The sequence below is a fragment of the Phascolarctos cinereus genome, unplaced genomic scaffold (assembly GCF_003287225.1).
Source record: "Phascolarctos cinereus isolate Bilbo 61053 unplaced genomic scaffold, phaCin_HiC Scaffold_7;HRSCAF=346, whole genome shotgun sequence".
NCBI lineage: Eukaryota > Metazoa > Chordata > Mammalia > Diprotodontia > Phascolarctidae > Phascolarctos > Phascolarctos cinereus.
The window spans coordinates 78,602,911-78,727,549 of NW_027556180.1; the positions used below are offsets into that span (position 1 = coordinate 78,602,911).

The 124,639-nt window shown below is 36.6% G+C and overlaps 1 protein-coding gene across 9 annotated transcripts; it reads right to left on the reverse strand.

The window, feature by feature from the left end:
- Window positions 1-2,924: 2,924 nt before the first annotated feature.
- On the reverse strand, window positions 2,925-112,292 carry PIKFYVE (phosphoinositide kinase, FYVE-type zinc finger containing). 9 transcript variants are annotated; one of them, XM_021008659.2, is made up of 42 exons: window positions 112,264-112,292; window positions 107,715-107,895; window positions 106,494-106,646; window positions 103,434-103,552; window positions 98,430-98,601; window positions 94,604-94,811; window positions 91,296-91,385; window positions 77,342-77,480; window positions 75,120-75,277; window positions 73,386-73,497; window positions 71,717-71,864; window positions 71,025-71,192; window positions 65,601-65,660; window positions 64,017-64,146; window positions 63,425-63,605; window positions 62,713-62,787; window positions 61,506-61,613; window positions 60,111-60,251; window positions 59,191-59,317; window positions 57,755-58,929; window positions 44,115-44,215; window positions 41,266-41,337; window positions 39,736-39,907; window positions 31,766-31,944; window positions 29,103-29,216; window positions 28,003-28,111; window positions 27,735-27,889; window positions 27,057-27,147; window positions 25,224-25,284; window positions 23,761-23,898; window positions 23,426-23,546; window positions 21,395-21,490; window positions 19,937-20,020; window positions 18,461-18,558; window positions 15,365-15,529; window positions 14,162-14,221; window positions 13,373-13,549; window positions 10,560-10,663; window positions 9,361-9,489; window positions 8,350-8,611; window positions 8,048-8,122; window positions 2,925-6,940 (listed from the first exon to the last, which is right to left on the reverse strand). In XM_021008659.2, the coding sequence occupies exons 2-42, from the start codon at window positions 107,884-107,886 to the stop codon at window positions 6,825-6,827; spliced, it is 6,315 nt and encodes a 2,104-aa protein (XP_020864318.1). In that variant the 5' UTR covers window positions 107,887-107,895; window positions 112,264-112,292; the 3' UTR covers window positions 2,925-6,824. The 9 variants fall into 9 exon arrangements, 7 of the variants coding, with proteins under 7 accessions (XP_020864318.1, XP_078003567.1, XP_020864323.1 ...); XM_078147441.1 differs by lacking the exon at window positions 112,264-112,292 and adding an exon at window positions 112,117-112,204 and having other exon boundaries at window positions 2,925-4,210; XM_021008664.2 differs by lacking the exon at window positions 112,264-112,292 and adding an exon at window positions 112,117-112,204.
- Between the last annotated feature and the right edge of the window lie 12,347 nt (window positions 112,293-124,639).

Below are 124,639 nucleotides of genomic sequence, written 5' to 3' on the forward strand. Positions count from 1 at the left end.
CAATGATCCAAGTTCTGCCTGGAGCCAAGAAGTACAGCTTCTCCTCCATCTCTTCCAGAGATTCCACTTTGGAATCCCTGAAAATCATAATCATAAGTTGGAAGTGATCTCAGAATTCATTTGGAACAAACTTTCTTGCTTCCAATAACTAAGGATGAATCCTTCCCTGACAAGTGTTTATATACAGCCTTTCCTTGAAGATCTTTGGTGTTGGAGAGCACACTACCTCTTCTCAAAGCAGCTTGTTCCATTTTTGGACAACTCTAATTGTTAGAAAATCTGTCCTTACAAGGATCAAAAGAAAACTTCCCTGTGACTTGAACCCATTGGCACCAGTTCTAACTTGTAGTCAGACAAGACCCTCATCTCAGCATCTTTCTACAGACACACTCCACCTTGTTAACTTTTTTTCTACAATATGGTGCCCCAAACTTGACATAATACTCCATACATGGTATGACTAAAGCAAAGCACAGCGTAACTGTAAACTATTTGGGGAACCATATATTTATTAGTTGGTTGGTTGTTTTTTTTTTAAGGCTGCCTTACACAACTGTCAAATGTTGAGCTAGAAGTCTACTGAAATACTTTTTTTTTCCATAGGAAATGGTTTCTAGCCATTCTGTATTTGCAGTTGATTTTTTTTTATCCCAAGTGCAATCTTTTTTTATTTTACTTGACTGGATCTGTAAACTCACTGATGTTTTCTTTCCATTGGTGCAGATCTGAATCCAGCCATCCCTCTTAATCCTGATTCTTGTTTTCCATAGAGCATTGATAGAGGACCAATAAGATATGCTAGATGTCTTCCTCTAGTTCTAGTTCTTTTTATTTTAGATGGGGTATCATTGCAACACTTAAACTGTGCATCTCACCCACCTTTTTATGCCTCATTTGAATTTTGTTTAATCTGCTCAACTTTGGTTTTATCTAAAGAAATGCCTGGGGGTCATTAATTCAATTAAAAGTCCATTTCCCTCCCCCCCCCCATAAGTTTTTGGTCAACTCAGCACGATGTTATCTTTGGGTGCAGGTCATTTTCTTTTACATTCTGGCTACTCTTTCCTTTATACAATCATCCTAGATAAGTTACAAAGAAGTGCTTTGGTTCATTCTCTCTACTGTTTGCAAGATTCTATTTCTTCAACCTGGAACATCTGGAACTCATCTACACTTCTGGGAGAGTTAAAACACAGGTTTCTTCTCCACCAGCACCTTGTGGAGTGCCTACTTTGCAAGGTTCTTGGATCAAATATTTGTAGATTGTTGTGCACAATGCCTGGCATGTAGGAAGCAATATATAAATGCTAGCTATTATTACTATTCAGCTGCCTTTTGCCATCAAGTTCCAACATTTCTTGGCAATTCTCTTTCATGCTTTCCTGAAAAAATCATCTCAGATTTCCTTTCCCCATGTTTTCAGGGAGCTGACAGATGATTCTTTAGACTTCTTCACCAAGTTCTGTCTTTAAGTTAGGTCACATTGGCTTGTAGACATGGCATGTTCTCTTACTTTGGATGTCTTTTCACTTTGCACTTTTTTTTCCTGTTGCATTACTCCTTTTTTGGGTGTCCATTACTTTTTTTAAATGTCCCCTTCCAAGTTTTCATTTAAGAGCTCTGATTTTACTTCACAGCTTATCTTTCTATTAGCTAAGAGTTCTTGTTGCCATTCCATTCTTTTTTCTGTCTTGATTTTAGTTGTTACAGAATTGTCTTCTAGAGATCTCTTTAACATTCTTTTCCCACCCCTTCCATGACACTCCACAACAGTTTTTCTACATGTTGGAACTTGGGAGGGGCAGTAGCTTATTTCTTCTTTTTATACTAGTCCTTTCCTTTTAACAAATAAATATATTTATTCAAATGTGATAATACAATGCCTCCGACAGCAGATATTTCCCATTCCTTATCTCCCTAGAGAGAAGAGGGAGATGTGTTGGCCATCAGTTATCTTACACTAAGATTACTTAATTGTAGAATTTAACTGACTTTTTTGGTTTTCACTTATATCAATGTAGTGATTTCATATATTTTCTCCTGGTTGTTTATTACACAATGCATCAAGTAACTGCATGTTTCTTTCTCATGTCTGATCTACAACTTAATCTAGTGATTATACCAATCATTAATCTGGGTAGTAATTTCTATTTTGTTTACTTAGCCTAACCTTAAACAACCAACCTCTCACCAATTGTTTTTCCACATTTCTGTACTTTTTACAAACTTGAATTTGTATGCTATGTATGGTTCTAAGTTAATGGATATCTTACAAAATCTGTCATTTTGAATAAAATGTGTCGTTTCCTCTTGATTTGACTTAGCTCTTCCTCGTATGGCATTTAGAAGCATGGCAGTCTCATAACCCATGGGTGACTTTACAGCGGGAAGGTCTAGGGCACTCTCAGAAGCCCCTTCCTTTTCCTACCACTAGCCCTGGCTCTGTTCCATAACTTTGGGGGCGACAAGGCAGTGGTTGCCCACTAGTCCCTCTGGATCATGAGCCACATGGGCAGGAGGGTTTGGGCAACATTCCATCTGCTGGCAACTGAAGATAGGGGGATCTTGAGATCATGCCGAGGTCACACCAGCACAAACTCTTCCCTGCCCCATTCTGGGCAGCTGATCCTAGCACAGAGCCCACTAGGCAGGGTAGGCCTTTAGGGCACTCCACTGCCTCTGGGTTGTTACAACCAATCTGGGCCAACAGGAAAGTGAGGCTGCAGCTATGCTAGGGCTGAAGGCCAAAGCCCGCAAAAGTAACTGGTTCACTTTAAACTCATGACTGCACCAAAGTGGGGTGTTTCACCTACTGAATCTTAAATCCCTACATCCTGAAGTAGCGAATGGTTGGGAGCTGGAAGATGGAACATATAACAACCCAGCGGGGGCCCCTCAGGAAATGGCTCAAGAAGCAAATCAAATGAAATAAAATCTTAATTTATTGGAATTCTTATTTATATACAGTACAATTTTCCAAAGTCACGGGAAATATCACTTAAATAGTTAGCATGTCAATTATATAAAACAGAACCCAAGGTAGAATAGAAATATATACAATATAATACATCAAGTGCTTTCAACAATTAGCTGGATCTCCTTTAATTAAAAGTTATTGTGATATATAACACAAGTAACTTTCCTAGTTAAAATTAACAATGTCAAAAATTCATCTTACATTTATACAAAACTGATAAAAGCAGTGTTTTATAAAACACTGCCCATGACTGTAATTAATTTTCCTATAATACAGTGCACCCTTCTTAAAAAGAAAAAAAGACATTGCACTAGACAATAATGCCTGATCCACATTAGCTCTGTCAACAATATCCTGGGGTCATGGCCAGACCTGTTTCCCCTGTCAGGATGACAGTATTTTTTTCAGCTCTCTTTTTGGATCCTTCACTAGCATCTAAAAGCACACTTCCTTAAGGGTATAGACATCCTTCCTTGCTAATCAGTTTTGAACAAGTCAGTTTCAAATGGGAGCAGGACCAAAGAGAAGCTTCTGACTAAAACAACAAAGGCTGGTGTAGCTCTGCTACCCATAGTATTAAAAAAAATCCATTTCTGTTTCAAGGACATAATCAATAGGGTTTTTTTTGTAATGATAATAGTTTTGATATATTTGTAAGTTGAAAGTACTCAAAAGTTCAAAAGTATCTGAGAAAGCTCTTTTTCTCTTAAATGATAGTATCATTTATTATCTTTACCCTTGGATATTACTTGGCAAATTGCTTTTATCAGTCTTTGATGCCAGTAAAAACTACGCATTTTGTTAAAGTTGTTTAAAAGACTATTTTAAAGTAACATACACAGAGTTTACTTTCATTCATCACTTACACGTTCATTTTTTCATAAAGGTTTTATTCTAAGAATGAAAACTCAAAAATTTCTTCCTGGTCCCTAACTTTTAAGTATTAACATTTTCAAGTCAATGACAGGGAATGGGAGAAAAAAAGGTCAGCCACTTTTAGACATTCATTTTCCAGTTATTATATTTAAAAAACCTGTTACAAGTGGCAAAAATAACAACAAAAACACAAAACAACTACGGTTTATTTATTTAAAGCAAAAGGCTTAAATTTTAATTCTGAGGCAAATCTGTGACTTAATTAAGGTTAGCTTGTATTTCCTACTCTCAGCTGTGAAGCTGGTTTTAAAGGTAAAGGTCATTCCTTGAAGGCAACTGTTTCTGTTGTTTCAAGATCTATATTGCAAAACAAAACAAAACAAAACAAAACATTATCATATAAGCTTCTATCAAGTTCTACTAGACAGTGGTGCTTTAAAAAAAGACAATCAGGGATTTTTCTGTTACGCACAAAAAAAATAAGGAAAGCATTATGTATTCAACCATATCCATACAGTGTTACAGCTACTGCATATGGTATTGAAAAAAGGCCATCTTTGATGGGGGGGGGGGGACCAAGTTAAAGCATTCTGGTAAATTCTTCCCTATCAAAGGTAGTGAAAAGTAGAGCATATAACCCTCAATATCTAACAGGAGAAATAAATAGCAAATCAAAGCTTTATTTTGCATTCAAAACCTGTCTTTCCTGAGCATATTAACAGGTTTCACTGCTTGTCAAACTGAATTATAGAAGTTAAGATGCACGTCAACATTCTAAATAAATACTGGATATCTGAATGTCTTGATTTAGAAATTTTTTTTTCATAGAAAGTGAGTCTTACTGAAGAGGAAAATGACTAGACATGATTATTTGGATAAAAGCCATCTTCTACTCAACATCCTCCAAATCCCTTCACTGCCATTTTCCACATTCTAGAAAACAGCTATATAACATTTGAAATTTGCTAAGGCATTGAAACAGCAATTCAGTCTCAACTATATTTAGGAATCAAGAAACTGGACCCAATCTACTGATCTTACTGTGGGAATCTTGAGCTGAACTTACCCTCTCTACCCATCTTAAAAAACAAAGAGCACTACTTCTAATGGGGTCACACTATATGAATCACAAAAGTAAAGATATTATATTATGCACTTCATGGATTTTGTCACCCACCTTATAGGAACCAAAGCACAGTTTTATTGTATGTTTTGTTATATATTTAAGATGAGAATAACGATGCCCACACTTCTCATCTCTGTACAAATCCTTCATTTTTATAAAATATCAAAACAAACCCACTAATCTTTTTTACATCTACAAAAGGACAATTTTTCTTAAGAAGTGCTTATCTTCATGTTATAGCAATTCATAAATCCCTGGAAAGCTCATTTATTGTAGCAAACAAGCTTCAAGTACTAATTGATTAGTGCTCTAATTTTCCAAAACAAACTTTCAAAAAAATTGTTAGTTTGGGTGTCCAGGTATCTGAACTATATGTAACTTGAAAACATCAAATTTTTTATTTTTACTACATGAAGAATGTATACTAAATAAATACTGAGGAATGTGCTACTTGAAAAAATTATGGCTCAACCACTCATAATGTAGGAAAAAATCCAGGGGCAAATAATCTGATTATTTTTAAGATATTCTTTAAGATACTCAAATATTTATTTCCTAAGAGAAAATCCAGTATTCTTTTACATACATTAACCATTAAACAAAACATTAGCAAACAGGGACCATAAAGTGGAATTATACAGACCTGAGAGGTAATACTTTATTCAGTATCTCAGAGTACTAAGAACTAGTGTAAAAGGGACAAGGTAGAAAATTGGCTTAGGTAAAGGATGCAGGTTCACTAGAAATTCCAAAATCCCATAAATTCAACTTGGGCTGCTTTACACTGGACAAAAGCTGAGTTGATTCACCTTCACAAAACAAACACTGGACTGCCTTCTTCACTTATGGAATCCAGTCACTTTTTTTTTAGGGGGAGAGGGGAAGGTAAGAACACTCCCTTCAAGATTTAATAAGTGATCAGAGACTTGCTTAGCTTTGTTGGACTTGACTGACTTTTCTGAACATGTTTGGGGAAAGCGAGAGACTAAATAGTGAGGACATCGAAAAGAGGTATAGTTAAAATATATTAAACTGCAAAAAAACTTTTATACAAAGAGAAAAAAGTTACTGCTGAAAATGACTTATGGTGATGGCTGTAGTCATCAGTCACCTGAAATGCTCATAATGCCAGCACTTACAGAAGCCTGAGGACTTATTTTGTAAACCATCATAAATACTTAAGTAAGGAACAGTCACAGGGATATACAACTAATACAGTTCTTCAGGTAAGATAGAAACCACCTTCTGTCAAATCTTTATGCTACAGTAATATATCATACTGATCTATTTGAATGGCCATTAATGGAATACTTCGTAAAACAAAAACAAACCCCTACCCAACCACTAGGCAAATGTACTCCTATTTTTAAATTCTGAGGATATTAGGTTATATACTAGGTTGTATACTAAAAATGCAAAATAAGAACTCATCAAAAATATTTTCCAAAGATGGAGACAGCATTATGTTGGTCACATTCAGCTCTTATGGCTTCGCAATAATTATGGTTCATTATCCCATCCTCTTATTTACTGGCCCTTAACTGTACATTTCACCTTTAGCCCTTTGATATCTGTCTCTCTCCTTCAATTCAAATGGGGAAGAGGGGTTGCATCTTCCAATATTTCCTGACAGTATACAGCTAACTCACTTGTATCAGAAAAAAAAAGTGCAGATTAAGATGCAGATTTTACATTTCAGGTACATTTGGCCTCTACAAGTATTGAAGTAAGAGGCCTTTGCATATAGTGGTAAATGTGAAGGATGGCAAAAGCCTGGAGCTTCTTTTGGGCCCTCTTCTTCTGTTCTCACTTCTCTATAGCTCAATTCAAAACATGGGCTTCATCTCAGCAATTGAGACCCAGTCCTGTCCAGTGGTCAGGCACCATTAGGAAATACTTGTCCATTGCTTCACAAAATCTAGTCCTATACAATTCTGGAGAGACTACCGTTGGCATCTTACCTAATAAAAAGAGAAAGGGGAGGGGAAGTTATAGAACTCAACAATTAATTGACAAGAAGGCTATCAGGACAGATAACACTATTTTTATACATAAGCTGTCCCAATACACCAGAAAAGCTCAGTTCTCATTTAGGTATTTCTAATGTGCTAGTATGTTTTCTGTCATCATGACTTTATTATTCGAGAGAATAATAGTATGGTTCACTTTATTCCGACCTAAAGTAACAAATCAAGTTGTATTTTATTAGATGGTATAGGAGATAAATTTGCATTGAATTCAGGAAAACCTAAATTCAAATTCAGGAAGACACTTATAAGCTATGTGACTCTGAGCCAAGACACTTAACTTCTCTTAGCCTCGGTTTCCTCATCTGTAAAATGGGGAAAATAAAAGCACCTGCCTCACAAGTCTATTGTGAGGATCAAATGAAAACATGTATAAAGCATTTTACAAACCTTAAAAGCACTATACAAAAATGCTGGCTATTATTATTACCATCCCTCCCAGATTATACATAATATCACTTCAGATTCCTGATATAACTTTACATTTTTTTAAAAAAGACATGCATGGGATACAGCACCAGCCCTGAAGTCAGGAGGACCTGAGTTCAAATCTGGCCTCAGAGCAAACATTTGACACTAGCTGTGTGACCTGGGCAAGTCACTTAACCCCAATTGCCTTAAAAAAAAAAAAAGACATGCATGCTTAGGAAGTCTTATCGGAAATCCATGTACTAGCAGTGCTGCCTGACCAGAGAAGAAGTATTCCATGGAATCTTGTCTACAGTTAAGAAGTGCTCCCTTGAAGTTGCAAGAAGAAGCAATAACAAAAAATAGGCATAGATTTAATAATCCTAGGAATGGGAGAAATAAGGGCTAAACCATTTACTTTTATAAATTTTTAAAGATAGGCATAAGGCCTTAGCATTAAGGAAAAGGATTAAGTAGATCAGTTAGTCACCACAGTATTTGCTGAGTGCTTAACTATAACTATATGCAGGCATGTGCTAAGGGCTGGGGAACACAAGGAAAGGCAAACACAGTCCCTGTCCTCAGGGAGTATAGGAAAAGTGATGAAATGAGTACAAAGAAACATTTGATCACCTTGGCCTCCTAAAATTCCTGATGATTTCACTACCATTTCAAGCTTTTTGTCCCATGTAAATGTTCTGATGTAATCTGTCAAAAGAAAAAGAGGTAACAACAACATGGAATTTAGAAACGCATCAAATTAAAATTGTGACTTTTCAGATCAAAGGTTTTGATGAAAAAATGGAAGACAGAAGAGAAGAAACTTTATGGGGAAAACTCAATAAGATTATCATCAGGCTTCAGTAATAACCTATAATATATTTCATTTCAATTTGTATTGTCTTAATAAAAGCAAATCTCATTTATTTACTCACCAATAATTCCAACTACCAGTTCATTACTGGTATCGTCTCGTCCCACCAGTAAAGAATAGTCTATAATGAGGTGACTGGAGAGAAAATGGGAGTCACTATGGATAGAGGCTCTCAGCACAGCTTTGCAATGAGAACGAATGTACAGAGGATTATCTCGAACCATCTTTAAAAGATTTTCATCTAGCAGAACAACATCACAGCTTTCTTTCCCAGTGTCTGTTTTCACATTTCGGTTCCTAAGAGAGCCCTTCAGATCAAAAACCTGATTAAAAAAAGAATTCTAGTTCATTAAAACACTCTGAAGCTGATATTTACTCATATCTTGTAGCAACTGTCAAGTAATGTTGTGAAAAATGTAGGGAGCAGTGCATAGACCTGGATTCAAGCTCTGCTTCTGACACATACTGGCTGTGTGACCCTAGATAAGTCAAAGCAGTTGCATATCTACGATAGAAGAGGGAATTTCCACATCAAGAGTTCTCATATCAATGAAATAATAGATCTAGTCCCACCCATCCCCGAAAAGAGATCATTTAATAAGTCAGTGAAACATAGCCATATATTTAGCACTAAGTAACTGTACAGACCCTAAAACATATGATCAATTTACTGGCATAAATTATATTACTAAATTGTAGGAATTCTGCTTTACCATATTATTATAATTTCCTCAGAGGTTCAGCAGGTCAAAAATTTCTCTACTGAGGCCGCTAGGTGGCACAGTGGATAGAGCACCGATCCTGAAGTTGGGAGCACCCAAGTTCAAATATGGCCTCAGACACCTAACATTCACTAGCTGTGTGACTCTAGGCAGGTTGCTTAACCCCAACTGCCTCACTTAAAAAAAAAAAGTTTCTCTACTAAACTGTCATGAAGAGGTATTTAGTGTGAAACTGAACAGCAGTCTTGTTACTGGACCACTTCACATAAAAGGTTTATTATCATTTACTACATTTAGGTATCTGCAGAAAGGTACAAAATAGGCTGTTTATACAATCCAGAATACCTTACCTGAGCCATCTTTCTCCCGTAGAAGAGATTTTCCATGACCAAGAGATCCAGCTTCTTCTCAGTATTATTCTGAGAGTTCTTATAACCAATTCGGTAAACCCCAAGAATTTTGGCCAATGCTGTGGGTTTCTAATCAAGATAGAAAATCATTCAAAGAGAACGTATGAAAATTGTTAAACATAAGAGTATACGTATAGTGTTTTAATAGCAGCCAAAACATGCTCAACTGATACTGACAAGTTAGATAGCCTAAGAACTCAAGATAAATGCATTATGTGAATTACATATTTAAATTACAGTAACAACAATAAAACAGTAGGTTGTTTCTATACAGCAATTTTACCCAATCTGAACGTTTTGGTACTTTTCAAGGTATGAATGATGATTTTTCAAAAGAAGAAAGTTAACAGGTAGTCCAAGTGCTGCTTTAGTACCTATATGATGATAAAAAATCCTACATAACAAGGCCTCTAGCACACTGAAGGTTTAAGGGACAACGTGGAATCACAAAGAATGAAAAAGCATGGCTTAGTTTCAATTTCCACCGATGGAAGGAATATCAACATCAATGACATCAAAGATTCACATACTTAATAAGAAAGAGCTGTTGATATTTTATATAATTTTCAAGAGTTTACAACATTTTCTTTTGTAAGACACAATGAATGAATGACAATTATTTATTAAGCACTTGTTATATACTAAGCACTTACTCAAGGGATACAAGTACAAAAAGCAAAATCATGCCTGTTCTCGAGGAACATACATGCTAGGAGGTGGAATCTAGGCATAGGAGAGCAGACTGTCACACCCCATGGAAGCAGATGACAAGATGGTGGCCAGGGTAGACTGAAAGCTGGACTGCCTCATTTGATCCTCATAACCACCCTCTGAAGCAAAGAGCAGAAAAATTATTATCCCCATTTCACAGGTGAGAACTTGAAGTTCAGAGGTAAAGGGACCTATCTAGTGTCACACTATTAGTGGTGGAGCCAGGATCTGAACACAACTTTTCCAAGGACAAAACTTAGATCTTTCCACTCCAAGTATATGCTATTCATAGCTATCTCTTCTGGAAATTTGTCCCTTTTAATTCAAGGTTCAAGATGTTGGGGTGGGAATGGGAAGGCAGCAAAGCACAGAGAAATCCAGTATATGCATATATATACATATAACACGAAAGTCCATTTTATTCCTACCTTCTGTTGTACAGCATTAGTAATGTAAGTGAAGTAGTGTGGCGCAAAGTCAAGGAAAGACTGGACCTCCAGGCGGGGCATCTGCTTCAAAATGAATCTGTCATCTGAAAAGTTTCAATTTCATATGTTCATAAAATCTCTCTCTCACTGGCGCATGTGTGTGTATGCATGTGAATAAAGAGAAAGTCAGATACTAGATGATGGCTCTTTGAATCCAGCAACTTTGGAACGATCTACTTAAGCATGAAGAAGGTTGTGACCCCAAAGGTAGGTAGGAGTCCCCACACTGATGAAATCATGGATCCTATATGAATGTATAATGACGTGTATAAACACATATACAATACCTACATTTACGTAGAACTTCTCTGCACTTCAGAAAATAAACATATTAAGTAAATAATTCAACATCTTATCTAAAATGGTTTGCTGTGAATATATCTCTATATAGATAGTGCTTAAATCTTGAAGGTACTCATAGTAAACCATTTCAAAAATGCTAAATATGTCTACTTTAATTACTTTAGATCTCTAAACCTAACAATGTATACATGTTCTATGAATATCCATGTATAATTTTATATTACGGCAAAAAGATGAGGTAACTGAAACAAGCAGATACATATAATTCCTCCCCTTCATGTTTTATAACATAAGATATACATACAGATATATTTATATGTGTTCTCCCCTAAAACCTTCAAAAGTTTTCCTATAAGCTCGAAGGCACTATCTTCCCATTACCCAGATTCATATATGCAAGTGTTATCTGTTTCTCCCTGTCCCTTATCTCCTATAGTCAATCAGATGCCAGGTCTCTTTCATTCTACCTCCCCAACATCTCTCATTTCTCCTGTTCGTTCACAAAACCATTAGCTTAGTTTAGTAGTCCCTCATCACCATTTCCCTGGTTTACAACAGAAACATCCTAAGTGGTATTCCTAGAGCCTACACATTCTCTCTACAAGTAATCCTGCACACATTTGCCAAAATAATCATTCTAAGACTTAGACACAAATATGATTCAAAATCCTACTCAAAAATCTTCAATGACTCCCTACCACCTTTGGATAAAATACAAACTTCTCCTTGTAGCATTTAGAGGCCACCACAACCTTGCTCCCAACTACCTTTGCAGATTTGTTTCATATTACTCCCCTTCCTGAAGTCTACATTCTAGACAAATTGGACTCCCTAAACGTTCCCCAAACTCAACATCCCATTGCTCACCTCTGTAACACTTACACAAGCCATTCTCTATGCCTGAAATCCATTTCCTCACGTCCACCTATCAGAATCAGTTATCTTCCTTCCAGGCTCAACTCAGATGCCCCTCCCTCCTCTGCAGATAACCTCGTCCTTCTCTAATTGTTCGTGTTCTCTCTCCTCAAACTACCTTATACTTGCTTATCTTTCTAGATGTTGCATCCCCAGTAAAATTTAAGCTCCATGAGGGAAGAGAATGCTTCCTTTTTGTCTTTGTATCCCCAGGCCTGGTAAAGGCTTAATCTCTATAGAATTGAATATAAACAAACAAAAAATAGACACATACAAAGAGAGAGCCCTATGCATAGATGGCTGTATGTTTATACATACAGATACATCTAACCCTGAGGAATCTATAGCTATTACAGATATTTCATGGTTACACACAGGATACCACTTTTAACAAAATCCTAAATGATTCATTTGCTTTAATTACTGAATGGTTATTATCTAAAACAATTACAGGCCTAGAAAGAATATTAAAAGAATATATAAAAATCTACATTTAGCTAAGAGTCATGTAGCTAAGAGCCACAAAAGGCTGATCTCAGAGTCAGGCAGACCAGATTTGGAGACACACCTCTGACAGGTAAAGACTGTGTTACCCTAGATAAATTGCTTAACCTCTCAGTGTTCTGGGCAACTCTCCTAGACTAAAGTTACAGAGAAGGTGCCAACCTACATCCATAGAGGAAGTCCTCTTCACATGGACTGATAAAATCACGTTAGGTTAAAAAAAAAAATTGACCTAAAACCACCCCTATATTTCTTTTAGGCAGATGATAATCTATTCTTTTTTTTTTCCTTTAAAGAAATATAGCCTGTTCTGGCAATCAATTATAAAAACTGATTACCTACAACATCATCACAACAGAAATTCGTACTAATCTAATGTAAGTCCTTTTCAAATCACCTAGTTTTCAGATAGAGATGACAAAAATTTAGTATGCCATCTGTCTAACTTTCATAAAACAATTTAGCTGTTTTCTCATCTCCAAGTTAAATACGCTTAATTTCTTTTAGCTTTTCTTCATTAATATACTCCACAGTTCTCTTCTGAAATCCTCTCCAAGTTATTCCATTTACATTTTAATTTGTGGAACCCAGAATCAGACATAACTAATGCTTATTCAAACCATTATATCCCATAAAATGCATATTCCTTACTATATCACACATACCTTCAAGCACAAAAAAGAAAAACAAAAAGTTTCTTTCTAAAAAAATAAAACTATCATTATCATATATGTCAATACTAGTGTGATACCTAAGCTACAAGATTAAAGAATTTAGAGAGAGAAACAACTTTAGCGATATTATAATCTAACATCCTTATTTTATAGATGAGAAAACAGGCCTAGCACAAATAAGTGAATTGTCAAAATCACATAGGCAGGGTAGAAATTAGCAGACTCAGGATTCAAATTCAGATCCTCCAATTCCAAGACCTAGTTTTCTTCTAGTCATACACCTCAATAAATAAATGAATGAATGAATGAATGAAATGAATGAATGAACGCTATCTACCTAGTAAATAGTTAACTTACCTTCAGTCACATAAAATGCAGCTCCTGATTTTCCACCCCTGGCTTGCCAGGGCAAAGAGTGAGAAAGGGAACGGATAAAATCCTCTTCACTGCTCCCCAAGATTACTTCACGCATCTTATGAAACTCTCCAGCATAATACAGCCGGCAGTAGAACTTGGCATTAGCGTCAGAAAACTCTGTGAACAAACACAAAGGAGGAAAGAAAACTTTATAAATCAGAAACAAGACATTTGCCTTCAAAAAAACAACCAATTCCTTCCTCCCATAACCCTATGCTAAATGACATTTTCAGCATAAGATCATCCTTCTACAGTATTATCATAGTTCTGTCAAGGAAATGTTCAGAAAACTTTATGAACTGAAAATCACATATTTTCAGATAAATTAAAAATAAAAATAAAAGAATCAATTCCCCTTTTTCACAGTGGTTCTTGGGTCTTACTTTAAAGTCATATACACCATATAATTTAAGATTATTCTCATCACTCTATATAAAATCATCCAGGCCCCTAATGATTTCTTAAGGCAATACTCTAGTTTTCAATTACTGATGTGAAATCTAGATACAGAATCACACTATAGATGATGTTCCCACTTAAATATAAAGTTACCTTTTTAAAAAGTTTCATATCAGCTTGCACAGACTTAGATATGTATTTTTAATCACCACATGGTAAAACAACTAATAGGTATTATTTGTTTTGAAGCCAGAGGCCCTAGAAAAGATGACAATTTGTACAATTACAATCCCTTCCCCTCAAAACTACCCTAAATGATTCTATACTTACGAAGCTCCACATGAGGATTTGCAAGTTGTTTTTTTTGTGTCTCTCCCCCATCTATTTCATCTAAAAAAAATTATTTCAGGAACAGATAAAGTAATTTTCATGCTAGATGCCAATTAATTTTCAAAATTAATCAATACCACAACATAATATGGTTCTCATCCTTAGAAAGAACTTACTCTCCTCCTTAGCTTATATTTAAACAAATCATTGAAATTATCTAAATTCCATTTAATTTCCAGCTAAAATGTAAATTCTACCCAACCTGCAGTAAACTGGTGGTCAATCTTTTTCTTAAGATTGCCCTACAGAATATATTATCTTAAGAAAATGAAATAATTTTAAAAATTCATTTCTTCTCCCATGCATGAAATGCTCTCGTGACTCACCTTCCCACATTTTGGAATCTCTGGCTCCCTCCAAGGCTTAGCTTATGACACCTCCTAACAGCAAATCTTTCCTAATACCCCCTGATGTAACCGTTCTCCCCAGCCTCCAATGAAATTTTTCCTGTCTGTAATTGTCCATCTGTTCACATAGTCCTTCCCCACAGTAAAACATCAGATCCTTGGGGTAGGGACTGTTTTATTTTTGTCTTTACATCTCCCAGCCCTACTACAATGCCTGGCACACAGTAGGCACTTAATAAATGCTTACTGAATTAAACTGATTACAAACAATGTTAATCATTTACAAACAGCTAATTAATAAATAACCATTATTTTTGTATTTTCCACATTTCAAAATTTACTTTTCAAAACACAGACCAATGCTGGAAGGATAATATTTATGATTTTATATGCCATAAGCAACCCATTAACATGATAGCTGAACCATCTGTTTAAATTTTAGTTTTAAAAAAAGCAACAAAATTATTCTTAAGGGTTTTTTTAAACCAGCTATTTATACTCTAGTCCTACACCCAATAAATATATTCAATAGGTAATACTAAAAAATTAAAATGAGAAAAAAGATCCTAAATTGTGCTGTGAATTCCTGAGCAAGAGAAGTATGAGAAGGGAAATGTGAATATTATGGAGTAAAAAACATTATTTCAAAGAGTCTGGCAAAGCTAAGCTGTCTGGGTACGTTATAAGTTCAAAGCCTTACCATGAGAGTAAACACATACTGCCCATCCTACAAAAAACATTCTACTGAAAAACATTTAAGTTTAGAATAAATTACACTTTACCACTCTGAACACACCTTGAGGTTCTATTCCTTGGTTCTCTGTCCCTTCTTTGCCCATCTGCCCAACTTGGTAGTAAGCACTATCTGCACCGCGTAAAGTTTCCTTCTTTTGGGAAGACAGGTCGGGGCTCTTCCCTCCTGTGCCACGGAAGAAAGACAACACTCCCGAAGCCTTTTTGGCTAAAAACAAAATAAGTGAATATTATTTTCCAAACAGCCTTATCGACTACAGTTGAATTTCAAATGTTTAAATTAATTCCCTGGATGGCAGAAAGCATTATACAAAGAAGGAAGTCTGAGTTTTATTAAAACTCTCAACTTCATGTTTTACGGTTACTTGTGATACATCCCAGTGCCCCGCTCAGTCAGTCAGCTGTCTCCAAGATAAGCTCTTCTTACTGCTGAGAGCAGGCCTGCACACCAAAGGATTTCGGGTGGCCTGCGAAAAATGTAGAGAAAAACATCCCCTATACTCCCCCTCTCGAAATCCTTTGGCAGGCCACAGATTGTGCAGGCCTGGGTTAGAGGCATGGAAGCAAAGAAGCTACTCTAGGCCACAAGATCCATAATATGCTGTCAACAGCAAGTCCTGAGAACCAACACAGTGACTGTCAGTGAAACAATACTTACTTTACATCAGCCAGTCAGCATATTAAGCTTAAAGCCAGAATTGTAACAATACAATTGATAAAACAAGTAAGTTTCTTTTTAAAAATACTGATTTACAGTTAATTTAATTACTATTTATTAAATTTAATTATTAAAATGTAATTATTAAAAATTAAATATTTAATTTAATTACTAAGTATTAATCTTAGTAATATCTGTAGTCTTTTATATAATCTTTTCTTTCTGAAGGAGGATAAAAATCAAGTTTTGCTTCTGCTACATGTACTTAGGGTTAGAAATGGGGCATGAATATAACTGGGCCTCATTTTCACTCCAGCATTAACTATTGATGGTTTTGAGCTTCATGATGTGCTTGCTATTAATAATGTGTGATCTCATATCATTCTTTCTTTATAAAATCCACAGGAATTGCATACTTTATGAAGAGTTTGTGGTTGTACAAGAAAAAAGCGATTATCTGCTAACAGTATGATAATAAAATAGTTCACACAAGTAAAAAGAGGTTATCTAAAATCCATAGTTTTAGGAGACCAAGGCAGTACTGTATTACTAAGCTTCAAAACCACTTTTCAAAAAAGGAGGCATAAGACTGACAAATCAGAGGAATCTACACAATTCAAATAAATCAATAAGCCTTTATTTAACACCTCCTATGTCCTAGGCACTGTGCTAGAAATACAAAAACAACAAAATGAAATAGTCCTATTCTCAGGAACTTTAATGCCCCACAGATGCAATGTGTGTACACGTAAGTTTATGTGGAATAAATATATAATAAATACAACAATTTGGGGAGGGAGAGCACTAGCATTTGGGGGAGATAAGGACAGACTCATGTAGTAGGCAGTACTTGTACTGAGTCTTGAAGAATGCAAGGCAGAGACAGAAGACAGCACCATATGTGAGAAAAACCAAGAAGTTCGCTTTGGCAAGACCCAGGATAAACCCAAGGATGAGAACCTGGACAAGTAGAAAGTAGACTGATGGTGCAGTTACGCTATCAGGAAGGGAAGTTTGGAAGAAGAAGGTCTGGGGAGTGATGTAAAGAGCTCTGTTTTGGTCAGACCTTTCCATTGGCAAAAAGGGAAAATAAGATGAAACTTAAGATCTCCAACAGGCAGCTGGTGATAGGTGACTGGAGCTTAGGAGGCCAAGGAAGACATGTAGACCTGCCAGTTATCTGCATAAACAAATAATAAACTCATGGGAGCTGACATAGTCAACAAATAAGTGTAAAGGGAAAAGAGGAGAGGGACCAGGAAAGAGAACTGGGGTACAATAAGAATTTAGTAGGCATGACATGGATGACAAGCCAGACAAAGGACACTGAGGAGTAATTAGATGAGTAAAAGGAGAAATAGGAGAGAGTAATGTCACAAAAACACAAAGAAGCCAGAATAACCAGCCAACCTTTGTTGGCATGAAATGCAGCAGAAAGATTAAGAATGATTATGAATGAGAAAAAAGGCCTCAGATTTGGAGATCATCAATTAACTTTGAAAAAAGTTCTAGTTAAGTGATAAGATTGGGGAAGCCAGATTGCAAAGGTTTGAGAAGGGAATGAAAGGTGAGGAAGTGGAAGCAAAAAAATGTGTACGTAAGCTTTTTCTAGGTTGAGAAAGGGTTAAGCAACTTAGACAATTGTTGAAAGGCATAGTAGGGTTAGTGAAGGCTATTAAAGATGGGGAGACTTGGACGTATTTGTAGGTAGCAGGGAAGGATGATTAGAAAGACAGAGGGGGTGAATGAGGCAGCACTTTGCTACAGGAAATAGGAAAGGACAGGATACAGGACATATGAAGAGATGTTGGCTTTGGCTAGAAGGTGGCCTCATTATCAGAAACTTGAATAAAGGAAAGAGCAGACGACTGATATTAAGGGGTTTTATGATAGTAGGGAGAAGAGGAAACTCACAGAAAACAGCCTCTATTTTCTCAGGTTCACGATAGTTTAGTTTCTTTAGTAAAGACTCTAAGTTGAAAGCTCCATATTAGTAAAGGAATATCCTTCTGAAAAGCATTTAGCCAAGCATAGGTGCTTAAAGTTGTCATTCAACTGACTACTTACATTAAGAGGAGCTAGAAGGCATTTGTACCTAACTCAACCCCTTCATTTTACCAAAAAACACCTCAGGTGCAGAGAGAGGTTAAGTGCTTGTCCAGGCTCACAAAGATAGCAAGCAGGAGTGCCAGGGTTCAAACCCAGGTATTGTGATACCAATCCAGTATCTTTCTGCTATACTAGGCTACAATGTATAACAGTTATACATTACATAACAGGACAATGGCAAAGCATGCAAAAAAGAGGCCATGTAAAAATTTCAAAGCCAAAAACCCAAAGAAGTGAATGCTTCTGATGGCCATTTCTTATTTGATTGCGTTTCCTCTTTCACCAACGCCTATAAACACATCTTACTGCAGTTGGAATAACAAACTAAGCCAATTGTTAGCGCTAATAAACACCACAGCTGTGTAGTCTTACAGGGCTGAGATTCTGCTTCTGCTGGTCGACTTGCGGATCCTCCTGCAAGCTCTGCTAATTTCACAGGGCTGCTACTTTTGGGTCTGCTGTCCAAAGTACTGAAATGTAGAGCAGAAATGAGTTTTACACATTGATTTATACATTTAATTCACAGCTTACAGAAACACAGAAAATAGAAAAGATTTTTTCATTGGCAAAAAGGGAAAATAAGATGAAATTAAATAGTAAGCAGTTTGCTCCTAGGGAAGCTCTTTTGATTTTATCTCAGAATCAGGAACTTTTTTTCTTGGTTAAGGTTTTAGTTGTAACCAGGAAAACCCTACTTGGACACTTCATTCTGGCATGACAGTGGCCCAGGATTGCTAAAGGAATTTCAGTACATCAAAAGTTCTGGAACGTCCCACGAAGCTAGAAACAGCATAATAACTGACTGTATTTGGTGTCCGTGATATCTCCACAAGATGGGCCACTAGGTGATAAATTATTTTGGACACATAACAACCATTTCAGATGTTAGGCAGGTCTTGAATGACAAACTTGAGGATGAGGTAAAATGTTGAAGAGAATATGTTCTGGCCTCTAATGAAGCAGTGGTTTTTCAGAATTGGTAAGGAAACAAAGTGATAAACAAGCAGTCATTAAAAATTTTTAAATTCTACTGCTGAAGTCATAAAGCCTAGAATTCAGTTAAAATTTTACCTCAAAAAGTTTCAGTGACTGGTTTATTTTCCTCATATTCTTCCTAAATGAACCGAGTTCATTCAGTGAATCTTGAGTTAATGAAAAAACAGAATCGTTCACCTCGGCTAGCTAAACTGTATTAGGTAGACCTAATTTAGTAAAATCAATGATTAGGTAAGTTTAACCTTCAATGACTTAAAGAAATTTTCAGCTTAGAGGGAAAGAAATTAGGCTTGCCTTTTAGTAACCTTATCATAGAAATCACTGATTTAAAATCTAATGCTAATATTAAGTGAAATTAAATATTTTATTTCTCAAGCTGTCAAATCAATCATCAATTTCAATGACACAGACAATATGAAGTCTCTGAGTGCTTCAGAGGATGAATCTATTAAAAAGGACCAAAAAGTCTAGTTCCCAAAAAGTTCCTCAAACTCTTTCAGAAAACATATCTTCTTTTTTTGTTTAATTTTTGCAGTCAGGCTGTAGCATAACAATTAACTGAACAAGTGCCTTATTTTTGAATGAAAAAAATAAGAGTATCAAAATCCTGCAGACTTTGAATAATTATACAATTACTGATCAAATCCCCACTACACCACACTCCAAAAAACTGTTCAGAATCATTTGTTATACTAGAACTGTTTTATCAAATAATGCTCAAAATAAGTCAGCCATCTTCAGTAACTCAGAAATTTTTATCATATAACTACTTTGCTACAAAAACAAAAAATGAATTTTTAGAAAACAATTCACAATTCCAATTTATAAAACACTCTATGGAATTTCACAAACCTGCTTGCTTGCAGCACTTCCTCGGTAGTACTCCGCAGAGACACTCTGGATAATTCATCTAAGGCATTTTTGTACTCCTTACAACTAAGATTAGAAAGAGGTTGAAAAATATTTAGAATCACAGAACAGAGAATGTTAGAGCTAGAAGGTCCCTCGGAGATCATCTACTGCAATCTCTATTAATTTCATAGCTTGGCTCTTCACTTTAAGCAAACTTTAAAAGCTTAAAAATGATAAAGAAAACCCATTACTGTTAAAGAAATGCTAGTAATTAATCAAAAGTTCATCCAGGTTACCTAAGGAAATCTAAGGTTGAGGAAAAGGTAAGCCTTCTATGTATAACTGTCCATAACTCCATAACTCCCTCTACCTCCATAAGAATACAGGATGATTACAAATGCTTAATCATTAACCTTCAAGTGAAGCACATACTTCTATATTCATATGGAAGGAACAGATTTAAGATGCAGTTAATTTTTAAGTAATTAAAAAGCTGTTTTCAAGTAATATCTAAACTAGAAAACCTGCTCTTACAAGTCCAATGGATATTATTTGCTCAGCAAAACTTTTTTCTAGATTTCTCATTTATTAATGTTTTATGGCTCATCAATGTTTGTGAGAAGCAGTATCATCTTCCTAAAAGCAAAAAGGCAAATGCCTTCCCATTGAAATAGGATTTAAAATAAAAAAAGACAATTTTAGATTCAGCATAGCAATGATATGTAATATTAACAACTGGAAAATAAACATTCAAATTTTATTTTAGACATAACATACAAATGAAAAACAAAAGTCTCAAACGCAATGAAAATTACTAATCTTTTTAAAAGGCAGGAAAATACCACGGACATATGAAACAAAATATATTCTGTAGGCCAAAAAATTCAACCTGCTAAATGAAAGTGCTAGGAAAGCACAGAATGGAAGAAACTGATAAATAATTCGTTGTACAGTATATTATATCTCTAAGACAAATGTTTTGAAATGTCTCATTATATCAAAGCGCATCTATGGAATAAGGGGATAAGAAAATGGGAAAATACAAAGTACAAGAGGGATGGGGCTCTTTAATTAGCTTGGTTAGTCATTATTAGGTTAAAAAATTATCTTGTACTCCATATCTAAAAGATAAATAGCAATGGTTATGTTACCTTTAAAAAAGATATTTCAATCATATGAATACATCTTAAAGAGCTTAACTTCACTTACTTATAATTAATGATTTTGCTTCTAGACTTATAAAAGCAGAGGTTCTTACTTTTTTTTGGTGTCATGGACCCCTTCTAAAAATGTTTTTAAATTAATAAAATAAAATACATAGAATCATAAATAGAACCAATTATAATGAAATACAGTTATCAAAGTATTTTAAAAACAAGTTCACAGACTTCAAGTTAAGAACCACTGCTTTAAATGTAAGTGAATGATCTCAAGGATAATATCCAAAAAATCAAATACCTGAGAGCAAAAGCAATAATGGAGCTGGGTTCCTTCTCACAGACTGCAATGGGTACACGTTCATGTTCATACATTAAATAGTGTTTATCTGGGTCACTAAACAGAAAAAAAAAGTGGCAAAAATCATGGAGGAACAATGATAAAGACAGAGTTTTGCATGAACAATAAAAAACAAATTCAGCCACATAAACAGGACAATCACGATTTTATTTTAAAACAACAAGAATACAACTAGTTAAGTAACTATAACTTACCTTAACACTGCTAACTACAAATACAAACTTTCTAGTCAGATACTCCAAGTTCAAGCCTAATAACTTAACTCTTTTAAATGCCAAGACAGGCATGGGTCTCCAATCAGGATGTTCTAAAATAGTCATCTCACCAACAAAAGTATACTCTGCCACATGCCTTTGGCTGTGTTTTTATCAGTGAGGATGGGCATTAAAGAACATATTCCCAAAATAATTTATTTTGTGGTAAACATGAAAGAGGGCTTATATCAAAAAGTTAAGATATAATATACTTAAAACAACGCAACATATCTACTATGAAAAAAAGCTAGAAAGCCACTTCTCCTGAAGTCCTGTATGTACACAAAAGGCATACAGAAACTGAAGGATGAGATGATTCAATTTAAGTCAAAAGTTGTTACCCAAAAAAGAAAAAGGAAAGAGAAAAACAGCAAAACATCCTGCAAAAATGTCACTGTCTTCTCTAACAAGAAAAAAAATTTCTTGTAATATACAATGTAGAAAAATAATATTAACAGGTCCTATCTCTTTTTAGTTGCATATATACATGGTAGTGAAACCAATATTGGATTCCTATGCAAGTCAATCAGTTTCACACAGACAAAACTTTGTTAGATTGTCAATATCAAACTCCTAATCTAGGCCAGCAATTGTACAAAGGGGGAGATTAGGTAAAAGTACAAATGGCCTACAGACAACAAGTACCCCTATGAAGACACTAAATCTTTCCAGTAATGGTATCAGTAGCCTCATATTCATATATGAAGTATAAAAGTTAAGTACATATGAAAACACCTAGGTAGTCAGCATGTTAAGCAACTGTATCTTCAATAAAGGCTGTGTAATGCAGGGGAAAGAGTCAGCCTTAGAGTCAGAGAGACCTGGGTTCAAATTCGGTCTTTGATACCTTCTGACTGTGTGACCCAGACAATCACTTAACCCTCTTACTGCCTGAGGCAATTCTCTAAGACTCTTAGCTGCTGAGCAGTTTCTTCACCAGGGAATTCCTATACCAATGTAATCCTAAGTCAGGACCAACTCTACATTGCCCCCAACTTCAAAAACTATACTAATATACCAAAATACAGATACCTTATAATTTGCCACTATTTTTGCAGTTCTTAAAATACAATTACCCAAAGTGAAAATACATATCTCAGTTCTTTAAAGGAAGAAGACTCAACATTTTTTCCTTCAGTATCCCTCGGGCCTAGGACAGTACCAGGCACCTAGCAGGTACTTAGTGCTTGCTGATGACCGTTGCTTAGTTAAGTGAAAGGAGGTAAATATTCCTACTTTCTGTATCTAAGTGATAATTCACCACCAAAAATCAAATTTCAGTTATGTACATTTCATCACAAAATTCTATACCTATAGAAACACATACACTCAATTATCAACCACATTAAACCTTACAGAAAATACACATGTATTTACATAGTAATAAAGTATTTTGTGTAAAAAAGTAGCAAATATCAAAATCTCTTATCTTTTTTTCAGTTGATTTGTCCATGTCCTGAAGAGTTTTCAACTTTTTCAGCACCAACAATTCAAAGTAATGAGTAGTCATAAAGTGCACCAGCCCAACTAGTCAATTCCTATACCATATATAAATAATGAAACTATCTCATGGGAACAAGAATCACTCAGATCTATGTCAATTTATATTAAATGTAGTACATAAGAGAATACTACTTCTGGCAAAAGAAATAAGAATATTTTCAATTAAAACAAATCACATGATAACACAATTACTTTGCATTAGACTAATACTTACAAAGGAAAGGGGATAGGATTATAGCTATTTCCTGGAAGCAAATTTGCAAAAATAGCCTTCATTGTAGATTTTTCTTTCACTTGGCTGTCTGTAGATCCCAATAAATGTCCATCAAATACATCTGGAATGAAGAAGAGCACTCCATGTATATCTAATATTCTATAAGCACAGTACAAAATGTATAGTCTCAATCTTGGATTTCTTCCTACAGTATTTGTCTTCTATATTGTACATATCAATAAAACTAAATGGTATAGTTTTAAATAATTATTCTATGATTTGGGAAAGAAAAAGGAGAAGGCTATAGTATATCATGAAGAATTATTTAAATCTACCTTCTGAGCTACTAGTTGTATCTGCTTCAGAAGGCCCTCCCATCAGTTGGTCAGACAGGACTTCAGGAGGAGTTGGCAGCTGGAGATGCGTGGAGTTTGTGGAACTCTGACTTGATAAGGTTGTTAAGAATCGATCCTCTGAAGAAAAGTGAAAACAAATTTTGATGAGTTCTTAAACATCTGAATTTTTATTATTATTATTTATATTTATTATTATGATGGTGTTAGGGTTCCAGATCTGTGATAATTCTACTTTTATCTGATGTTTTTAAATGGAAAACAAGTTTATTTTGTATCTGAAGCAATTTTTAAACTAACCTGATTTTATAGATAATCTGAGCTTTAGTTTTTTTTAACTGACTCATCTAAGATCCATAGTTCATACATTACAAAGCTTCAAATATAATCTTAATTCCTAATCTAGCATTCTTTAATGCTATGCCACTCTGCTTCCCACAATGAAACTTCCTTTACCATAGTAATGCATAAAACAAGACTACTTTTAAAAAAATACATCATAAATGATTGTTTTCTACCAAAAATAACCTCAAAAAAACTTTTACAAAAATCTCACTTAATCATAATTAAGATGTGCTGCTCTAAATCTAGATATTTTCTTGGGAAAAGATTCCTAAATAATTTTTTTCCTACAAATATGACTAGAAGGTCACCAAGTTACTGAATGAAACAGCTTTAAAGACTTAAGTTAGTAAAGATTTTTTGGGGGGGTATACTTAGTTTTTCACAACCTGACTACTATGGAAGTGTTTTGTATGACTGCACATGTATAACCTGTATTGAGTTGCTTGCCTTCTCATTGAGGGTAGATGGGGAAGGGGGGAGGAGGAAGGGAGAAAATTTGGAACCCAAAGTTTTAAAAACAAATGTTTAAAAAAATATTTTCACATGCAACTGGGAAATAAGATATACAGGAAATGAGGTACAGAAATCTATGCTGCTCTACAGGAAAACTGAAGGGGAAGGAGATAAGAGAAGGCAGGGAGAGAAGGGTCGAGAGACAGAAGGGAGGGCAGATTAGGGGAAGGGGTATTCAGAATGCATGCCATCTTGGGGTGGGGGAAGGGATGAAATGGGGAGAAAATTTGGAACTCAAAAACCTTGTTGAAGTGAATGCTGAAAACTAAAAATAAATTTTTTTAAAAAGTTTTTTTTTGGGGGAAAGATTTATGGGGAGGAAAAAAGAACCAAACATTCAAAGTTTACAGTGAAACCTGAGAATCTGTTTTCTAACCAGAAGTTAAATTTCAGTTTATTCCTCTGATTCCTTGCTAATATAGCTTTAATTTATCTGCAGCTAACATAGAATTCTTTAAAGCTAATAGTGTAATGAATGCTACAGAAATAAAACATACATCACTAATTCCAACAGAAAGAAAAGAATTACAATGACCATTTTTAAAAGTCCTCAAGGTAACACAAGACCTTTAGGCTTTAAGACAAACCTTTTTCTCCATTCTGTAGTCCAGGAGAAATGTTGCGTGGAGATGCATCTATTGCACTTATCTGTAGAGAAGCAGAATACCTGTTCTTAAGAGAAGTGTTGGAGATCCACCACAAGTGGGCTTGTTTGTTCCAATTACCATTCTAGTATCTAATAGTTCTTTATAATTTATTCATCCCTTCCCACAATAACTTTCCATAATCTACACCTTCAATGTCTATGGAAATCTTCCATTCCCCAAGGACCACATCCCAGGGATGTTATCAATACTGTTAATTTTTACAAATTATTTGGTGATATTATGTATTAAGGCTATGTGAACAATTGTAATGAATGAACTTTCAAATTAAATTCTTATGGCTGTGCTGAAGGTTATATTTCTGCCTCAATTATATATTAAACTGACCCAGAAGCATTAACTCTGTAACATGGAGCCAAGAAGACAGCAAACTTATCTAGTATCATTCTGCTAAGTCATTAATGACTTCCAGGCATTCCAAGTAACACTGTATGGACCACAGTCATTTCTACTTATTCCTTTACTAGTCTACTGTCATCTATACAATAATACAGCAAACACTGTAGTATAAAGCTTAAAGAAATAAAAATGAAGAACTAGCCTAACTGAATCCCAAGAGCACTCTGATCCAACTCTCTACAGAAATATCCTCAACAAATATCCTGCACTTGGTACTATAGTTAGTATTCCACAAAAAAACATTTATGATATACCTGAAAGGATGCACCTTTTTACAAATATGTCAAAAAAGATTTCTGTCAATCAAGATAGAGTAATAGGGTAAAGAAAGAAAAACTGGGTGTGCATTTTGCCTGTAGTACTTCCTATGTAATAATAATCAAGTCACTGAGCTTGACTAAGCATCAGCTTCCTCATCTATGAAACAGAAAGAACGACAATACCTGACAACAAGGTGGCTGAAAGAAGATAAAAATGAACCGCTTGAGGCAGTTAGGTGGCACAGTGGATAGAGTTCCAGCCCTGGAGTCAGGAGGACCTGAGTCCAAATCCAGCCTCAGACACTTAACACTAGCTGTGTGACCTTGGGCAAGTCACTTAACCCCAAGTGCCTCATCAAAAAAAAAAAAAAAGAAAGAAAGAAAAGAAAAGAAAAGAAACTCTGCATGTGAAACACTTTGCAAACCTTTTACTATCTCACATTCTCCTCACAACACCCTGTAAGAGAGATACAATTATTCTATCTATTTTCCAGATAAGGAAACTGGGTCTGAGACAACCAGGGCTCCACAGTACTGTCTGAAACAGGATACCATGAGCATTATTAACAAGTTAATGTGCATTCACTGGCACACTCAGGGCCCTTTAAGAACAACTGTTCATTCAACAATGCTCATAGAACAAACCATAAAACATCAATCTTTGTAAAACAAAATATTTTATTATATTATTATATTATAGCAGGTAGAGGAAGTTTCCTCATCTGGGAGTTCCAGAAATTACAGATCCAGTCTATATTCTAGTTCCTATTTTTATGACTGGGATAATTTAAAAGTTTCAAGTGCTCCAACTTTCTGTACAACATTACAATAAATATTATAGAAGGTCTTATTAAAGCACAGATTTGTTAATAATGTGGTCTGGCTCACATTCCTTGAAATGGCCTGACTTCATATACTGTAAAACAAGCCTAACTTATTATGGGGCAAGTTATCTTTCAACATCAATATTTTAAAAATATTCCTGAATACTTAGGAAATACTTAAGTATATTTATCTTAAGTATATATTACTACTGTAACATACACTTAATATCTATGTGTCAAAAGACCAAATATACAAAGCCAAATTTCATTACCTTACTATCTTCTCCTTGTCTCATTCTTCCAGGGCTTGGAGGAACTGAGGGGCGTTTCCTCCCTTTTTCCTGTTGAAAAAGATCCTGTAATCTACAATAAAAGACAAAAAGCAAGGCAGATTTATTTGTCTACAGTACAATCAATCATGCCTACAAATATTTGTTGACATCTTTGAAATGCATATTAAATACGATTAGCTGAGTCACAATAAAGCTTAAAAGTTTTATCTATATGAATTAAATTTCTCTCTCACTTCTCAACACCCTAGTCACACAGCCTAGTCTATAGCCTATAAAAGACTTTAACTAGATAATGAAATAAATATTCCAGGGAAAATTCTTATTTTTAAAAATGTAAATACTGTATTACTGAAATTTTAATACATAAAATGAAGTTTAAATAATATCTTAAAAGGTAATGCCATAAGAATAAAATATATTTATTAAATCACCTAGATACGTATTTTCAGTTTTAAAAATTTGGCATTTTGCAACCTCAATGATGACATATAATAACAAAAAAAAATTGAAACTTGAGAGCTAAGTACAATATTTTACAATGAACAAAGACAGTTAACCAGAGATTTTTAAAAAACTAAACAATGTCATAATACAACAAGATTTGAGAATAAAGCAAAAATAACACAACAATTAAACACTAGGTGAAAATGTTGTTACCTGTTATTCCAGGCTTGTAGAATTTCACAAAGGCTTTGTTTCTTGGCAATTAGAGACTCAAAGACTGATTGCAGCTGTTGAGGGGTTTCTACTGAGGAGCTCATCAGCCTTGCTTGCATCTTCTCAATCCAGTTCTTGAACTCACCTTCCTCCATCTATGGAGAGGGTGAGTATTTTGAGTATCTTAAGAGTCTTTCCAAACAAACAATAGCAAAATTATTATTATAAGATAATAGCTGATTTACTTGCTCTTCTGAAAACCAGTTACCTCTTTTTGTGCAAAGATGTCTTCCATCTTTTCCTCTCTTGTTTTGCTAAATGTATCAGTTTTCAAAGAGGCAAGCCGTTCATCAACAGCAAGATATACCTGTGAAACTCTAACAAAGAGAACAAAGCCAGAAATATTTCATGATGACTTAAATTTAACTTTCTATCTCCACATAAACAGCAAAAACAATTTTAATGAAATAACTATAGTATTTAAATTTAATTTGAAAGAAAGCAAAACTTGGGATTAAAATTTTACAGCACAACTGTTAATGAAAATTGGTATTTTATTTACTTTACAGGCATTTTATTATTTTATGATGATCTATAAATCACTTGATAGTTTCAAAAGCTAAAAAAGAAATATTCATAAATGCCATGAAACTATACACAACTACAAGAAAAAAAATTCACGATAATTGCAGTACCTTTCTCTATTCAACCTCTCTCCCTATTTATAAAGATACTTTCTTGCAATAAAGATCAAAGAAATTTAAATGAATAATCACATTTAGCTTTCAAAAGCAGCTAAACCACTATCAAGACAAAATGATGCAAATTCTTTGCCTCCTCTATCTACTGACTGCACACAGCTTTGAGAAGCAGCATTATGGTAGCAGACCAAGTGCTGCCCTCAGAGCCAGAAAGACCTGGGCTATAGTCCAACCTCTTGTTAGACTGAATCTGTGACCCCTGGAAAGTCACATAAGTCTCCACATCCCTAAGACTATAATGTGCAAACAAGGTGATGACTTGAATTGGTAGAGGAAGCTTCCTCCTCTGGGAGTTCCAGAAATTACAGGTCCAGTTTATATCCTAATTCCTATTTGTGTGACTGGGATAATTTAAAAGCTCCAAGTGCTCCAACTTTCTGTACAAAAAGATAAGAGTTTAAGAAAATCTGAAGAAACATTTTTTTCCACTAAAAAAAGAACTAAAATTTGATCCATTTTTTGATTGCTGTGAACAACAAACTTTAATCTTATTCTCTAATTCCAACAGCAAGAATAACAATATTCTCTCTAGTCTATATTTCCAGAGCAAATAGTATTTAAAAAAAAAAACAGAAAAAACTGACAAAAAAGCCCTGAAAAAACTTACTTTTGAAAGAAGTCCTTCAGATCCTGAAGAATGGATAGTTTTAATGGGGCCTGACGTTTGATGTATATTTTAGGAAATGGAACACATACTTCAAGAAGCCGAATGGGAGAATAACTGAAAGTAGAAAAAATGACTAATATGTCATACATTGAATTAACTTTCCACACTTGCTACCATTGTTCTGGATGCTGTGACATTTTTTGTGCACTTTGAGTAGAGTGTTATCTTCAGCTAAATTCTATGAAACGCGATGGAAAATAACTTCGTAAGGATGACAATTAGAATCTTGCAGACAACTTTTAGCTTTCACAAAAACGAAATCCTAAAACATCTCTCTCAGCATAAACAATACCCTCATATACTCTAGATTTTAGCATGCAAGAAGACCTTCATAAATATCTGTGAAATTGAGCTGAGGTTCCTCTTATCCTTTTACCAAAAATGGCTTTTGTAGAAAAGTAACAGCATCATATAATAGATATGGAGCTAGATGTAGAGTACGGAAGACCGACCTTCAATTCTCACCTGAGATTTAAAGGCTATTTAACCCTGGGAAAGTCACAGCCCTAGACCAATATCTATGACTCTAAGTTTGAAAGTAGGTGCTAATCTACATTGGTAGAGGTCATTTCCTCTACCAATGAAATCACAGATGAGATTCAAAAACTTCTATGGAAATATTCTCTTTGAATGAGCAGGAGGGTTCATAGAAGTTGACCAAACCTTAAGTAATTTTATCTTCATGGACCCCTATGCCTCTCTGTGCAACTCCTTCCTACCTTCTAATTTCTTTACTATCTTCCCCATCTACTTTCCTCCTTCTTTTGTGGGAGCTCCCAAGAAAAAAAATGCACTTTTTCCCCATCTGGATCTGCCTGTTCTAGCTCTAAATGTATCCACCCTTTCTCTTCTATCAAAACCATCAGTGTCCTGATCTTGGCTATTATGGCAAGAAAAACACTTCACAAACAATTTATACTAAGCTCTTCACTGCTTCCCAAACTCCAACCCTGAATTACTCTCTTCACCTTCTCTGTTCCTGCTCACATGCTGCTAAAAACACAGCTGAAGCACACCATACAACCATGCTAAATAAATCGTCTACAAATTTGTTCTCCAATCTCAACTGGGCCCTCAATGCTGCATGCCAATCTTTTCTCAGATTTCTCTGTTCTCAAGCTACCTTCACCACATGCATCATCCTGCTTATCAACGCCAACCCCTCTACCTGTACCCTTCACTCCAACGCCTCTCACCCCACCCAGCAGTTTGCTTCCTTCCATTATCCCCTAGCTCTTTTTTGTGCTGCCTACAAACATGTGTAGATCACATAACCCTTAAAAAAATCCTTCAACTGACTATGATCCTGTATTTCACCTTCCTGGAACATTGTTCTCATAGACCAATCCTAGAAAAAGCTGTCTACCCTCACTGACTCCAATTTTTCATGTTCCACTTACTTCCTTATCCCTTGCATCCTTGCTCTATCCTCCTCACTTGAATAAAACTGCTCTCTTAAAGATCACCAATGACCTGTCTCATCCTTCTTGACTTCACTAACATCTGATACTACTTTCCAGCCCTGCCCTCTTCCCCCTACCTCTTTCTAAATACTTTCCTCTCTTTGGGTTTTCAAGATATTGATATACTGTGATTTTCTTCCTACCTGGAAAAACAATCAGTCTCCTTAGAGGATCGTCATTACCCATGGCCCACTTCCTTATAGAGAAGTGTGCCCCAAGGGTCTGTCCTGGGCCCCTTCTCTTCTCTCTATACTTTCTTTTTTTTTTTATTTCTCTCTATACTTTCAATGAATTTATCAGCTCTCTTGTATTCAATTTTTACTGATGTACCAGTGACTCTCAAATCTACATTTCCAGTCTTTATCTTTCTCCTGAGTTCATCTTGCATTTTCAAATGCCTGCTAGACATCTATACCTGGATGACCCCTAGACAGCTCAAATTCCAATACCAAATTCATTATCTTGTCACCTAAACCCCCTTCTTCCTAATTTCCCATTTCTTTTAAGGACCCACATGGCTTCCAGTAAAAACTATCCTCACCTCTTCACTCTTGCTCACCTCTTATGTCTAATAACGTGTCAAGGTTCTCTCTCCTCAACATCTCCTGCATCCATCTGCTCACAATGCCATCCCCTAATTCAAGCCTTCATCACCTCTCACTTGGACTACTCTGATACACTCATCCCTGGTCTCCCTGCCCATCTCTCAATTCTTCAATCTATTATCTGCACAGTGATATCCCTAAAGCACAGGCCTGACCATGTCACTCAGCTGCTCAAAAAGCTTCAGCAGGTATGGAATCAAATACAAACCCCTGTTTAAAACTTAAAAACACTCCACAATCTGATTCCAGATATTCTCTCCAGGATACTCTCTCCTCATTCTACATTACAGTCAAACTGAGTACTCACTGTTCCCCATACTCAGTCATTGGCCTAAGCACAAGCTGCTCCACATTCCTGGAAAATATGCCTGGAGTAAAAAGGCCTTTGAAAAACATGTAAGAGATATGAAGCCAACTTTTCTCAAGTTAGAATCCATTATGGTTTTTTCCCAATGCCACAGAAATGCCACATAAAAAAATCAAGAGAATTTAAAGTACAACATGACCTTAGAAATTATAGTTCCCTAAATCTTACCTGAAGGAAGCCACCATTTGGTTATAAGAGAAATACTGATGATAATCATGATGGATAGAGTGACCACATGGCTCAACATTGGCTCTCCGAGTATACTGGTGTCCGTAAAATCTAAGCTCAAGGTATTTTGCAAATGACATTGACCATGAATCATTGGAAAGAGCAACAACTGGTGTTACCTGAAATTCAGAATATGCTGAGATATAGCAATTGGTTGGATTTTAAAACAAAGCATATATGACATCTTGGACATAAGGCTCTGACAGATTTACTTATATACATACCCCATTCAATCCACGAGTTATATCTGCCTCATTATCGCTCTGACAAAAAATTATTGAATGTTTAGTAGACAATAAATGACTTTATTAAACAACCATAAAAGATTACAGCTGAGAGCTGGTGGAAATTAAGTTTTTTGCATACAACTTCTTGTATCACAAGGAAATAAAAGAATACCTTCATGGGCGTTTGGAGGTGGGGGGAGAAGACTCGATAAATTATCACTTTCTTTTGGGTCAATTATAACCATCAGTTTTAGTGGTCATTATCAACATTTTGAAAAATCTTTTTGCCATGCAATGTTCAAAATATAAACAAATGGGAGAAAATTAGAAAAGACTGGTAATGTTCTATAACTTTTCCCTGTTCTAGTCAACTAGAGAAATGTTTTAAAGCTAGTTTTTTTAAAAAAAAGCCAAAGCAAAACAGACATTGGTGTGCTCTAATTTCACGTAACTAATATTTTTGTTTTAAAATCCATTTACAGTGAATTAAGTAAACAATCCTTAAAGCTGCTGTTGTTACTATTGCTTTTCTTCTGGAACACATGCATATGCAAGACAAAACCTAGAATGTAAAGGAGAATAATGTGAAATAAAACTGGAAAGACAGTTACAAGTCAGAATGCGGAAGGCTGGGGCAGCTAGGTGGCACAGTAGATAGAGTACCGGCCCTGGAGTCAGGAAGACCTGAGTTCAAATGCGGCCTCAGACACTTGACACTAGCTGTGTGACCCTGGTCAAGTCCCTTAACCCCACTGCTTAGCAAAGAAAACAAATTTTTAAAAAATGTGGAGGGCTTTAAATACCTGGCTAACAAAATTTTTTTTTGGGGGGAGGATTGTTTCTTTGTTTTTTACAAAGACAACAGAGAGAAACTTAAGATTTTTGAGCAGGGCAGTGACACAGTCAATCTTTTACTAAAACCATTTTGTCACTTCAACAGGTCTCATGGAAAACTGAATGAGCTAGATTTTTTTTTCCATTTTCAAACAATGAGTTATTTTATCTGCTAAATCAATAATCAGCTAAAGATCAAACATAAAATAATGGCATTTCTAACTGAACATAATGATAGGTACAAAATGGGGATGATGATGATGATGATGACGATAAAGTTATCAGTCAAGAGTGTTAGGCTATTAGCTAGCTTTCTTTAAGCCCTGAATTGATACCTACTTTAACCACTGCTAAGTTTCACTTCCCAGTCTTCTACGTTGATGAGGGCCAGATCCCATGCTAAAATATTGTCGTGGAATCCCCATACACAATTCAATTCAGTTCAAAACACATTTGTCAAAGTGCCTGCTAAATACACAAAGCACATGCTTCATTCTGGGACCCAAAGGCAAAAAAGAACATAACCCCTGCCTTTTAGGAGCATATACTCTGCTGGGGAGAACATGACCTTACGTACAAAGATAATGAATAATACACACAAAGTATTTCAAGGTAATTTCAAGAGAAAGAGGGCACTAACAACAAGAGGAAATAGGTCTCATATAGGATAAATGTTTGTGAAATATACAACTAGTCTCCACTGTGTGTTAAACACTGTGATCTGCACTCTGGTAGAAACAAGAGACAGAAGAAGAGTCACAGGGCCACAGATTTAGAGTAAGGGTCAGAGGAAGAGGAGACAGTATGAGATAGCAAAAAGAATAAAAATAAATAACAATCCATTCTAGAAGTCAGAAAAACCTAGTTTCTAGATTTTTGCCCTTTACTAACTTTGGAAAGTTGAACAACTCAAAACCTCAGTTTCATCAGCTGTTTAAAAAATAGTAACAATAATATCTGAATTGCCAACTACCTATTTTCTTTACTAGGCTACTGTGAAAATGAAATAATACACATCTACAAATACAAGGTGCTTTTAAGTGACTCCTAGACTCAAAAAATTTACAACATAATAGCCATGAAACAACTGAGAACAATATCAACATGTTCATTATCATCCATGGAAACAGAAGTCAATATAACCACAGAAAGTAAAATTGGGACTTTAAAATTAGTTAAAAATCAAGATAACTCTAGATGTTCAGATGATGATCTCATGTGCTCCCATGATTCTGTTATCATCAATACAAATGACTCTGAAATCTACCTATCCAGGTCTAATTTCTCTCTCAAAACTTCATACTTCTGGGGCAGGTAGGTGGCACAGTGGATAGAGCACCAGTCCTGAAACCATAAGGACCTGAGTTCAAATGTGGCCTCAGACACTTGACACTAGCTGTGTGACCCAAGGCAAGTCACTTAACCCCAACTTCCTCACAAAAAAACAAAACAAAACAAAACAAACAAACAACTACAAAAAAGACCCTTCATCCTCTAACTACCTGCTACAGAGCTCTACCAAAATGTCATATCAGGAACTAAAACCCAGTATGTCCAAAATGAACTCATCTTTTTCCTCTTAAGTCTCCAATTAATTATGCAAGCATTTATTAAACACCTACTATACACCAGGCACTCTGCTGGTGCTAGGAACACAAAACAAAAATCAAACCGTTTTTGTTCACAAAAGAATGTGTACTCCATTTGGGAAACGTGTATACATTTTTTTTACAAAATCTGTGATTTGATTGATAATCTTGAAATCACAGGATGTCTCTATATTAAGTATCTATAAAATAAATAATAACAGATGCCAGGGAGAGGGGCACTAGTAGCTGGGGGAATCAGGAAAGGCCTCAAGCAGGAAGTGTCATTTGAGGTGAATTTGAAGGAAGCTGGGATCCTAAGCAGCAGAAGTCAGAAAGGAGTACCTTCTGTGCATGGAGTGTTTGTGCCAAGGTACTGAGTCAAGAAAGGTAGCAGGGAGCCAACATGGCAGAGTAAAAGCAAGGACTCACTTGAACCCTCCCCCAAACCCCTCCAAATACCTGTAAAAAATTATTCTAAACAAATTCTAGAGCAGTAGAACTCACAAAAAGCAAAGTGAAAAAAAAATTTCCAGCCCAGAGGAGCAGAGTTCAGTGTGGGCCACACAGGCAAAGACCCCTGTCTTTGAGATCTGGAGCAAGCCTCAGGGGACTGAATCACTGGCAGCTGTGGTGGTTTCCAGACTTCTCAACTCCCAAACACTAAAGACAACTTCAAAGGTGAGCAGGAAAGGTCTGTCAGACCTGGGTGAGAGAAGCACGGTCCAACCCTGGCCCCAGCACAGCCCTGGGGCGATGGTAGTGGCGCAGTGGCGGTAGTGGCACAGTGGCGGCTGCGGCAGTGGCAACAGCAGCTGTTCCCAGAGCTTTCAGCCCACAGATGGCAAAGGGATCAAACAACTTATAGAAGGAGATTATAGGGGTCTCTTTGCTGACAAGGTAGGATTCTGTTATTTTGCCCATACTCAGATCCAGGTCACTGTCCTGGAGCAAGGAGGAGCACTGGCACAGCAGGACTTGTGGCAGCAGTGCAGAGGAAACCCTCCTCACAGTTCAAGGGCAGAAAGAGTGCTTGTGGTCACTCACAGACCAGAGCACAGGCCAAGAAGGGAGTAAACACTTCTCCTTAGAGCATACCACCTTGGAAAACTGAAAACTTACAGATCCCTAGAAGTATCTCTGAAAACAGTTGCACAAAACCCCTGAAGCCTGGAATAATACGCCCTCCACATTGGAAGCAGAGCCTACCTTAACAAAGAGTTAAAAAGTCAAGTTTTAACTTGACTGGGCTGGGAAAATGGGCAAACAAAAAAAAAAAGCTCAGACTATTGAAACTTACTTTGGTGACAAGGAAGATCAAAACATACAACCAGAAGATGACAAAGTCAAAGCTCCTACATCCAAAGCCTCCAAGAAAAATACGAATTGGTCTCAGGCCATGGAAGGGCTCAAAAAGGATTTTGAAAATCAATTAAGAGAAGTAAGAAAAAATTGGGAAGAGAAATGAGAGCAATGCAAGAAAATCATGAAAAACAAGTCAACAGCTTGCTAAAGCAGATCCAAAAAAATGCTGAAGAAAATAACACTTTAAAAAACAGACTAACCCAAATGGCAAAAGAGGTCCAAAAGCCAATGAGGAAAAGAAGTTAATGACTTTATTAGAAATCAAGAAATTGTAAAACAAAACCAAAAGAATAAAAAAAAAAGAAGACAATGTGAAATATCTCATTGGAAAAACAACTGACCTGGAAAATAGACCCAGGAGACATAATTTTAAAATTATTAGACTACCTGAAAGCCATGATCAAAAAGAGAGCCTAGACATCATCTTTCAAGAAATTATCAAGTAAAACTGCCCTGATATTCTTGAACTAGAGGGCAAAATAGAAGTGGAAAGAATCCACTGATCACCTCCTAAAAGAGATCCCAAAAGGAAAACTCCCAGGAATATTATAGCCAAGTTCCAGAATTCCCAGGTCAAGGAGAAAATATTGCAAGAAAGAAACAATTGAGTACTGTGAAAACACAAGCAGGATAACACAAGATTTAGTAGCTTCTACATTAAGGGATCAGAGGGCTTGAAATATGATATTCCGGAGGTCACAGGAGCTAGGATTAAAATCAAGAATCACCTATCCAGCAAAACTGAGTATAATCAACATGAGGGAAAAATTGACGTTCAATGACACAGAAGAATTTAATGCATTCTGAGAACCCAAAGCTAGACAGAAAATTTGACTTTCTTTTCAAGACTCAAGAGAATCATGAAAATGTAAACAGGAAAGAGAAATCATAAGAGACTTATTAAAGTTGAACGGTTTACATTCCTACACGGAAAGATGGTATTTGTAACTCATGACACCTTTCTCATTATTAGGGTAGTTGGAGGAATATAGATAGATAGCATGCACAGGGTAAGTTGAATATGAAAGGATGATATCTAAAATATAAAATTAAGGGGTGAGAGAGGAATGTACTGGGAGAAGAGAAAGGGAGAGGTAGAATGGGCAAAATTATCTCACATAAAAGAGGCAAGAAAAAGCTTTTACAGTGAACGGGAAGAGGGGGGAGGTGAGAATGAATAAACTTCACTCTCATCAGATTTGGCTTTAGGAAGGACTACCAAACACACTCAATTGGGTATGGAAATCTATCTTACCCTACAATAAAGTAGGGGGGAAGGGGACAAGAAGGAGGGTGGGATGATTGAAGGGAGGGCAGATTGGGGGAGGAGGTAATCAGAAGCAAACACTTTTGAGGAGGGACAGTGAAAGGAGAGAATAGAATAAATGGGGGTTGGGATAGGATGGAGGGAAATATAGTGAGTCTTTCACAATATGACTATTATGGGAGTATTTTGCATGACTATACATGTATAATCTATTATCAAATTGCTTGCCTTCTCAATGAGTGGGTAGGGAGGGAGGAAAGAAGAGAATTTTGAATTCAAAGTTTTAAAAACAAATGTTAAAAATTGTTTTTACGTGCAACTGGGAAATAAGATACACAGGCAATGGGGTATAGATATCTATCTTACCCTACAGGAAAATAGGGGAAGGGGATACGAGAAGGTGGGGCAGATTTGGTGAAGGGGTAATCAGAATGCACACTATCTAGGGGTGGGGGCAGGGGAATGATGGGGAGAAAACTTGGAACTCAAAATCGTGTGAAAGTGAACGTTAAAAACTAAAAATACATAAATTGATTTTTTAAAGAAGAGAGCGAGATGTAGTGCTGTGTGTAAGGAATAACAAGAAGGCTAGTTCAGCAGGACTGGAGTGCATTATGGAAAGTACTGCTTAAGACCAGAAAAGCAGGCTGAAGCCAGGATGTAAAAGGCTTCCAGGGCTACCAGACAGTCACTGGAATTTATGGAGTAGGAGAATGATGTGATAGACCTAGGCTTTAATAATTTCACTTTGACAACTGTGTGGAAGAGAGTATGGAAAGAAGAAATAATTGAGGCAAAGAGGCCAATGAAGGGACTTATTGCAATAATTCACTCAAGTGGCAAAGAGAGCCTAAAGTGGGGTAGTGGTTGTTTGAATAAAGACAAGGAGGCAGACAAAGAGAAGCTGCACAAGTACAATCAACAAGATATGGCAACTGACTGGATACGTGGGCTGAAAGCAAGTAAGAAATTAAAGATGATGCCAAGGTTTTAAATCTGCATGACTGGAAGGACTGTGATACCCTCAAAAGAAATAAGAATTAAAAAGAATGAATTTTGGGGACAAAATATGATGTTCCACTTCAGACTCATTCATTATTTCATCTGAGGACACCACCATCCTACACCGCCATCCTCCCAGTCACTCAGATCTGAAACCACAGAGTCACTTCCTGACTCTTCTTCCATTCTCCTGACTTTCCCCCATCCTATCACAGGTGACCAATCTCATTCTTTCTACCTCCACATCATCTCTCACATTTGGGCATTCAAAACTCTTACTATCCCAATTCAGGTCTCATCACCATTCACTGTCCTAAATTATTTTAAGTGCCTCCCATGCTGATTTCCATGCCTCTTGCTTCTCCCCTTCCCAACTCATCCTTAATGTAGCTGCCCAAATGATCCTGATAAGCAGAAGTCTGACTATCACTCCCCTACACAAATCCTTCAGAGGCTCCTTAATATATCTAAATAAAACACAAATCCCTTAGCCTAGGAGTTAAGGTACTCCAGAAGTTTACTTCATATTACTTTCTGCCATGAACTCTACAGTCCAGCCAAAGTGAACTATTAGTTGTTCACCAAACTCTATATTCCATGTCCTGCTTTCCCTTCGCCTAGAACATATTCACCTTTGTCTTTCAGAATCCTTATCCTTCAAGATTCAGTTTGGATGCCACCCTCCTTTGAAAACCTTCTTTGATCCTCCAAGTTGCTGGTCTTCTCCTCCTCCTCAAACAGTCCTATCTACTGGTGAAACCTAAGTTGACTGGTACAGCCCTAGTCCTCCATTTCAGCCTCTTGCTAGCATGGCACTGTTAGGTTACTATTCCTACTTCCCTGCTCTGCTCTACTCCCTCCTTATTAGGTACTGTGGCAAATATTCTCACTTTACTGGTCCTATGGATAATAGGGTATTTTCCCATTGGTATCACACTGGCCCTTTGTCTCAAATGACATTTAAGGTTGAGCCCCAGCAGCTCTGGGCCTCTATATGGAGCAAGGATTACATAGCCTACCACCATGAGCTGCCCACAGTGAGCAGGGAAGCACGGAAGCCATGCAACGATGTCCTCCTCCCCTGTGAGTAGTAACACAAGTCTGGCAATCTGTGTCGGCACTCTATCTGAATTCTCCAGCACTACAATCATTAGAGTACTTTGATTTCTCCCTTGCTCCTTTCATTCCCTCTCATATTATACTTACTTCTGTGTGTGCTGGATGCTTAAAATAAGCTGCTTGAGGACAAGGACAGTTTCAATTTTGCTTCTGAATCTCTAAAGTCTATTAGTACATAGCCTTGCCCACAGGATATACATAAGAAATATTTGATGTTAATTTAATTCTACCATTCAAGGCACTAAACAAGCATTATTTTAACTGATTATTGTTTAGGGCTACTGAAATCTGAAGGCAGCTGATCAATTCTAAAAGTACAATATTCAAAATATATGTAAAAACAAATATATAACATTTAACTAAAGATGGCTAGAAAATGAAAACAATATTAACAAGACATAAATGATTATACTCAAATATTACATACTATGGGCTTAAAAACAATAACAAAAAATACAAGACAAGGCAAACAAGTAAACGAAATGTTAAGAAACATTACACATTATATACCTGTTTACAGATTCTACACCAGGAATAGGTAAGAATTGTGTGTTGATATCCAGGCACTGGAGAATCCAATTCTTTCAGTACGATCTGGACACAACCTTGCCCGTGCACAAATCGACGAATATGATGCACCATAGGAGTATCACAAAACATGCTGGGACAATGATAAGAAGGCCTGTGACAAAGAAGTGAAGAAAATTCTTTTCATACATCATAAAATGGCAAATCTTGCTAGAATGCATATGACAAACATTAGGTCAAGAAAGCTTAGCAAGTAGGAGTGGTTTCACTATAAATCAAAGTACTAAACAAACTTAATGCACTTAATATGACATTTACATGAAATAATGAAGGAATTTAAGATAGTAACTCATTCTGACTGCTAAAAGTAAGTACAGAAAACTCAGGAAAAAGTAAATTCCCCTATAGATTATCACCAAGACTTTAAATATCTTAAGAAAAACACAAAGCGAACCCAAGACTAAGAGCAAAGTAAACAAAGCCTTCTAAGTCCATTCATTCAAAACATTCTGGATTCAGAGATGTGGTTTTCTACATCTTCAGTCAAAGAGGTGATGTGATGTAGTACGGTAGTTTCCAAGTTTTTCAAGTCTGAGGGAGGGTTCTCTTAGCAAAAACACTGTGTAGGATTCTTATAACAGTCATTTTACTATTGGCATCCACTGATACAAAGTATGATGATAAAAAGTTACTATAAATTCAGTAATGCTTCTAAACAAATCTATATTTTGTAAATCATAACTATATATATATACAAAAAACAGTAATATACATGAGACACATAATTTATTCATATAAACTATAAGGTATGCTTATTTATCATATTAAGTTACAGTAAAGACTTTGCTGAAGCTAAAGATCAAAATGACAATCCTTGAGGTACATATAGATTTGTAAACACCTCACAGTAATTCTGCGTCACCCAAATTCTTCCCCGACTCTTTCCTAAGTCCACAGGTTTGGACCACTTATGAAATGAATTTAAAAAAAACAACTCAACACTGGACTTGGAAGACATGAGTTTTATTCTCAGTTCTATTAGTTACTAGTTCTGTAACAATGTCGTCTTTATAACTTCACCTAGAAAAGTGAGGATACTCATACTACCTGCCTTGTAGAGATGTTGTTTAAAGCCGTAACAAAGCTTAATGTTATCATTATCCAAGAAACAGATTTGGGAAGATCTGAAGAGATCATCTAGCTTAGCTTCCTACCTTCAGAATCAATGATATCCTGTCATTTTACTCATTAATAAAACAAGCAATTCCCAGGTAAATCTTGGAAACGGTATGGTAAACAGATGACAGACAAAGAATCGATAAAAGGACTACTTGACAGAACAAAGTCATTTCTGTATACATACTGTCAGTACATATACAATCAAGACAGAAGATGTCCTAACAAGGCTGACACTCAGAAGTCTATTTCCTAAATCACAAATCTATATTTCTTCCCCACTGTACTTCAGAGTATGAGAGAAAAAGTATATAGAATGAGAAAAATAATCCTTACCTGAAGCAGTACCTCTCTAAAAATATTCCTAAAGTGAGGTCATTCTTCCCATAAAACTCCATGGTCACAATCCTAAAGGAAGAAACGTTAGAAATGCATATTACGTCAAAAGCACATCATAGGAACCAGTGCTGCTCAGAAACTTCACAAGACTTTATGAGTATTCTCATTAGGAGTAAAGGGTATCCCAAAAGTTTTAGTGCAGTTTTAAGCTAATAAACTAGTAAAGCTTAAACTTTACTAAGACTGTTGGGATACTCTGTGTTTATAATACAGAATTAACAGAAGCAATTCCATAAAAGGCTTAACTCCTCAGCTGGAAAAACTAGCTCAAACTAGATAAATCTATGGCATCTGACTCCATTCCTAGTGTCACACCCAAGTTTCTTTTTAAGTTATCTAATAAAAAGAAATAAACATAATTAGTTATCACCAGAGAGTAAAACTGAGTCAGCTTAAGATATTTTTGGTCAGCTGTGAATGTTAAAGGTTCCATCACAAGGAGATTAAGTATTATCACACGTAATAGAACTCTTGATTACTGCTTTGAATTTGGAATGGAAAGCCCAAGATTTAGAATCCTGGCTCTTCTTACAATCAGTGTGACCCTATACAAGTCTCTTAATAGTCAGCAGTCAGTAACCACGTGTTGGGTGCATATTCTGTGCCGGGCCCTGTGCTAAGCACTGGAGTTACAAAAAAGGGCAAAAGACAATCCCTGTCCTCAAAGAGCTCACAGCTTGGACTCGATTTCTCTGGGCCTCAGTTTCCTCATCTTTAAAATGAGAGGGTTCCGCTAAATAATTTCTGAGATCCCTTCCACTTCTAAATTTAATCATCTATGATCTCTTGGCTCTGGGCTTTTTTTTTTTTTTGCCTTTTCCCCATACCTAGAGCACTCTCTCTCCTTTGTCCTGACTACTGACCTCCCTGACTTCAAGTCCCACCTTCCACACGAAGTCTTTTCTAACTCCTCTTAATTCAGGTGCTTTTTAAATTCCTACTTATCCTGTACATAGCTTGCTTTGTATATATTTGTTCATATGCTGTCTCCCACATTAGACTGTAAGCTCCTTGAGGACAGTTGCTGTCTTTTGCCTCTTTTTGTACTACTAGTACTTAGCAAAGTACCTAGCACATAGGAAGCACTTAATAAACATATACTGAACTGAATCAAAGATGATCTCTCTAATTGGTTCCCTTACTGCAAACAGTTTTTCATAATCATACCAAAGATGGTGCAGCTCTATTTTAGGAACCTAGACACAGCTCAAAAGCGTGGGTTACGAGACCTAGAATTCCTTGCCAAAGTCCCAAATCCTGGGGAGGATGATGTGCCCTTGCCTCAGCCTAAGCGGAAACCTAGAATGTATTTTCTCACAGAAAACATATCATAAATGACAGCAAAGTTCTATAGGGCAAGAGTCTTAGATTATCCACATTACAAGGAACCTCAGATTTCCTTTTACAAGATCCTAGTAAGAATGGAAAGAATCAGAAAACCTAGGTTTAAACTCTGCCTCTCTCTGATACTTACAGATTGCATGCTGTTGTGGTTCAGTCAACTATGAACAAGTCATTTAATTTCATCAAGCTGTAGTTTCCTCAATTATAAAATGAAAATCAGATTAGGAAGATTTTGAAGACCCTTCTAGCTTTAAATATATGATCCTCTGATCCTAAGCTCTAATTGTTGCGGAGGGATTTTTTTTTCTCCCCTCTCATATTAAGCATCTCTACAACATCCAACCCCTGCTGTCTAAGGTTTTCTATCCATAGTTCTAAAAATGCAGGTAGGTGGTGAATAGAGTGATGGGACCTGGAATCAGAAAGACCTGAGTTCAAATCCAGCCTCAGAAACTTACTACTTGGATGACCCTGGGCAAGACACTTAACCTATCTCAGTTTTTTTATCTGTAAAAGGGGAATAATAATATCACCTGCTTCCCAGGGTTGAGAGGATCAAATGAGATAATATTTGTAAAGCACTCTGCAAGCCTTAATACACTATGTAAAGTTAGCTATTATTATTATTATCATTATTATTGTCATTGTTAAGCCAAGCAAAATAAATCTAATTCCTTTATGACTACTCTCCAAATGCTTGAAGACATTGATTAAGTTATTCTCAAAGGCTTCTTTTCTCCATGATAATACCCCAAGTTTGTTCAACTGATCTATAGCATAGTTTCAAGTCTTTTCCCTATCCTGGTCTCATGTCCTTGGGCTAGTCACTACAATGTGGAGGACAATAATTTAGCTACAGGCTTATGAGGACCATCATAGAGACCATCTTCATTAATAATATTGATTCTATAAGAAAGGATATTTTGAATGCCAAACCACCTACTTAGACAAAAAGATTATTGGAATGTAATCTATTTGTAACATGAGGTATGCCTGTATTACTTTTATAAAACTGATGTCTGAAAGTTAACCCCTTAATCAGAATTGAAAATTTTTCAAACCAACTCTCAGACTTGTGACATGCAACAGGGGAAAATTTTACTCTTTTCATACTTCCCAAACTAGCCAAGACTGAGTTAGGATACCAAGAATTCCTTGCCAGTGTGTTTGTTTTTATACTTCTTAAACATTTAGCTTTACTAAAAAATGGCTTTTTACTTACAAAGCCATAGATCCAACTCCTTCAATATGGCATAAATGAATTCTTACAACTAAAAACAATTCCTAATGTCTATATCTAAGATTGACAGCCAATTTGGGAAAATAGCACATTCACTGTAACTAGCATAAAATAAGAATTTGATAAACCTATTCATTCACCCAAGGAAAAGTGACTCAAAATTAAAGAATGCATACAACAGCACAAGAAAAAAAATTCTTACCAAGGACTAACACATGCACTGGGAGCATTGCTGGATTGGGCAGAAGAACTACTAAAAAGCACACAAAGCCTTTGGTGGTTGACAGCACTCAGACAGTCTACCTAAAAAAATGAGGTCACAGTTTAGTAACTAATAATTATTTTTAAGACAACAACATGCATTAATGTGAGATATACTTCGATAATTCACTGTGTCACAGAGGTGACCCTGTATTTTTGAAGTCTACACCAGCGGAGCATAAGCACAAGCTCTAAGAGGTATTCCATCCAACTGGAAAACCTCCCAAGTGCAGACTAGTGACACAGTGTATGCCTGTTGCCCAATGATCGGCCTAAGTCCAGACAGGTTCCTCACCAGGTTGGCCATGAGTGAATGAATTGTTCAACACCACTGCCACAACCACTCCAGAAGACCATCTATAACAAGTTAAGAAGGAACTGTAATTGGTTTCAAAGTTAAAAGTACCCAAACCAATGAAATTATATCACTTTGAAATGTATTTACATATATGTACCTATTTGGGTGTTTGTTTTTGCCCAGACCTTTGATTTTATATATTATACAGATGCGCAAAAATTGACATGAACTATAGTATTTTCCTGGTATAGAGTGCTTTGTGACATAAGATGCAATCATTGTACTTTTGTTGATTCCTGTATTTCATTTCCCAAATTCTCAATATCACCTCACTCATAAATAAAATAGATATTAATTTATCCTTCATCCAAAATTTATTAAGCACCTAATGGGTGTAGGCACTGAATATATTAATATTTGATACAATGATATTTGACATGAGCCCTCCTCTCCAAGAGTTTACAATCTAATGGGAGAACACAGAGGCAAACACACAGAAATAACTATGGTACAAAGAAAAAAAGATAAATTTAAAAGAAAATCCTGACAAAGTGCTAATATACATGAAGTAGGAAAGATCACTTTTATTTACGTGGAAGGGTCAGAGAAGGCTCCACATAGGAGGAGAAGCCAAAACAGGGACTTGCAGGGAGAGATTGCAACAGAAAGAAATGGCAGTTATGACAGGGAATTCAATCTAGATACGGAGCAGCATAAGCACCCTAAGAGGTTCTGAAGAATGGAGTGACATAATTAATTCAGAAGATAGGGGAAGGACCAATTAGGACAGGGAGAGAATGAAGTTTTACAAAGGGTTTTTTGGGGGGGGGATTTGGGGGGGGTTTAAAGATCAAGCAAATGATCTGGGCTTCATCAGGCAAAGATGAAAAGTAGGATATATTCTAGGTTCATTTCAGAAGCCCACACAGCATAACAAAAATATGAAAATAGAGGGCATGAGTGGCAGACAGAGAGCAGTTTAGAATGATTAGACTATTTGGTTAGAATACAAAATACACAGACAGGCATAATATAAGAAGGCTAGAAAAACATGCTGAAGCCTAATTGTGGAGGACCTTAAATGAGAGAATCAGGAATTTACATTTTATTTAGTAGGCAAAAAGGAGACATTATTGGCTTTTGAGTAGAAGATTAATACCATCTGAGAAGTGTAAAAGATGGCTGGGAAAGGGAACAGATTAGAAGCAATAATCATTTAAGAGGGTATGGCAATACAATACACAAGAACAAATTAAGGTCTGAACAAGAGTATTTGTGGTAGAAATGAAGAGAAGAACTGATGAATCCTAGCGGTACTGCAGAAGTAAAAGCAATGGGACTTCACAACGGATGTATGAGGTCAGGAGTTGAGTCAAGAGGAATAGAGAAGTGAGGAGAAGGGACAGGTTTATAAAGAAGATAATTCAGTTTTCATCAGGTTAAACTGGAGGTGTGGGCAGACCCTTTAGGTAGTGATATGTAACAGACAGGAGGAAATATGGAACTGGAGTTCTATAGAGAGTTACACATTTGGTGCTCATTCACAGAGATGATAGTTTATTCTGTTATGTCTATGAACATTTCCTTTTGAAAAAAAAAAGAACTTATCTAGAAATATGAAGCAAAATTCACAAGATAATGCATCTTAGTAGGATATCTGGCACCTACACGCCATACCTAGGACACTAAGTCAACCAGAGTACATAGGCAGAGAAGTATGAAGAGTGAATGAAATAGTACCCCACTGGTGGATGTCATCATCACTTATCTCTGAAAGACCATGGGCAATGCCAGAGGACTGGAGAAGGCCAGTTGTTCAGATTTTCCAAAAGAGAAGAGTGTAGTCTGCAAACTCTTAAGTCAGTAAGCTTAAATTCAATCCTTGGGCCACAAATCAGCAAAAGGATGGTTGTGAACCTCTATCTAAAAAAGTACAAGGGTACTTAGGTAGCACAGTGGATAGAGTGTCAGGCCTACAGCCAAGAAGACTCATCCTCCTAAGTTCAAATCTATCATCAGACACTTACTAGTTATGTGACCCTGGACAAGTCACTTAACCTTTGTTTGCCTTAGTTTTATCTGTAAAATGAGCTGGAGAAGGGAATGGCAAACCACTCCATCTCTGCCAAGAAAATCCCAAATGGGGTCACAAAAAGTCAGACACAACTGAAACAAATGAACAATAAATCTAGAAAAGTAATAATTACAAAAATATAGTATGGCTTAATTGAAAATAGGTCTTGCCAGACCAACTTTATAACGAGTATATTTGGTCTGACAAAGTTACAAGATTGGATATAGATAGCTACATGTGAGAAGCTCTTCCAATGTGTACCCTCCACCCTCTCCAATTCAGAGGGAAAGAGGGGCCCTAGAGGCACAGGTTACTAAGTGTAAGTTTCAGAGTTGATGTGACCTTGCAGGAAGATGAGCTTCTGGTGGGAAAAAAATTATACTGGCTAGACTAGAAGCCAAGTGGGAAACACTGAGTATATCTGCCCTGGGCCCTCTCCTTAAGTGGAGATTCTGAGAGGATTTGGGATTGATTAAATGATTAGAACCAAATATTATATACTAATTGGATAAAGTAAAGTTAGAGGAAATATACTCCTCCTCAGGTCCCATTCCCAGGAAATGTACTTGGCCCTGAGCTTTTCAACATTTCATCAATAATCTGGAAATGCTTATGAAATTTTATAATTGCATAAAACCAGGAAGTTCAGCTAAAATGTGGGAACAATAGAATAAGGAACCAAAAATATCTTGACAAATCAGGAAACTTGTGGCTAAACTTGAGATGGCTGTCTAAAATCGATGCCTCCACTTTCTTTCCTCTCATTCTCTTCTTAACTCTTTGAAGTCCAATTTCTGAGCCCATTATCTGACTGAAATGGCTCTCTCCAAAGTTACTAATGACAGGGGCAGCTAGGTGGCACAGTGGATACAGCACCGGCCCTGCAGTCAGGTGGACCTGAGTTCAAATCCAGCCTCAGACACATAATGCTTACTAGCTGTGACTCTGGGCAAGTCACTTAACTCCAACTGCCTCTCCCCCTCCCCCCCCAAAAACAAAAACAACAAAGTTACTGACATCTTAACTGCCAAATTCGAAGGGCCTTTCTCAGTGCTCATACTCTCTGACCTGTCTCTTTGCTCTAGGTTATTACACTGCTGCTCTTTTCTGCTTCTCCTCCTATCAGTATGACTCTTGTTGGATCTTCATTCAGGTCATGTCCACTAAACATGAATATCCAAGGCTTTGTCCTGGGACTTTTTGTCTTCTTCCTTTATACCATTTTACTTGGTGATCTCATCAATGCCCAAGGATTAAATTATTACCTCTATGCAGATGATTCTCAGATCACTTATCCAGCCCTAGCCTTTTTCCTGATCTTCAATCTCCTACCATCAAATGCTATCAGACATTTCTAACTAGATGTCCTCTAGAAATTCTGAACTCAACATGTTCAAAACAGAACTCTTACCTTTCCCCCAGAAGCTTCTCCTCTTTGAACTTCCCCATTACTGCCAAAGGCACCACAAACAAATCTGCTCATCCAAGCTTGCAACCTAGGTGTCATCTCTGACTTCCACTCACACTCGCCCCATATATCCAATCTACTCTCAAGTCCTGTTGATTCTACTTTTGTAGCATCTCTCAAATACTCCCCCTTCTCTGATCTATTACAATTAATAGTCTGGTGTGGGCCTGCATCACCCCATGCCTGAACTACTGCAATTATCTGCTGGTCTCCCTGCCCCAAATCTCCCCAATCTCTACCCAGATATCAAAATGATCTTCCAAAAGTACAACTGTGACCACATTATTCCTGCCACAAAATCAATCAACTCCAGTGGCTCCCTATTGCCTCTAGGATCAAAGAGAAAATCCTCTGTTTGGCTTTTAAAACCCTTCACAGCCTGACCTGTTCTACCTTTACAATGTTCTTACATGCATACTCCCCCCCCACACACACACACACACATACACATACTGCAATCCAGACACTGTCTTCTAGCTCTGTGCATTTTTACTGGCTGCCCTCCATATCTGGAATACCAGCTCTCTTCATCTCTGCCTCTTGAATTCCCCAGCATCCTTCACGTGTCAGCTACAATCCCACCTTCTGCAAGAAGCCTTTCCAGTCCTCTTTAATGTTAATCAGTCCATCCCCTTTGACATTATCTCCAATTTATCCTGTAAAAATCTTGCTCACTTACACGTGCTTATTTGTATACGATTTCCTCCATTAAATTGTGAGCTCCTGAAGCAGGGCAAGAACTGCTTCTGCCTTTCTTTTTATCTCCAGTCCTTAGCATGGTGTCGGGTATGTAGCGGGTGCTTAATAAATGCTTGCTAACATCGATCCAAATATTTTAAGATATAAGTATGATATAGAAAGATCAAACTTGTTCTTAAGCCACAAAAGTCTATTAGGCAAAAAACCTAGCAGTCACACACAAAAGTTACAGAGGTAAATCTAAGGAAATGTAAGGAAAATTTCACTAACCACTCGAAAATTAATCAAAAGTGGAATGAGTTGCCTAAGGAGGTAGTAAGTTCCTCTATATTAGAGGTCCTCAAATGAAGACTGTATGATCATTTACTGGAGTTGTTTTAAGTGGAGATTCCTAGGAATGTGCAAGTAGAACTAGGTGATTTCCACAATCCCTTCCAACTCTAAAATACTGTGATTTACTAGAAATTTTACCAAGCCTACCTCAAAAAGAAAGTGACCCACCTCACATTCAACAGGTTAGCAAAAATGACAAAAGACTATAATAGTCACTACTGGCAGGTGGGTACACTAATCCATATGCCCCAAGAAAGTAAATTTTAAAAATATATATATTGACACATAAACATATATATACATATATACATACACACACATACACCAAAATATTTATGATGGCATTTGTTATAGTAGCAAAGAACTGCAAATAAGGTAGATGCCCATCAATTAGGGAATGGCTAAGCAAACTGTGGTACATAAATGTAATGGAATATTATTGTGCCATAAGAAATTATGATAGGACTCTCACCTAAGATGGCTGCCTGAACAGAAGGAAGCAGCCTAGTTCCTACACACCTAATCCAGTGAAAAAACTAAAATAACACCAGACCAAAGAGTTACCAAGCCCAAAACTGCCCCCGCAAAAAGTCAGCACACAGACAAAAGGAAAAGGAACCTCTAAAAAAGCCAATGCCAATGCAGACAAGATATAAGCCTCTCAGGATCACCATAGATTGGTCAAAAACATCTTTAGCCTTTAGGACTCTTCTTAAATGGGAGCAAAAGCAGAGGACCTCCAGAACAAAGTACTAAGGTAGAAGGAAACCCACAGTCTCTACTTTGACCTAACTGTAACTATGAACAAAAACAAGCAGTTCAAGCACTACAGTGCTCAGATACAGACATCCCAAGCTCAGGGCACTCACAAGTTCAAAGCACTCTGTCTCAAGATGTCATAGAGGGCACTGAAGATCCAGCACTCTGAACTTTAAAGATCTGATGGAGAAGGAGGTTAGCTCAGGACCCCCAGGTAACCCAAGGAGAGACCAAGCAGGGTCAACCATCACACTTGGAAATGTGGCAAGGCACAAAGTTCCAATTCAAGAAAACTCTTGATCCAGATCTAGAGATCTCCCTATCCTTCCTCTCCATTTCCCCCCCCCAAAAAAATAAACAGCCAAGAAGGAGTGAATAACTCCAAAACAGCAGAGACTCAAAAGAAAAATCAGATTTTCACAGTGGCTACAGAATAACCAGAAAAAACAAAGCCAGAGGTTTTTAAAAAGAACAAAAACAAAAAAATGAAAGCCCAAGAGTATAAAAAGCTCATGAGAAAGTGGTAAACCTTACCCAAATAACAGGATCTCTAAAAACCAGACGAGGCTAAACGGAAATCACTGACTCCATAAAACAGTAAGAAATATTAGAACAAGATCAAAAGACTGGGGCCGGGGGCAGGGGGGGGTGGTGGTAATGTAAGATACCTAGTATCACAAAGAACTGACCTGGAAAACTGTCAGAGGGACAATCAAAGAATCAAACTCCCTGAAAACCATGATTTTAAAAAAAAAGCCTGAACACTATATTTAAAGAAATGATAAATGAATACTTCCCGGATCAATAGAGCTAAAAAACCAGAGGGCACAATGAAGCTAGAAAGACTCCACCAATCACCTCTCAAAAATCCAAAAAGAAAAGTTTCAAGATTGTGAAAGCTTAAATCCCAAGGTTCCACATTTAAAAAAAAAAGTGCATGCAGCCAATAAGATTTTCAAGTACCGAGGAACCATCGTGAAGATCACATAAGATCTGAAGAGAAGAAATGCTGCAATATAACACTATAAAATTCAAAAAATACAGGCTTAGAGGAGGCAGCCTAAGTTCAAATCCAGTCTTAGATACTAACCATGTGACCTTGGACAAGTCACTTAACCTCTTTTTGCCTTAATAAACTGGAGAAAGAAATGGCAAACCACACCAGTATATTTGCCAAGACAATCCCACGGAGAGCATGGTCCACCAAGTCAGGAAGAGTTGGACACAACTGAATAACAACTATAGGCTTACAACCAAGAATAACTTATCTCAGCAAGCTGAATGGGAGTGTACGGGGGATAAAAAGATTAAAGTTGGGGGCAACGAGGTGGTGCAGTGGATAGCACACCAGCCCTGGAGTCAGGAGGACCTGAGTTCAAATCTAGCCTCAGACATAACACACTTACTAGCTGTGTGACCCTGGGCAAGTCACTTAATCCCAACTGCCTTGCCAAAAAAAAAAAAAAGATTAAAGTTGGCAACTGGAATGAGCTGTAGGATGATATAATGTAAACATTCTACCAAGTGGAAAAGAAACAAGTGTCCCTTCAGAAACTTAGTATCTTCAAAGGGTGCTGAAGTATACTGAAACACACTCAATACTTGGATATTCAATTACAAAATAAAACATAAAAGAAAAAAAATTAAATATATGGAGGAATATTCAGTGTTCATAAATGAGCTATGTCAATATAATAAAAATGACAATGCTACTGAAGCTAATTTAGGGTTTTAATGCTCTGCAATTCAAACTAGCAACAGGTCACTTTAAATAACTGGATAAAATAATAACAAAATTCACTTGGAGCAAAAAAAAATAGATTATTAAAGAAAAAAACATTTTAAAGGCAGGAATGGAGAAGAAACTGAACTTTCAAACCTCTAGCTATAGGTTAAAAGCAGCAATCATCAAAACTATTTGGTATTGGCTAAAAAACAGAAAAGTAGATTGGTGGAGGTGACTAGACAAAGGAGAAATCAGAAATAATGAAACTCAAAAGCCAAGTGTTTGATAAACCAGAAAACAGATTATTTAGGGAAAAAATCCCTATTTGATAAGAATTACTAAGAAAACTGAAAAGCCATCTGACTGTAATTAGGCTTAGACCAACATCTTACATAAATTACACAATAAATTCAAAATAGATGACCTGAATATTAAAATCATACCACAAAAAAATCAGAATCTTTTATCTTTCATAGCTATGAGCAGGAGATGAATTCTTAACCAAATGAAATAGAAGCAATTATAAAAGATAAAATAATTTTGATTCTAAGAAACTGAAAAGTTTTTATACAAACAAAATTAAACATCTCATATAAAAGAAGCAGTCAAAAGGGAAACATATTCATATCATATTTCTCAGATAAGGTTTAGGTTTGACATGCAAGGAGATACAGACAAGGAACAGAAATATTTAAGACAAAAAGTGATTTCACCAATAAAGAAATGGTCAAAGGATATAAACAAATGGTTCTCAAAGGAAGCAAACTATTAACAATCACATGAAAGAATGCTGAAAATAACAGCAAACTATTAATCATATGAAAGAATGCTAAAAATGATAAAACATAATCAGTGCTAGGAGGGGTGCAGGAAGAGATGGAGTTTTGATGACACTATGAACTGGTAAAAACCATTTTGGAAAGCTAATTGGAATTATACAAGTAAAGTGACTAAAATGTCCATAAACTTTGAAATAACAAGAGAGACAACTGCAGAGAATCCGGGGTGGTATGAACTGGTGCAAAAATGAAATAAGAAAATTCAGGAAAACAAGTTATACAAGGAAAACAACATTTCAAAGAAAAATATTTGGAACTCTGATATATGCAAAGACCAACCAGTCTTTAGGGGATCTACCAAATTACCCACATGCTAACAGAGAGACAACAGACTCAAGATGTATAGGAAGAACATAAATTTTTGGTCATGGAACTTGTGTAGATTCATTCTGCTTGAATATGCTTATTTGTTTCTTCTGTTTTTAACTAGGTTAAGATTAGGGCTTAGAAGAGAGGAGAGATTAGCAACAGTGAAACTATAATGAAAAAGGGCTATTTGAACTTTTTTTTAATGCTGTGGCAAAAAAGAGCAGAAAGAAGTTCAGGTGGAAGTACAAGTAAGTAGGACAATTTTGAAAGTAACACATGGAACCAGGATAGTCATCTATATAATAACAACATAGTAAAGAAAAACAACTTTCAAAGATTTAAGCATGCCAACCAATACCAGGACCAATCGCAAAGGGATTAATGATGCATACCATCTACTCCTTGATAGAGGTGAGGGACTTGATGCAGAATGAAACATATGTCTGGGCATGGTCACTGTGGGAGTATATATTGCTTGACTATGCATATCTGTTACAAAGCTTTTTTCTTTTCTTTTTTTTTTTTAAGGAGGAAAGGGTTAGGAGAGATAAGTGCTTACTAACTGAAAAAATAAAATATAAAATTTTATTAAAGTTTAAAGAATATAAAATGTGGAATTTGTTATATACTTTTTTAAGTTAAGATCTATGAAATGGAGACTCAGCTTCAGATATACAACCTCTTTAGGTTCTGCATTTTATTAAATTGCTCATCTGGGTGCTATTTAAGTCCAGAACTTAAAAATAAATAAATAAATGAATGAATGAATGAATGAATGAATGAATGAATGAAAGAAAGAAACTGAACACAATACAGAGAAGCACATCAAGACATTTTAACTAATGAAGAGTGAAATAAGCAGAACCAGGGGAAAAAAATCTATAAAATGACTACAAAAATATAAAAGAAAAATAATGAAAACTCAATGTTTCAAAATTATATTGACCAAAAGTAAGTCCCACCCAAAGAGATATGAGAAAACTGTTTCTCCCTTTCTACCCCTCTTTCTTTGCAGAGGCAGGGGAATTATTGGTATGGAAGTATATATAATGTCAGATGAGTCTGACACATTGGTTAGTTTTGCTGAACTTTTTTTTTCCTTTCTCTTTTTAAAAATTCTTATTATGAATAAATCTCTCTGAGAGACAGTAGAGGGGATACAATGGAAGCAGGTGACGAAAATATAAGTTTCTTTAAAAAAAAAAGAGAAACACTTTCTTAATACTTAAAGATTATATTGAAACAGTATTTATTTCATGATTGACCTGATCAAAATCCTTCAAAGGGTTCTTATTTCCTACTGTAGCAAACCTAAATTGCCTGATGTTCCAAGCCCCCTATAACCTGGCCCTGACATACCTATCAATCAACAAGCATTTCTTAAGCATTCCACTATGTGCCAGGCACCGTGCTGGCTACTAGAGACACAAATACAAAGAATGATACAATCTCTAAGCTCGAGAAGCTTATCTTCTCAAACAATTTTCTTCTACTATGATACCCTCTCTCTAATCTAGTAAAATTAATTTCCCCATTGGTCCACAAACATACCATATTCATTTCTGCCTCTACATCTTTTCTCTTTGCTCCTACCTTCACCCATAATGCCCTATCTTCTCCCTCCTACTAAACAAATATGACACTTCAAGGCTCCACTCTAGTCTTAATTCCTCCATGAAACCTTCCCTAGGAGTTCTAGCTTTCAACAGCTCTCTATCTTCTCTGAACTTCTATGGTATTAACAGTCTTTACCACACCTGCACAACATAAGGACCATGGCCCGCTTGTAGCCCATCAAAGGATTTCGGGCAGCCCTCGAAAAATGTAGGGTTGCCACTGCACACATTCCTGTTTGTCACGTGACCACAGGCAGTCTGTCTCTAGTCTGAACTATCTGCAGACCTAAAAAGTTTAGCCTGTTTTAATTGTGACCCTACCTACAGCCAAGTTGTGCAGGTCTGGTCTTTACCATATAATTTAACCACTAATTATATATTCCCTTGTATATACAGACCTATGTTTGCTTACTTTCCCATATTATCAGCTATATGTCCTTGGATAGCTCATTTAATCTTTATGAGTCATACTGGCCTCATCTTTTAAATGGGGATAATAATACTTATGATATCTAACTCACAGGATTGTTGCAAACCTTAAAAACACTATGCACTATAAAAATAAGGCTTTATTGTGTTGTTTTGTTTTGTAAGGGCTTGGAAGAGAGCAGTTAACCTAGACCAGTGATCTGAACCGACTGGAGATACTGCCTAAAAAGAAAAAAAAAAAGAAAAAAAAATTTTAAAAAGGGGCCAACAAGGTGATGCAGTGCATAGAGCACCGGCCTTGGAGTCAGGAGGACCTGAATTCAAATCCAGCCACAAACACATAACACTCACTAGCTATGTGACTCTGGGCAAGTCACTTAACCCCACTTGCCTCACCTAAAAAGAAAAAAATGCAAACTACCAATAAACACATAAAGATGTTCCAATTACTAATAAGAGAAGTGAAAATTAAAATAACTCAGGCTTTTACCTGACAAAGCAATTTGGCAAAGATGACAAAAAATGGAAATAGACCCTGATGGAGGAGCTATAAAAACTCAGGCACTAGTACAGCTATGAATTAGTTCAAGAATTCTAGAAGTACATGATAAAAGTTACTAAACTATCCATATATCCTTTGAGACTCAGTAATCCTAGACATGGGCATATACCGTAAGGTCAGTACTAGAAAGAATACCATATAAAGAAAAATGTGCATGGCATTTTTTGAAGTACAAAAAAATGGAAACAAAATGAGTACCCATCTTTTGGAGACTGGTAGAATAAATTTTGGAACCAAAATATAATGGAATATTGCTGCAGAATAAAATTAGATTAACATGAGAAAGTCCCAAAATCGTGTTTAGACTTCTATTAACTGGTGCAGTAAGGAGAACCGGGAGAATAATATATCTATCACATAAATGAAAACAGTCCTAAACGGCCATAAAATTCATACTAAGTGCAGTGAACAATCTTGGCTCTGGAAGAAAGATTTGATTTGGTTCAATTCAACAACCATCTACAGAATGTAGGATGGGGCTTCAAGAATGAATTGGGATGGCGCAGTACATACAGTGCTGGGCCAGGAGTCAGGAAGACATAAATTCAAATTCTGCTTCAAAGACTTATTTGGCTGTGTGACAGTCACTTAACCTGTCTGGTCTCAGTTTCATCATCTGTAAAATGGGCATCAACATTAGCACCTACTTTCCTGGGCTGTTGCAAGAATCAAGTAACATTATACATGTAAAACACTTTGAAAATATTTAAGCACTATATAAATGCTAGCTATAATTCACTGAACAAGTATTTTCTTAGTACCTATTACATTTCTATTTTTTTGTACTTCAAAAAATGCCGTGCACGTTTTTCTTTATATGGTATTCTTTCTAGTACTGACCTTACAGTATATGCCCATGTCTAGGATTGCTGAGTCTCAAAGGATATATGGATAGTTTAGTAACTTTTATCATGTACTTATTATTACTGAGGATGATGATGATGATGATGGAAAGAGGAAAGGAATAAGCATTTATTAATACCTACTATGTACCAGGCACTGTGCTAAGCTATTAAAATCAGATTTCATTAATATAGTCTTATTAATATATTGGGCACTGTACAAAGCACTAGGGATAAAAAGACAAACACAAAAGTCTCTTCTTCCCTGAAGGTGTTTAAAAATCTAGTGGACAATTAAAAACAAATCTTTCTTTCCTTAGCAGAGAGGTAGTAGAGTAGAGATGTAGAAAAACTGCATACACACAGTCAGACACTGGTATTGCTTGTTTTGTTAGAGTGAGAGATCTACAGAGGGATGGGAAAGAATGGAAAGTGACTGGTAGAAAACACAAAAACATCAATAAAACATTAACATAAATTTTTTAAAGCTTTAAAGCTACACAAAACTGTACTACAAACCTCTGGACACTGACTATTAAATGTTTTAATTCACTGAACAAGTGTTTTCTTAGTGCCTATTACATTCAAGGAATAAGAAACTTAGATTTTAGTTCATCTTCTCACATATCAAAAGAGATCTTACTGGGAGCGTGATATAGTGGACAGAAAACTGGGCTCAAAAATTTAGCAAGTTTGAAAATTGCCACATAAACTAATTATGTGATCTGAAGCAGGTCACTTAATATCTTTGGATTGGTTTCCTTTTCTGCAAAATGAGAGTAACTGGGCTTTGAGGTGTCACCCAGCCCTAAATCTATACTCTTCACAGTTAATAATAACATTAGCTAACATATACACATGGCACATAGGGGCAGCTAGGTGACGTGGACAGAGTGCCAGACTTGGACTCAGGAAAATTCATGCTCCTGAGTTCAAATCTGATATCACACACTTACTAGCTATGTGACGCTAGGCAAGTCACTTAACCCTGTTTGCCTCAGTTTCTTCATCTGTAAAATGAGCTGGAGAAGGAAATGGCAAACTTCTCCAGTATCTCTGCCAAGAAAACCCCAAATGGGGTTGCAAAGAGTTGGACACAACTGAAAGTAACTGAACAACAACAACAGAGCACATACAATGTGACCATGTGCCAGGCACTGTGCTAAACACTTTACAAGTGTTATCTCATTTGATCCTCAAAACAACTCTGAGAGGTAGGTACTATTATTTTCTCCATTTTACAGATGAGGAAACTGAGGCAAACAAAGATTAAAAATGACTTGCCCGGCATTATATAACCAGTAAGTGTTTGAAGCCACATTCGAACTCAGGTCTTCTTGACTCCAGGCCCTGCTCTCTCCTAACTATCCTTAAGTTTATTATAAACTACTCAATTTTACATCAAAACACCTTATAAATTTTCCCATATGGCTTGTAAAATCATTATTGCCGTTTTACTACTTAATTTGTTTGTATCACTTAAATAAGCAGCACTGGAGTTGACATGCTTAAGTCAAATAAGAATAAAATTAGGAAGGAAAGCATTTCATGAATTTATGCCCTCTGATATGTTTGTTTAAAAAAAAAACCCTAAAATGTTGGTTCCCCACAAAAACTTCTCACTTACCTTTGAAGACCACACTGCATCACTCTGACTCGGGATTCTATCTTCATCTCCCTCACTTTTACTTCCAGATCGTCCACCAGAATTATCTGATATATCCTTTAACTGAACAAAAGGGTCTGCATTTTTCTGCTGTATCCGTCCTCCTCTGGCCCGGTAATCTGCCAGCATTCTACCCAAGCTTTGACTTTCACCCAAATGTTCTGTAATCCTGGTGCTCACTAGCTCATGGGATGGTAACACGTGGAGAGGTTTTGGCTGAACACTTCCATTCATGCCTTGAAGTCCAGAAAGATCTCTTAAGAGCTGTTTCTTCCTTCTGCTCTCTACCTCCTTTAACTCCTTATTGAGTAGAGGAGACAAATAAACTTGCTCTGGGAAATAGTCCCGTGTAGGACACTTCATGCCTTTTTCAGTTAGGAGGAAGGGTTCCCGGAATGTGATTACTGGGGAGATACAAAGGATAACATCCTTCAATTCTTGTTTGAAGGCTACAGAATGAGTCTTGAGCCTATCTTCAGAAGACGTCACTTCTTCTGCTATATAAAATCCTGTGTCATCCTGGAGAGGGTCTCTAAAGACTCTCATCTGACTTTTGGGCTCCTGTATCTTATCTCTTTGTGGCAAGGCCTCTGATTCATTATCAAAAGCATCATCTTGCTCTGCAATGTGAATAGGCAATAATGACTCTGGTACCGATGGAAAGAAAGTGGGTATCACTGATGGTCCAGGTGATGTGAAATGCTCCTGATGTTTCAAAGAGGCACTATCCTGTGGAATACTTTCACTTTCGTGGTAAGTTTTCTCAAACAGGGTCCTTGATTCCAACTGGTTACTATCATCAGAACATAAAGACTCAGATATCATAGGCAGTTTGTCAGGAAGAAAGTCAGCCTCCCTAGGAAGCGGGCTCCCACTGAACTGATCCTGCTGAGCACCATCATTTCCCTGTTCTTCAATTAGAGAATGAAATGAACTATTTTTTGTTAATGTTGGTGGCATGGCAAATTCATCCATGAGGAAAGAAATTTCTAGTTGAGAATGGTAAGCCACACAGATCATGAATATAAGGATCTCCTTCACTCGAGCTAGCTCATAGTCAGAGCCTCCTCTCAATTTGATGGTACAGCCCAGGTGCTGTGGACAGCCTTCGAAGAACATTAGTGTTTTTGTTTGATCTGTAAGTCACAAAAAAGTTGGAACAGGTTAGGTGGCATACAGAACAAATATACTATACTATTCAGAAGGATAGCACCAACTAAAAAACAAATATCCCTAAATGAGAAAAAGCTTTTAAAATGATTATAATACAGTAGCCTATGTTTACTAATTTTATGTAAATCAATAGTTTTTACCACTTTAACTTTATTGCAATGATTATTTTACTTGTTTCCCATATCTTCTAAATCATCAGTGAAATATGCTAACATGTTACTCACCATTAGGGAGCTGAAATATCTGCACGTAAAATTTATGACAAGTTCCTAAGTGCGGCTTTGTGAGCAACTGATCCATTGACATCACTAGGTCACCTTGGGTCATCCGACTTATTCGATCTAAAACTTGCTAGAAAACAAAAATTATCTTATCACAAATGAAGATAAAGATACGACAGCCTTATTAAAGATGGAACAGAAAAGTAACAAAAAGTTAAATCGGTGGCACATTAGTATCAAAGGGCAATCCTCATTATAATTACGTAATAACTGCTCATAATAGCTGAATAATTACATAAGTAGGATTTTTTGGTCTTTTTTCTTTAAAATTAAACACTAATTTATTCAACAAAATACTAAAATACTTTCTATCATATCATCATCAAGAGCATCTGATGATTAGGCAGCTGATTTGTACAAAGTGCTACACACAAAGCAAATTACACAGAAATTTTCTCCAGATTGGTCTATCTCCTCCATTTTAAATCACTTAAGATGCTATTTTCTATTTATTCTGTAATTCCAAACACAGTAACTCACATAATTGTCTGTATACAGAGAACATTTGTTAAATATTATTGACTAACTTTAATGCCCATTACCAAGACCTCAAGTAACTAAGGTAAGTGTTTTAAGGTCACAAATATTTACTCTTCATTCTCTTAATTAAGTCTGAGCTTTCCCCTCTTGAGGAAGAAAGAAAAAAGAGGAATGGAAAAGAAAATAATTTTTAAAGAAAATAACCATTTCTTCTATACTATGGCCTGTTTGCTCTCCAAATTTTTTCACTATTCCCACTTCCAATCTACATAAAGGACAAACGAATGAACAGGAAAGTAACTGAGAAATTCTAGATCACCATATAAACAGACAGCAATAATTTTTAAATCATGTCTACACTTTTATGAAATACTACTACTCACCGGTTTTACATTAATGACTAAAGTAATACCATGTTCCAGCAACATATCCTGGGCAATTCGAGACACGGTTTTTTCAACTAGGACTAAAGTAGGTCGGACATCGACTATCCGCTGTACATAATTCTTCAAGAATTCTCTTTCCTAATTAATATAATAAACCACAAGTGTGCCAATTATGATGCAAAGTGTAACTGTTAATAATAGTAGAACTAGCAATAAAATGTGATCATTAATGTTAATCTCAACAAAGTACGGTTGTTTCATCCATCAGTATCTCCTCTAATACTTTATGAAAGACTAAATTTAAATATCTACTCCAATTATTTTTAATCTAACATCATAAAAGTGCTACTAAGCTCCAAAGGATTTTTGAGGATATATCTCTTTCAAGGCCTGAATCAATCAACACATATTCATTAAGCACATATTATGTACCAAGCAACAAGGATACAAATAAAAAGAGGGCAACAAGTACTTCTCTAGAAGAGCACATACTCATTCTGCAACAAGTGCAACCATTTTTGGAGCAGCTAGGTGGCGCAGTGGATAGAGCATGGGCCCTAGAGTCAGGAGGACCTGAGCTCAAATTCCCTCTCAAATCAGACACTTGACAATTACTCACTGTGTGACCCTGGGCAAGTCACTTAACCCCAACTGCCTTACCAAAAATAAAACAAACAAGTGCAATCACTTTTTGGGAAAATGTGCTTAATTTATATATGTACCCCTTTTAGCTAATTTTTTTCAAGTACTACACTTTCCAAGTATTATCTAGTAGCAATTATAACAATTGTATTCTACCAATGGGGAAGCTGACACATTGGGCAAAACCACACAGTAATTTCAAAAAAGAAACTGCTAGGGAAAAGAACTCAGGAAATTTGGAATTCCACTTCTTCAGATACATGCTGCTTGGCCATGTTTATTTTAGAACAGCTTAGGAAAACCTACTACAAAAGTAATTTATGATAAACTATATTAAATAAAACTTGAAACTACTGTCTTTGCCTCACTTGACAGTTATTACAACTAAAATGACTAAAATAACAGAATTAGTAAATACCTAACATAATAAAACAACAGGGCAGTTTGGTGGTGCAATGGATAGAACACGGGACCTTGAGTCAGGAAGACTTATCTTCCTAAGTTTAAATGTGGCATCAGACACTTACTACTATGTGACCCTGGACAAGTCACTTAATCCTGTTTGCCTCACTCTCCTCATATGTAAAATGAGCTAGAGAAGGAAATGGCCAACCACTCCAGTATCACTGCCAGGAAAACTCCAAATGAGATCACAAAGAGTTGGACATGACTGAAACAACTCAACAACAAAAACAAAATCAAAAATAAAATAACTGCAATCCTACACATAATTCTATAACAAATCCTAACCTGAAGAACAATTGGGTCAATGCAAGTAAATTTGGTTTCTTCTCTGTAGAGATACTCGATGGAACACTTCAATAAAAGGATTTTGGGATTTTTAATAGACGAATTCATCTAGGAAGAAAAAAAGCAGAAAATTAATCATTTAAAGTATTTAGAAGCTTGAATGGATAACACAATTTTTATCCCTTCTACCCTGACTGTGTAGCCCCCTCTACAAAACATTATTCCCTTACTATAAATCTTTGCTAATCATTAAGTTCTCTTGAGTTATACAGATCACGACACTAAGCTATATTCAATATTCTCATGGTAGCTTCATTTTATCTTAGAAATCCTTCTCCCATCATCCAACTCTTTTTATATTATAACCAGTAGTTTCATTCCATGAAAATGTGGGGAAAAAATGTTATCCTATAAGAAGCCGTTGAAGAATGAAGGTATATTGTACTATAAAATATTTTACTATTCCTAGACCTTAAAGAAATATTCTTTCACATTTCTTTTCAATTTTCAGTCTTAAAAAAACATTTTGGTTAAATGTTACCTTACTAAAAGAAGAAAAAAATTAAAATATTTTGAAAATACTTCTAGTGTTATGTTAAGCATTTATTACACTAATAAGTATAGGAAGAAACAAAGAAACCTTTGAGTGCTACCCTGAAGCAAAGCTTCATATAACATAACTATGGATTAATGAAAAACTACTATTCAAATTCAAAGAACAGCTAGCAAATTCATGAGTTAGCAATTAGCCAGCTTTATCCTTCTGTGGGGTATACGAATTTGTTAGCTTAAGTAGACCATAAATGGAAAGAATAATTGAGTTTACATTTCTGTCCTTAAATACACGACTTTGGAAATATGGACACAAATAAAAAAAATGATAAGTCAAATACACAAAACTCAATTCAACAGTCAATCATGATTTTAATAAAGCATAATTTTTCTTAAAGAAACAATAAGACTTATTAACAAAGACAGGAGTGAACATGGCCAGAGTTTCTGAATTTGCTAATTATTCTTCCTACTAGCACTGGATTTTGTTCATCATTAGCTATTACACAGAGATATAATATTTTCCTTTATCAAGGCAATAACAGCTGGAAAATACCTGGGAAAAAAATAAACAACAACCTGGTCAACATTATTGCTGATTTAAAAAAAAAATCAGTAAAATTACTTCCTATATTTTCTGCTAGAGTTACAATACCTTTTTATGTGCAATATTCTTGGTACACACAAAGCCATTGACAACCATAGAATCAAACTTCTTTCCACCTGGAATCTAATAGTAAGAACTGTCATTTTTTTAAAAAGGCAAAATATTTTTCATTTTAGTCAGATATAATAGATCATGTTATAGGGATCACTTTTTTTATAACTTAAATTTTACTATATGGAAAAAAAAAAGAAAAATACCTCCCATAATGCAATTCTTTTATACTAAATGATTAATGTATTATTAGAAGGACTGTCTTTTATATTACTATTTCTAGTAACTAAAGAATTGAAGACACTTTGGGACTCAGGAACCAATCAAGTAAAGCAAACTTTAATATTTTTTAAATTAAATACTTTTTTTAAAAAGATTTAGGCTAAATATTCTGGAACAAACTACATTCAGCATTATCTATACAAATAGCAATCATGGCACAGCTTTCTATCACCGTAATGAAAGTATATTTTAGAAGACATATAAGTATGATTTCTGAAGATCCCCCAATGCATCTCTCACCCTTTCCTTTCAGTGCCTCTTTAATTTCTGATACCTGGGCATCATAATATCCCTAGGGGCCAGAACAAAAGCAATATAAAGTTCCATTCCCCCCCCTTTCTGTTATTCTTTTGATACTGTCCTTATAACCCCAATTCTTACAGCATCCTCCCAATTCTGAAAAAATTCATTAGTCAATAAAGCTCACCTTTTTGATATGGACAAACTGACGGATATCCATGTCATCATCTCTATTTTTGACATCAGGTCGGACAGTTTGAACCACCTGGCAGACCACTGGCACAATGATATCTCTCCAGGATGGTGATAATGAGTCATTGTGGAGTAGTTGTTGAAGTAGTGCCATCATGTGGTTATGATTAGCTGAACTGTAAAAACATGAATGGGGGAGAAAAAGTGGGAAAGGATTAGTGGTAATTTCTAGTTCATTCTTCTATAAGAAGTAATATTTAAGATGCAATAAATAATGTAGAAAGAACAGAGTAAATGTATTATATGAATTGTTCTAAGTCAGTTGATTCTTTGTAAGCATATCATTCTTCTTTATGTCTCTTGTCCATAAATGGAAGTATAATGCAAACTTCAAAAAGAAGACTTCCTTCAACTAGTTAGAATATTTCACTATAGGGAATAAATAGCTAACTGTAGTTATGCAATTTTGTGCTATTCTGTATAAGGAATTTCACCTGCAAATTTCAGCTAAGTCTTCATTTAATAATAGAAATTCTGCATAACAACTCATTAAAGGAAATGAAAATAAAAATAGCTTACTGACTTACAGTAATCTCTCCATGGCTTGTTTCTCCCCATTTTCTTCCCTTAGGAGCTCCAGGTTGCTATGATGCCAACCTAAAGGTGTAAAAGGCAGCTCCTTGGACTTCTCCTCTACCCGCCGGTTGAATAAGGACTCTAGGCAAGACAAAATAATAAAATTATTGCTTCATAATCACATCTCTGTTCACAAATTCACATTTTTTGAAATTTTTTAATGTATAAACCTGGATGTTAGGTAATAATAATCAAATATAGAAACCACAAAATCAGAAACAAGCTTTTGATTAAGTGTCTCCACACAGCAGCTCAAGCCACATTCTTGAAATGCTATTTCTGAAAAGCAGATAAAATTGCAGATCATGGCCCATGTGACTTTAACAGTACTCATTTATCTAAGAAAGCTGAAAAAGAGGAATCCTCCCTCTTGATAAATTACGAAGTTTGGAAGAAAACAGAAATCTAAATGCTGACAAAACTGCATGTGGCAATGATGTGGGCGTTGAACTTTAAAGAATGAAAAACTCTGGCATGAAATGTTTGAAGTCAAATAACAAATTTAAAATGTCTCTTCAGAAATTAGTGCTTCTAGAAAGTTCTTTTTCAATAATCTTTAATATGTTTGGTAGGTTTAACACAAAGCAAAGGGGAAAAAAATGAGAATTCAAGTAGGATGAACAGCTATTAATAAACCAAATATTTTTTCTTTTTAAAAAGTATACTCTTAATCTCTCCCTTAAGACAAAGTCCTGTTATAAAAGACAGAGAATTACCAAATAATATTAAAAATGTAATGAAACAGTACTGTTTTTAGCATAAAGGGAAAGAGACAAGTTAGAGGCAACAGAAAAGTTTCCAAACTACACACCACCAAAAAAAAAAACCACCCTTCCAAAGACATACAAACACATACAAAACTCACCCACTAATATCATAAATATACTATATCTCTAAGATCTGAGCTATGGAGGGTCCTTCTACATCTCAATAATTTGGACTTTCAAAAGACTAAAGCTGTGTAACTAGCATTCCTGGTGCTAGCATGTCCTAGCCCTCTCTTGGCTGAAACCCTCAAGGCTAGGAAAAAATTGAGAAGGGAAATCTCTGATCTCTTGTATGAGTCTCGTGCCCCCAGAGTCTGGCATTAGAGAGAAAGCACGTTATCACATTCATTTCTCTCCATTCACGAAGCCCGCAGTTACTGCACGGTTGGGAGGGGTTAGGAGGTGGCTGCTTTGGATCCCTACATCACAGGCCCACGAAGTCATACTCAGGCAAACGTTCTTCTTGTTCTACTTTCCTCTCATGACAATATCTAACTGGGTCGATTCTGTTTACTGGCTCCAGAGTGGCCAATCCTTGGGGGCAAATAGTATTTAATATTAAATTCACAAAAAAAGAAAAGGAAAACTTCATGTAAACCCCAGAGTGAGCAAAATAAAATTTCTCTAGTAAAAGCTTAAAAAAAAACTTATTCAAATCAGACTAATCCTTCTTACCCCAAAACAAGTCAAAACATATACTTAGTGCTGGTTCTTGAAGCACTTAAAATCACAATATACTTGCAAATAGCTTCCTCTATATTAATTTACCTTTAATGAAGGCGTCACTTATTGAGATTTGTTGTCCTCCATTGTCAGAAATCAAATATTCTGAATATCAGGAAAAAGCAAAGAGGGAAGGCAAAGTGAGAGATGACTAACATGCTGGTACAATTACACACAATACACCCACTCCATATATAGAAGGCATTAGTCACAGAATGTAAGCTCCTTTAGGGAGGAACTAATTCTTTTTTTTTTTAACTTTGAGACTGAAATATATAGCAGGAACTTAAGAGTAAAAATTTGCTTGCTAATTTACTGAAAATTTTAATCAGTAAAGTTCTTCCCTATCTGAACCAAAACTTTTCACTCTATGAACTTCCACACATGGGTTCCTACCTCACTGCAACACAGTCTTTCTTATTCCAGGATTAAATACATTGAAGTCTTAATTCTTAAGGCATAGTGTTTAAACCCTTGTCCATTGCCCTCTTCCAGAAATGCTCTGTTTCAGAGGTGTCAAACTCAAATAGAAACGAGGGTCACTAAATCATACATGAGGATCCCTATGGGCCAAATACTGACTTATAAAACCACTTATTAGTGTCATCTATGTTTTAACTTATATTAAATATTTCCCATTACATTTTAATCTAACATTCAGGAGTGCTACCAGCCCTTGAATCTTGACTGACACTTCTGCTCTCCTTAACAAAATCCATGTTAAAATATGCCACCTAGAACTGACCACGATATATTCCAGACATGACATAACAGGAGCAGAAAATCTTAAGAATCACAAAATCAAAGAATTTCAGAGTTAGGAAGGTCCTCAAAGGTCATCTAGATTAACCTATAACAAAACAGAAGTTACCTCTACAGCATCTCCACCAAGTCACCTTATATTGTTTACTTAAAGACCAGAGGTACAGATATATGAAGTTAGGTAGCACAATGAACAAAGCTGGAGTCAAGAAGACCTGAGTTCAAATCCAGTCTCAAATACTTACCAGCTTACAATCATGGGCAAATTATTTAACCCCTGTTTGCCTCAGTTTCCCCATCTCTAAAATGGATATAATAATAGCATCTATGTCCCAGGGTTGTAAAGATCAAATAGATTAAAAACTGTAAAGCACTTAGCACAGTGCCTGGCACATAGTAAGCACTATATAAATGTTAGCTATTATACAGTAGCTGTTGTTATTTATCCTGTACCTCCCAAGGCAGCCCATTCCACTTTTTGTCCAAGTTTTTCTTATGTCAGCTTCTTAGTCTCCTTTTCACTTTCATCCATTGTTCCTTGTTCTACACTCTAGGCCAAGTAGGACGAGTCTAATCCCTCTTCCACATGACACACAGCCCTTCAACTATTTCAAGAGAAATATTCCATCTCTGTCCACAGCCTCGGTTCTAGTGTATTTGCCAAGCCAGAACTATCCTGCCCCATTTTTGTCATCTGCAAATTTTATGAGCATACTTCCTATGTCTTTATCCAACTCACTGATGAAAACATTAAACTATATAGATCAAAATAAGACTACATGTAGCATGACACTATAGACTCTCTTTCAAAGACCATTAACCTTCTCCCAGCCATCTCATGGATACAGTTATGACTCAATTAACTTGAACTTATCTAGGGTATAAGTTCTCCAAACTCCGAAAAGTCCCTCATTTAAACTAATTGTCAGTTCCCTCTTAGCCTCTTCCATTCCCTACTGCCCACTTACGGCCAATCCTCTTAGAACAGAAAAAAAGCAAACTATTGAGCAGTTCTGCTTTTACACTTCAATCCCTTATCTTCCTGTCAGCCCCAAGTGGTACTTCTCTCTAATTGGTACTTCCCCACTCCTGACATTTCTCTTACTAATAACAGCTCTCATTCATAAAGTGCTTTACTGTGTGCAAACAGTGTGAGGGGGTGCTATTATGCCCCTTCTATTAATGAGGAAGATACTGAAGTTCAAACAGACTAAGTGCCTAGTGTGGGGAACCACTGAAAGAAAGTCCTTCAGGTAAAATGTAAATGCAGATCCTTCCTGACTCCAAGAGTACAGCCCTCTGGCGTGATCCTACACTTTTGTATCCATTCACTGTTACCTATCCTTGCTTCCATATTTCTAATATGTCTTTTCTTTTTTTTAGGCAATTGAGGTTAAGTGACTTGCCCAGGGTCACACAGCTAGTAAGTGTCAAGTGTTTGGTCTGAGGCCACATTTGAACTCAGGTCCTCCTGACTCCAGGGCCGGTGCTCTAGCCACTGCGCCACCTAGCTGCCCCTCTCTAATATGTCTTTTCAGGGACACCAAGGTGACATAGTAGATAGAGCACTGGGCTTGAGAGTCAGGAAGACCTGAGTTCGAATCCTGTCTCAGACTCTTATTAGCATGTGATCTTGGACAATCGCTTAATATTTCTGCATCAGTTTTCTCATCTGTAAAATTGGAATTATAATAGCACATATTTACAAGATTATTATAAAAATCAATCAAAGTATTCCATGTAAAGCTCTTGGAAAACCTTGAAGTGCAGCATATATGTTAACTATTGCCATAATTACTAATTTTTTTAAATCTAAGTTTGAATTCCCTGTGCATCCATATTGAACTCTTTGGCCAACTTACTTTTTTCCTCCTCCTTTTAATTATTTTTCTTCATGTTTTCAGAATCTCATTCTTGAGAGCTTCAATACTATTCAATTCAATTGAATACAATAGAACACACAATACAATTCTACTGATTTTTTTCCCTCTGCACTCTTTAAAATGCGATATTCCAAAGTCTATGGAGTCTGTCATACTATTCTCAACTTTGCTCTCCTCTACAACAAATTCTGAAATGAAGTGGTCACTTCTCTCTAAGAGTCTTATCCTTTTCCACACCAACAACCAGTTTTTCCCTGTTGGTGAGAAAAAGTTCCCAGAATAAAATTTCCCTTTGTTGGTTCTTTTGGAAGAGGAATCGTCTTTCACTAAGAACATCAAAATATTATTTATTAGCTGTTCTGATTTGGTAGACAGCACTCCCAAAGATACTAGATAACTCTATTTGTGATCTTTCACCCAAGCTCATCTATTTCTTTTGTTCTGGTAATTCATCTTGCTCGATACCCACACTTTACTCTTCAGCAAGAGCCTAAAGTTTCTTAGTTCCTACCTTTCTTCTAAGTAACATTCTTCTACTCTCCAATTTCCTGAAACAAGTGAATTTTCACTTCTGCCTCATTAGAACCTTCATTTCTGTTTTTTTTATACTGATCTCTATCATTCTTTTTTTTTTAAGGACTACTTCAGTCTCCCTAATAACTTATTCTAAAATAAGAAAGTAAAGACACATAAAGAATGCCTCCCTACAATCCAAGGTTCAGATGTTCTATTTTTAGAAAAATGAGACTCCAAAAGACATCTGGATACTCTAAGCCCACATATAAGTACAATATCCTGGCTCTGTGGAAATATCACAGTAAGTACTAGGAAAGTAACATGCACATCTTCAGGCACGTCAGGGAGTCTGTGACACAAGCCCCTATATCAAATGATATCACTTTCATTTTTTTATGCTGTTGCTGTCCAGTCATTTGTGTCATGTCCAATTCTTCTTGACCCCATTTGGGGTTTTTCTTGGCAAAGATACTGGAGTGGTTTGCCATTTCCTTCTTCAGCTCATTATGAAACTGAGGCAAACAAGGTTAAGTGACTTGACCAGGGTCACACAGATATTAAGTGTTTGGGGCCAAATTGGAACTCAGGAAGATGAGTTTTCCTGATTGCAGGCCTGGCACTTTTTTCACTGTGCTACCTAGCTGTATGGAATGTTTTTTTTTATACTCACCTAAACTCTTTCCCCTGCAGTTTAATACATACATACATACATATATATACATATTATATGTATATATCTTCCAGACATACAGTGCTACTTACCTCCTCCTAATACATATTTTTCTCATAAACAATGCATACATTTTCATTCCTTTATTTCAGTTATCTCACTTTGGTGATACCCTCAAGTTATTTGTTTAAAATTTTTATTTTCTTCAGGATTTTTGTGTAGATGTATAAAGCTCCAGAGGTTAACCAATATGTTGAATTATAGTTAGGGAATGACAGTAAGATAGAAGACTAATTTATAAACAAAAAGGGAGTACTGAAATTGACTCTAATAGGGTTAAAAATGAAGACAAAAAATATTATCAGGGCATTATCTTAAACTGATATTTAATGTACTGACTTATAAAAACCCAATTATTTTATTGTTTTCAACAGAATGGTTCTATCCCATTACATTTTAAATTAGTGTTTAATTATACCTAGTGAGTTTAAACCTCATCATCCTTAAGAAAGTATTAAGCCTCTAATGTGCAAGTGGTGGTATGCTAAGTGCTATTTATTAGCCTATTAGCTATATATTAGCATTTTATCCTTTTACTAAATACCTTTATTTAAAATATGGTCACTCCCATACTTGAACTGGTAAAAGAAAATATTTTCTAAAAAAAATTAATGGTATTAAAGAATGAATTTTTCATTTTCTTAATTTGGGAAGACATTTTCTTAAAAAAATAAATGGAAATACAGAGAAGCATGAAAAGATTTATGTGAACTGAGGCAGAGTGAAGTAAAAACAAAACCAGGAAAGCAATATACACAATGACTATAATAATGTAAATAGAAAAAAAGAACAAAATAACCAAAAGAATGTTGTGAAACTATAATGACTAAGCTTGGCCCCAAAGAAAATACATAATAAAACACCTCCACCTACTACTTTAAAGGGATGGTAGTCTATGGGTGTGGAACACTGCAGACTTTCTTAAAGGGCTATTTTGTTTTGCTGAACTTTTTTCTTTTTTTCCATCTTTTTTTTCCTTTATCTTATGAGATGGCTCTCTGATAAGGTACAGGGATATAGAAGGAAACAGCGATAATATTAAACAAAAGACATCAATAAAAACTTAATTTTTTAAAACCACAGAAATAACAAACATCTTAAATTATAACAGATGGTTTGTTGTTTTTTAAGAAAACTAATTCGAAGAATTTCATTGGACTTGTCAGGCACCATGTCGCAAGTTATTTGCATAAGCTAATAAGTCTGAAAAAACTCTAGATATTTCTAATGGAGAAATAAGGAAAGAACACAGCAGAACATCCACATTAGAAATGCAAAGAAATACCACCTTGGAAGTTGCACATTATGCTGAAGTAAGAACTATAGGACAAATCTCCTTTGAAAAGCCATAGGCTTAAAACTGGACATGGGAAAGGGGAGGCAGGGGGCCGGGGGGAGGGAGGAAAACCAGGAGGAATTAACTTAAAAAAAGGAAAAGAAAAGAGGGGGTGGAAAAAGACCCACACCAAATACCCTCAGCCATAAGGGGAGGAGGGCACAGGAGGAAATACTGAAATGAAATCTCATGGCCAAAGTCTCCATCTTGTGTTCTGATTTCAGATGGTGACTACCTCCTACCTTTTTGGTCAGCAGGGTGAGGGGGCACATGTGGGTACTTGGAGGGCTTCTTGATATGGAAGTTCACGTTGTCCAGCTCCACGTTCAGGCTGATAGAAGCGGCTGAGTCACTGTCCATTGTGGACTGGAAGCTGCTGACTGATGTACGCTTGCTAGGACTGGCAGAATCTTTTAGTGTTGGGGAAGGGGAAAGAAATATAGGGAGGAGAGGGGAGTAAAAAAATCGGTATCATCAGGGTATTGGGGAAAGGAGACAAACTGTTTTTAATATACAAGCCCAATGTGCAATACCAAAATGGATACAGTATTTTCATGTATTTTTGAGCAAACTTAGAAACAGTATCTCACCAAAATTTTGAATAAGCTAATTACAAAATCAGCTTTAAAAACAAAGAGGAAGATTGGAAGTTCTGCAGAAAAAAAGCCAAGCCTGGCATCAAAGTAAGGAGATGAGCAAGCTGATACTACTAAGTTACTATTAGCACAAAGTTATCTTTAAGTTGCTGGAAACTAGAGACTAAGGAAAACAGACTATCCCCTGGTAACCTGTAAAGACAATAATTCAAGAAAATACTGTATCAACAGCAAGGGCTACACCAGATGTTTCTATTTCATTTGATCCATAAAGCCTAGAATTATTCCAATTAAACAAAGCAGCCACAGAAGATGCTTCCTGAAAAGCAAAAACTCACTGGCTAAGTTCTCTTCCCCTTCTTCAGCAATCTGCTCCGTGTCACTGTCATCAAACTTGATATCTTTAAACCAGGACGGCTCAGAGTGTCCTTCAACAGAGTTTACTGAGTCACTATCTGGAGAAGGTGTCTCGGAAAAGTCTGTGCTCTGAAAGAATCAAAATCCAAACAATTTACCTTCAATGTGAACAACTGTAAAGATGTCTTACAGCATTTCTGCTGTATTCTAGTTTATGTCATGAGGTTACAACAAAATTTTAGATGGAGGTTGAACAAATTTTCTTGGTCTTTCAGAATGACAAATCTATAATACTGAGAGAAAACCTTTCATTCCTTGTCTGACATAAATTACACTAAAATCTCTATTAGCTGAAATATTTTAAAAAGAGAGTTTTGAGGCCAACTCAATTTTTCTGGTAAACATTCAGAATAGAGTTTTGTTTCAACACTTCTTGAAAATCTTTGTAAAATGTATTAGTCTATTTCCTGCATACACAATATGATAAACATGTTTCCATATTTTAAAGTCCTCTGACTTCGTTAGCATGGGCAATCTATGATGCCAACCATAACTCCTTCACAACTTAGAAGGTAGCTTTCAAGAGCCACCATAGCCAAAAAGTTCAACTTTTTGCACTCAACCTAGTGCTGAGCTCCCCTGAAATTAATCAGGATGATTTTCTGACAAAAGACATATAGCCCATTACTAAGCAGATGCCTTTTCAGCTTGTTAGGAACCGCTAAAACTTGTGCTCTGCTAGTATCAGGAACCTAGCGCCACCTTTATTCCATGATGAGGTTTTGAATGAAGAAGTTATTGGTGAAATTAATGAATTAGTGGAAGATGAACACAACAGTTCAATATTAATCCAGTCCTTACAGGTCATAGGGTCATAGGGCTAGGGCTAAAAGGGGCCTTTCAGAGATATCTATTCTACACCTTCATTTTACACGTGATAACACTGAGGTCCAGCAAAGTTTTGTGAAAGTCACCCAAGGTCACACAAAGAATAGGCATCACAGACACTTGAGCTCAGGTCCTCCCATATTTAATACCAACTGTGATTATATAGAAGGTAGTTTAGAAGATTGCTCTGAATCTGTAAACTTTAAGGTCTAACACTTCATTCAAAGCCATTTGTTATTTTCCTTTCTCTTCCCAAAATCAGATGTCCCCTGTTTCACTCCAATTAGTTAAGGTACTGCTGTATATGTATCTTATTTTTACATATCTCTAATAATAAATACAGAATTCCATGAACATACACAAGGACTCTTTATTTCTCTTAATGAAAAATAAAATTCCACTGCTGTAGTTGGAATATTCATGAACTTTTTACTACTGTTTCAATGCTTATTACCACACTTAAGGAGTTAAAAACCTATGTCAACAACATAGTTGAAAAAAATCAGTTTTCTCTCATGAATTAGTGTTTCATTTTCTTCCAACCAAAGTTGAAATGAAATTAAATGAAAACAGTAAGAAAAGCTTATCTTTGTAATACAACAATTTTTTCCTATTTATATGGAACACAATATTCTTTATAGCAAATATTTTGGTGTGTTAACTTATCTTACAGTCATGTTGAAATGTAAAAAGAAAACATGTCAAAAGACCTAAGCTCTAAATTTTAAACATAACAGCATTCCACCAGAATTATTCATTTACCTGTAATGGTCTATATAAGGCATATTCATCCCTGAAGATCTGATCATGGTGACTGACACAGTCTAGCCAACGTCCATCAACCATTGCTTGTCCAATTGCTATGGCTTGAGCTCTGATTAAACATAGGTAAAAATAACTGCTTTTAAAAAATAAAGCTAAAATAACCACGAGTCACAAGATGAGGATACAAACATTTTTTAAAAGCCAAAGCAGACTTGGAAATTAAGAATAATATCTGGTTAAGTGACAGTTTACAGGAGATAGCACTTTGGAGCTGAATGTAAAGGCTAGCTTACCTTCCTGTATCAGTATGGGCCTAACTGGAATAATTTTTGATAATGTGTAATAAGTATGTTCCCTATCTCATACCAGACACTTCAGAGTAAAATAAAAGCTGTCATGCTCTCTACTGAATCTCACTGGAAAGACAATATTAAACACATATATGAACTTGCCTGTAAAATATGTGAGAAACAAGATTGTAATTTAAAAGCAAAATATAGATAAGCTAAAGATAATAGCAATAAATTACATATTAAATGAATAGTGGCACAGAATTAATACTGTCATAAGTTTAGGTTTGAGTGGGAAGGCTTCCTAGGTCAGTTTTGACTTGTTTCCTGAAGGAGGGAAGGAAACAGGTTAGGGGAGGGAGGGAGGAAAAAGGGGAGGGAGGGAGGAAAAAGGAGAGGGAGGATAATATAGATTGTATGTCCTCTGCAAAAGTATTGCAGAAGAAATGTTAAGTCACACATGAAGGACAGTAAGTCAAAGAGTAACATGCCTATTTTAGCTAACTAGTCAGCTCTCAATTTTTTAGGGATTCATTATGTGGTCTGTGGATCATAAATGCATTTGACTGTCCTTCTTACTTCTAGCTACCTGTCAGTTAAACATTTCACTGTTTACCATAACTTTTACCATTGATTGAAAGAGAAGGAAGAGGAAACACAACTCACTATTAAAAACATTTACCAAAATTCTAACTATGTAGCGTAATGCATGGGGCAGTATACAACTGTACCTATCCATAAACTAGGTTCCTACTCTTTCAGTCAACTTTGCTCCTTGTCTATATATCTGATGAAAGGCTAAGAAGGAACAGAAAACAGAAACAGTGGCTTAAAATAAGGTTTGGGTTATTTGCATAAATTATTTCTTTAGCCAGGCTGTCATGCATTACATATCAAAAATAACAACTGTTTTGTTTGAAGACTTCACGTTTAAAAAAATGTATGGTAAAGTAACATTCTTACTAAAGAAAACGTTCTCAAAACAGCCAAGAAGAGTCTCTCAAGGTAAAAGTTTTATGCGCTCAAGTTCTCTCAGAAACCTTACACCATCTTCGTAATCACCCAGTAGTAACCTGGAATAGTAACTTCCTCTGGGGAAATAAAGCTATTTTAAGATCAAGAAAGGATTCACTGTGAAGGTATCAGAGTGGCACGGCTTCTCAAAAACTTCTGCCTTTAAAATTTCCCAACAATCTTTTAAAGCATCAACTGTTATTTTTCTTTCTCCATTATCAATACAAACTCCAGGATACTTTAATCCATGTCATATTTGCCAGTCCTCTTCTGGCAGTACCTAAAACACGTAGGCCAAATATCAGTCACTTCAACTGTGTTTTATTGTGCTCCTGTCTCCAAATATACATTTCACTCTACTTAGACAGTACAAACCAAAAACATATGTGGAATAAACAAATAAAAATGCTTGTAAAAGTCTGAGTACCTTGTGGTTACATGTCCATTTCGGATTAACCAATTGACCAATTCCTTTCCTACAATGCAGTTGGGGTGAGTCCTCAGCCAATAGCGGTGATCCTGGAACTCCATTCCAGTACTATGATGGCAGATTTTCTTCCACAAGTCTTTTAACTGAACAGAGTCCTGCAAAAACATTTGCAACTACTTAATATAATGCTAAGTACCAGTTCATTAACTGCCAACCAATTTATTTAGAAAAGGAGATGGTACAAATCTTCAAATCATTTTCTAGACCCATAAAAGCAAATTTCAAGTTGGAATACACAGAAATAACTAAAGATTTAACACCAAAAAGAGAGACAAGTAAAGTACTTTCCTTCTTAGACCAATGAACTAACCAGTTTTTACTATCTTTTATATACCACACCTATGACATAAATTTTTTACAGTTACTGACGATTAAAGCAATTCACCAAATCAATACCCTTTTCTCAGTAGTCATTCTCCTTGATTTCTCAGAAGTATTTCATACTCTTGTTAGTTTAAGTCATTCCTTGAAACTCTCTCTTCCCTTAGATTCTATCACACATTATCCTAAATTTTTTGATATTCCAACAGCCTGTTTTTCTCCTTTGCTTGTATCTCTTTCCCCAACCAGAAACTACAAGCATTAACTGAAAGTTTGTTCCTCATCCTCTATATCATTCTACCAGGAGATTTCATCTATTAGCAGGGCTTCCATCATCTCTGGATGAGCGAGTTCAAAACCTACATATTCAGATCTGACCTGTCTTCCATAGCTGGACATTGCCACTTCGAACATCTGCTACCAACCAAACCTCAGCATATCTAAAACAGAAAGCAACTCTCCAGCCCTCAAACTGCTCTGCCCCTCCACCAAACCTTCAACCCCAGGAAGCTGCTCACTGATCCTCAACCCTTCTTTCTTCAATAACTGGAGAATCTAGGATTGTGTTGGGTACTCCTTCCAGGTTGTGGACCACAACCTTTTATGATTTAGTAGATGATATCTTCAGGTTGCTGAAGGCAAAAAATTCACACCCTGTGTGACCAACCTAGTGAGAAGTCTGTCTGAATTTAGCTAGTATCATCTAATCCTCAAACAAGATGGAGAACATCAAAAGGCCCATACTTCCTCCAATATGCCAAGCGTATTTTTTGTCTCAGTCTTTTCTTGTGTTGTAATATGCCCCATCCCACCCTTTCAGAAAACCCCTTCCCATCCAAATCTCTCTACTTCTCATAGGCCCAACATAAGTTCTAGATCCTCGATAAGGCCTTCCCTACCTTAACTAACCCCACTCCCAGTGATCTATACCCTCTGAATTCTTCTAGGACTGACTCTAAAATCATGTATTATCATCTAACGTCTTATACACATGAACAACAACAACAATGCAAGTTTCATCTTCCTAGCTAGAATCCATGAAGATCATGACCATTTCATGGATTTTTTTTGCATCAACTTTCCAGTCTCCATCCCAAACTCAATCTTACATGTAACAAGCACTCAAAATACATTTGTTAATTTCTATAACATTCATCCACTGAAGTCCTACTCTAATCATAATGGTATTAAAGTGACTCTAGATTCTCCAAAGCTATAACAGTGGAAAACAAGTTCTGGCAGGTCCTGTATCAATTGAAAAGGCTGCAAATACTGAATGGCTGATTTGGGGGGACAAATTCAGGTGAGACAAGAATCCTTTGCCCTTATCCACGGGGTAAAAAAATTTAGCCCCAGAAATTCACAAGAATGAAGTTACAACAGCAAAAAGGGCCTGTAACCTGGATCAAAAAAGAGAACTGAAAAAAATTTTCAAAATAAAAAACAAAACATAAGATAATCAATACATAGAATTTTCCAAAATAAAATTATTAAATGCCTTACTATTTAAAGCAATATTTCCACGTACTAAACTGTTATGTAAGTTTACTCCAGTAACTAAAATTCAAGATAATTTCTATGCAACCTATGAAGCTATACTGGGGTCAGTTAAATGAGACCATATACTTCTAGAAGAAAAGAACCAAGAAGAGAATTGAGCAAAAAATGAATACTGAAATATACAAACTTCCTCACTAGGCCAAGGAAGGAAAAGCATAAACTAACGATTACTTTTGTTTTTCATTTCCAATAACCTATGTTCTTTTGCACTTGAAAGAATAAAATACAAAAGATAATAATTAAAGTTATTAATAGGTAAAGAATAATTGAGCTGCTACCAGAAGAATTTTGCGCTCATCCTCACTGGCCTCTGTTTTCACATATGTTCGATTAGCCTGGGGACTGACAGATGTCTCATAGGAGGGAACCATCGGAGAACCAGATCGATCCAATGACAGGTTAGTAATACTGGCTGATCTGAAAACAAAAGACATAAATATGAAGTCTCAATACATCTTTCTTTTTCACCAAGTCTTTCACCAATGAACCTGTTTATATTTAATAAGACACACTAGCATTTTGTTGGTGGAGCTGTGAATTGTGAATCCAATCATTCTAGAAGGCAATTTAGAATTAGGCCCGAAAACACGATCAAAATATCCATATCCAGAGATCCTACTGCTAGGCCTCAAGGAAGGCAAATACACAGATAAAAAGAGAGAAAGATAATTATGTATTATGTAAATATATACCTATATATGTGCATATATGTATATACACATGCTTCTCAGAGTATATATACATGTATGTATACCTCGGTACCACAAAAGGTACCAAGGTACACATACACTTATATTTACATGTATATTTGTATTATATGTGTGTATGCATATATACACTTGAGCACTTTTTGTGGTAGCGAAGAACTAAAACAAAGTTAAGTATCCATCAACTAAGGAACAGTTAAACAATAGTAGCAGATTAATGTAATGTACTCTAAGAAATGATGATTATGAAAAATTCAAAGAAGTATAGGAAGACTTACATGAACTGATGCAGTGAAGTACGCAGAACCAGGAAAACAAGATACAAAGCTTTTACAAGATAAACATCAAATACAAAAAAAAAAAAAAATATTGCACAATTATAACGACTAAGCATGCTACTGAAGAAGAGATGAAAAGTAAGCCTCCCTTCCTTCACTGAAGAAATGGGAGCCTATAATACTGTGTCAGATGAATTGATTATTTTGATGAGCAATTTTTAAAATTTCTTTCCAAGGACAGGGGAAGGCTCCATTTAGGTGAAGGTACTAACTTTTGAGGAGCTCAGGCCTAGTACCATATCGTTCTTGTCACCAAGTGGTTGCATCAGATGGCCTTAAAATACCTGAAAACCTGTTTGATTAGGAAATTGGTCAAATTCACATATACTTTTTAGGCAACCAAAAATGGATACATGTCAGGCCAATTTTCAACATTCTAAGTATCTTTACACCAATGTGTTATCAACCACAAGGTGGAAATGAAATAAAAATAAAGCACAGATATAAAGGGATAGAATGCAGACAGTAAGCTGAGGCTGTGCTATAATTTAAATAAGTTAATATTCAGAGAGAAAAGAGACAAAATTAGGAGAGGGAGAGGAACAGCCATCAGAAACAACACTGTTATTCTAAAATAGAGGTTCTCAAATTTATTTAGCCTTCCACTCTCTTTCTAAAAAAAAAAAATTTACTCAGTGCCCCACTGGAAATCCATTTTCTTTAACCCTTTAATGTTTTTTTCTTAAAATGTGCATCATTTCAAAAACATATAAATTTTTAATTTATGCATCTTAAACTTAATAATTTGTTGTAAATTTGTGGGGGTTTTCCTGCATTGAAATTTTATGATGTAATAGTGCATCATGTAATAGTATAGAACTGTACTGTAAACAAGTCATTATATGCACATGTTCCTGCCCATGCATGCTGGACTTCTCAACAGCTGAGCTACACGCTCACTTGCCAACACTTGCCTGCTAAGACCTCTTGGCAGACTTGACCACTAATCGGTTATAACTTGGAATTTACCTGTTTATTTGGAAAATAATGTAATCACTGATTTTCACTCTGTTGCACAACAGATGAAACATGAATAAATGATTTTCAAAACTTTCTTATCTTCTCTTCTTTCCTTATGCTCTCACTGCCCCCTTACGAGGCTACTACTGCTCCCCCCACCCCAAGTAATCCCAGCACCCCCAGGGAATAGTATCACCCATTTTGGGAACCTATGAAAAATATCCATGCTTGAAACACTTCTTGACTATTCCTTTTTCAGATAAAGAGAAGCCATTGTTGTTTTCTATTTATGCAATGAAACTGTCATAAATTTCAATAAAAATAGAATATTCAAAGAAAAAATTACCAATAAAAATAATTTTAATTAAATAAATACTTTTATACTTCCTCATTAAATATTCTAGCAGAAGTAGAAACAAGGAGAAAGCTTTTCAGGCAAGTTTTTATAGATCTAATTTAAACAACAATCTTGATTAAGATGAAACAGCCATACTTATACATCAATTTGAAAATGAGATTTTGAAGTCTGGTAAATGCATAGGAACAAAGAACTAGAAGACACCTTAGAATTGACTTAATTGATTTGATATCCTAGAAAGCAAGTGCCTCTCTAAATGATTTCTGGGTGGTTTATCCCAAGTCCCAAGTGGAATATTTTCTTAAAGCAGTACTTGCCCTATATACTGGTTAACTATCTGATTTTTAAAAAAAAATTATAGTACACTTCCGCAAAAAGCAAAAAAGTTAGAGGAAGCACCTGCTTAGAGACTACCTTCATGGTTCACTTACTGAAAGACAGAAGAATTTCCAACTCTTCCAAATACACTCTCAACTAATTTCAGCATTCCCTTGGTGTAATGGAAATTCTATCTTTCAACACAAGATGTATGAACCAGCTACCTTTTGTCACTGTTTACAAATATTGTAGAAAAATTTAAATACACTAGTCAAAATTCAATAAAAAAAAAAATTGTACAGGGTGTCCCAAAAATCTTGGTGCAAGACTTTAGCGACACCCTGTATTAACATTTAAATTCCCTGCCCCTTGCTTTTTCACTCAGTAAATATGTCTGAATATGCTTAATATTACAGATCACAACGTGAATTTATTACAATTTTTTCAGGCAACTGCACCATTCATCACAAAATTAAATCCCACCACCAAATAACACAAACAAAATCTTTTAAAACCAAAGTTCTAGACAATGGCTCATTAATTTGAAGTAACATTCCAATACAAAAAGGTCACTTTTTTCTATTGTTATACTATGATTTGACCTGTGTTGCCTACTCAGCTCATCTGTATTCTGAAAAAGACCATTTTGTACTGTTTTAGACACTTTCCCATGCACTTTAAGAAGCAAAAAAAGGTTCAGGATGGAGCCATGTCTTCCCTCTCCCTCAGCCCTCCATGAATTCAAACAGCGCAAAGTTAACATTATTAGAACTTCCATAACTTCTGTTTTGAAAAGATACAGTCCTACACTGTGCAAAACATTTTACAATACCCTATAACAACCCAATGAGGTAAACAAAGCTTTCATTATTTCACAGGTAAGGTCATTAGGATAAAACATTTAAGTTTTTTTTTTTACTTATTAATGACACAGGAAGGATAAAAAGTTACTTCATCGTTTCCAGTCTGTCACTTTCCCCTACCTAAATTATGTCACATGCAATTTTTCTTTTTTAAAATTTGGGTTTTCTATTATTACCATTTAATTATCTACCCCCATATTCATACACTATCCACTTAGAATTCTGTCACTTTAATGGTAGAATGTTTTAACTCTAAAGAACCTTCTATTTTAGCCCATGAACTGCAATGAGACAGAATTCTATGATTCTATGTGAGAGTCACGATCTCACAAAGATCAACAACAAAAATATAGCTCGTATCATTTCAAACTTTCAGATAATGTAAATCTTATTAAACATTGTTTCTCTTTGTCACAAAGGAAGATTCAATTTGTAAGACAGGTTGAAATGACTGGGATACAGACAAAAAATATCAACAAAAGATTATTTTTTAAATTAAAAAATTGTGTAGCAAAACAAGTTTTATGGCAAATTGCCCTAAAAATCACTTTCTTAAAGACAACTCATTTGATCTATGAACCCTTGAAATGGGCTACACAAAAACCTATGAAGTGCTCCTACCTACATAAGCATATACTATTACTCTTGTTTCGATTTGTCACTAAAATCTACTGTCTGTTAATGATCAAGCATATCAAAGAGGGGAATGATCTAGGAGGGATACATAAGAATAGATACTAATATCTCTATATGTTATCAAAAATCTTAGCTCAGCCTCCAAATCTTACCTCTCCTCCCTCTCTGGCCACTTCCTCCACAAAGTACTCCCCTCCAAAGCAATCACACAAGAAAAATCTCTGGAGGAGCTTCTTGCCCAGGGCCCTCCCCTCACTGGATTAGGGACACTCTCCAGGAAAATCACTTCAAAAAAGCCTGAGCCCCTCTAGACACATTCTTTACAACTTCCTGTCTAACAGCCTGGCCTTCCTGTCTACCCTCCAAGTAAGTTCAGAGACACATAGGGTGTGTCAGTGGGGCAAACAGAATGCCCCACCCTGGTTACCAACCCCCTAAGTGTAGGCTCTTCCCTCAGGAGCATAAGCTCCTAGACGTCAGGGGCTGTTCTGCATTTTTGTGCTACGTCACATTCAAGCACAGGAGTTAAATGTTCATTTTGTTGTTTGATTGTTTTAGTCATGTCCCAACTCTCTGCGACTCCATTTGGGATTTTCTTAGCAAAGATACTGGAGTGATATGCCATTTTCTTCTCCAATTCACTTTACAGATAAGGAAACTGAGGCAAAAAGGGTTAAGTGACTTGCCCAGGGTCACACAGCTAGTTAAGTGTCTGAGGACAGATTTAAACTCAGGAAGATGTCTTCCTTACTACATGCGTGGAGCTCCCACCTAGTGGCCCCTAAATGTTCATACAGGTTAATGAGAAATAAGGGTAGGAGGAAGAGGGAATAAATATAATCTTAACCCCTTATTTTTTCATTCATATTCATATTTGGGCCTTTGGGATATGATCCCAAGACTAAGCAGCTAATCTGAAATGTTGGCTGAACTTTTTTATTGAGAGATTAAAAACTAAATAATAACACTCCCTTGACTGTATTGTCTATACTTTTAATAATAAAGTTTTGGGCTTTTTCAAGTTGCTTGGGTATTGCGAGTTTGTACCCATTTGTTTAAGAAATCACTCAGCACACAAAAGTACTCTGAATGAAAAATTACAGACTGATGGTCTTTTCCACATTTAAGTCCACAAAGTAGGGGGAAAACTTCAGAATGATGCAGAGTAAATTAAAAGACAACAACTAGGACATCTTGCCTGCTAGGCTAAAAGGAAACAGTTTTACCTCATGAAATGCCTTTTTAAAAAATAAATGTTATTGATATCTTTCGTTTTTTCACATAGATTTTTCCCTTTGTCTCTCTCTCTCTCCCAGAAAGCCATCTTTTTTTTTCCCCTCTCTCTTTCTCTCTCTCTCTTTTTTTTTTTTTGGTTAAGCAACAGAGTTAATGACTTGCCCAGGGTCACACAGCTAGTAAGTTTTATGTGTCTGAGGTTGGATTTGAACTGAGGTCCTCCTGAATCCAGGGTGCTCTATCCACTGCACCACCTAGCTGCCCTGAAAGCCATCTTTTATAACAAATAATTTAAAAAGGAAAAAAGAGGAAGAGAAAAAAATTCAGAAAAATAGATCAATACATTAAAAGAACTGAGATTACTTGCTTTTTAAATTTTTTTCTGCTTTAAGGGAAAGCAGAAACAGTTTGGTCAAAAAAATACTAAGCATAAAACTTGTGGTGATTTCTAAAAGGTATTCAATGTATCCAGGTCCTAGCAGAGTGTCCCAACGCCTAGCAAAGCATCTGGTATGTAGTAGGCTCTTAGGAAATGCTTGCTGATTAATTTTAAGTCAATTAAACAATAAAAATTATTATTTATAATCACAGCTAACACTTATAGAGTGTTTTAAAGTTTTTATGGCAAAGAACTTTACACATTATCTCCTTTGGTCCTCACAACAACCTTGGAAGACAGCTGCTATTATTATCATCCCCATTTTACAGCTGGGAAAATTGAGGCTGAGATTAAGTGTTTTACTGAGGGTCACGTATCTTTTTTTTCCTTTTTTGGTGAGGCAATTGGGGTTAAATGACTTGTCCAGAGTCACACAGCTAGTGAGCGTTATATGTCTGAGGTAGCATTTGAACTCAGGCCCTCCTGATTCCAGGGCTAGTGCTAGATCCACTGGGCCACCTCGATGCCCCAGCTAGTAAGTATCTTGAGAGAGGATCTGAACATGGTTTCTCTGACTCTCTGACTCTTATGTACTGAAGCCCTTGGTCCCAACCTTTCTTTCCAGCCTGTCAGGGTCCTAGTTACTTGTCTGGTAAAATTCATTACTCAGAAGCTGAGGGATTCAGATAAACAATTCATTCCATTGAAAATGACCAAAAAACCCCAAGTAAAAAGAAATCCACAAGACAGTAAAATGTAGTTCAGGAATGTAAAAGTAGTTCAAAGCTGTCAATGAAAAAAAAAAAAGGATGAAAAGCAGTAAGCAGAGAGGTTCCTATAGTATTAAGAGGTTTCCCACCAAAGTCCTTAAAGACTTCCTTGCCCAAAGGTTCCATGGCTGGGTCTCCAATCAATGGACCTAATGGCAAGCCAACTCAAAGTTACACTCCACAGAATCTTGGCATACAACAGCCCTGATTAACTCAAGCCTCCCTAGTTCTACTCTTATCATGGCCCACATTATAGTTTCAATCAACATTACTTTTCCCCTTACATGCTGCAATCCAAACAAATTGACATCTCCCTGTTTCCCACAAACAATACTCTTCCTCCCATCTCTGTGCTTTTGCACTGGCCATACCACATGCCAAATATGTCCTCACTCCTCACCTCCAATTCAAAGTCCCTCTCTTCCTTTAAGCTTAAAGTATAAGCAGCATCTTCTTCATGAATCCTTTCCTGATTCCCTCCACCACTAATGCTTTCCCTCCCAAACTACTGTTTACATACTTTCTATATATTTGGATTAATTAACTTTATGCACGTATTTGATCCTCCCCTTCACCATAACGTAAGCTCTTCAGAAGGGATTGTTTCATGCTTTGTGATTTTATTCCAGAAGTGCTTAATAAATACTTATTGACTAACTAATTGCTCTCTTGGTTAAGCTACCTGTGTCTACTGGGCTGGCTCATCATCTATAGCCCACTCCCAACTGTAGGCATACCCTATTCATACCTAATCTTGAAAACCTTCTTTTTAGGATTTCTCAGCTCCTTATTTCTTTTTAACCTTCAGACACATCGCCCCTATTACTATCCTAATCCTTATGGAATAAAAGCCTATAAAGCAAGGTAAACAATTCAACATAAGCTGCCACAGCGGTGCAGAATTCAATGGGCCTTGGTGCTCGTAACCCCTCAGCACTCTCAGCCCCTCCAGTGACAATGAGTCATGACTTGTGAGTCGTGAGTCACACGTCAAGAGACAGGAATATTCCTTCCCTCCTTTGTATCTAGCTTCCTTTTGTGTATAGTCTTCCCCATTAAACAGTAAGCTCCTTGAGGGCAGAGACTTTTCTTCTATCCCAGGCCCTAAAAAGTGATTAATAAATGGCTCTGTCTCTAATAGTCTTGGGATCTTAGGCATTTACTTACCCTCATTATCATTATTATTATTATTATTATTGTTTTTCTTCAAAAAACTGGAACAATCTGCTCTTTGTTCAGCGCAGTTTTCACCTGAGATCTTGAAATATAGCTCCAAAAAAATAGGCTTTAAAAAAGCCCATTGTGGGAAGAACCAAGATGGCAGACTAAAAGCAATGACTTGCTTGAGATCTTCGCCAAACCCCTCCAAATATCTGTAAAAAATGGCTCTGAAATTTTAAAGCAGCAGAACTCACAAAAAGACGGAGTGAAACAAATTTCTAGCCCAAGACAACCTGGATGGTTGATCAGAAAGGTATATCGCGCTAGACTGGTAGAGGAGCGCAGTTCGGTGTGGGCACGCAGGCAAAACAGGCCTCAGTGAACCTGGAGCAGGCCTCAGAGGACTGAATCACAGGCAGCTGCGGCAGTTTCCAGACCTCTCAATCCACAAACACCAAAGACAACCTAGAATGTCAGTGGGTTAGAAGGTCTGTGACTACAGTGAGAGAGAAGATTGATCCTGGGGCAGCAGCTGATTCTGGAGCTTCTGGCCCACAGACTGAGGGGGAATCGGGTAGCTTATCAGAGGGGGATTGCAGGGATCTCTTTGCCAGTGCTGCGGCAGGAATCCCCTGCTTTGCCCGTACTTGGATCTGGGTCACAGTTCTGGGTGGCGGTCCTGGGGCTAGTAGGAATGATGGTGCAGTGGAGCTTGTAGTGGTAGTGGAGAGAAATTCTCCTCCTCACAGTTCCAAGGCAGAAAAGAGTGCTTGTGGTCACTCACAGACCAGAGCACAGGCCAGGAAAGGAGTAAACACCTCGCCCCTATCATACCACCTTAGAAGAACTGAAAATTTACAGGTCCATAGAAGTATTCTGAAAACAGCTATACAAACACCCAAGCTTGGGACAGTACATTCTCCACACTGAAGCAGACTCTCCTTAACAAAGAGTTAAAACTCAAGTAACTGGCTGGGATCACTAGCAAACAAAGGTGCAGAAAAAGTCAGACCACAGAATCTTTTTTTGGTAACAAAATAGATCAAAACATACAACCAGAAGAAGACAACAAAGTCAAAGCTCCTAATCCAAAGCCTTCAAGAAAAATATGAATCAGTCCCAGGCCATGGAAGAGCTCAAAAAGGATTTTGAGAAGCAAATAAGAGAAATAGAGGAAAAACTGAAAAGAGAAATGAGAGTGATGCAAGAAAATCATGAAAAACAAGTCAACAGCTTGCTAAAGGAGACCCAAAAAAATACTGAAGAAAATAACACCTTAAAAAATAGCCTAACGCAAATGGCAAAGAAGGTCCAAAAAGCCAATAAGGAGAAGAATGCCCTAAAAAGCAAATTGGCCAAATAGAAAAGGAAGTCCAAAAGATTACTGAAGAAAATACTTCCTTAAAAATCAGAATAGAGCAATTAGAAGCTAGTGACTTTATGAGAAATCAAGATATTGTAAAACAAATACAAAAGAAAGAAAAGTTAGAAAGCAACGTGAAATATCTCACTGGAAAAACAACTGACCTGGAAAATAGATCAGGAGAGATCATTTAAAAATTATTGGACTACCTGAAAGCCATGATCAAAAAAAGAGCCTAGACATCAATTTTCAAGAAATTATCAAGGAAAACTGCCCTGATATTCCAGAACCAGAGGGTAAAATAGAAATGGAAAGAATCCACAAATCACCTTCTGAAAGAGATACCCAAAGTAAAACTCCCAGGAATATTATAGCCAAATTCCAGAGTTTCCAGGTCAAGGAGAAAATATTGCAAGCACCCAGAAAGAAACAATTCAAGTATTGTGGAGTCACAGTCAGGATAACAGAAGATTTAGCAGCTTCTACTTTAAGGGACTGGAAAGCTTAGAATATGATATTCTGGAGGGCAGGGGAGATAGGATTATAATCAACAATCACCTACCTAGCAAAACTCAGTATAATCCTTCAGGGGAAAAAATAGACATTCAGTGAAATGGAGGACTTTCAAGTACTCTTGATGAAAAGACCAGAGCTGAATAGAAAATTAGACTTTCAAACACAAGATTCAAGAGAAGCATGAAAAGATAAACAGGGAAAAGAAATAATAAAGGACTTATTAAAGTTGAACTGTTTACATTCTACATGGAAAGATGATATTTGTAACTTATGAGACCTTTGTCAGTATTAGAGTAGTTGGAAGGGAAAAAAATTATATGTAGATAGAGAAAGAGAGAGAGAGAGAGAGAGATGATAGAGGGCACAAGGTGAGTTGAAGATGAAGGGGTGATATCTGGAGAATAAAATTAAGGGATGAGAGAAGATCATACTGGGAGAAGGAGAAGGAGAAAGAGAGAGGCAGAATGGTGTAAATTATCTCACATAAAACAGACAAGAAAAAGCTTTTACAGTGGAGGGGAAGTGGGGGAAGGTGAGAGGGAATAAGTGAATCTTATTCTCACAGGATTTGGCTTAAGGAGGGAATACCATACACACCCAATCGGGTATGGAAATCAAATCTTACCCTACAGGAAAATAGAGGGGAAGGGAATTAGAGAGCAGGGGGATGACAGAAGGGAGGGCAGATTGGGGAGGGGGTAATCAGAAGCAAACACTTCTGAGGAGGGACAGGGTCAAAAGAGAGAACAGAATAAACGGGAGGTAGGATAGGATGAAGGGAAATATAGTTAGTTTTTCACAATATGACTACTATGGAACTGTTTTGCATGACACATATATGTTTTGCATGATTACACATATATAACCTGCATCTAGTTGCCTGCCTTCTCAATGAGAGTGGGGAGAGAGAGAGGAAGAGAGAGAATCTAGAACCCAAAGTTTTAAAAAACAAATGTTAAAAATTGTTTTTACATGCAACTGGGAAATAAGATATACAGACAATGGGGTATAGAAATCTATCCTGCCTTACAGGAAAACAGAAGGGTAAAGGAATGGGGGGGAGGGATTGACAGAAGGAAGGACAGATTGGATGAAGGGGCATGACGTTTTGGAGTGGGGGGAGGGGCGAGATGGGGAGAAAATTTGGAACTCAAAAGCTTGTGGAAGTGAATGTTGAAAACTAAAAATAAATATTTAAATAAAAGAATATTTAATTAAAATCTAGTAATATTACACACAGATATCTTCTCCTACAAAAATAGTTACCAAGTGCAGAAAAAAAAACCAAAAAGGCCATATTTGATTGAATTAGCTAGCAAAAGTTCTCAATGACAGTTAATACTATAAAATGGCAGTATCTCACCACATCCCATTAAACCAAACGAACTTTACGCTTTTATTGAAAGTTAGTTTCTAAAACAAAAGTTTTTTTTTAAAAAATGCCAAAGTGATTCTAATTATTCCCAAGAAGGCAAATATAATGGTAAGTCTGGCACCCTGTCCAGCACCTCACACAAAACCAACTACTACATAATACAATACAAGATATACAGTGGATGCATAAACTTTGACTTTAATCTCTAAATACTGCTTTTGAAAAGTTATCATGAATTAGAATAGGCAAAGAAGAAACAAAGCTATCACTCTTTGCAGATGATATGATGGGATACTTAGAGAATCCTAGAGAATCAAGTAAAAAACTACTTGAAATAATAAACAACTTTAGCAAAGTTGCAGGATATAAAATAAACCCACATAAGTCATCAGCATTTCTATATATTACTAACAAAGCCCAACAGCAAGAGATAGAAAGAGAAATTCCATTTAAAGTTCCTGTAGACTTTATAAAATATTTGTGAGTCTACCTGCCAAAACAAACTCAGGAACTCTATGAACACAATTAAAAACACTTTTCACACAAATAAAGTCAGATCTAAACAACTGAAAAAACACCAGCTGCTCATGGGTAGGCCAGGTTAATATAATAAAAGTGACAATTCTACCTAAATTGATTTACTTATTATTCAGTGCCATGCCAATCAAACTACCAAAAAATCATTTTATAGAGCTAGAAAAAATAACACAATTCATCTGAAAAAACAAAAGGTCCAGAATATTAAGGGAATTCATGAAAAGAAATGCAAGGGAAGGTGGCCTAGCCCTATCAGATCTTCAATTGTATTATAAAGCAGCAATCATCAAAACCACTTGGTATTGGCTAAGAAATAGAGTGGTGGATCAGTGGAATAGGTTAGGTACCTAAGACATAGTAGCCAGAGACTAAAGTAATCTACTGTTTGATAAGCCTAAAGACTCCAGCTTCTGGGATAAGAACTCACTATTTGACAAAAACTGCTGGGAAAACTGGAAAACAGTATGGCAGAAACTAGGCATAGACCAACCTCTTACACCATATACCAAAATGAAGTCAAAATGGGTACACAATTTAAATATAAAGGCTGATACTACAAAAAAATTGGGAGAGCAAGTAACAGTTCACCTGTCAGATTTATGGAGAACAGAAGAATTTATGACCAAACAAGAGATAGAGAACATTATGAAATGCAAAATGGATGACTTTGATTACATTAAATTGAAATGTTTTTGCACAAAGTCAATGCAACCCAGATTAGGAGGGAAGCAGAAAACTGGGAAAGAAGTTTTATAACCATTGTCTCTGATAAAGGCCTCATTTCTAAAATATATAAAGAACTAAGTCAAATTTGTAAGAAAACAAATCATTCCCCAACTGATAAATGGCCAAAGGATATTAACAGGCAGTTTTTAGAGGAAGAAATAAAGCTATCCATAGCTCTAAATCACCACTGACTAGAGAAATGCAAATTAAAACTGAGGTATCAGTGGATAGAGCCCTGAAGTCAGGAGAACCTGAGTTAAAATATAGCCTCAGACACATAATATTTCCTAGCTGTGTGACTCTAGGCAAGTTACTTAATCTTAATCACCTCACCAAAAAGAGACAAAAACAAAAAAACTGAGGTATCACATCATACCTATCAAATTGGCTAACAGGAAAATGATAAATGCTGGAGAAGATGAGGGAAAACTGGAACACTAATGTATTGTTGGCGGAGTTGTGAAATGATCCAACCATTTTGGAGAGCAATTAAGCAATTTGAGACTATGCCCAAAGGACTATAAAAATGTGCATACCCTTTTACCCAGCAATACTGCTTCTAGGGCTGTATCCCACAGAGACCATAAAAATAGGAAAAGGACAAACATGTACAAAAATATTTATAAAGCAGCTCTTTCTGTGGTGGTCAAGAACTGGAAATTGAGGGGATACCCATCAGTTGAGGAATGGCTGAACAACTGTGGTATATGAATGTAATGGAATTCTATTGTGCTATAAGAAATTATGAGCAGGCAGACTTCAGAAAAACCTGGAAAGACTTATATGAACTGATGCTCACTAAAGTGAGCAGAACTAGAACACTGTACAAAGTAACAGACATGTTGTGCAATGATTAACTTTGATAGACTTATCTCTTCTTAGCAATGCAAGGATCTAAGACAACTCCAAAAGACTCATGATGGGAAATGCTGTCCAGAAAAAAAACTAGGGAGTCTGAATGCAGACTGAAGCATACTATTTGCTCTTTTTCTTTCTTTCCCGTGGTTTCTCCCAATGGTTCTAATTCTTCTTTACAGCATGACTAATACGAAAATAGATTGAATATGAATGTATATATTGAGCCTGTATCAATTTACATGCTATCTTGGGGTAGGGGGCAGGGAGAGATGGGGAGAAAATTTGGAACTCAAAATCTTATGGAAGTGAATGTTGAAAACTAAAAGTAAATAAATTTATTATTTTTTTTAAAAAAGGAGGAAAAGTTATTACATGGTACAATAGAAAGTAAGGGTCAAGTAACTTAGGTTGTCATCCCAGCTCTACCACTAATCAGTGAATCAGTGAAGAGGCCTTAAACCTCCCTAGGCTGAGTTTTTCACATCTCTGAAATGAAAAGATTATCAATCCAAAGGTTCCTTCTAGTTCTAAGATTCTTATTCTAATTAATTAGGGGGAAGGTAATTTAAGCTATATCAAATAACCTATCCAGAATTTCTCATAGAAATAAATTTGGTTTGTTTGGCTGCATTTGAAAAAAAAATTGTTCTGTGAACTGTGTGCATTTATCAAATCATTTTTATAAATTTGAAGCAAAATCCCACTTGCTACTTACAAATAATTGCTAGGGAAAAAAAATACTGTGCCAGGTAAAATGAGTTTGGTACAGTGAACATGGCAGTAAACTTGGAGTCTGGAGTCCTGAGTTTGTATTCTACTGAAGATATTTATTATTAATAGCAGTGGGGACAAGTTACTAACCTCTCAGAGATTCAGCTTTCCCATCTATGAAACTCAGATAATTTTACTTGCTACCTAACAAGGCTGTTGTGAGGGAAATGTTTTGCAAATCTTAAAATGTTACATAAATGTGAGTTTTTATCATTAATATTACCAGGAAGCTGAAGCAATGGCTTCCAAAGAACTCAAGGGGGAGGGAGATATAGCATTACTGCATCAGAACTTTGTCCCCTAGGTCCCAAAGCTATAAATAAACAGTATAATGTGCAGAGATTCCATTTGCTATTTTACCTATTTCGAGCAGGAGATTTTCCAGCATCCTCTTGAACAGACACAAGTCTTGTTGAGAGAGCAGTACTTGATGAGTCTGGATGAATCAAACTAAAAAGAAAATGATAAAAAACTTTATCACAAACAGTGAAATTAATGAACCAGTTGTTAAAAACACTATTCTTCTGAGTTACAGTTGAGCTATGAAATAGTATCCCCAGTCCAAAAGAGTCTGAAGTGTCAAAAGATCTACTTTTAAAATATTAAACATGGAAATTAAACATCACAAATATAAGAATGGTAAATTATTCAGGAGGTCTAACTCTAATGCATGTGGTTTTCATGAGTGTGGCTTAATCTATTCAATCTAGTTTCAATTTACAATCACATTATAAATAAAACGATGAAGACAATTATTAAGAAGCAATGAAGAACTTAAAAAAATGATGACCCTGGGCAAGTCACTTAACTCCAATTACCTCCCCACAAAAAATTTAATTTACTAATGCTTTCCATACCCATTTTCCAGTGGACAGATAACACAGTACCAAGTTTTTTTTATTTGCAGGTCACACACGCAAAATAGGGAACTACTGGGATTCAACTTATTCCTTCCCCAAAAGGAAAGAATACAGCTGTTTGAAATAACAGAACAGGAAATGAACCTAATTATATTACCATTTTCAGAATACTTTGATTCATTTACCAAAATTACAGTAAAATACAATTTTCATGGTAGGGGTACAGACCCAAGCTGTCCTTGTTAAAACAGGGAAATTAACAGTTATTATTGAGAATAATTTTATTGGAAAAATTATGTTCAGAGGTGAGACAGAAAAAGCATGTCAGTGTTTTTGTTTTTGCTTAAATCGGAATGCACAAAAATTCAATTTTAATGATCACAAATAAATTTTACAAGCAGCATACAAATTTTCCTTTTCCATTTGATTTCATTTCATGAGGTACTAGGGCAGGCTCTAACTACCTACCTCATCTTCTAAAGTGGCCCCTTAACTGCTTCCTAAATCATAATTCTGACCATTCACTCCCAACCAAGGAGTAATTTCCCAATTCCTCTGGCGAATATTCAAGTCCCTCCACAACCTGGCCTTCCAAGGCTGATTTCCCACTCTTCTCTACCATGCACTCACGTTCCAACCAAAATGGACTAGATGCTTTTCCCATACCCAAAACTAGAATTTCATTTAAACTAGTACATAAAATTGGAATTTACTGTACTATTTCTAGTTTGAAAGAATTAACATATCTTTACCAGATTAGTAATTTTCAATGCTAAGATCAGACCTATATTAAACTAAAATTCAATCCATTAGCCAATAATGATATATTGCAAGACTTTAAGAAAGCTGCATACCTTGCTGAGTCAAGATACCTTTGAATAAATTAGCTTTTGAAAACTTTAACAGTTCAGTCTCTCAGGAACTTCCCTCTGCAGCAAAGGCAAGATTCTAGTTGCTCTACTTCTCAGCCCTGAAGGTTGGCTATAGCTGTCATAATAAAAATTGGGTAGAGAATGAAGTTGGAGAAGTTCAATATCTTCCCCAGAATGGAATTCCCTCACGGCAACTGAACATGAAAAAAGCTAGCTAAAGTGATCTCCTCTTCTCCCCCTCCCTACCTCAGTAGAGGGTTTCCTGGGGTATGCAGTGTAAGAAAGAAACTGGTTTACATGGCAGGTTAGAAGATGGTGGAGATAAAGACAACATTATGGATGAAATGGCATATCAGATACACCAAACAGGTGCTGGTTTTCATTCTTGTTAAAAAAAAAAATGATTAAACTTAGACACCTGACAGCCAGCGGGAACAGGGCATTTTGCAGAAAACATTCAAAGGTGACAGAGAATGAGATAATGTGATAATACTAAAATCTGATTTTTCACATGAAGCACTAATTTCAGACTACAATGCAAAAGCTCAAAAGACCTGAGAATATTTCACATTATATTAACTTGAAAAAATTATTTACAAACTCATTTATCACCCCTTTCTTGAAGAGAACAATGTTTCTCCCCTTTATTCCTACCCCACCAATCCTCACCCTAACTTTATGCCCTTTTCTCTTTGTAGCAATCTTATAACAAGAAAAGATTCTATATAAAGTTAAATGGTTTTATAATTGATTTAGGAATGAATCTGATTCGCCATTCCCACATAAGGCATACCATTATAAAGACACTGATTCAAATATATACATCATGGGCAAGCAAAAGATGGCCAAGGCCTTCATGGCTGATGGAAGATTACTTAATGAAGAGTCAAATTCCTCCTATAATTTCTATAGGAGTCTTAAGAGTTCATTTTATGTATCTCAAGTTCATTAATTATTCCCATTACATTTCGAAAATTAAATGTTCTATCCATCAAAATATTTTCAGCATTCTGTTTCATGAAATCATAGTCTGAAGCCCCTCCAAAACAAAGAAAAAAATCTTCTTTTAGAAATGATTACAAAACAGAAAAAAGAAATGATTACACTTCTTCTAACCATATTAACAAAGTTAGATACTTGTTATTTATACAGTCTAAGGTAATAGGAAAAAACAATTATCTGAAAGCCAATAGTTAAAATATGACCTCTTTGAGCATGGTCATTATTTACCAGAGGTTTGATATTCAAGTGAGAAAAAGTAGTTCAAAAAAACATTAACCAGAAATTGGTGAACATAGAATTCTTAATTAGAGCAATTACAGAAACTTTCAGGAAAGAGATTCACCAATGTCCTTTTCTACAATTGTTCATATAAATAGTAGAATTTTTTCCTTTTAGAAAAGGAAAAGAGGGGTTGATAGGTGCCATTTCAGGGAAAAGAAAGTGGTTGGTAATTTTTTTAAAAAATCAATACCACTCACTTATATAATAAGTAAAATACAGTATCACTGACAAATTATGTTTATTAGTCTCCTTTAGGAAAGTCAAGGCAAAAAGAAGAAAAGACTGATTTGAGAAAACACTTCAAAGAAATTTATCTTCTTAAGGCAAAGGTTCTTTGTACAAATTTGGTCTGTGTACAAATTTCAAGGGATCCATGAACTTGGATGGACAACAATTTTATCTTTATTAAATGCATTTGTTTCCTTTGTAATCCTATATATTTTGGTTTTGGCATGTTATTATGAGAAGGGGTCTATAGGTTTCACCTGACTGCCAAAAGGGACCATGACACAAAAAAGGCAAAGAAGCCCTGGTCTAACAAAAACAGCCATATATCTTTATATCGTAACCCCAAAATACTAAGATTTTAAACCACCTTCCCCCATCACCACCACCGCCCCACACACACTGATAAAAATAAGATTTTCAGTACCTTTGCCAAGCTAAATCCTCCTCTAGAAATATGTTTCGGCTTGCTTTTCTACTACCAACAGGTGTTCGTGGTTCAATGGGATCGAGTATAGAAACAGACGAGGCAGAATCTGAGAGAGCATTCAAATCCTCCCCAATGGAATTACTATCTGTGGAATGAGCATAACTTAAAGCTATTTTTCGACAGTAAGTGCAAGCTCGAAGATCCCCTAAAGGAAAAATGAAAAGGATGTGATTAGACATGGTACCTAATAGAATATTTTATATTCTTAGGTTAAGAGCTGATGTCTTGTGTTCTACCATTTAGTAAATAGAAAGTCTCAATGAGTTAACATATGAATAAGCAAAGAAGAAAATGTTTAAGTATTCAATTAGTTTATTACTTTACAAATTTTAAGAACCAATATTCTATTTTAATCTATTTTACATACCTATCTCCATATTTAATCAGGTGCCAGAAAAACACAGTTCAAAGAATACTAAAGCTTCAAAAAGAGGAAAAGGCCACATGGTAAAGGATATGTTAAGAGGAAAAAGTAAGTTTTTAACAGGGTAAGCAAAGCAATACAAAGAAAAGATTTGGCCTTTGGCAACAAGAAGAGGGGGGAAAAAACTGTTATGTTATTAGGTCCTGAAAAGTGGATTCACATCTAGCGTATCATAAATGAAAGTGCTAGAACACAGATGGAACTTCAGTCAGAATGTAGAAACATTTCTTGTGATAAAGTCACTAACTCATCAGGAAACATAACTTAATTAAGGGCAAAATGTCCAGTTCCTAATTCAGCAAACCCAGAGGAATCTGCTGGTGCCAGCCAGCTCTCTAGTGCATCTAGACTACAAAACAGCACATGTAAGCTGACAAAAGAGAAAGTAGAACAGAGGAAAGAACAGATGGTCTCTGTCTCATTTATCAATCCTCCACACAAGAGCTAAAGCAATATTCCTCAAGGACAGATCTCACCATATTCCTTTGCTCTATGAGTCCCAGTGACTCTCTTGTCTCCAGTATGAACCTCCCTTAAGCATCCAGTCTACCTTTCCCAGGTTCCTGGATTCTTGGACGTTGCTCACATATGGGCATTCGTTCCATCATCCATTTCCATGTTTCGGTACCGACTTTTCCCCATTTCTAGAATGTTCCCTCTCCTCACCTCTGTCTCTTAGAATCCCTACTTTCCTTCAAAGCTCAGCTCAAGTACCACTTTCTAGATGAGGGTAGGCCTGATTTCCCTAGCTACTAGTCTCTCTCCCCAGAAATGACCTAGTATTTGCTTTATACATACTTAGGGGTGTACAAGTTGCTTCCTCCATTTTTGTCTCTGCATGGAGTAGGTGTTGCTTTTTGATTATCCAAATGTGAACCAAAAGGGAAAGGTTTTTTTCATCTGCTACCCTAAAAATAGCACTGCAGAAGAATCTGTTTTATAGCGGGGGCTAACACCTCCTGCATCAGGTGCAATTAGTTACAAGACCAAACTTGGCAGGTTAAATGCTATTTTCCTAATGTGACAAGTCTTCGAAGTGTGCTTGCCAACCACACCTGCCTTATCTCTTTTGCTTCAGCTCACTTTGCTCTTATTGCTGTTCCCTCTCCAAACCCTTTCAGTTCAGCATTAACATACTTTGTGTTTAAAGATGCTTAGATAACACATCGAGGTGACATTGCACAGAGCAGAGGTTGGCAATGGCTACTAAGCCATAGTATACCAAACCCCTGAAATGCCAGAATTCAAAACTCCCTCCTGACACTGACTCACTGTGTGACCTTGGGAAAGTCACTTAACCTCTGTTATAAGTATCTCCCTAAAATTTATCTACTAAATCACAGATAGTCTGCAATCTGCCTCAAATGGGAAGTGAGTCCCATACTGGTAATCCTCCATGTTAATGCAATCACAAATCCTTTGCAAAGTCACACATACTCTGAAGAAATGCACCACATTCCTCAAACAAACTATGTTTTTCCTAATTTCCCCCCAGCTGCTAGTACCTTTTTCCCAAAATTACCAATAGAATGTAAGCTCTTCTCCCCCAAAAAGACACGCTGCTTCCTCTAATAGAATATTATGGTCTTCGCGTAAGAAATTTTTTATTATAAAACATGATTTTTGCTAAAGACAAGGAAACTATAAATTCTAGTATCTGACGAACTTAGTGGTAGGCTTAACTGATACTTCAGTAAGAAGAAATATTCAAGAATAAGATTCGTTAAGTTTCCACTCTGCTACCAGAAATACTGTAGAGAAATCAAACTAAAATCCATTCTCACAGCAACTAAAGTCATCCCACAAATTTAAATATTTTGAGAATAGTTTTTCAGCTAAGTTGTTGATGATGGAAAACCATCAATCCACATTTTGTTCTCAATCATAATTATAATGCAGTTGGCTAATGGCCATATCTTCACAAGTCCAGATTAATAAGCTATAAAATATAATAACATAAGCAGTATCAATATTTAAACAGTGACAAAAGAAAAATGATTCTTTGGTTTATGTTAAAATGAGAAAAAAGAAGCATGAGAGGGCACATCATTCCTTCCTTCAAATTTTTCTGAGCACCTGATGCACTAAAAATAAGAAACACAAACACAGCTTAAGATCCCCAAAGCCAGTGAATAAAACCCACCTTCAGGGACAGCTAGGTGGCCCAGTGGATAGAGCACCAGTCCTGAAGTCAGGAGGACCTAAGTTCAAATCCGGCCTCGGACCAAACATTTGACACTCACTAGTTGTGTACACGACCTAGGCAAGTCACTTAACCCCAACTGCCCAAAAAAAAAAAAAAAGAAAAGAAAAGAAACCCTACCTTCATTGAGAGTAATATAACATCAGGAGAAAGAATCATTATTTTCTAGGTAATGGTTTTATCTTCTTTAGGGGAGTAAGACTTGAGAGTTTAGAATATTACTATGTACACTTGTTCAATGCAACTTACCATCCAATGAAGTCTCTTTGACACTTAATCTACAATACACTAAGCTCATAAAAGCTATTCTAGCATCCAACAAATGTGCATAAGAATATCAGGAAATAACTTTTTGTAACAACAACCCCACACTACCAGCCTTATCTCAGATTTGTTGTTGTTGTTGGGTGGCTTCAGTCATGTCCGACTCTTCATGATCCCATTTAGGCTGTCTTGGCAAAGATACTGGAGTGGTTTGCCATTTCCTTCTTCAACTCATTTTACAGGCAAGAAAACTGTGATAAACAGGGTTAAGTGACTTACTCAGGGTCACACAGTTATTAAGAGCCTAAGATGAGTCTTCTAGACTTCAGGCCCCAATTCTATTCACTGCACCACCTAGCTGCCCTTATCTCAAAAAGGTTCATTATTTCTATAAAGCAACTAATCTAAGGATCAAATGACTCCCCTGTTAGTAACAAGATGAAACAATTTAGAGTTCCTTGAATCGCTTCTGTTCAAGAGCTTCCAGCAAATCAATAGGAAAGCTATGTACCCAAGAGATTTCTCATAATCTATTTTTATGCATAAACTCAAATTCAAGGTTTCTGTATATTGTCAATCTCATTTTTTTTAGCAGATCATAAAAATCTTACAGGTTTGTTTATACCACTTTGATGGCATTTACTATGTGCTGCCTTGTATTAAATTGTGTATATAGTTATGCTGCTAGCTTGCTTATTAAATGTTTGGTTCTTTAGTGGGAGGACCAATCATTTATCTTTGTATCTCCCACACTACATAACTACTCCTTTATACGGTACACATTCAAATACTTGTTGAATAAATGAATTCTATATATTGCCTAAAAGTATTAGTTATAATAACGACCACAAATATCAGAAGTATAGGCTTACCTGTATAGCCCATAAATTTTCCAGGGATTTCCTGATTACAGCATCGACTACAGAAGATCTGACCACACAGCCGGCAATGGTGTCTACGTCTAAAGGTGGTAAACTTTTCACTACAGTCATAACATTCCTTACATTGGCTATCTGGCATCCAGTACTGCTTCAGGTCACTATCCTGTAACATAAAAAGTGGTATGTTTGGTTTTTGTTTTTTAATAAAAGAAAATAAATTTTCAAGGCTCGAGGAAGGAAGCAATTAAGAAAGCAACAGCATATATTTACCATGCCAGAAACGTCACAATTCTCCCTCCTCAAAAATTTACATTGGGATCCAAGTACACATAGTAGAGTTCTATTACCAGCCTTGCCACTACTTTAAGAAGTACAACAGCATATGTAAGGCTGCTATCTAAAGTTGCTCTCCCTGGAACTGCATTTGCCAGGAATCAAGGACGGTTCTTGATCAAGTATCTTAACCTGCTCAGCTCCATGTAGATTACTAAATTTGAACAGTAGGAGCAGGTTTCCATATATACTATTACTACTATTTTTAAACACCTGTATCCAAATTCAGTATTTAACATACAGGGGAGATACAAAAAGAAACCTCTAACATAAAAAAATTCAGCACTGTTTAAAGCTTCTGATTAAAATTCTAGAAAGACTCACTGCATAAAATAATAAAGTGTTTTTCTTATGTAGAAAATGTGCAATTATTGATACTAACATACAGCCAGTTTGTTTTTACTCCTACCACTAAAGTACGAATGTTCTAGATACTAAAGGGTAGTTTGTAGCACACTAAGACACAAGTTCTGTAATATCTGCTATTCTCTATCTTTACCATAAATCACTGGAATACTTCTAATACTTGGCCAGTTTAACTCAACTTCCTTAAACTGGTATCTAGGAAAGTGTCCATGGCAACTAAGAGCATTGTCAAAACACAGCCAGGAAAGAAGAGTATGTGGCATTAATGGCACAAGCAGTCATTACCATGTTTCTCAACCAACTTTCTGAAAACCCTATCACTGGGGCCCATGAATTTTTTTTAAATAGTTGAATAACTGAATTTCAATGTAATTATTTTACTTTGTAATCCCACAAATGTTTTAAGCATTTAAAAACATCATTCTGAGAAAAGATTCATAGGCTTTACAAGATGATTAAAGGAGTCCAGGACACACAAAAGGTAAAGAATTTCTAAAGCCACATGCTACTTCTATGGTCTGGGGCAAATTATTTAAGTAAAAGGGGCCTCAGTTTCCCACGTATAAAACCAGAGTTTGAATATGATAACTTCTGAGGTCCTAAGGCTCTGAGGCAATCACAGATCCTTCACAATCAAATTTGTTGTTGTTGTTGTTGTTTGTTGTTTTGTTCAGCTGTTTCAATGGTGTCCAACTCTTCTTGGCAAAGGTACTGGAGCAGTTTGCCATTTCCTTCTCCGGTATTTTACAGATGAGGAACTAAGGCAAACAGGGTTAAGGGACTTGCCCAGAGTCACATAGCTAGTAGCGTCTGAGGCCAGATCTCAACTCAGCAAAGTGAGTTTTCCTGATTAAAGTTTCCTAGTGCTAAAACCCCTTTGCCACCTACCTACCTGCCTTACATAGTCAAATATATAGCTATAATCTCTCCAGAAGACTTCAGAGCTAGGACCACCCATCCACCTCCCACTCTGACTCTACAGCTCATGATCCCTCTTGACAACTCTAGAGTCATAATCCCTTGAGACAATTCTAGAGTTATGGCCTCTCCCTCTCTCTATATGACTTCAGAGCTGTGAACTTCGGTGTTCCTGTCTCTTTCTCACAATGTGATCTCTCTGACAGCTCTGGAGCTGTGATTAATCTCTCTAGACTCTACAGAGATCATAGTTCTCTACAGATGACTCTATAATCTCTCTAGACCACTCTGAAGCTGTGATCCTATATTCCTGTAACAGCTGAAGATCTACAAGGGCAGGCATTGAGCCACATACAGAAGAAATATGAAAGAGAATCTCTGACACTAAAGATCTTATTTATCTGGGAAAGTCAGAAGTCAAATTGAAGGAAAAAAAGTGAAGAAAAAAAGACAATACATTGTAAAGATCATAAACATCTGTACAATATTTATGTAAAACATTTTAAATAGATTACCTCATTTGAGTCTCCCAACCCTGTGAAGTAGGTATTAGAGGCATTATCCCCTTTCTAGAGATAGGAAACCAAGACTCAAGAAAATTAAGTGACTTGTTCATGGTTACATAGCCAGTCAAGCATTAGAGGCAGGATCTGAAGTCAAGTCTTTCTGAATCCAAGTCTAGTACTATAGCCAGTAGACCACGCTATTTCTTCAAAAGCACAAATTCCATGGTACAAACTCTAAATTGAGAGTTGAAAAGAAAGGAAAATAAACAAAGACTTGAGTAGGCAGGGTCAGTTTCATGAAGAGAGGGGCAGAAGCTCGGCCTTAAAACATGTACCAGGTTTAGATAAACAGAGAAAAGAGACCATTCTGGTCACAAGAAAAATTAGTAAAAACCCAGAACCAGATGCTCCATTAGATGATAAAGAACTTGGAAGAAACAGAAAAGTGAGTAACCACGTCCAGGTGTACTGTCCTTGCTTCTTCACTGACTCTAAGGATTTCCAGTCTTTTCCATCACTCTTAGTTCCCACCTGTCTTCTTAGGCTGGGATTCACTCATATCCTGCAATCATCCTCTATGGGAGGAATAGCACTTCTGTGTTCCTATAAACAGAGCAATGACCCGAGAGTCCAATTTCAGACTAAGAGCTGCTCAGGCTCTTTTCTTCTCACTGGACTCAAGCAGCTTTGACTTCAAATCCTGCCTCAGACCCTTCCTAACTGGATGACTCTGGGCAGGTCAGCCTCAGTTTCTTCATCTGTAAAATGGGGCTAACAGCACCTGACTCCCAGAGTTGTTAGGAAGGTCAAATGAGACAACATATGCAAAGTTCGGCAAATGAGAATCTTTATTAGTACTACCCCTCACCTCCAACTCCATTTCCTTGTGGTTTACACAAGCTCCCCTTATGCTCCCTGCTCAGCACAGGGTCCCTGGAAGCAGAACCGTCCATTCACTGAGCAAAAATGAGCAGACAATGCGTCTGGGCCTACAGTATGCTTGTTTCTAGTCACCACTAGTTCCACCCTAGCTGCCTCACCCAGGCTGTAGCTTCCAAGGCTGGAAGCCTGGAGCAAGGCGAAAACCCAAGAAATAAGGGGCACAAGGCCCTCAGTGCCCACCGAATTAGTTCTGAAATCAGTGTGAGACCAGGACCTAAACATCTCAGACACATACAGACTCTGGGATCAAAATTAAGAAAGAGAAATAGAGAAAAGCACTAAGAGAGATAGAAAAAAAGAAAAAGAAAAATCTTGCTTTGGATGTTAAGAAAAATTTGATCCCATGCATCTCACACCAACAAAATTATGGATTCTTGACAGTGATGGATGAGTCAAAGAACTATGTACTCATCCCATAAGAAAAAAAAAATTGCGGTTGACATACATACAAGAAGCACTAGTGTCACACCTATGTACGTTATGGCAAAAAAAAGTCCTTGAAGAGACCCATAAATCACCTTCAGAATCTCCAAAACATTTCCCTCCCTCGTCTCATCCTCCTGACTAAACTTGTCACTCTTCCTAATGCCAGCATTAAAGATATATTGAAAACTATTTATTCACAAATAAAACTCTTAACCACATTTTCACATTTTTCAATTCCATTTATCATTTTTTTAAAGTGTTTTGATAGGTTCTACGTTTAAACACATTTTACATTTTTTTAAGTGTGACTTCAAATTATTTTATACTTTGGGTGGGTTTGAAAGAAAGAAGAACTTAGCTGACTTATTTCAGTTACATTATGACTTTTAAAATAGACTTTTGTTGACCAACCTGGAAACCTAATTATCATTTATTATCTTGTTGCTATGGGAAAATGCATTATAATTCCGAGACAATTAACTTTAAAAATTTTGGTATATAACTCACTTTTAGGTTTGAGAGACTACTTGAAGGGGAGAGTGGGGAAGGAGGAAAGTAGAAGAGGTGAATAGAAATCATTTGAGGAAACACAGAAGGTACATTTATATCTGTATCCCCAGTGCCTCATACAGTGCTTGATACACAGAAGGTGCTTAATAGATGTGTGTCTATTTATCATTTTTCATCCTCCATTTTCAAAGAGGACAAACCGCATCACTGTGATGTCCTGACTCGCGCATGAACTGCACTGAAGGGGGGCAGAGCTGCACAAAGTCATACGCCTCACTCATTCTTCAGAGTCACTGAAGTCCGGCAGCAGGACAAAAGTCAGGTGACTGCTGACGGCCCTGACGTCTTGGTTGTCTGACCAAGCTCTAAGTGCTCCATAGCTCCTACTTCAGTCCCATTCATGTCCAGTGGGACAAATTGTTCTCATCTGCCTGCTCTGCCAGGGGATGTCTTTCACATGCTCAGGACAGACATCCCCCTAACTCCCCAACAGGTGTGAAGCCCATTGGGTCACCCTCAATCTGATTTAGTCCATATCCTGAGACAGTTTTGCCAGGGTGTGGCCTCTGTGCGTGATTCTTGATTTACTAATAGAAAAATATGTATCCCATTTTTTTGTGGCTCAAGAATAAGCCCACATTATTTGCATTCCCAGAATGAAACTGCTACACTCACGTGCAAAACAATACTAGTTTCATATTTAAAAAGAAAAATAGAGGATACAGGATGCCAAAGTTTCCGCCTGCCTGCTACTGCTTTAAGTTATGAGGAACATACAGAAACAGAAAACACCTACCATTTCTCTCTCCTGTACATTCCTCCCTATTCAACAGATCATTCAGGATGTTGGTAGTATAGAGAACAAACAGCATTAATTGCTGAAACAAGCATTAGATTGAACTTTTCTTTCAGATGATATTTATAGCATGTTTTCAATAATCACAGCATTACCTAAATAGCTGCTTATTAACAGTCTCATGCTTCTAGGTAATACCTGGCTTTTCCCCTCCATGATTTCCTTGAGACGCTTTAATACTGTGCTGAGACTTCGAAGTTGGACAGCTGTTCGAGGATCATGGCCTCCTACGACAGCTTCTGCTTTCCTTCTGGTATCTGGGAAGGGTTGAAAAGATTAGGTTAACTTGGAAACACTTAAGATCCTTAACAATGCAATGAAAAACCTCCTGCAGACCAATAGAGCAGAATAGCTACCTCTTTACAATGGGGAGAATGAGACATGGAAAATTTGTGATTTTGCTTGACTACTTGTTACAAGGACTGTGTTTTTTTTTTTCCCGGGGAAGGGAAGAGGGAGTAGTGGAGAGCAAAGAAAAAGCCAAAGCTAGAATGAAAGACTGCATTGCCAAAAAAAGAAGAAATAAGACAGTCACTGAAGAATCTTTAGAAGGAAACAGAAGGAAGTTTGGAGGAAAACATTGACATTTGGCATCAAAATGAACTTATTACAAACTTTTTAAAAAAGCAATCTGTACTTAATAGATTAAATTTATGGTTTTACATATAACACTGTTTTCTGTTCTTATTTATATAGAAATATTTTTGGTGTTTATTAAATTCAAAAATTTAAAAATATTAAGACATTGTTAGATTCTTTAGCATATATATGCACACAATATACTTGGTTTTCACTGTATGCTCATGTTAGTGATAAAAATGTATGCCTTTATTTTAAAAGATAAGCTTTTCTTTTTTAAAAAATAGGTTTGGACTAATTTTATATGGGTTGAAACTAGCAAAAAAATTCTGAGTGAAAACGTATAGGACAATTTTTAATTTAAAGTTATCTCTGAGACTAACAGCAATTTGTAAATTATGCAAATATAGAAAATAGTTTCATAAGGGACTAGGGGCCCTTATACCAAAGGAAGTAGAAAATGTTAAACCCAAGGAAGAGATTAGGAAGAAAAAAGGGTGAGACGAACAAAGTGTTAAGATTATTCAAATTCCACTACCAAAATTACAGGGCCATTTAGCATTACTCATGAACAAGCGTCCTCAAAAGGAGGAAAATATTAGATTAAAAAGCAATCATGAACTGCTACTTTATGAACTTCTACAGGTAGAATGATATGATCAAAGTCCCATTCCAGCCAGAATGTGCCAGAACTTGAGCTCTGTTGTAAGTCAAAAATCAGGAAGTCCTTCATGAACGAATCGATCACCCATCTCTATCAAAAGGATCTGACATCAAGAATCACCCAGACACCTTCTGTAAACCAACCATACTCCTCTAAAAACCAAAACTTCAAAAGATTCCTTGAATTTAAGATATGTCCCCAGAAAAGCTCTGATCTAGTTTAAATCTCCTCAGAAGGTCTCTGATCACTTAAGATGCCTTGACTGGCCTGGTCCATACTCCTTAGCCTGCTGAATCTATTGCATGGCATTTAAAATCGAATCAGAATACAAAAGAACACTAATCCATAGACTGGGCCAGTGTTAAGGTAACTAACTTAAGGAAAGAACGGACACGAACCTATCTAAAAAATGTGTGAAAGTGTATAGTTTGTTATTAGACCGCTCCTTTCCAGTAACCCACTAACCCACTACTGTCTATGTACATCACACACAGTAGATGTTCCTCTTGCAACAAAGCACCCCCTAATTCCCTGGGCTACTCTACTGTATTTCCATTCCATACCATTTCTAAACCATGTTGCCTCCACTTCAGCCTCCTCATCCACTCTCTCCCATCCGAACCACCAGGATTCTCCCACCTGGGTCCTGGGGTTCTGACAGGTAAGGTTTCACCTTTTCTTGCCTATAACTAGTCCTTCTCATCACTTGTTGGGCATTTCCAAACCCTGATGCCAAATGTATATTCCCTCACCTACTTTCTTGCTCCCCTTTATATATTATCTTTCTCTCATTAGAACATAAGCTCCTTGAGGGCACAGATTTTCCTGCTTGCTTGTACTTAGTACAGTGCCTGGCACACAGTAAGTGCTTAATAACTATTTCATCATCATTTAGTTCTGAGATGATGTTTGTTATATGCCTGAAAGTTTGGGGAAAAGGTGGGAAAATAGAAGGTATGCACTGTGATCAATATGTGAGAAAAGGATTATATGAATACAGGGAAAAGCTTATAAGAGATCTCTTTAAAGAATTAGACTTCATAAATAATTCTTCCTATACCTCAGTTATGCTGCCTTATAAAGAATGACAAAAATCCCAGGTACAATTTCTTCTTAGTCACAGGATGATTATAGCAAGGTAGCAGTCTGTGATTTGTGATTTAACAAGTAAGAGACAGACATAAAAAGAAGCTACTAGGCTCACAGTGCATTCTCAGTCATACACAAGCTCCCATCCTAAAGTCATCTGCATTTGACCCCTGAGAATCACATGTAGCAGGCTCACTCCCAGCAAAATGACATGACCCTCACCCTCCTTCCCACTCCCCTGAGGAAAAGGCACAAAAAGGAATGTGTGAGGGCTAAAGAAGAACACAATCTATCCATGTTCCTAACTAAGAAGAGAGAGAGGGAAAACCAAGGTCTCCAGGCCCCCTTCCTTTATTAGTTCTTATCTCAAGCACTGATTCAAACCCCTGACAGGGCAGAAGAACCAAGTAAAAATGCAGAAAGAGTGACAGTAGGGCACCAAGACCGTCAGTGATAGCAGAAACTGAATCTGTTCTGCCACTGTGAAAGAAGCAAGGCAAGGAAGGGATAACATAAGAGCAAGGCCTCTAAAGGGAAAGGAGACCACGTCAGGAGTGCCACCAAAGCATCAATGCAGCATATGAACCACTAAAACCCAAGCAAGTGACTCAAAAGCCAATCAAGAGCTTTCTACTTAACATGGACTGAAGTGTAATAAACACCAAGAATGGGTTTTTTTAAACACTAAACCAAGTTCTTCCATTTATGAACTTATGCTTAATTTTAGACAACCTCTAATCACTCAAAATTAAGACTATATAAAGGAGAAAGATAAGTCAAAAAACATTCTGGAAAAACAATGATTAAAAGAATAACATTTTATCATCACACAAAGGCAGCTCAAGGAAAAAACAATTTTCTTTTACCTACTACAGTAGATGATCGACGATGTAGATCCTCATTAAGCTGCTTCTTATAGGCTACAGGGGATCTCACAGATTGTGTCCTTGAAGAATGCTGAGGACTGGCCCAACTTCCACTCAGAGACTGCTGATCTCCCTGTCCACCCTCTGGTCTCTCTGCAGGACAAGACAACCTGTCATCATTTCAAAAATCTAAGATATGATACTGAAGACATAAAGAAAGCTCAAAAAGAAAGGGAATGAGATAAGTCAAATCACATTTGTCTCTTTTAAATTTTAAATTTTGTTTTAAACTGTATTAACATATGAAAATGTTAACCTTACTCATTAAAGACAATTTTTTACATTCTGTTGAGGTCATTAACATTTTTACAAAAACTAAACAAACTGAACTTTAAGTCTCATAAACACTGGCTGTCACTCAAATTCACTTAACAGAGAATTTCACATGGTACAATCACATGTAAAGCAAAACATTAACTGAGCTCTTTCCTAATTTTCCCTTAGACAAGAAAACCTTGCTTATGTCAACAAGGGCTTCAAAAATTGTCACACTGGTAATCAACCAAGCTCAACCTCAATCTAAAAGATTTAGGCAGCAATATACTTGGTAATTTCCAATTACTAAGGTAAATTCCTCAGTCTAAAAATTTAGTCAGCAATATACTTGGTAATTTCCTGAGTTTAGGGGGGGAAAAAAAACTTTCCTGGAATTGCTACCTTTGAACATGTCTTTATTCCCTCACTGCTTTAATTACAATTTTGTTGCTATTTCTCAAGACAGAGAAAAGAGGGGAGAGAAGAGAAGAAGAGACATGAAGGGAGGTGAAGAGAAGAGAAAAAGAACACGAGCAAATGCCTGCCTTATAAACTTAAAAACCAAGAGAAGCTATTGCTGAGGTGAGAAAAAGACATTTAGTACAAAAAAGAAAACATCAAGTATTGATACATTTTTTTTCCTATAATGGACTTCCTTCTAGTACTTAAGTTTTCAATTCAGAACCTCATATATTCACAGATGTTTAAGTTCTACTGCTGGAGATTTAATTGATGATGCCACATTTCTCTTACTAAGCAGTTTTTCCTTATTGGCAGTTGAAGGGTTAAAGCTGCTGCCTTGCTGATTATACAAGAGGGCATGAAAAATCAATGTTGAAGATAGGAACTTCAGATTTCCTTCATCAGAGATGTGGGTTACTTGACCTTCAGAATCTAAAGTTTTACCTTTACTGAATCGAAAAAGATTTACAAAAGAGCTATAGGCTGATTTAAAAGGAGGTTCATCCTGATCTGGAGTTAAAGGTTTGAAGTGAGTCAGATGAGAGGGACTAGTAGGAGATCGAGGCAGATCATTAGAAGAGTCCAATGTTGGTGATGTCTTGTCATCTGTGGCCATTTCATGTGTCTAGGAAAACAAAGACAAAATGAAAACTTTAAGATATCTGGGAAGCCCAAGAGTCAGCAATAAACAGGTTAATGACTAACCTCAGGAAAATTCACACATATGAAAATAGACTTCTAGTCCATAAAAAGAGGACCTTAACTAAACTGTACTCATGCAAATAGTCTTAGGTTGAAAAGATGGAACATGTAGCTTTTAAAATTACAAAACATTCCATGCAGAGCAAGTACCAAACAAGCTGCATTACATTAAAAAATTGGAAATGAAGCTAATGTGACAATTCTGCTCCTTAACAATGAGATAAAAGCAAGAGCAAACAACTTACAAGGATCAATTTTAGGGTATTTAAGAAAAAATGTGATGTCTATATTAAAATTTATTTTAAAATGCTTTTAACTGAGTTTATTAACCCTTTTGTTAAGGTTTCATTTTTCATTAAATAAGGATTGAACCTATGATTTATTTGGTATAGGGTAAGAAAACTCCCTCAAACAATACAGATCAGTAGCTGTTCAGCAATCAGCCTTAGAGCAGGGTTAACTTCTTCTGTATCATGGACTTGGTAGTCTGGCTAAGTCTATGAATCCCTTCTCAGAATTTTTTGTAGTGCATAAAATAAAATATGCAGGATTCAAAAGGAAATCAACAATAGTCATAAAAATAGTTATAAAAGTACTTAAAAAAAAGGCACAAACCCTACATTAAGAACCCATGCCTCAGAGAGGTGCCTATGGCATTAAGAGAGAAAATAACTTGGTCCAAGTTACATGATCAGTTATATGTCAGAGGTGGACTTGAACCCAGATATTCCTAACTCCAAGACCAGCATCCTACCCATTAGGAAAACATGCCTCATATGCTTTTCATCAACATGCTTTTTAAAATTTTTCCCTTAACATTATTTATTGGAGAAAGTGGTCATCCCTAATTAATACTTCCTAGACATTTTTGCAATGCAATGAGATAGTAGACTTGCCTTAAGCTAAGCTCTGAAAGGGATTATAGCAAACTACTATCATTTTACACACAGGAAACTGAGGCCCAAAGAGAGAAAATTATTTGACTAAGATTAAATAAGCAGCAGAGCTGAAATTTGGACCAAGGTCTTTGGACTCCAATCCCATGTAGGTTCTACTACACCAATTTTCTTAAAGAATCAATTTTAGAGACTTGGAGATTTTCTTAAGAGATTTAGGGTCATCTGAGAGGAGAAAAAAAAAGATTTTAGAACAGTTCAATTACACTAATAGCCTCAATAAAGTTTCTGCTTCTCTCTGAACTGTTTAAAGAGTATCACAAGGGGGCAGCTAGGTGGGTCAGTGGCTAGAGCACTGGCCCTGGAGTTAGGAGGACCCGAGTTCAAATCTGGCTTCAGACACTTGACACTAGCTGTGTGACCCTGGGCAAGTCACTTAACCCCACTGCCTAGCCAAAAAAAAAAGAGTATAAGAAAAATACTACACTAATTTGAATACTTTTGTTCCCCTACCTGCTATCTACATATCAAAGATATGGCCATAATACTTAGCTTAATATTTAACATAATGAGCTTAACAAATAATACTTTGTGCCTCAATTTCCTCATCTCTAAAATGGAAGAGTTGGACTAATATCAAAAGTGCCCACTAACACTCTGTGACTTTGATTTTTATTTTTGTATAATGCTTTCAACTTTTCAAAGTCCTGTGTATTATTATCTCATCTTATCCTCTGAACAACTCCAGGAGATTTGTAGGCATTATCCTTTGCTGTGGTTAAGGACAGTCAGGCAAAGGTTAAATGACTTGTTAATGTTACTAATTAGTGGGAAAAATGGAAGTCAAATTTTAGTCCCAGCTTCAAGTTTTTCACATTAGGTCAAGATCTTTCACGTGACTCTAGAGACACTCAACTTTTAACTTATCTGAACACTAGTATTTCAAGCCAAGACACTTCCTGAGCAAAATAACCTCAAAGTGTGAGAAAGAACTAATTACTAAGTGACTTGGACAGAATTTTAACATCTTGTATTCTCCTTTTCTAGCAATTCACTAATACAAAGTATTTGAGGAATGGGGAGGTAGAAGAGGGTAATCAGGTACTGCCTTTAACAAGCAAGGAGGCAACCCTGCTACAAAAGTAAGAACTTTGGATACTAAAATCAGTAAGGCTTGAAAATATTCACACATACGTCCACACACACACCTATCAACCTTAAGGTAACTATGACAGTGTTCTCAGGGAGCAGCTCTTAAAGGACAGAAAATGGGATAAGGTAGGGGACTTGCCTGCACTACTTTTGGAAACCACCCATCCACCATATTGGATAGAAATCACAATAAAACAGAGGTTAATAACCTTCACTCTCCCAGATGGTGTTGGTATCACTTCTTCTAGATCACCTTACTTTAGAGGGCCTATCTTCCTATGTAACTTAAAATTACATCGATTTAGAGATAAAAATAACTATAAAAATACTGGGCAAAGTGCTCCAACACAATTGTTATCACATAGTGTTAAATCTAAGTATTATGCGATGCTTCCAAAACTGTTGGGGGAAAAACTGCCTTCCAAAAGTAAGATTTTTTTCAAGTTAACAGTTCCTTATGAAATAGAGACTAATTCCTTCCTTAATAGTCACTTCTTAGAAGTACCGCCCTACGTACTGAAACAACTGACAAGTTTATCATCAACACAACCCTTTCCCACTTCAAAAAGCGTTAAGTACACACACACAAAACTAATCAGTTACCTAAACAGAAATTAATTGCAACTGAACTGGGCAGGATGTTTTTAGCAGATAAAAGAAACTTCGACTAGACCTACCAGTGCTTTCTTAGTACATTCCAAATAGTAACTATTCAGAACCTCTCTCATCAAGAAAGCTGAACCTTCTAAACTTAAACTTATGAGATCATTAAAGATCTTTCATTTGTTTTTGACACATGGGTTGTTGGAGCCACTGAAGTAGAAAAACCACAATGTAACATTTTTTCCCATTAGTAGGGGGGGAAAAAACTGCCAGTCACTCTCATAAAGAAGTATTGTACAAAAACTGCAGTATTGGGTGCCATGAAGAAGGTCCCTATTATCTCTTCCTAGGCCTTAGCCTATTCTCCCCCTTCAACAAATAATAGTAAACAAGAAGCAGCTAAGAATACTCTTTTAAAATATGTAGTTTGGGTGCATTTCAGGTGCTGTGTCATTTTTTTAAGTTTATTCTCAAGTACCAGGAAATAAACTTCAAAGAACTTGTAAATAAGCAAATTATTTTTTATTTAATTTCTTTACATCTGTATGCTAATATCCTCATTATAGATGAAAGTGTTTGCTACAATCTTTAAAAACTCTGGATACACAGAATCAATAAGACTTGGACATACACATCCATCCACAAAAACCAACCAGCCTAAGGGAACCATGATAAACAGATTTCTTAAAGCAACATTCCAGCACTCCTCACCTTGTGCATGAATACTTTACAAAGAAAATTATTTTCAATAAGTAGAAGACCCTAATTTCTGTCCCCTTTCCCCAAGTCTCAAAATGCTTTCCCTCACCACTCCTCCACTGAACAGTTTTCAAGTTAAAGTTAAAATCACCAAGCTTCCTTCCCTTAAAAGGAAAACTTGATAACAGGTTATCTAGGAAACCTGGCGGGGTTTTGAGGGAGTGGCTTAAAAAAAAAACAAAATCCCAGGTAGACACATCAGTAGCCTCCTCGCGCGCAGCTTATTTCTGCAATGCAAAAACTTTCCTTTCGACTCCAGCTCTCTACAGTGGAAATAAGAGGCTACCCCCACCCCTACTCCTACAACAAGAAGCCCCCGATGCAGGCATGAATACCCCTTAAAGAAAGCAATGGGCATCGCATCTCTGGCACAGGCGGGACTGCGGGATGTAGGGAGCCCGGGAGAGTAGCGGAAAGAAAACTTCCCCAAAAAAGAAGCGTCAGGAGACCCTCCCACCCCCGGGAGCCGAGGCCGGGGGCGCAGACAGAGGAGCCACGGACCTGTCATTCTCCCTTCCCAGCAGCTCCCCTGCCCCCTTCTTCCTTCCCCGCCCGCCCGGACACGGCACATGACCCGGAGTCAGCCAGCGTCCTCCGCCGCCTCCCCGCGCCCCCACGGGTTCGCGACCTCGGACCTCTCCCGGGACGCCCCCTCCCACTGCCGGATCCTCTTCCTCTTCCATCCTCCCCTCACCCCTGCCGCCCCGCAACAGTCCGCTCCCCTCCCCCCTCACCTGCGCCTCCCCTCCCCCACGCGTCAGACCGCCACCACCCTCCCAGTCCCTCAATTTAACGCGGGGGGGGCAGTAACGCAGCACCGGGGGGGGGGGTGCAGGAGCCCGCGACAGAGACCGGCGACGGCGGCAGGAAGAAGCGCTTACATGGTTGATGCGGCTTCTCGCTTCCCCCCCCCGCGTCCCGCCCCCTCTGCTGGCCCCTCCTCCTCCTCCCAATCCGCTTCCTGTCCCCCGAGCACGACCCGGTCCCGCCTCTCGGGCGGCTTCGCCCGCCTTCCACGGGCCAGACTCAACGAGAGGAGCGGGAGCGCAAGGAACAGGCATCTATAATCTATCCGCCGAGCAAGCGGGAGAAGAGACCTGCTGCAGGACGCATGCGCGCTCCGGTGGCGCTCTCGTGCGTGCGCGTGTGTGCGTGTGTTCACTTGTGTACGCGCGCCTTACGAGAACAGTGCTTTACCGTAATTATACGAGAGCGCGGGCCCTCGAATATTGCTATAGTAAGCATTTTTACTGATTTTTAGGCAACTGAAGTTGTAAAAGGATCGACGAACCATAGGATTTAGAATGCAGTAATAATAATAATTACAACTTGAATTTGTGTAATACTTCTTTACAAAACACTTCACTTATGTAAAGCATAGGTTTTCTCTTTCGGTTGTAGATCAAGAGGTGGAAGGGGCCTCAGAAGCCATTTAATCGAACGCCTTCCTTTTTTTTGCGCTTCAGGAAACAGGCCGTGTCGCTATTAAGGAGAAGGGCAGAATTTAAGGCAAAGTCCTCCAAATGCAGCATACTTTCCCTGCACCAGGAATGCCTTATAATTGAGGTGTGAATGGCAGATATCGGTCAGGGAAATCTTGTCCAAATAGCGCTCAATCTTGAAATCAGAATTTTTAATTGCCTTGAAATTTCTCCGCCTTGCAGATGGAGGGCAATTAGGGTTGGGTTAGGGTTCCATCCGCAAAAAGGGATTCACTTTCATTCAATCCTTATCATTCCTCCAATAATGAGTTAAGGAGCATTTATTAAGCATCTACTTAAAGCATCAGGCTCTGTAGTAGACTCTGGGGAGACAAAAACAAAAAGTGTGGAACAGCTCCTGCCTTCAGAGAGCTTACACTCTTTTAGAAGAGACAAAATATACACATATACATATCTATCTGTATCTCCTTCCATATATTTGTGTGTATGTGTCCTGTAAGCATATATACATACATACATACATACATACACACACATAATATACCTACATATAAGTTACATATACCTACATGTAGGTGTGTATATATATAAACCTATATATGTAAACATATATGTGTGTATATATGTATATCAGTTTAAAGGACATATACACATATGTGTATGTGAAAGAAGACTACATTTGGGAAAACACAGGAAGCAAACCTAGGTGTAACAGGGCTATGTTTTGTTCATTCCAGATCATGTAAAAAGGAGACACTAACATGGGAGATACCGGAACCTTTACATTCTCCCACCACAGCCTCTTTCATGGGCTGAACAGCTGCAGTAAGTTATGTCTTTTAAACAAGCAGACTGAGTGTCTGTCTCTCTATTATTCCTTATTCCTACTATATAAGTAATCATCCTTTACAATTAAATTCCATTCACCATGCATTTTTATCATCAAGCATATTTTTTATTGTTTAATCATTAATAATATGTGGTTAAGTGGCATTCTGCTTTACTCTGAAGAATCTGGTTCAATTCTGGGCACCCTATTTTAAGAAGAGTATTGTCAAGTTGGAAGATGAGAAAGATAAATGGTGGGAGGATTAAAGATCTTGTCATACAAATATGAGGATGAAGGAGGTAGGAACTTTTGAGCATGGAGAAGAGAAATCTTATGGGGAATGTGCTAATTGTCTTCAAGTATTTAAAGGCTTGTGGTGGGAGAAGAGGGATTAGATTTGGTCTTCTGTGCTCCAAAAGGAAGGGACAGGAGCAGTGAATAGACATCTGGATGAGGCAGATTTAAAGCTAATATAAAGCTACTCTTCCTAACAAATGAAGCTATCCAAAAGTAGAATTGGCTGCAATAGGAGGTAGTGGATTTCCTTTCATTAAAACTTTTCAAGGAGACAATAGATGAGCACTTATTGGGACTCTGTAGAGCTATGTAGAGATACAGGTTGGAAAAATTGCCTCCAAGTTTTCTCCAACTTTGAGATTCTGTAATTATTATGGGTATCTGCATTGACTTGTTAACCCCAGCCCACCCTCACATTGGCAGATCTGAACTCTCAGAGAAGAATCACACTACCTTATTACACTCCAACTCTCTCAGGGTCCTAAGAGTAACACTGTTTTGGGAGATACACTCTCCTTATTCACCACTAAAGCTCTTGAGCCTTTCTGCTCCACTTCAGTGTAATTCTTATTTACATAAATCATCTACTCACGATGGTAACAATTAAACATACTCATTTATTTAACATTAAAGCAAAGGCAAACGTAAACATTACAGCATAGCAAATGTAGGAATAATCAATGCATCGTAGTCTACAACTAAATATTTCCCACTAATGTCCTTGTGAGCAATCATACCTTCCCACAAATGTATTTAGTATCTGGGGCTATTGTGGTGGTGGTGGTGGTGGTATCTGAGGAGGAAGGAGTAGAATGGGTATACTGTTATAGAAAACTGGCAGCAAAGTACAGAAGAAAGGAAATTCATGTGCTCAGGGTAACTCTCAACTCTCATCTACAAACCTGGAGGTCATTGATCCATCCAGGAAAATCTATACTACACAAAGAGGCTTCTCTACTAATGGCTCTCCTACTGATCCCCACCATTCTCCCACCAGGCAAATACTCTTCAGTTCTCAAACTAATGAAGTTTTTAATAAACAAAAGAAGAAATAAATCAATGACATTCTTCTCTACCTTATATTCTTCCCAAATTTATTTATTCTTCTTTATGTGAAAATATTTTTTTCTGCCCTTTTCAACAACCAGCTCATATATGAAAGGGGGAGAGGGGCATTAGTTTACATTTAAACTCTCATGATCCTTTCCTTCTAGGAAATTTATACCACAGTATGCAAATAAGTATAAAGTATGCTTCTACCACAGGCATTTTCCCTTTTAACTGAGCTCCTCTGTTGGTTAGGTTTGAAAACCAGTAACTGGGCACCCTGTGACTGTTTTGATAAGCCAACAATATTAGTAAAAAGAAGTGGAGCACAGGTCAGGGAGAAAATGTGGTATCCCTCTAGAGCTCAGCTTTATGAAACATTTAATTCAAAAATTTTTCCATTCAATTACACCTCACAATTACTTTTTATTTTAATCATAAAAAGTTTAAATCTGGCATGCCACTTGGGATTTGTTAAATAAGTCAAGTTAATTAAAATAATGTTTATCATGAGCCCAATAATGTCCTCCCCCTTCCCAGCTACTACTGAAATTACACTGTTTGTATTTCATTCCTATCTTTGTGTATGTTGTTCACCCCCAAAAGAATGTAAACTCCATAATGGTAAAGACTTTCAATTTTTATGTTTTAGCCCCATCACCTAGCATAGTTCCTAGAAAGGAGGAAGGAAGGAAGGAAGGAAGGAAAAGGAGAGAAGAAGAGACAGAGGGAAGGATGAGGGAAGGGAGGGAGGAAAAGAAAGACTGCATTGTTGAGACTGTCCTACTGGGTTAAAATATAAGCAAATGCCACTGCTGAAAGGTACTTTCAGGATGGGTAGATTATTAGGGTAATCAGAGTTGACCATGTGGACAAAGAACAATTTTGTTTGTTTTTTAAGTGAATAAGACTTAACTTTGATGAGAAATTTAAAATGTGTGCAATTCACACCCGGAATTTTAGAGGTAGAATATCCATGCAGGTCATTTAGTCCAACTACTGATAAGGACCAGAGACCCCAAAAGATGAAGTTATTTGCTGAGATTACCCTAATCATCAGTAGAAATCTGCCTGATTCCCACCTCAATGTACTGCTTGAAAAATGATGCACTGTGATTTTTTTGCTGTTTATCCTGCTCAGCATTGTATTGGGAAAGTTCTGCTCACTTTACTCTGCTGTCCTGGCTCTGCTCTGACCCCACCCCACATCATACTTGGAACATTTCACTACATGGTCTGACTCTTACTGATAACCCTAGCCAAAGCTAGATACAGAAGCTAGTAACCCCTGTTGAATTGAATTGATCCAGGGATCCTCAATTCAAATAAACAAGTCCTCACCAACTGAAGAGAAGTCACAATCACTGAAATTGATACATTTATTAATATGTCTCTGACATTTGCTTAAATTTATTCCTTTGTCCTGACACATATTTATTTCATAACTAACAAGACTGATATATACAAAAATTAAAATGAATCTAGATATGTCTTCGTAAGATGTAGGTAACCCTTTCTATTAAGAAGAAGCAACTGTACTATATGTAGGGACCCAAGGAAAAAAGAGATGTAGGTGGTGGCATCAATAGCTACTCAAGGTGCAATCTCTGCATTAGCCACCAAGTGGCACCCTGAACTCAAGCTGAACTGAACTGAACTTAGTGAACCAGCCTAGTCCTCTTTTCCTAGGCTGGACAAGCAAAGCCTAGTCTGGATCTCTGTGAATGCTCTGGGCAGCCCTCCCAGCCTCCTGAGAGGTCCCTTCCTGGGTTACTCTTTGCTCCATCTAGGGTTTAAAATGTAAATTCATTACTGTATACTATTTTGTATAAATGTATCACTGTTGGCTCATACTTGGCCCCAACTCCATTAAGATTCTCAGCTCCTTCCCAATGTTTGGTGACCCAAAGGAAAACACACTTGTATTATATTCAAATGAATGGAATAGAACTCAAAAGATAAACAAAAGCCACTGGCAAGTATCATCAAGAAAACTTTTAAGGAAGCTCATCCCCTCGCTATTCCTTCATTTAAAATCTATGGTAGAGAGGGGCTTTTTAAGTGAATTGTCAAGTCAACGGATTCCAGATCAGTAAATCCTAGATCTTTGCCCACTGGCAGCCACTTATACTCCTCACCACCCCCCCATCTCATTTTGACATGATATCCCACCTTCTAAAAGTTAGATCTAGACCTGCGAGGCCGTTTAGTCACCTTCACTTTATTAAGAAATGTGCTCATTTTCACACACCCGAGGCAGAATTTAAATCCCAACTTTTTGACTCTAGAGGTAATTTACTTTACATTGTATTAAGCTGCCAGTTTTCCAGATGGGCTTTTGCAAGACTCACTGATGTCTCTGGTTTCCAGGAAACATATGGGGTCGAAACCCACAGTTTAAGAAGCACTGACCAAACTGATAGGGCTGTGCAAACTCTTTTAGCTGTGAGGTCCAAAGGTCTTACTTGCTCCTGCATGCATTTCTCTAGGGGATATCTTGGCATGCCTGTCGTAAAATAATCCCCTCCCTAAAGTTTAAATACACCACTAAGCCAAAGAATTAGTGCCCTTTTGACAGTTTTAGTTGATTGCTCCTGGCATTTCACTCCTTGACTCTCTAATTGTCCTTTTTAGGTCTACCGTCCTCTTGGAAAAATACAGGAAGACAAAAAAAAAATACAACCCTGCCTAAGCAAGTGTTTCCTCTGCAAAATATTTTATTTCAGCAGTAAGAACTAAAAATTGGCTTCCCTCCTTGAAGCATACCCCTTCAATCAATCATTCCCTCTCCCTAGTCTTTTATTGGCTCCTTCCTACCAATAAACTCTGCCAGCATTCCCAGCACTTCTAAAATGCACACGTACACACACACACACACACACACACACACACACACACACACCACACACACACCCCTTCATTCATTTGATCATCTCATACCCTTAAGCTACCGTCACATCTCACTGCTCCCATTCACTGCTAAACTCCTTTAGAAAAAGGCCATTCCCTTTCCTATCCCTCTATAACCACTGATCCCTCTACAGCTAAAAGGATTGGGTCACAAGAGTGAGCCCACCAGCCTAGAGACTGCTGTCACCCCCCAAAACAAAATACTGTGGAAATCCAACGAACTGCAACAGTTTACTGCAGTTATTTTCAGGCAGTTCTTAGACACAGAACATATTCACACCTGTCTATAGTCCATGAATGGCCACAGACAGTTCACTGATTTTGAAGGGACAATTGGTGGCCTTTCAAGGTAAGAGGCCCAAACCAGCAAGAAAAAAAAAATCCAGCACTTAACTGATGGAGAAGTAACTAAAGGAGAAGAAACTAGTTCAATGCTGCTTCATGTAGTCCAGGTCAGGCTTCTTGGTCACAGTATAAGTAGAAACACACACCTGTATGACCATTGCTGTTACACAATGGAATCATATCAGTGTTATTACTTGTTTGAAGCAATATGCACACAATAATACATCGACTCAGTAGATAAAATGTAAAATCCAGTTGGTGGAGGAGTGGGAGAAGGGCACAATAATACATCGAAGAAACACACACCTGTATGACCATTGCTGTTACACAATGGAATCATATCAGTGTTATTACTTGTTTGAAGCAATATGCACACAATAATACATCGACTCAGTAGATAAAATGTAAAATCCAGTTGGTGGAGGAGTGGGAGAAGGGCACAATAATACATCGACTCAGTAGATAAAATGTAAAATCCAGTTGGTGGAGGAGTGGGAGAAGGGGAGAGGGAGTGAGATTTTTTTTCCTACATTGGTTTTGTGTCTTTTCAGTAAATAACCCTTTCTTTGTAAAAGCTAATTGATATTAATTAGTTAAATTGATAGTGGGGGCACTACTATAGATGATATTGAGAAAATATTATCTAGATGTTGATATGGGGGGACATACTGGACTAGGGGCTCACGCTGATAGTGTTAGAAGGGCCCCCACTCCACCCCCTTATCATGGGTTTTTCCCTAGAGCCCTGAAAGAATAGCCAGCCACTCTTAGGAGACTTGAGTTACAATCTAAGTAGGAGATGGAATAAGGACCCTCCCAGAGCTTATATAGGAGAGTAAGTCAGAGTACATTTAATAGCAGCCCTTTAAAAAAAATCAAGTTGGCATTAGATAAAATTCAAAATATGTTGTACTTTACATGCCTACTTTATAGCTCCAAAAGTACTTTGTTAAGTGAGAAATCATAAATATTTTTTAAAATATTACATTTAAGTCAAAACTCAGATACTCAAACAGATGTCTCATCTCATAGATTTGGATGTTCCTTCCAACAATGCAGATTTTTAACCTATCTATACCAAGCATCCTGTAACTCTTATCTATGACCTCCCATTAATTTCCCACTTTGGATCCAACCAACTGCTGAGGGAAATTTACTCCCTTTCTCTTCATATAGGTTTTGCTTAGAGTATAATGATTTGGTGCCTAAGTGGCTCAGTGCTCTAACCACTGAGTCAGGAGTCACGGAAGTCCTGAGTTCAAATCCAACCTCAGATATTTAATAACCATAACCTTGGACAAGTCACTTCTGTTTGCCTTAGTTTCTTCAACTGTAAAATGGGGATAACAGGGTTGTTGTGAGGGTCAAATGAGATAACATGTGAAAATAATCATTTAAAATTACTTGTCGATTTTACTTTTAAGAGGTTTTTTGTCTTTTCTTTGTTACAAATGAAGCCATAAGGTTTTTTTGTTTTTTATTTTTGTGAGACAGTTGGGGTTATGTGACTTGCCTTAGGGTCACACACAGCTAGTAAGTGTCAAGGGTCTGACGCTGGATTTGAACTCAGGTCCTCCTGACTCCAGGGCCAGTACTTTATACACTGTGTCACCTAGGTGCCCCAAGTTTCTTGAATCTTGCTTCTGCAAGTTTTTACCAGTTTATGAAAAGCAGACAAAAAAAATCTGAGAACAGAATAAACCATCAACATTATAGTAAAAGAAGACCGTATTTTCTGGATATTTTGCCTCAGTCATGTAAAACACCTACAGAAAGTACTCATTTTCCATTGGCTACAATTTTTTCCAACTGTAATTTTGTCTAATCATTCTCACTTGAAAATTAATATTACATTGGATAGTATTTTCAAATTACTTTTGTTTCTTTTTCAGAATAACTTTCAACGTAGAAATGCTTCCATATGTTACCAGTTGATCTTGCTATTTTATTAAAGGAGGAAAAATTGTTTAATCGCTAGCAAAAAAAAGAAAAAGAAAGAAAACACCAAGTCATACCATGTATACATGTATTAATGGCAGAATTAACTGTCAAAATTTTTTTTGTCACAACAACAAAACACAATTATACATTTTTACACTATCTTTTTTTTTTGCTTTGGCAATCTGGGTTAAGTGACTTGCCCAGGGTCACATGGCTAGTGTCAAGTGCTTAGGTGCCACCTACTGAGCCATATAATTATTCATTTTTACAGCATTTTAAGGTTTACAAAGTACTTTAGAGACATCTCCTTTGGTTAATCAATGAATATTTATTAAGAGCAGAACTATAGTAGGCACTAAGAAGACAAGTCCAAAAAAAAAAAGCACTCTACTCATTATGAGCTTACGTTATATTACGTTAAGGGGGAGATAACAAGTAGAAAAATAGATATAACATAAAGTGAATAAATGCAAATATATTTTTTTAAAAATCCATCAGTCAGTAGGCATTTACTAAGCACCTAATATATGCCAAGCCCTGTGCTAAGTTCTGGGGATACAAAAAAGAGGCAAAAGACAGTCCCTGCCCTCAGGAACCTCACAACAGGGGAATGCTAGTTAGTTTCAAAGGGAGGGAACCAAGCTTCATGCAAAACATGTTACTTGAACTGCATCTTAAGGAAGTAAGGGATCCTGAGACACAGTTAAGGAGAGAGAGCATTCCAGGCATAGATATAGAGGATTACCAATGAAAAGTTACAGAGAAAGGAGGATGGAGTGTCCTGTGTGAGCAAAGGACAGAAGGCTTAGTGTAGCTAGATCACAAAGTCCAGGCTGAGGAATAACTTCCACAGAGCCTGGAAAAATAAGTTGGGGCCAAGTTGTATGGGGCTTTTTTTTTTAAAAGAGTTTTTATGGATATCTTGTCACATCATCATAGTTATTCCAATTATCCTTCTTCCCCTTTCCTTTCCTCTTCCCAGAGAGCCATCCCATAGAACAAGAATAGTATTTTTATAGAGGAAAAAAATCAGCACAACAGATCGATATACATTGAGAAAGTCCAAAAACATATGCAATGTGCAACATCTGTGGACCTCCCACTTCCACAAAGGAGTGGGTTGGAGGGTCTTCTAATATCTCTTTCTTGAGCCCTTCTTGATCTTTATAATTTTGTTTCATTCAATTTTGATTTTTTTTTTGGTATATAGTTGTTCTTTCCATTTGCATTGTTGTAGTTACTGTGTATGTGTATTGTTTTCTTGGCTCTGCTTACTTCATTATGTATCAGTTCATATCGATCTTTCATGCTTCTCTTTTCATCACAACACATCATTTCTTAAAGTACAGCAATATTTCATTACATCAATATGCTACAATTTGTTTAGCCTTTCCCCAAATGACAGACAGCTACTTTGTTTCTAATTCACTGAGGTCACAAAAAGCACTGCTACAAATATTTTGGTGCACACAGGGACCTTCTTTGTATTGATAATTTCCTTGGAGTACAAACCCAGTAATGGAGTCTGGTTCAAAGGCCATGAGCATTTTTGTTACTTTGCAATAATTCCAAATTATTTTCCAAAATGGCTATACCATTTCATAGCTTCATCAGCAATATATTAGCATGCCTATCAGTCCACAACCCTGCCAACATTTGCTATTGCCATTTTGGTCTTTTTTTTTTTGCCAAATTACAGGGTGTTAAGTGAAACCTTAAGGTTGTTTTGATTTGTATTTTCTAGTTATTACCAGTGATTTGGAACATTCTTTCATGTGGTTGTGGATACTTTGTGATTCCTCTTTTGAGAATTATTTCTTCTTATCTATCCTTTGACCACTTTTCTAATGGCTATTAGTCTTATGTTTATTCATTGTTTATATATCTTGGATCCCAAACCTTTATCAGAGAAAGTTGATACATAGATTTCCCCCCCATTTGACCACTTCCTTTCTTATCCTAGGACCTAGGTGCATAAATTTTATCTGTGCAGAAATTTGTCCAGTTTCATGTAATCAAAGTTGTCTAATCTTTTATAATTGCCTCTTTCTATTGTTTGGGTAAGAATATATTACCTACCCATACCTGTGAGAAGTATATGATCTGTTTCTATTCCAACTTTTTAATAGTGTGATTTTTAATATCAAGGTAACATATCCATTCAAAATGTATTCTGGCATATGGGAATAAGGTTAGACCAACACCTTAATTTATATGTCCGAAAATATTCTGTAATTAAATCTATACAAGTTTTTATGTGCTTTGGTAGATTGATCACCAGATATTTTATACATTTTGTAGTTATTTGGAATGGGATGTCCTTTCTGTTTTTCCCTTCTTGTGTTTTGCTCTCATTATATAGAAATGCTGATTTTTGAGGATTTATTTTGTAGCTTGCAACTTTGCTGAAGCTATTGTTTCACTTAGTATCTTTGCTGTTTCCCTAGGATTTTCCAAGTATACTGTCATATATCATCAGCAAATAGGAATAGTTTTATCTCCTCTTTATGCCTTTATCTATAACTTTATGCCTTTAATTTATGCCTTTAGTTTTCTAATTATTCTTTTTATTTCTTCTGGTTTTGTTATAATTTCAGCTCACTGTCTTGCTATTTTATTGGTTTGATTTTCTGCTCTTTCTAATCAGATTATCTAAAGATTTATAAATTTTATTAGTCTTTTCAAAGAACCATCTTTTAGCTTTAGTTATAATTTCTATGGGTTTTTTCCCCCAATTTCTCTTTCCCCTCTCATTGTTAATACTTCCCCTTTTGTGCTTATTTTGGGTTTGTTCATTTGTTGGCTTTCTAACTTTTAAAAATGAATATTCAGTTTATTAATGGGATATGATTTTTCCTTGAGTACTGCTTTAGCTGCATCCCAGAACTTTTGGCATGTTCTTTATTCATTATCATTTTCTTTCACATAGTTATTCATTGTTTCAATGATTTGTTCTTTGATCCACTCATTATTTAAGATTCTATTGTTAAGTCTCTGTTTAGGTCTGTCTCATTTGTTTGCAGTACTCAAACCAATGACTATTTTTATTACATTATGATCTGTAAAGGTATATTCACTATTTCCGTCTTTTTACATTTTTAGCAATGTCTCTGTACCCTAATACATGGTCAATTTTTGTAAAAGTTCCAAGTAGTGCTGAGAAATATTCATATTTTTTTTGCAGTACCATTTAGAGATGCCATAAAAATTTTTTTTAAACTCTAGTTTCTCCAGCAATTTGTCTAGTTCCATATTTCCCCTTTTGTTCATCTTTTCCATATCCTCATCCCCTAGGACTTTCTTTATACCTCAATCCCAGACACATTTGAAAACACATAATAATTTCCTTTAGGACCATTATCTTCAAAGAGAAAGGGCAGCTGAGTTTTAAAACTATACATTGAGAGACAGAAAGAGAGAGAGAGAGAGAGAGAGAGAGAGAGAGAGAGAGAGAGAGAGAGAGAGAGAGAGAGAGAGGTATTATCTACTAGAAGTCAGAGATAAGACAACACAGCCAGAGTAGTCTCAGAGTGTGGCACTGATAGCTGAAAAACATTAAAAGACACAAAAGAAGGCCTCTGTTCAGTAGACCTCCCAGTGAAAGCTTGTCAAAGGCCACAGGCAAGAATCACAGAGAACAGAAACAGGAATACAGTTTTCAGTCTTCACCAGTGATAATGGATCCACTGAAATGTGTATGTGTATGTGTGTGTGTGTGTGTGTGTGCTGTGTTCATTTATGCATACTCATGCATATGTATAGACTTAGTATGTATGTGTGTACAAATATATATTTATATATTTATGAGCCTTAAAATAATAAAAGAGACATCCGTATCATGCTTTAAAGTTTACGCAGTATAATGGTCATAAAGATAGAGAGTTTTAGTAATGGAATTTATTTTCTATAGGAATTCTGACTACTATACTATTGAATGTTTTACACCTAGCTGAGTCAGGAGGCCCCAAAAGTGTATTCTTATAAATCTGTCCTATCAGTGTGTATGTATATATACACACACATATATATGTGTGTTTATATATCATTTATGGTAATATATCAGTCATAATATATTGCATGTGTACATATAATAACTATGTAGTTATATTTATATATGTAGTGCTTTAGGGCTTCCAAAGAGTTTTATACGTATTTTTGTTGTTAATTGGTCATTTTCAGTCTTGTCTGACCTCAATTGGGGTTTTCTTGGCAAAGATACTGGAGCAGTTTGCCGTTTCCTTCTCCAGATCATTTTATAGTTGAGGAACTGAGGCAAACAGGGTTAAGTGACTTGCCCAGGGTCACACAGCTACTAAGTTTAGTCCAAAGCTGGATTTAAACTCAGAAGATGAGTCTTCTTGACTCCACGTCGGGTACTCTACTATGCCACCTAGCCACACTTTCAATTGTTTCTGACTTTTTGTAACCCCTTTTGGGGTATTCTTG

What these genes read in the sequence shown, in the direction of transcription:
- PIKFYVE (XM_021008659.2), bottom strand. Translation starts at nt 107,886, where the DNA reads ATGGCCACAGATGACAAGACATCACCAACATTGGACTCTTCTAATGAT. An exon ending in TAGTCATTAATGTAAAACCG is followed by an intron (nt 59,318 to 60,110) that starts GTGAGTAGTAGT and finishes TTTGTTTTCTAG; the next exon opens with CAAGTTTTAGATCGAATAAG. An exon ending in AGTGCATGTGTTAGTCCTTG is followed by an intron (nt 41,338 to 44,114) that starts GTAAGAATTTTT and finishes TTCTTCCTTTAG; the next exon opens with GATTGTGACCATGGAGTTTT.